The 122241-nt window shown below is 51.4% G+C and overlaps 1 protein-coding gene across 3 annotated transcripts; it reads left to right on the forward strand.

The window, feature by feature from the left end:
* Positions 1-16147: 16147 nt before the first annotated feature.
* On the forward strand, positions 16148-118224 carry ABLIM3 (actin binding LIM protein family member 3). 3 transcript variants are annotated; one of them, XM_054038500.1, is made up of 23 exons: positions 16148-16256; positions 65443-65583; positions 71011-71194; positions 76077-76189; positions 81602-81728; positions 83653-83746; positions 89243-89330; positions 93239-93297; positions 95136-95207; positions 95699-95854; positions 98821-98850; positions 99913-100042; positions 101044-101142; positions 103091-103141; positions 105635-105769; positions 106111-106175; positions 106852-106999; positions 110225-110254; positions 111809-111867; positions 112689-112749; positions 114410-114417; positions 115735-115815; positions 116743-118224. In XM_054038500.1, the coding sequence occupies exons 1-23, from the start codon at positions 16232-16234 to the stop codon at positions 116854-116856; spliced, it is 2070 nt and encodes a 689-aa protein (XP_053894475.1). In that variant the 5' UTR covers positions 16148-16231; the 3' UTR covers positions 116857-118224. The 3 variants fall into 3 exon arrangements, with proteins under 3 accessions (XP_053894475.1, XP_053894473.1, XP_053894474.1); XM_054038498.1 differs by lacking the exons at positions 110225-110254; positions 111809-111867; positions 112689-112749; ... (1 more) ...; positions 115735-115815; positions 116743-118224 and adding an exon at positions 101521-101603 and having other exon boundaries at positions 106852-106974; XM_054038499.1 differs by lacking the exons at positions 110225-110254; positions 111809-111867; positions 112689-112749; ... (1 more) ...; positions 115735-115815; positions 116743-118224 and adding an exon at positions 101521-101603 and having other exon boundaries at positions 105650-105769; positions 106852-106974.
* The last annotated feature ends 4017 nt before the right edge of the window (positions 118225-122241 follow it).

A 122241-nucleotide genomic window follows, 5' to 3' on the forward strand; every position in this document is an offset into this window, starting at 1 on the left:
GCCCTGGCTGGGAGTATAAGAGGTGAGGAGGGAAAGGAAGGACTAGAATAGCAAGGGGCATGGGCAGGCCACTACTGAGGTTGGCAGAGCTGGTGGGAGGGGAGGAAAGCGCATGCAGTGCCTGCCAGTCCTACACTTGGCTAGTGCTGGTTGTTCCTCACATTCAGAACTGATTTTCACCCCCAGAATTGCAGGAACCACTTTGAGTTTGAGTTTCCCAGTGAAACAATGTGAGGAACAGAAGGAAAAACACTGACCTGTGATAAAGCCATTCCAGCAACAAGACAGAAGAAATGTTTGCCCAGGCTAAATTGCTCTTACTGTGTTATCCCCTAGGGGGGTCTGGGAAAGTTGAGGGAGAAGAGCCAACAAGCCTCCATGAAGGGAGGAAGCTCTGAGGTTGTTTTACAAGAAACTCTCATGGTTAGTAGGACCATCCATTGATCACGTATTGGGATCCTGACCTCATGGGTGGTGGGAGGGTGCTTGCTCTTTCAATCAATCCTCATTGCTGCAGGGAAAGTTGAAAGGGGAAATGAAAAAACAAAGTCAACTTCTGTGACCTTAATGGCCTGGTACACAGCAGGACTCTTGAAAGCAGGTCAGATACTTCAGCGGGCAGAACCTCCGTTGCTATAAATCAGCAGAGCCCCACTGACTTCAGTTCCCTGATGCTGCTTTACATCAGACGATCGATCCGACCCCAGAACTGTTCTGCTTCAGAGCCTGGCTTTCACAAGGCAGTGTGGGTAACTTTGCACATGCACATTTTTTTGTACAGTAAATTGTCCACTTAGACTGTAGTGTGATGTAGGTGTAGGTGTCATGAACCTACAGGTACATGCATGTGTAAGTTGCACACACACAAGTAGTGAAAACTCAAGCCCAGAGTGTCTGACCTATGGTATCAAGCCCTATGGAACTACTAGGGAGTCCTAGCCTCAAAGCAGGTCCCGGCATTCTGCTGCTCCTGGGAGCGACACTGCTCCCGGGAGCGACACTGCTCCCAGAAGCCTGTGCTGTCAGAGCGTTTGGAGCAAGACTCCAGAAATGTCTTGGTTCAACAGCTGTAGGGCCTCCTGTGAATCCGCGGTGCCACTCCATTGGGTTCAGTGCAGTTACCCCAGGAGTGACTTAGCCCCGAGTCTTTAGCATGGTTAATTGTCTGTACCATTCTCCCTATTCAGCACAAGTGGCTATTTGTCCCTGTAACGGGTTTATTCCTTTCTCAGGGACTTATCTGAGCTCTCAGCCTGGCCCTTCTGAAATGCAGATCATACAGTGGGCAACCCTAGGGATTGGTCCAGGGCAAGGCTATTAACTCTACCAGAAAGGTTGATGAAAACTAGACACTGAGAGGTGAATTATTTGCAGCTTTGTGCTCTCAGTTTCCCCCCAGGCAATCCTATTAAAGTCACCCATCTAATTAAGCCTCCCAATTCCCCTGTTGGGTGGGTCTGTATTATTATCCACAACTTAGATAGGGAGAAGTGGAGGGACAGAAATTCTCACATGGCAAGGCAGGTCTCCCCGGCTGTCCTGGTGGGATGTTGGCATGTTTATTGGGTGGTAAGGCAGCTAGTCAATTTCAAAAGCCCTCTAGCTCCTTCTGTGATTTGAATTCCATGCATGGAGGCAAATCGCTTCAGAAGCGCTGTCCCTTTAGTCACATATGTATCATCTGTGTTGCAGGATGCTCATAAAGAGCTGAGTAAAACTGCACTCCAGCGTTGCTTGGAGCAGGGCCAGCCCACAACCATTCCAGACAGTTTGAGTCGTTTTTTCCCCCCCAAACAGTTGGACAGTGCTAAAATTAATGTCTGAAAATGTGAGTTTGCTTGAAAAGAACCTATCATTTGATTATCATTGTAATGCACTCAGCCCAGAGAACATCTGCCCCTGTCTCTCTGTGTCTCCTCCTCTCGGCACTGGGAAATGCCGGGAAGGGCTGTCATGTGGCTGCGTAGACTAGAACAGAGCCCGACCACTGGCAAATGACTTGTGGGTGCTGCAGTTGGAAGTAGGGATTTATGCTGGCTGAAGCACTGAATGTTCTGTCCACTTCTACCCCAGCTGCCTGTGCTCCTGGCCTCTCCACTAAACCAGAGCATCTCAGACATTTACCCCCCTTTGTCCTGATTGCCAGCTTATCTATGGACTCCAAGGGCCAGTTTCTGATCTCAGTTACATCTTGAATACTTCACAGGCAGTGACTCTGGACATACACTAGAGAGCAACATCAGGACATCACTCATTTTCCAACTGACTTACAACCAGAGTTTCTGCATTAAATTCTAACAGGTCAGGACTTTTCTCCTTAGCAATTTAGTTCACTCCTGCACTGAAGGCAATGGGGCTGCACAGATGTCCCCAAGGGCCTCAGATTGATGGTGTTTAGACTTGCACACACTTCTATTAAGGAGTTTCTGTCCCTGACAACTCCTGGCACCCTTGCCCCTTCCCAACAACCTATGACAACGCAGCAGCAAAACATGCATCTCCCACAAAAAGCCTTCCCACTCCCACACCACTAGGGAACGCAAACGGCCCGGGCCTTGCAGTGTATCCTGAAAGGCAATAGACTTGGGCTAGTATGGAAGGGGTGAGGGACAGTTCCAAAGCTATGGGGCCCTTGTGGAAAACACTCTAGCAGCTGCCCCCTTTCTCTCACCACAGCTATATACAAAACAAAGCTATGTGAAAAGGGACGTTAAGGTTGCCAAGTCAAGCATTCAGATGTTAGGAAATGCCAGAATTAAAGCTACCTGTGCAGCCTTCATTCAGCCCTCGTGATCAAATACAATTTGTTCCAAAGGGCCCCTGCCTCATTTAGTGCACCAGGTGGATGGTGCTCACTGAATGGGTAGTTATTCAATATTTCTTTTTATTCCCATCATTCAACGTGTGGCCCAATGTCATGTTTACTGCATACCATCAAATACTGCACTGAATACTTGGTTATTAATTTCCTCCCTGGCTTTCCTATAGCAATTAGCATTGTAGGATCTGGGTGCTTTACAGACATGAATGGATTTATCTTCATAGCAACCCTGTAAGATGAGGGGGTGCTATTATCCCCATTTCACAGGTAGGGAACTGAGGCACAGAAAGATTAAGGCCAAAATTTATTAAGTGTCTAGTAGTTTTGGGAGTCCAACCTGAGACAGCTAGAGCCTCAGAGTATGTAGTATTTTCATAGCACATTGCATGTTCAGAGCACAGCTCACATTTATTTCACTTACAGCTGATTGCTCAGGACTTCTGTAAATCAGACCACAGGGTCTCAAATCAGGCACCAAAAAAAAATGAGGAACACAAGCAGTGGCCACTTGTGAGAAGTTGGGTTTAAAAGATTGCCCAGCGTCACGCCGGAACTCTGTGGCAGAGGCAGGGGTAGAATTCAGTTCTCCGGGGCGCATGCAACAGCCTAAACCACAAGACCACCCTGTCCTTTCCTGCGGTCCTCTGCCTCATTCACTACACACGTCCCAACTTCTGCCCCAAATGAAGCCAGGACAGCCAGCTTCATTGACTACACAACCCCGATTCATCTCTTAGCACCATCCATGCTGTGCATTGAGTGCGGCAGGAGTCTTGTGGAGGACAAAATGTGTTTGATCGTGTATTTAAACATTGTACCATAATGCTTAGGCACAAGGGAGCCATATTAAGGTGGCACAGGCAATCTAATTCCTGGCATTTCCTAATGGTTCAGTGCTTGGCTTAGAAACCGTAAAGTTCCTTTAATATAGGAAATTACTGATAAAAAACTCAGTATTTTAAAAAAAAAAAAAAAAGCAAACTGAAAAAACAGCAATTCCATTATGTGGAATTATATTGATGCTCCTCTTAGGTCATCAGCAGCAGGACCTTTAGCTCCAGAGCACAGACATCTACCACTTGAGAGCAAAGGGAGTCAGTGGTAGCAGTTATCCTCTATATGGACCGGTCACTAGAGGGAGACAAGACACCCCTTTTGCTAATGGGTTTCCCAAATATTTGCTGTTAGCAGAGGAAAGTTGGGACTCAGGAAACCTGGACTCTATTCCAGTTTGTGGAAAGCAGTGCTTTTGAGTGGTTATGGACTATTGTGCCCCGTTCCTATCCTGACTGCTCCTATTCCACCCACCCTTGCCCCTCCCTCCCTCCTTCTACATTTGATTCAGGCTGCCAGCTTCCTCTGTCATGTACACCTTGCAGGACTGCTACTAGCAGGGCAGGCTTCTGTACTTAATATGGACTGGCTACCGAGCTGCCTTCCCAGAGAGACACACCAGATATGCTCACTATCATTGCGTTGCCAGGAATGGCTGTTGCAAGGTCCAGGTATGTTACATAGGATACCACCTACTGGCTAAACCTATAACACCATAATATATTCAATTATATCCTCCTTTTCCTGGTTCCACTGAGAGCACAAGAGAGACAATCTCCCCTACCTGACACAACAGCCTCCAGTTGGTGGGAGAAGCAATTGCAGGAAAAGTCCTACTCAGCCCCTCTGCCCTGGTGGAGCATGCTCAGTACAAATGGAACATTTGGAGAATTTAGTTGCCAGCCTCTAACAAACCTCTAAATATGCATGTGCAAGTAGTGATTTTGAGAGGCATGTCACTCAGACATATCATGGTGGATTTTCATAAGGACAGCAATACACACTTGTCTGGCCCAAGGGTGACTCGCTTGCCAAGTTTCAAGCAACGTATGTTTCCCTAACTTCATTCTCATAAACAGGTGAGCCATTTTTGCTGAAACTCCTCCCTCCCATCGCCTCCAAAAATCAGCCCAAGCCAGACACCTGACATTGAAAATTTCAACCTCGTTTGGCAAAGTTATAAGCAACTGAAAACAGACTCTTATAAAGGAAATGTTAACTATAGGCATTACTACAAGTTCAAAGACTGACAAAGGACAGGGATACAACATACAGGGAAAGTGAGCAGAGTGGTGATAGACTCCTGGCTTACTAACTAGATTGCTTTCTTGTTTTAAAATAATCCCCTCTCTCCTACATCAATTTCCAACCTCAGTTCGAGTGTCCTGAGCCCCCCTCCCTCTATGGAAATGACCAGACTGCTCCTATGATACACAAATGAAATAGACACATAGAGGATTTCATCAGTTGGTTTACAGTACAACCAAAGGTGCACGTGTAATTCACACAACCTGCTACACATCACCAGAAACATCTGCTTCCTCAAATCAAACAGAAAAATGGCCCTGCCTGCGTGGCAGACAGTGCAGCCAAAGGAGCTGGGAGAGATGCAAAGCTTGTCATGCTGCATAAAGAAATCCCTTTCATTAGAGAAGAGATCATTGCTTGCTGCTTTGAACCCTGTCTGAGCTACTCAGAGTCTCCTCAGGTGGGACTGCCACCGAGCAAGTCTCAGTTCATAAACTGTAGCTGACTGAACCCCATCAGCAGCTCCGGTGGGTGATGCTTTACTCCGGTAGGTACAGAGTTACTAACAAAACAAAGAGGGAATGACTTTGAAGTCCTTTCCGGAATCCTGATCTGATGCCTGCAAAGACAGCTCCTCACTGATTCCCAGGGAAGAGCATTCTTTCCATCTGGACAGCCAGGTGTGATATACACATTCCTCCAGTTCCCGTAGAGCCCTCTTCCAAATCATTCCCTGATGTACTGATGTCAGCAGAGCTCCTGATTTCCAAATGTGGGACACGGTGTCGGGAAAAGACCTGCAACCAAAGGTCAAATCCCGAGGTCCTTAATCCAGCAAACCTTCCACTGAAGCCAGAGGGACCAGGACACCAGAAGACTCTTAGTGAGAATCTTAACGCAAGAGAGGCTTTTTTTTAGCATAAAATAGTATTTTCTATAGCCTCAGTTCACTAAGCAGCATTTCTGGGATGGATCACTTACTATGGGGCAAGGGAAATAATACCAGGTGTTTTTATAGGTGCCAAAATGGAGAAGCCGCCTTCCTACGGAATGATAGGCGTGAGGTACAGGCACTAAAGGTCGGATGCTCACATACTGATGGAGAGGGCCAATAGTGACTCCTTTGGCCACTTACGATTAGGCTTGGTAGGATTCAATTTTTATCAGTAAATGTCGGTAAAGATCGATTTCACCCTACACACACAAACCCAGGAACAAATATTTCCAGCAATTATAACTGAAATTGGCAAAGTAAGAAAAATGCTGCTTAAAAATGTAGAGTCTGATTTAAGGACACTTACATTGTATAGCTTGACATGCGGTGTTGACAATTTGTGTTTTAACAATTATAAAGCTCGAACATTTTGAAATCGTCTCCTGTTATTAAATAATCCATGTCTGACTCCCCATAATTTCCCACACTGTAAAAAATTAAATCGAGCAAAATAAAAAAAATGCCTAAAAGCCATCAGTTTGCACAACGGTGACAATTTAAATCAATCAAAATGGGAAAAAATGCTTAAAAATAAACACTGATATTCTCCAGGGAAATTATAAACAAATACAAATCCTATTCTGCCAAGCCTACTGAAGAAGAAACTTTGAGGGTCTCCCAGTCAGCCCCCCCGGCTGTAAATATGGTGGGACAGTGATGATAGGGAAAGGTGGAAGTTGGAGAACCCATCGGATGAGTGAGGGGGAGGGATTTGCAAAATTGCAAATGGATACACCTGCCTGCTTGCCTGCTTCGTTCACTTTGCAAAGTCGATGCATTGCATGCAACAAGCACCGGCGCATTTCAGCCAGCAGAGGGCAGCCCGAACAGCCCCTTCGCCACCAGCAGGATCAAGCCAAGCAAACCCTGCCCAATGTGGCTAATTTCCTCTCTCTCTTCATCACAATTTTCAGTCTCAACCCCAACCCTGCCCTCCTCCAGCTGCACTTGAAAGAGGCTTCTGCTGACAAACTTGCCTGAGAGGAGGTGAGCGCTAGGTGGGGTTCCCCTCGGAGAGATTCAATAGCTCTATGCTAACTGGGGTGGGGGGCGAGCAGCTTCTTCTGATGAGCAAGCTCTGTGCAGGTCCCCCTCCCCTTTCTGTGGTCCACGTCCCCCTGAGCTATAAGAAGCGTTTTAGCTGGAATTGGTCTGCAGTGCATGACAGCACCCTCCATAGAAGTCAGCCCTGAGCAGGAGTCAGTCAGCTGCCTCTGTGTGCCGCTTCACACGGCGGATCTGTTGCTGGGAGGAGAGAGAGACGGAGGAACACCCTGCCCTGGTTTATTCTCAGGCTCCCTGCTTCTTTTTATCCCCACCCCTGACTTTATTATCTGCCTGCTCAAAATTAAGAGCAAAGGCAGGAGCCTGGGGGGAAAATAGCGTGGGACGCGGGAGACACCTGGGCATGAATTAGATGGCAATCACACGGCAATATCTTTCCTAGGAAGAAAAGGAAAAACCCAGTCCTAGAAAAAAGGAAGGATTGAAAGAGCAGCTTTGTTGAATGAGAAGGACAGAGCAGGACCAGCACCATGAGTACTAGCAGTAAGTACAGCTCTTCCTTTGCTATGGGAACAGGGGCTTATTTTGCATGGGGTCAGGCTGAGAGGAATAGGAAGGAAAATGTCACATCAGGGTGGACTATCCTAGTGGTGGTGGTGGGGGGGGAGTTCTTCCTTTTTGATGGCCTGCAAGACAAGGAGGCTTTCTTTGTTATGACTAATGTGCTCGAGCCCCATGTCCACCTCCTTTAAAGACTTTTTGGACAGCAGTGCATGGAATATATTGTCTACATGCAACATGGTTTGAAAGATCTGTGCAGTCACACGCACACTGATGTGCAATAGACTTGCTTGTACCACCACCTATGTATAAATAGACATGGATCTGATAGGTGGGCAGAGTTTGATCAGAATGAAGAGAGATCCAGGAATGATGTCCCCTCCCTTATCTAGGTTAGTGGGTATCTATTGTATGTGTGTGAGACACCGGCACACGCTACGTATGAATTGCTAAATAAGCAGAGCACAGCTAGCTAATGTGCTGCATGAGATCACTACAGGCACATACTGCCAGTCTGGATGGCTCCCTATTTTGCGACTTAGATTTCAGAGTCTTGACGGATTATTGGGTGCTTGCAAGTTATCTATTTCTCTTCTCTTTTATTGTTGTTGTTATTATCTAGCTTGTTAGCAGAACTTTGGCCAATACCCTTAATAAATGCACCCAAGCCAGCCAGTACCCAAATCAATCAATGCAAAATACCATCTGAGAGTTGGTCTGCTGGTCTCCCCCTGGTTGATTTTTAGTTCTAAAGGTTATGTGCATGAAGAACTGAACTCCCACTGACAGAGAACGGCAGCTCAGTGACTTGTATGCTCCATCACAGTCCTGGGCCTGCCTGTCCTGGGTTTCTCAATACCAGGGGGTGGAGTAGCTCCAAGGCAAAGTGCGAGGGAAAAATTCCTTGGCAAGCTCCAGCCGACAGAACAGGTGATCCCAGATTTGTTGGACTGTGTCATAGACAAGTAAACTTTCCAGGTGCCCTCTGCGGGAGCCACACCTCACCTGGAACATGGGCTGCCTACATGTTATGGGGGGGGGGGAATTGGAATGCTCACAGAGTAGACAATAGGGATCAAATCCTTCCTCAGACACTGGGTAGATGTATCCACCCTCTGTGTCTTGCTAGTTGATAAACTCCAGGGCTGGTGAATAAATGGCCTGGAGAGATGGGGATTGTACTTCTTTGCTTGCTGGATTTCGGAGATTATGGTGATCAGCTGAGAACACAAAGGGGCTGGGTTCAGGCAGGAGAGACTGGGAAGGGATTTTTGCCCTGAAAAGATTGTTGACAAATGCATAATAATTCCTCCTGATTATTTACTTCCAGCTTTTAGCCACCAGCTTGGGTGCTGATAATCACTGTTTGTGGAACCAGCATTTCTTAAAGATCCAATTGCACCACTAAGCTCCCACGTGTGCAGAGGGGCCAGTCAAACCCAAATAGCAGAATTAGCCCGTTGGCGACTAGTGAGAGAAATGTGCCATATGAGAGGCAGCATGATCAATGACTAGAGCAGAGGGTCAGGAGCCTGGGAGTATTCCTGATTCTGCCACTGACCTTCTGTGTGACCTTGGGCACATCACCTTGCTGTGCCTCAGTTTCCCCATTTGCAGGATGAAGCTGGGATAATGATGCTCTTTGTAAAGTGCTTTGTGATCATTGGATGAAAGGGGCTTATGTGGTGGTGGTATTATCTGGCTGTTAATGTGATATAATTATTATGGTTAATGAAAGTTTGGAAATGTAATTCTTTTCTATCCTCACCAAAGGATTCTGAGCCCCTGAACTGGGCACAGAAGAGAGCTCTACAAGCCTATCTACTTAGTGCATCCATTGCCACAGTGCTGCTGTTTCTTATGGTAGCACTGAGAGGCCCCCACCAGAATCAGGCCCCTGCTGTGCTGTGCCAGACGCTGCACACATAGGAAGAGACCATCTCTTCCCCAAAGAGCCTACAGTCTGCTATGACCCTCACAACTAGTTTATGGCCTGAAAGGCCTGTGTGCACACGAGTCCATTATCGGGGTGTGTACAGGGCTGGAAGTGACCGAGATGTGTGGGGAAGAAGACAACTCGTGTACCACTAAATCTATTAGTTTAAGAGGTGTGAGGAGAGGGCAGAAAAAAAGGGACATTCCCCTCAGTAAATGCTTCCTGTCTAAGCTCTGGGGGTGTCGAATACTGCATGCCTGGGAGGGGAGTAATACAGCAAACAATACCACTCCTTAGGCTACTGCATAACCCAGCTATGTGGATACTGACCATTGCCTGAGCTTCCAACAACTTCCACAATCCCGCAGGGGAGAAACAGGAACCTGGCCCTGATGTCTTCCCTCCCTTCTCAGCTTAGCCCTTAAGACGGGGCGGGCAAACATTTTGGCCTGAGGGCCGCATCGGGTTTCCAAAATTGTACGGAGGCCCAGTTAGCGGAAGCGACCTCCCCAAACAGCCAGGCATGGCCCAGCTCCGCCCCCTATCCGATCCCTCCTGCTTCTCAGTCCCTGATGGAGGGGAGCGGGGGCGGGACTCCTGCCCCATCCAACCCCCTTCTCCCTGTCCCCTGACCACTCCCTGACCCCTGCCCCTGACTGCCCCCTGTTGCCCCATCCAACCCCCCCTTCCTTCCTGACTGCCCCCTCCTGAGACACTTGCCCCATCCAACTACCCCGTCTCTCTGTCCCCTGACTGCCTTCGGAACCCCCCACTGCCTGATCCAACCCCTCCTCTCATTCCTGACTTCCCCCGGAACCCCTGCCCCTGACTGCCCCCCACCACCCCATCTAACACCCCCTCTCCTTCCTGACTGACCATGTAGAAGTACTCCCAAAGTGTTTCCGGTGCCTGATGGCCTGAAGGGAAGAGCCAGGATTTGGCGATAGAGCTGGGTCACTCCCAGAGCAGTGCATGGGAATGGAACCCAAGTCTTGCACAGGGCAGTGCAGCGCACCCCTAGCCTAGGGAGTCAGAGCAGGATCAGGAGCCAAATGGGGTCTCTCTGATGAGGCAGGACACTGCGATATCTCTAACTCATTGTCCTCCTTCGAAACCGTCCTCATAACTCTCCTTTGCCATGAGGCCAACAAAAAACTTGACAATGGTCACGCTGCTGGTGTGCTGAGACCACTGCCTACCATGCTGACCAATATTGTCTCACGTTTCTTTGTACACCCCTGTCTGTCGGTATCTATCTATTGTCTTGTACTTAGATTGGAAGCTGTTTGGGGAGGGACTGTCTTTGTTCTGTGTTTGTACAGCGCCTAGCACGATGTGTCCTGGTCCATGACGGGCTCCTGGATGCTACAGAGAATACAAATAATAATAATAGATCACTCATGCAGCCCAAACATGGGGCCAGCCCAGAACCTCAGCTGGTGAAAATCAGCATAGCTCCATTGACTTCAGTGAAACTACAGCAATTTACACCCACTCAGAAGTGACCCATGATTTCCTATGACTTCCTCTCCCTCATTTCTAAACCGTGCATTCTAATAACATTAAGATCCTGCCTGAAACCAACAAGAGGCAGGAAATTCAGAGCTGAGGCCAGCTGCACTCTCCCTAACTCATCCTGTTGTGCATGGCCGTTGTGGGGGTCTCCAGCGAGTTCAGCGCAGGATAGTCCATGCTCCGTCCATACGTCTGACGTTGGCCACAAGGGTACATGTCCACACTAACCTCATGGAATTGTACACAGCCTTCTTGAAATGCCAGTCAGTGACAGGGGTGGGGATGGAGGAGTTTCACCTTGAAATAGAACATGATTTTAGAGGCATTGTACACCCCATTCTGCCTCCCCCATCCCACCTCCAAGGGGAAACAGCCCAGCATGGAAAAGCTGCCCTGATATGAAGGACCCAGAGCTCCGTTACAAATGTGTCCTGACGCTGGAGGGCAGAGAGAGATTCTGGAGTCGGAGATTGCTGTAAGGTGGGGAAAGGGTCTTTGTTCTTTCCTAAGTGGGCTGGGTTCATGAAGGACACACTGAAAGTTCAGAGGGCCGGATCAAAGACTGCAGTGTTAATATTTACATTTGTTAAGCTATTTATACCTCTTACTCTAGCCAGCACCACTAATTGGTTACAAATGGTTTCATAGGGTTATAAATAGGAACATCAATGCCTCTGAGCACTTCTATTGAAGCTGGATCGCTTGTTGCAAACTGTTGCCAAAAAGGGCTCACTCGGTGCAGCTTCTAAAATCTCTACAGGTTACTGGCCATAAATGCGTTCCTAGCTTACAGACAGTCTATGCTTGCTCCCAGGACTATGTGGGTGGAGGGGAGTCCGCAGGAGACAACTGTGGGCAGCCATGCTGGAAAGGCCTCGTCTTTCTGCTGACTGAAGGCCCAAGGTCTAATATTGCCCAACTCTCCAAGGAATTTAGACACACATTTCCCATTGAAATTAATGGCAGCTGTGTGTCTAAATCCCGTAGGCAGCTTTGAAAATCTCAGACCGCTTTAAGTTTGTGCTGTGGGCTTGGTCTCCAAAGCCAGTAGCACCTTGGCCATTCCAGGCAGAATACACTTGAGCTGAAATTCTTACAGCTTGTCTTTCAGGCCAGCTCTCTGGGGCCAAGAGACCAGATCCTGGTCCCAGGGAGATCACTGGGAGTTCTGTTACTGACTTCAGTGGAACCAGGGTTTGACCCTTGCAGTTGAATGCAGTAGCACCAGTGGGAAACACACCTTCAGTCTTTTCTGGGGTTCCCAACTAAACAACGGTGAAGGTGTCTACAGTTCAGTCCCCAACTGTCTCTGTACCCTGGTTACTGAGCCTCAAGTGTATTTCAGCCCGGTGAAGTGGTGGCACTGTGGTGGTGAGAGGACGCAGCCTCATATGACATGGAGATGAAAATGTTGCAATGTCATGCCACAGCTTCCTAGTATGAATGTTTGTTCCACTTGTGGCAGCTCTGACTTGAGCAGTTAATTCATGCCAAAGCACCATTGTCTCTATTTTGAACAAAGACCCAAGTGAAAATCCTCCTAGAAGAGATTAAACCCAAGCTAACATCCATTAGTGTGTATTGAACCCAGCTTGTGCTCTGAACCTGGATCGCATCAAATACGGGACTCTGTGTGGTTTAGGGGTCAGAGCAAAGATCTAGGAGGGTCTACGCTGGCTGAGCCACTGACTCACAGCATGACCTTGAGCAAATCCTTCAACTTCCTTTTGCCTCAGCCAGCCATGCTGAGAAGGAGCAGTTAAGAGTCGGGGACCTCACTGACACCCAGGTTCTGCCTCTGAGCCAAGCTAATCCAGAGGAACCAAATTGCTGCCCCTTCTTCCCCAAACCCACCAGGACTTAGTTCCATCACACGAGGTAGCACCTCAGGAAACCTCACGTGCCATAGGGAAAGGGAAGGTCTTTCAAAGTCCATTGACCTGGCGGACGAATGTGCAGGAGATCGAGTGATGCACCAGGAGAGGAAATTCCAAGAAAGAGGGGTGCCATGGGGGAAAGCTGCAAAAGGGGGCATTAAGGAGAGCAGCTTGAGTGGATTGCAGGCAGCAAGAGGTGACAGTAATAATGGGAAAGGAGAGCAGAGATGGAGGCAGATCTATATAGGGCCTTGGAAGTAAAGAACTACCTTTGATCGACACATCTGGTGTTTAGCATCCAGACACTTACAGAGAACATTCCAGCAGTGGGTTCCATGGCGTGGGGGTATTGAAACTATGGGCAGTCTACACTGGAGTGGGGAGGAGTGATTCCCAGCTCTCACTGATGTACCTGCACTAGCTCCGCTCCAGCTAGCGCCTACAACTGCAAGGGAGGTGCGGCAGCGCAAGGTGGCATCTTGGGCTGCCCGAGTGTGTATCGGGTGGGGGGGGGGGGAAGGCTGGACAGATGCCTGTGCTACCCGGCCACACTGCTATCTTTGGGTGCTAGTTTGAGCAGAGCTAGCGTGGGTACATCCATGTGAGCTGGGAATCGCACCTCCCAGCTCAAATGTAGACATAGTCTGTAGTGTCACAGGAGTCTCCACCCACCTCTTATCTCCCATTAGTTAATATGCAACCTAGACTCCTTTCTCACAATCTCCCTGGCACCGTGTAGCCCTCTACCTCCTGCTAGTGCACATTACAAAAGAGGTGTCTTTATTAAGTTTTGCACATGGTGCCAGCCCAGGGGATTTTGATCCCAGTCAGCTACTGTCTACCCTCATGGTCATGTGCACATTTCCATCCTGTAAGGTTTCACCGCTCTTCTCAAGCTTCCTTCCAAGCCATCTTTCATGGCGGGATGTGTCTCAGAGGGTGGGGAAAACATAAGCCATCTTAACCAGCCTTGAAGAAAGGCCCATGAAAAGCAAGCGGTAAAGTCAATTGCAGCAACTGAATTATTCTGCGTGCCCGACAGGCTCTCACAAAATAAATAGCGAGTTTGCTAATGATAGAGCTGAGATCAGTTTAGCCAGATAATTATATTTGTGATGCCAGTAGGCTGGGCTAATGATAGATTGTCCTCTTATCAATGGGTAGGCAGCGTGGTGCCTGCCATTTCTCCCTCCGATCCGGCAAGGGAGTGGAAACAAGCCCACCAAGTTCCTGCTAGAGCCTGCAGTCCTATCATGACGGACCCCTAATGAAGTGCTTGGAACATCTAATTAGATATTTTTAGACTAACTAAATCAGCACCTCATGAGAGAGGGGAAGAGTGCTGCTGGCAGGGCAGCAAACAAGGCAAGATGTGGGGGGGTTGCTTCATGAACAGGTGCAGAGTGTGACGTTGCCACCCCCGCGGGAGGCAGTGTCCTGCTGGAATTCTGGTTGCTGCTGCTAATTCATTCCCACCAAGGCAGCGTGCGAGCTGCTTGAAGGCAAGTTGAAGGCATGGCCAGGACGGAGGATGCGGCAACAAGGGAGGTGATCTTTGCTTCTTACAATGATGATAACATGGTGAACAAAAGCCAGCCTGTCTGCTTCCACCCTCTCTGCCTTTTGTATTCACCGTTGCACCATAAATCTCTGGAAGTTTTGGAAAGCTTGTAAGTGCTGTGATACACAACCCCGCTGGCTACACATTGCTCTCTGGAGAAGGGCTGTCTGAAGAATAACTGTACAGAACTAATCAAATTTCTCTGGGAGCTCAGGCACTGGGGGCCATTACACTTGCTGGTGTTTCGGGTGTTTGACAGGGCATAGTTCATACTGGCATTTTCCCTGTCTGGTCTTGCTCACTTAAAAGCTTCATCAATATCAACCATCCTGCCATTTGTCATGAGTTGGGAAGTGACAAGAAGAGGCAGGGGCATGTGATTGGAAATGAACAAGCGCTAACTGTAGCTGTTGCTTTGTCTGGTGTGTCCTTTCCCTCTCCTCCACTCACCCTGGCTCCCCTCTGAGCCCTAAGCCGCCCTCATTTTTCTGTTATCCCTATTTTACCCTTCTCCCACTTTGCCAGGCCCATTCTTTTGGTTGGAGAGAATGGGATGGGGCGTCCTATGGGCTCGTAGGGAAAAGTCCCACAGTAGAACTGAATATGGGCCCTTATAGAAAAGTCCTACAGAAATGAATCCAGGCCCTTCTGGAGAAGGCCCACCAGAGAGAATAGGGATTAAATGAATAGGATTCTGCAGTACTGACTCTAAGAAGCAATAGGGAATTAGATGCTGTGAAGGTTTTTGTATCACCCTATAGAGTTCTGTGGTTCCCTGCTAATATCTCATCCCAAGACAAGAAATGGGGCTCCATGAAGTGCTGCCAAGGGGCAATGGGTTGCCAGGCCAGCCTTATTATTACTAGGGTACATCCTGTTCCTTACTTAGGCAAGTGGCAGACTTGCCTGGGAAAGAGCTTTAATTTGGTCCATTATCTCTCTCTCTCTTGCTCTCTCTCTCTGCCATGAAGACCAGACAAGATCCAGGACAAGCTCTTCCAAAGAGTATGGTCCTCTGGACTCAGTAACAAAGCCTGCACCATTATAAACATGCCGGCAGAATCCCTGACTAGGAAAGGCACGTTAGCCGTGCCCTGTGCAGCATTCCCGCCATGTGCGTTTGCAGTTCTTTTGACTCCTCTTTCTCTTGAGCTGCATGATGTAGGGCTAGGAAACCTTTTGGCCATTTTGATCTAGGTCTCAGGACAGACTTCAGGGCTGGGAGGATGTTTAAAGAGGTTTAGGAACCAATTGGGGTTGGTGGCTTCTTCTCTTTGTTCAGAGGCACTTGTTGGCACACATCAGTTTTCATTGCTGGAATCTCCTGGACGCAGCTGTTCGCAGTGAAGTATGGATTCTGAGAAGAGGGGAGGGGGCAGGCTGGAGGGAGGAGGAGTGGGATTGAGTTTCAAGCCCTGGTCAAGGACTTTCCCATACTGACACTTTTAACCAGGAGGGCAAGAGGAGGATGGGAAGGGAGCATGACACTTGTCTCCGGCCAGTCACCTGTCAGTTAGGAGGCTCTTGTCCAACTCTGATTGCGAGAGGAGCATTGCAATGCAGGCTTTGTCAGCCATCTAGAGCAAAGAGTAGGGTGGGGAGGGTGAGTTTGCTAAGGAAGAGATTTCATTTCCCCCTTCCCCGTGTGATTGGAACTCTGCCTTCCAGACAGGTGGGTGGATCACGATCCACCCATCTGTTCTCAGCGCCCCAGCCTATTCTACGCCATTCGAAATGACAGAATGTACTTCCCCACCATAATAATCCCCCAAGCCTAAGTAGCCATCGCTATGGCTAACGATGGAATTTTTCTGAAGTGCTAGTAGTTTTTCCTTGTCTCTGCGGTGGGCCATGAAGTAATAAAGAGAGAGTCGTCGCCATGCACTATTCAGAATCTACCCAAGGTGAGTGTGGGGAGAGGTGAGATGGGCTGGAGCTTGGCTCCAGCAACCCTGCCTGGGAGAGTGGGGAAAACGGCTCAAGCAGAGGCCTCGTGGTAGGGTGTAGCTGCTGGGCTTTCAGACAGAGAGATGCTAAATGGCGAGTCACATGCAGGCACCGTCATTCAGCCTATTTCACTGATGGAGCTCGGACACTCCCTTTTAACCGAGTGCTGGGGGGGGGGGGGGGGAATCGGTTGAAAAAATACAGTTGCAGTTTCTTGATGAAACAACAACAAAAAAATTGTTGCTTTGAGTTGGAACGAAATGTTTTGAACGTCGACTCAAAACAACGCTGTGAAATGAAACGGCAAATCGAGTCGCCCTTTCCTTGAGGAAACATCGTTCTGGTTTGACCTTTTTGTAATGGTTCCCTTTGACGTTTTGGAGACTTTTGTATGGGGGTTGGTGGGAGTTTCAGCTGAAACGCGTCAAAATGCCTTTTTCAGCGAATTTACTATTGGCCAAAAAGAAGAACCAATCACCCATCTCTGTTCTTACCAGACCCTCGGAGTACGTCCCGATCCGTCGGAGCCCCCAGGTAAAGCCTGTTAGAAGGGAACGTGTAACACACTGGTCTCCTCCCCCCCCCCCCCCCCCCCCCGGGGCGCTGTGATCAGGTGGGGAATTATGCTGCCAGACTGAGCTGTTCTCCAGCAGCTGCTGAGCCTCTGTTGAGCCACTGGGTGATGTGACAGAGCTTTAGTGAAATGCTGTTGTTTGGTATTCTCTAGAGCTGGGCTGCTCTGTGTAGCCAATTCCCACCCTCTCCCCTAGGTGAGTCTGACCAATTAATCCTCTCCTTCCCCAAAAGCAGAAGACCATGTCTGAGTCCTCAGCCTGCTCCCCGCTGCTGTTAGGGGGCTTGGATCTTTCTGCCTGGTGCAGTGAGAAGATGGCTGGAAGAGCTAGCAGCAACCTCCTATACAGACCAGGAAGCATTTGTCATCCCAAAGCCTCCTGCACTCAGAGCATGTCCAGGGGGATAGACCTGCTGTGTAGTTTAGTTGGAGAGGAGGTCTCTTGTCTGGGGCTTGGACCCTCACACTGCAGTTCTTTCATGAGAGGATCACTGAGCTCCTAGATTTACAGAGTTGAAGGACAGATGAGACCATTTGATCATTTAGCCTAACTTCCTGCATAACACAGGCCATAGAACTTAAGGACAGTTACCCCTGCATTGCAGTTGGCAAAGAGCATCCTGTCTTGCTTTGAAGGCATCAGGAGATGGGAATCCACCACTTCTATTTCTAGTTTGTTCCAATAGCTAATCACCCTCACTGTTTAAAAAAAAAAAATTAACAGTTAGACTCCAAGTGCTCTCAACACTGCTTCCGTCACAGGAACTCCCTGCCAGGCAGTGCTCCAGGTAACGGTGTAATCTCTTCCCTTCCCTCATGGCAGCTGTTGTCTGCTCTACATTTTCTCTCTCCTCGTATCAAAGCAGCCCCTCGTGGGAAAGAGCGCAGACTTCCTTAGTGTCTCTCATGGATTCTATTTGGCCTCTCTACCAATATGACAACACCCATAGAATTCCAGACTGCTCCCCTTTCTCTCCTTCTAGTATCTCCACGCTTTGGGAGCGGGAGGGAGTGTGGGGTTGTCCTTTCATATTTCATTACTAGCTATCAGCCTTGGTGTTCTTAGAGAAGAAGGTAGGGCAAAGTGAGATGAGTTCTTTTTAGTCTCTTACGTGCTATAAATATTCAGGTCACCAAAGTGTCCTCTGAAAGTGACATGATCTGGTTGGGGCTCTTCTAGAACTGAGCTCGTTTCCAGACATGCCCAACTTTTGATAATGTGGTAGGCTGGAAAAGAACTCCTGCACGTCCTGACAGTGACACTGTGTCATCACATTAGCACACGGCAGGACACCTATCAGGTTATGCATGGTGTAATCCCAACCAGGAACAGCTGAGGCATCCTTCCTGTGGCTAGGTCAGCTTGCAAACACATAGCTAGTAAAGGGAGACAGATGGATTGCAACAGGGAACCTTCTGCTACCGTAACAAAGATTTATCAATGTTTCATTAACTTTAACCAATCAATGGTCTAGAAGGCTATTACAGGGAGGGGCCCGTGCAATCCAGGCACAGAGGTTGCTTTGTCATGCATTTCAGTTGTCCTGCTGGACTCTTTTCCTGGTCAGTCATTGAGTAGCTTTATTATTGGGAAGATGACTAGTTCACTTTGAAATAATAGATTGAGGAAAGAGTGAGAAACAGAGAGTGGTGATTTCTCTGAAGCTGGGGAGATGCCTTCATGGTCTGTCTCTTCCTATCTCCAGCTGTTTTGGTCGGCTTTAGCAACAAGCTATTCAAAATACTCATTCCTCTCAATGACATTCAGAATCCATGCTTCATCCCAAGTAATCTGACTCTTACTTTCTTCTCTCTCATTATGTGCATTGTGCCATCTTCACTCAGTCTTAATACAGCAGCCAGCATCCTTGAACTCAGACCTTCCTACAGTTCTGGTCCTCCCACAGATGATGTCTCTAGACTAGTGGTCCAGTTTAAAAAACAGGACATCTCCATTTTATTGGCAGGAGCTTCTGGAGGTCTTTGCTCTGTTCATGGAGGAGATAGGAATTTGTTCAATGTAATATGACCACCTCCTTGTCCACCCCTTGAGTTGTGACCCTGTGGCAATACAGACCATTGAATAGGTTATGGATGTGTAGGCATAACAAATGCAATATAGCTTCTCACTGACATCTGATAGAATGTCTCTGCAGGATGGGCGCACTTGTGTGTTACATCCCAAAGAATTTACTGGGACTACAACAGACAGAGCTCTTCCCTTCGCTTAGGTGCAGAATGGTGGAAAATAGACCCAAAGCTAAGTGCGGCCAGCTTCTTTTGTTCCTTCCTTCCTTCCTTCCTTCCTTGGCTCTGTAGATTAGCAGGATGAGGATTTATGGACTGTTTCCACTGGTCTCATCAAATAGTCCTTGTTTATGGGGACACTGCTACCAAACATCACACCCTAGCCTATTGCATGTGACTTGCATACATTGCCAAGACCCACCATGTGTCCTGGGGAGGAATGGTGAGAGGGAGACTGTAGCTTAGGACTAGTCAGCTCTTCAGTCTGGCACGAGGGTGTGTGAACACATCTGGCCACAGATAAGCAGCTACTGTGAATCCCTGTAAGGACCAGGTAAGATGTATGTTAGCATCTTTGCTGGAGTGGGTTAGGGGAATGGCTTGTATGTCAAGCAGAGGGCTTATCTGGGAATGCTGAGTCCCACCTCTCTCTCGCTATCACAGGCTGGTCACCTGTCTATACGATTAGGTATATAGTGAGCAGGGCCGGCTTTAGGAAGTGCGGGGCCCGATTCGAATACCCTGTGGCGGTCCGGATCTTCGGCGGCACTTCGGTGGTGGGTCCTTCACTCACTTCGGGTCTTCCGCGGCACTGACGGACTCACCGCCGAAGACACAGAGCGAGTGAAGGACCCACCGCCGACGTGCCGCCGAAGACTCAGACTGCCGCCAGGTAAGTAAAAAAATTAAAAAGGCGCCTAAGTTAGGCGCTCTTCCTTAGGACGCAGGGCCGTCTTAGGTGCGGGGCCCGATTTGGGGGAATCGGCCTAAAGCCGGCCCTGATAGTGAGGTCTGCTTGTGCTGGGCTATATATACCAAACCCCAGATCCCCGGAGGATGTTACCAGTCAAAAGCTTTTATGGCATTTTTCAAATAGCCAACAGTGGCAAGAGAAAGAGATGGGTGGGTGGCGTGGATCCCTAATAAGGAAAGAAGAGGAAACTGGGCTGGGAGGTAATGGAAAGACTTCAGGGAAAGGCATGTGAGTGATTACACTGGGGGAATGCTGTCACATAGTGCTGCTGAGCTGTGTGCCCCTGGGTGACTGGGAACCCTATCAAAAGTCCAGCTCTGATATGTGCTAGCTGACATTGCTCAGGAGAGGCGTCAGCTCACCACCAGCCCAGACGGCTTCTGTTAAAAGCACTCTCGCTGCTCCTACAAGACAAGTTGTCATTTTAAAAATATCTGACTGAACCTTGCTTGGTCTCGCTTCCCCTGGTGCCCTCTGTGACTGTCGCTCCCTGAGCTGCAGGGGAAATCATTAGGCGAGTGTAAGAGAAACTGTTTCCATTTCTCACCCACAAATCCCAGAACGGAGACCCCTCTCTGGCTCCACATACTTACCAGGGAGCTAATGAGGCAAGTTCTCAGCACACAGGTGCAGGGGGAAGCAACCCCTCCACAGACATGGCCATTCCCACATGGAACTCGGTGGCTTTTACAGGAGGAATAAGGGCTAAAAGCAAAAACATCCACTAAGTGACCCATATAGAATCTGGGTCTTGTGCAGTAATTCTTTGCAGTTTAGGGGCTGTTGGGTTTCCATTGTCTGCCAGTTTGCACTGGCAGAGCTGCAGAACTCAGCTGTTCTGGGGGTTTTGTCAGCTGCTCCATGCGCTCCTCCACACGTCGATGTTCAGAGGAACGTGGCAAAGCATCCAAGTCCTGCAGCCCATCAGAGAAGGGCTCCCCATCCATTTGCCTGGTAACCGAGGGAAACGGTGGGTGCGAAGGACCTGTCTGGTTTTAAGATTAGCTAGATAAGTTTATGGAGGGAATGGTTTAATGGAAAAACATGATTTTAGTCAAAGGAATACCGTGCCATGGCAGGTAAATAGTATAATGGCTAACAAGGGTCAGGCTGGAGACTCTTGCCTACATGCTTGGGGTTTTACTGATCGCCATATTTGGGGTCGGGAAGGAATTTTCCTCCAGGGTAGATTGGCAGAGGCCCTGGAGGTTTTTCGCCTTCCTCCGCAGCATGGGGCAGGGATCGCTAGCAGGAGGATTCTCTGCCAATTGAAGTCTCTAAGCCACAGGATTTGGGGACTTCAACAGCAGAGTCAAGGGAAAGGGTAGGGACGGCTTTGTGGCCTGCATCATGCAGGGGGTCAGACCAGATGATCATAATGGTCCCTTCTGACCTTAAAATCTATGAGTCTATGAACTTCCATTTTCTTTTGTATTTTTAAATAGAACATTCCTTCCTGGTACCCAAGAGAAAAGTTCCAGAGCCAGTTTTGCCACCTTGCCCTGATGATCTGTGGTTTAGGCAATCTCACCCTCACTGGTGGAAGATTACAAAGTGCATCTGTCTCCAAACAGCTGCTACGGCTGAGATGACTTGGGCTGAGATTTTTGGGAATTGGGCATTCAAATCCCTTAGGTGACTTGGAGAATCTCCAGATCCTGTAGGCAGCTAGGAAAGTCCAAGCCTGTGCTGTGTGTTCTGCATTTTCATTTGGTTTGGTTTATTCCCCCTTCTCGTTGAAATTAACAAACGTCTAAAACCTTGGCCCAAACCAAACCTCCCCAGTCACAACCCCTCCAGACTCTGTGTAAGCTGGAATCCAGATCTGAACATTGTGGCTGTCAGGGCACGGTGGCACTTGTAACATGGTATCACACGTGGTGTGGCAGTGGCACAATCTATTTCAAGCCACAGGCACCCCTCTCTATATTTGAAATATGATGAGGTCACCATTGAAACACTTGTCAAGCTTTTTTTTTTTTTTTTAATCTGTGTGATACTTTACACTTCCATGCAGTGCAGCAGGGACATGTGTGAATTGCCATGCGAATTTATGGGGAGGAGGGGCAGGGATCTTGGGTAATTTCTGCCAAGAGCTCTGTGTCAGCCCGCATTGCAGCAGGTGCAGGTGCCAGAGCTAATGACTGTTAACACACATTGATAGCACCACCCAATCGGGTGATTTTGATGCCGGCTACTCAGCTGGCTACTGTATATTTTATGAACCATTAGAAGAAATACATAGACAACAGCAGGCCTGCAAAATTACCATGGGAACCTACCAGCCCTGGCACAAAATCTACTTGCCAGCCTTGTGCCATGGTTGATAATGAAAAACGGGAAGATATTTCATTTGCCCATTTAAAAAATTGTGCTCCTACTAGGTGAGAAGAATTTGGCAAGGCTGCTATATAGCACAATCTCTTGCATGTTGTAGTGGTAAGGGTCTGTATTGGTGTGTTTTCCAACCTCATCCTTCCCAGGTCCCTGCTTGTGCCCCCCAACAATTAAAACTTTGCAGAGCTGCCTGCCAGAAGCCAGACTGGCTGAGCCGCGTTTTGTACAGGTTGTTGGGAAGCACTTTCAGCCTCTTCCCAATGCTGGGAACAGAAGTGAGGACATTGCTAACAGGATTCTTCTGTCAACCTTGCCAGCCCATCAAGTGCAGGTCATTGTTCCCGTGCTGTCTTTGGCTCGCTTTGTATTTCTTTCCACATCAGTTACCCAAATAATTGGGAGACACGGAGGCTGAACTGGAAAAGAGCTAATGTTACCCAACCGACTGCAGTAAAACACGGGTGTCAGGAATAACACATGCATTAGCCTCTCTTCTAAAAGGATGGTGTTCATTTGCATGCCATTTCCCAGAATGCTCTGAGAGCTGAAAGCTTGGGGTGGGGTTTGAGAACAAACCAGAGCTAGCATGGAGTGTGCCTGAGGTCTTTTCTATTGAGCTCTTTGCCAAAGAGCATGCTCCCTTTCCGTTATCCTCCATACCCTTGTAAAGGGAGTAGAGTCCATCTACCTGCATCTAGCCTTTCCACAAGATTGCTAAGTCCTCTGGTTTCCTGCAAATTTGATTAGCTTTTCAGTTGCAGTTAAGGGGGCTGCTGCTTTTGAGGGTTGTGATCCAGCTCCTGTTGGCTCTTTGGGCTGCAATTTGGAGGGAGAAGTCAGGTTAACACCTCCAGCCTTTGCTCAAGGCCTTGATCATTAATAAAGCTAAGGCCAAGAGGAACATTGAACCAATATCCACTATTAAGGGTAAGTTGTACTGGGCATATTTCAGGCCTGCAACACAGCCCTTCCTCTTTTTCTTCCCTCATTTCCTTGTTTCACCCATTTCTCCTGATTTCTTCTGCTCTCTTACTCAGGAAAGCGCCTCTCTTGGATCTGTTTTCATATGGTTAGCTCACGTTGCCCATGGGGTAGGAAACAGTGCCACTGGGTAGAGAGATAGCAGTGCTTTGCTAAGGCAGCAAGGTGAAGGGAGAGCCCTACCCGTGCTCCCCACAATACGAGTTTTTCTGCCTTACCCTGTATGATACTGCTGCCTTTGCAAGGATAAAGTAAATGCAATCTCCAACCAGTGGTTTCCCCTGTATACATCAGAAAACGGACTCTAGGTTTTAAAAGGCTAACACAAGAAATGGTTAACCAACCTTGGTTAGTGCAGAATTCTGGGGAAACTGGGCATTAAGTGCTCTCACCCTGCACCATAGTTGATTAGGTGGCACTAATGAGTATGATTAATGAAATCATTTTATATCCTGCAAATCTAATTTAAACCAAAACTAACAACCAACCACGAATTGATCTTTTCCCCATTCTATTCCTTGAAAAGGGACTTGTTCTTTGGGAAAGGCCAACTTGGCCTGGCCTGCTGACCACACATTAATTGTTGCTAATGAGGGGATGGAAGACTCCGCTCCCAGAATCCCCGGCGGATGGAATGTCACTTCAACAGGAGAAGAATGCTCCTCAGTGGATTGTGTCGAGTGGGTGGGGGAGGGAGCTCTGACCTCAGAGCGGACTAGTTTAGCCACATGAATAGATTTGTTATCGGAGACTGCCTCTATTCTCGTACCTACTGTACTCTGAGCCTGGGCTTAATTCCGACTCCAGTGCAGAGAGCGGGAGTGTTAAGAGGATCTCCAGTGCTTACTGTACACAGATGGATTTATTATGCATATATTCCAGCGAGATGGGGGGGTGAAGGGGCTCATTCTGCACGGGGGGATAAAACCCCTGTAGCTCACGTAGCTCTGTTGCTGGCCCACGCAGTCAGGAGCACGAGGCTGCTGCTGCGTGACAGCAGAACTTGGCCCCAGTACTTGGCATTGTACCCAAGGGCCCAACCAGTTAATATTTCACCCCGATGCTGATGAAAGGCATGGAGGGCATTTAACAGGAGACAGAACACTGTGTCTGCTTGCTGCTTCCCACACTAACCGCCCCTCTCCTTTGAAGTTGGGCTTCTGCCAAAGAGAGAGCAAGTGTGGGAAGGAAGGGGAGAAAGAATTACGTCTTTGCCTGAAAACCCTGCGTAAACTCGGTGGGAGGTCACTGTTCTAGGCAGGCTCTGCCGTTTGCTTTTCCCAGGTCGTGTCACAACACCGACATGATCCAAATGTTTTTTCTTCTCCTTTAATTTCTGCCCCAGTTGAAAGGAGTCTAACTGGTCGCTTTTAAATTGTGGTGAATAAGGAGAGCAAGTGCTGTGCAAGATTCCCTCATGTAGCTTGGTGAGTGCACCCCCATCCTGCTGCCCTCACCACCCCCATCTGCGAGTGCATCCCATCCTGCTGCATGCCCTACCCAGCTCTGCCAGTGCACATCCATCCTGCTCTGCCAGCACCCCCATCCAGCTGCCCACGCCACCCTCATCTGCCAGTGCATCCCATCCCGCTACCATTGCCACCCTGCTCTGCCAGTGTACGCCCAGCCAGCTACCCTCCTACTCGTTCTAAGTCTGGGATCCCCACCCTGCTTTGTAAATGCACCTGAATTCTGATGTGCTGTACTGTGGTCCCCACCCTACTCCATAAAGACTCCTCTGACATGCAGCACTCCTAGCCATTCTGGACCTGGGATCCCCACCCATCTCTGTCAATGCACCTCAATTCTGACATGCTGCACACCCAGCCTATCTAGTCCTGGCCTCCCCACCCAGTTCACTCAGTGCACTCAGCCCGACCTGCCAATCATTCTGAACAGTGTGGTGTGGATAGGCGCAGACTAGGCTAAGGGCACCAAATTCATTCTGCTTTGAGGAAATGACTAGAATAAATATAGCACTTCTTTGCAGAACACTTTAAGAGCTATGGATAAGAAGGGCTGGTATCGGTCTCCCCAGGGGACTGAGGGGCAGAGAAGGACACAGAGTAGGAAGAAAGTTTTGTGCATTTGCATGGTGGGCTGGGCCTCCGGAGACCTGAGTTTGAGTCCTGCGTGCCCTAGGGTCAGTCACTTGACTGATGGTTGTGGGGCACTCAGATACTACAGTGCTGAGGGCCATATAAGTAACCAGATGGGTGGATTTGCCCAAGATCACACAGTGAAACACCGGCAGAGCTGGGAATGGAGCCCAAGACTCCTGACTCCTGGTGCCCTGCGCTAACTACCTAGTGACACAGCCTGAGCTGTGCAGGATTTGAACCCAGGCCTCCAGCCTGAGAGGCTAATGTGCTATCTCCTTGTGGCAGCCTGGCCCACTTGTGAGTTACAGGAGTGCCCAGTTCCCTCGCAGATGCTCTCCTTGTGCTCTGTTACCTATCCCTCCTGACCATTCCCAGGCTGGTAATCTGGAATGCACACTAATGACTCTTGCTGTTGATGCTCTCTCGCTCCCGTTTCTGTTCATTAAAATGGCTGAGAGATTTCACTGAGCAGCCCTTTCCCACACAGTTCTTCAGCGCTGAGGCTCCACTATCCGAGGGCTCTCCTGGGCTTTCTCCCAGCAACCAGCCCCTGATCATGCTCTCTGCCTTCTGAAGTGTGATCCCTCAGCCGCAGACATGAAGCAGGGCTGGGGGCTTCGCTAGCTAGGCAGTTGCTGTCTTTCTCAGGGCAAGAAGCTGTTTTCCTGTTTAGCATTCAGCTACTGCAAGGGCAACTCAGCACAAGGAGAACTTCCCCTGTGGGACGTACTCCATTAGAATAAACGGCCAAGTGGGCTGTTACTTTCCATTCCAGTGAAGAGCGGTTGTAGCTACTGTTTCCAGCCCCATCCCTAACCTCTGTCTTTAATTCTCTTTGCCTTTTGCTTCATTTATAATCTTCCGGGGGAGGGAGTGGGAAGGGCAGCACTCCTTTTGGAAAGGGAAAAGCTCTGCCGTTTTTGCTTCACAGGGGCTTGTACCAACATTTTCCTGAGTTGATCCCTGGAACTCACTCGCACGTTAGATTTATGGTTCGAATAACCCGCAACCCACACAGTGAAAGATAGCCAGATCCCAAGGCCGTTCCCATCATGCCCCTGCACAGTATTGCGTGGTTGGTTTACAAGCAAGATTCCAAATGGGGCCCAACGTTGGTCTCCACTGAACCTTCCAGCAAACCTGGCTTGTACACTGCTTTTGTCCCCAGACCTGAAACTCCTCAAGCTTTGTATGGCTTGGGGTTTTCATTGTGAGCATTGCACACAGCTTGCCAGCATGTATAGCAGCCAGGGCTATCCCCTGCGGTGGGGCGTGCAGTCAGCCCTGCACTGCTTTGGGAACCAACAGGTCAAACAGCCAGGCCCAGCTCAAATAGCAATGGGCATAAAATACAAAGCTCTTCATCCAAATTTTGCCAAAGTTCAGGGGTATTTGGACCTGAGATTTCTGTTCACCCTGTTATTGGGGTAAGGGTGGCGCTGGACCAATTTAGATCTGAACCTGTGGGGGTGAGGTGGATTAAGGTTTGGTTCAATCCTCTCTCTAGTATTAAGAGAGAAAGAGAGAGAGCTGAAAACTAGTCCATGGCACATAGCTAAGAGCACCCCCTCAACCTCTACCTTATGTCTCTTCTTTGGTGGTCTGTCGGTAGAAAGATCTCAAGGGCCTTAGATACATGGGCGTGTTCTCTCCGCACACCAGAAACTCCTAGATATCCAAGAGCATCCTCATGTTAATGCAAAGGGAGCTTCTCAAGAGAGCTCCCAGTATGTTCTCAGGCTCCAAGACCTGGCCTAAGATATTACTGTCTTCTTCTACGGCACTATTGGTTATTAATTATTTATGTTGCGGTCGCGTCTAGGACCCATCATGGACCAGGATCCCTCCCCTCCCTGCACTAGACACTGTACAAACAGAACAAGACAGTCTGTGATGCAAAGATTTTATAGACTAAGTAAGTAATTTAAAGAGTAAATTGAAACTATGGCATCCCCATGAGATGATCACAGCCAGGTCACCTCCCTGAAGGTCATACCAAGGTGAGGATCAGGGAGGGAGCTGGGATTGTCTGGAAGGCTATGGAGACTAGAGAGAGGCATGTGTTACGTGAAGTTCCATCTCAACCTGGCTTCGTGTGCCATGACTTTTACTCCAGGTCTTTGCGTGAGGAGCTGTTTCCCTTTATTATCCTGTCATCTTTGTTCGCCCCAGCTGTATCTAGGGGTTGCCATGGCGATTCTGCTGCAGCTCGGCAGTGTTTGTTTCAGGATACTGTCCCTGGGATGTTCCACTCCAGGGGCATGTGCTTTCTGTGCAGGTTGGAAGAAACAGGAGGGAAGGGGGAGGGACAGGGAAGAGAGGCAGGGTCTCACCAACTCGGTGGGGCAAACGGTTTTTATCTCTGGGAGGGCAGCTGTTCAGACCACAGATACGATGGAGACAGCCCTGGAGGGTGTCAAGTGAAGCCAGATTTATAAAGCTCCTGCATTGTTGTCCTCTTATTCCAGAGCGCCCTGCACCTGTAATGCCTCTCGATACCCTGCGTAGCTCCGGCTCCTCACCTCACGGCCAGCTAAACAGCAGCCCTTAAATGAAAGCGGGGTGTAGTGCCTACGTCCGATGGCAGCCCCACCACAGCCCAGCCCAGATGGATGTTGTAGCAACACCTTGATGCAGTGGGACTGGGGAAGGAGCTGACACCAGTGCCACAAATTTAATTTCATAGCAAGGCTTTGCTAGCCTCTGCCCATTGTGGTGGTTAATCTGCAATAAATATGTTTTTAATGAGCAAATGGTATTTGAGTAACAAAGTAACTACAGCAGTGAGGGCTGTCTCTGTAGATTTAACGGGCCACAGCCACATGATGGCAGACACTTGATTTAAAGCCATATAACACCTTGCTGAAACCCCTTTTCACTCTTGCAGCTTTCTCCTGCCTTTCCTCTTCTTCAGCACTGTGCGTGTTGACTCATCAAGGAATCTCCATCAGAACATCCCTTTCCTATCTAACCAGACCCAGGCAGCCGGGTCATCATTTGTCACTGATGATGTCATAATCCATCACCACACAAGGGGTTGTGATGTCACAAACTCTGCATTAGGCCTGAAGCAAAACCTAGGTTCTAACCAGCCTTGAATCTTTGGGAGAGTTCATACCCGGAGCCAGAGCCAACCTTTACCATCAGATCCAGTCTCTGATTGTGACATCAGTGTATGAATCCAGGCAGGACACAAACAAGAAAAGCTTAGTTGATCAGCAGCCACAGAACGGCATGTACAGGGGGCTATATTCTGTAGCTGGATACGCGTGTGCACACTCTCTCTCTCTCTCTCTCTCTCTCACTAAAGTCAATGGACCAGATCCTCAGCTACTGTGAATTGGTGGTGTCAATGGAGCTAAATTTATACCAGATGAGGATCTGGCCCAGATGTACACTGTGGGTAGATATTTGATGCCAGAGCTTAGCTCATGATTGTTTAGTGATGTTTTAAGGACAATAATATATTTTTAAATAGTTGTCAGAGGTGCTGTCCCTTTAATGAGATAATGAGGATGACATGTTAATAGCTGATTACTGGGGGGGGGGGGGGGGGGAAATGTATTTGCAGAGGATTAACTCTGGAAATGACATTAATCTCCTGCATAGTTGCTAAACCCCCATAAATAATTTGTTTTTGATAATCAATTGCTATTGCAAAACCATGCTAATAAATCCCAATTAAATACACATTTATTTCAGAAGAAGTGCTGCCAAATTCTCTTGTACTTTTCTGTGCTGCTGTTTGCTTTAGGCAGATGTCTGTGTATGTGCTAACTCAAGTCTGTTTACCAGACAACCCTAAACCAAGCTGCAATTTGCCAAGGCGGAGTAGCTATAATAACAGAAATAGTCCCCTTGTAGAGCGCAATAACATTGCATGTTTCTGTTCCCGCTCAGCTGACTGCAACCTGACTGTTCACGGCCCCTTTCCCCTGTCATCTGGATATCATCATCCCCATTTTGCAGGTCATGAAACAGGAGCAAAGATGCCAAGGCTAGGGTTTTCAAAGCACTTTAGTGAGCTGCGTGCCCAAATCCCAATAAAATCCAATGGGAGTTGTGCATCTAACTCCCTGGGGTGGCTTTGCTCAAGATCACAGTCTTGTCAGAGGCAGAGCTGGGAACGCAATTCCTGACTCCCAGTGCTGTGCTCTGACCACAGGACAATGCCCCTTCCTTATGCAACTGATGTGCGCACAAGGCCTTGACTCAAACTGTTTTTAGCCCAAACATCTTTTTGGGCTTCAGATAGTCCCACACTGCTGCTGCACTAACCTGAAGCAGCTATTAAGTCCTACAGCAGCTGTGCAGGTCAGGGGGGGATGCAGGCATGGGGTGCTCTATGCAGAGAATGCTGCGTTAGCAGGACAAGTTTTGCCAGATTCCATTTGAGCTGGAGGACGATTCCAAGGGTGAGGTGGGGCTTGGTTGATTGCAAGTAGTATATTTTTATAACGCAAAAATACACCATGGAATGTGATGGCAAATGTCCTGAAGGGAAAGAAGGAAAGTGTGGTGCCCTCTGAGTGTCAAAGTGCCAGTCAGAAGATGGGGCGTGCTGCTCGGAAATGAGAGAGCGACAGCACTTCCCAGGCTTAGTTGGCATGGATCCATTCCCCCTTGGAATGGGCATGCTGGAGCCATGCTCAGGCCCATGCAGACGGACAATGGCTCTGGAGAGAGCCGCTCCAGTCTCTGTGTGAAACCCCAGCCCTGCTGCAGTCGGTGGCAAAACTCTCATTGACTTCAATGGGGCCAGCATCTCCAGGGCCGGCTCTGGCTTTTTTTGCCACCCCAAGCAAAAAAAACCTGCGGCGCGGCTTGAGCAGCAAAGCAGGACCAAAAAAAACCCTGCGGGGCAGCCGGAGCCAGGGTGCAGGGGGACTTCCTGCGCTGCAGACGTGCCCCGGCTAGCAGGGAGGAGGGGAAGGGAGTGGTGGGAGTGGAGAGAGAAGGGGGCGGCCAGGGCTTCAGCGGGGTGCTCGCCACACGGCCCCAACCGCCGTGCCATGCTGCCTGCTGGGGGGGGTCCGCGTCGCTCCGGTCGGCGGGGAGGGAAGGACGTGGGCTGCCCTGCCGGGCTTGCTACAGACCTGGCACCGACTGGGGCAGATGGAGCGCGCAGCCTGCTCCCAGCAGGGCGCTCCCCTCCTCCGCACCGCTGCCCCCTACAGGGCGGCCAGAGTGGTGAACAAAAAAAAAAAAAAGCGGCCGTGCCGCCCTAGGATTGGACGGAATGCCGCCCCGTAGAATCTGCCGCCCCAAGCACAAGCTTGCTCGGCTGGTGCCTGGAGCCGGCCCTGAGTGTTTCCCTCCTGGCTTCCGTGTCCCCCGTGCCACAGAGCATGTGGTCATCTGTGCTCTGGTTCCTTAGGCCAGGTCAGACTTTAGCTGACACACCCTCACAGAGATCTGCTGGTGTGCCTGCTCCCTTCTCCTTTCTGCATGCCTAGGTGGCTGTTTGGAATTGGGAGCACAGGTCCATGCTGCCCTCCTCCGTCTGTAGAAGTAATCGAGATGGCAGCTAGAACCGTATGACAAGCCTCATAACTGGGCCTATGTCTGTGGAGCCATAAAGAAATGGCAAAGCTGTCCAGACGGATGCGAAGATGTTTACTAAGTGCTCAGCCTGGCGGGGGTCCAGCCTGCTAATTTCTTTGGGAAGGGAAATACACAAACATACAGATGGCAAGAAGAACAAAAACTGCTGTCATTTGATAGTGAAAGCCTTGTTTCTGGCCAAGTGAAACTGACATGTGATGGAAAATGAATGGCAACAGCTTTGGACTAGACTAGAGCATTTCCCCAGGCTGCTCGGAAGTCCTGTAAGTCCAGGCAGAGGAAGCTAAGGCCACGGAGGGCCTTTACTTATCTCTGTGTAAGTGAGCAGGCACTATTGTTTCCATGGCAGCAGCCTATGCATGGAGCTGGGATGCTGGCACACATGGCTGGCAGCTAACTAAATGAGTGCAGGGCCAAGGCTGGAACTTGCAACCTCTGGCTCTTCCAGCCAGGCCCCCAGCTAAAGCTATGGCTCCAGAGCAGAGGTGACCAAAAAACACTTGACCAGGTGCAGCCTTTTCCATTGAGGGGAAGCTGGTGACTCAGACAACGTGCACAGATTTATTACAGTGTCTGTATCTCCAGCCTCCAGGAACTTGGCATGTGGGTTGCAGGGGGGGTGATGGGATGTTTGCTCATGGAAAAGCTCTGGAATTTGGGGACAGATGCCCACCACTGTGGCATCTGGGGAAACAGTGCTGGTGGCAAGTGGTCTGTATGGTGCACAGCAATCCTCCCAGGGAGGATGGGTCCAGGAAGCAGGGAATAGAGAGGAGAACAATAGGTACAGTATGGAGGACAACATAAGCCAGGTCTACACTTAAGATTTAGGTCCACCTCGCCCTAGTGCAAAGTTCACATGCCTGAGCAATGTAGCTAGGTCAACCTAGCCCTAGTGAAGATGCTGCTAGTGTAGATGGAATTCTTCCATCGACTTAGCTACTGCCTCTTGGAGGGGTGGATTAATTACAGTGATGGAGAAACCCATTGTTTTCTCAATTACAGTGATGGAGAAACCCTTCCATCACTGTGGGAAGCATCTCCAGCGGCACAGCTGCAGTGACGTAGCTGTGCTGCTGTCACACATGTAGTATAGACATAACCTGAGATGCTAAAGGAGCCCAAACTGCTGCACACTGTGGAGCATTGAGCCGCTGGGCGAGTAAAAGACAGAGACGCTCCCATTAGTATCCATGAGAATTATTTATTTATTATGTGTATGTCAGGAGTGCTGACAGCCCCCATTGTGCTGGGTGCTATACAAACACCCAGTGGAAGACAAGCTGCCCCTGGGGGTTTATAACCTAGGGTAAGATCGTGGCTACACTATGGAAGCTATATTGGGACAGCTATAGCACTATGCCCCTGTAGCACTTCCTCTAGCCACGGAACGGGTTTCCCATTGTTGTAGTTAATCTACCTCCCTGAGCGGTGGTAGTTAAAGCGACAGAAGAATTCTTCCGTTGGCCTAGCCATGTCTACACCAGGGGTTAGTTGGTTTAACTGTGGCACTCAGGGGTGTGGATTTGTCAATGCCCTGAGCATCGTGGCTACATGTAGACCAGGCCTAAGACAACAAGTAACGGGCAGGTGAAACAAACAAACAAACAAGAGGGGAGTGAGGAGCCATTCAAGTACCTGCTCAGGGTCCCGTGGGGGTTAGTACAGCCGAAGCTGCTGGCTGCGCTGCCATAGCCTCCTTGCCATTATTACTGGAGCTAGCTAGATCAAAGCTAGCTTGGGTATGTCTACACATGCTGTACAGTCACACCTCTGATTGCAGAGTAGCTATACCCTGTAGGCTGTCAGTGTGCTGCTGTAAAGGGGCAGGGAGCTAGCAATTCTGCCTGAGCCCTTCTCCTAACCTCAGACTTTACTGTGCTATTGAATGATTTCTGGTCAGTGTGATCTCCCTGCCATGCTGCCTTGATACTTTTCTCACCAAGCTACCAGGGGAGCATCAGCACCAGTTAGCATTCCCTCTCCACAACCTGAGCACATGTTCCGGTGTCTAATTTAAGCTTCACAGGGGGATATGATCTTTTTATGACCAATTAAAGGCTCCAGTTCCTATCTTTAACTTAATCACAGGAGAAATTATGACAGATGAAGAAGAAAAATGAGCATGCACCGTATCTTCCATTATGTGGCACATTGGCTACTGTACACACACGTAGTCAGACCAGGCACGCAAGCGCACATGCTCGTGCAGTCAACATCCTCACACAAAGACCTGTCACTGTGAAAGGCTTAGGCAACGTGATTTATTTGTTCGGTTTTGAATGAATGCTCCCAAGGAAGCCCTTTCCTTTAGCATTTTGGATCTCACACGGGGAGGTAGCATGACCTAGCAGATAGAGCATTGGACTGGGACTCAGGAGAGGTGAGTTCCAGGCCTGATTTCCTGCTGGGTGACTGCTGACAAGTCTCTGCGCCTCTGCCTCCCATTTGCAGAATTAACCCCTTTGAAAACCACTGTCATGAAAAAAGAAAGATATTGTTCTGCCCTGCATTTAGACCCATACAACCCTATTGCCTTCAATGGCGTTGCATGAGCAGGTTCCAGCAGCATGAATCCACTCACTTCCACGCTCATTTTTATTATTATTTATTAGCTCCGAGCCTCCAGCTGGTAGCCTGCAGGCACATTGCTGCTCATAGGCAGAACCCCATTGACTTCCATGGGGCTTTGTGTGGATGCAGCAGTCCAGCCATACACTATCCGTTGCAGGAACGGCGACTAAGTTACACAATGTGCAGACAACACACATGTGAAGTATATACAGGCACAATAATTATATTCCAGATGTTGGTAACCTGTATTCAAACTGTGATAGGAATAATGGAACTTGGAATCCATCCAGTAAAGCGCCTGTATGCTTTTAGACTACAACTGTAACCAATAACTAATCAGCTGAAATATGATTGGCTGTTTGCTGTCTTCTGCTCCTGGACCTTCTGCCTCCCAACCCAGTGAAGGCATTCCTTGTTGGCCCTGTAAATGTACACCCCCACACACACCCCATGGTGCTCTATTTCTGAGAGAGTTGCCCCCTGTAAGACGCCAGAGCTCTGTGTGCCAGCTGTCATGTCCAGGCTAAATTCCCATTTCATTGCGTTGAGAGCTATAGAGTGTCCCTGGATAGAGATTTCATTTCAATTCTTCCTGGAGTAGAAAGAGTTAAAATTAGCAAATATTGGGCTCCTCATTCCTTGGCTATTAGGCAGCTTTTCAAATTGGAAGCTCAGCATCAGAGTGAATGAGATTTAAAATAACACCAATGAGTGCACTCCATTTGCTCTGGACTATGGGAGAACCAACCCCTCTTGGAAAGAAGTTGAGGTTCAGAAGGTAAAGGAATCTCCAGTCTGCTACCCTGTGCCTATAAGAGACAAAAATTTCTCTTCCATACATTGGTCCGATTTGTTTGATTAAATGCGTTACACATATATTGACAGTGCAACTATTCAAAATATATGGTATGACACAATAGAGAATTGCTAATCTACTCTCGTGCTTTAAGGCAGGCATCCCCAACGCAGTGCCCACGGGCGCCATGGCACCCTCCGGGGCATCTAAGTGCGCCCGCGTACTGGTTGGCGGACGAGCATTGCCTCTAGATGACGCTGCTTGTCGGCGGCATTTCGGCGGCGACACCTATTGATGTTGCCGCTTGTCGGGGCATTTCAGCGGATGCTCGTCCGCCACCACGGTCCTCTGTGGCTCATCGTTTGGCGCTCGCCAGACAAAAAAGGTTGGGGACCACTGCTTTAAGGAATCAGCTGATCACAATAGGGATCAGGAAGAAATGGACTCAGATCATCCTGGGGGTTTGCCTACTTTTCTGAAGCACCAAGCGTAGACCAATTAGGAGGCAAGATGCTGAATGGTGAGATCCCCGTGTGGCAGGAGATGGCATAATGGCCTAGGTGGACCAGGGTATGTCTACACTGGACAAAAAGACCCATGGCACAGCCCAGGCTGGCGTGGGTCAGCTGACTCAGGCTTGTGGGGCTTGGGCAGTGGGGCTAAAACTTGCTGTGTAGATGGATTCAGGCTTGGGCTGGATCCAAGGATGGGGCTTGGGCTCCAGGACTAGCCCTAATGTCTATACAGCAATTTTACAGCCCCACAGCCTGAGCCCCACAAGCCCAAGTCAGCTGATCTGGGCCAGCTGCCGTTGTTTAATCGCTGTGTATACGTATCTGCAGTCTCAGCTGCACCCTGCTATTCCAGGTTACCAGACTAAATGGACTAATCATCTCATCTGGTATGGCAGGAAGTGGGAGACCAGCCTAGATGGCCCACTGATCTGATGCAGAGTGGCAGGACACCAGATTGTATCTATCGCTTTAGTAGAGGTCGACCATTTTTCTGATCTGGAACAGCAAACCCTAAATCCCCACATTTCTCTCACGACTCAGATAGTGTCCTAGTTTAAACATCCTGGCTCTCAGCTAGCTTTGTAATATTTTAAATAGAGCATCCTCTTTTTTGTCTTTGATGTATATACCATACGTTTCAGCAAATGTAACACATCCATGAGGTTCGTGGGTGGAGGGGGAAGGGCTATGGGGACAGAGTATTTCCATACAGGAAACTGCAAATACGAAACACAGCAGCAGAGAGCCAGAAATGCACTTGTTTCTGTCCTGGATGTTTCTGGTGCATTCATGTGCATGCAAGGAACCAGCCTAAACGTTTCCGTTGTGTCAGCTCTTGTCCATGGCACCATCTCCGCAGCCTCCTCCTTGGCTCAGCATAAGCTGCCGCTGTGTCACAGAGCGCCTGTGTATGTGTGTAAGAGCTCATTCGCCCTTCCCCTTCCTCCGTGCTCTGTCAGCCTTTCTCATTCAGCGGTGACTGACGTTTCTCTCCCAGTAACGCTTCTGGGAGGCTGCAGCATCCCCAGCACTCGCTCACAGGGGGCAGAAGGCAGGCAGTCAAACTGAGCCCAGGGAAGTCTACTCAGCTGTGCCCACGAGGTACCAATGTCCTCGGGACAACTTTGCCCTGCCCTCTGGGCCCAGTTAGCATGCGGCTGCCATTTTGAGCACAAATGCAGGATTTCTTTAGGCAACCAGTTTTGGATAATGAGCCATAAATGCTGCTTAAAGTGTGTGTGTGTGTGTGTGTGTGTGTGAGAGAGAGAGAGAGAGAGAGAGACGAGGGCATAAGAGCTGAACTTGCTCTCTGCCTAGTCCCCCTGCAGTTGTACAGGGTTAAGGGATGGAGCAGGGCATCCCAACCAGACTCTATATAGAAAATATGGGGCAGCCCCGTGGTGGGCGTTTGGGGCAAATCCCCTAAGAAGAGGGAACTCCATCCCCAATCCTTAGAGGTTTTAAGGCCCAGCTTGACAAAGCTCTGGCTGGGATAATTTACTTGGGGTTGGTCCTGCTTTGAGCAGGGGGTTGGACTAGATGACCTCCTGAGGTCTCCTCCAACCCTAATCTTCTATGATTCTATGAATTGGCACAGCGCTGGGCTGGAGTTCAGACTGGGGTTTCTCCCTTAGTTCGGTGGTTCTGTGAAGCCACTTCCACTCACCAGTTCACAGCCTGCCTCAAAGTTGCTCCTTCCCTCTGCTTGACACATGTAATTTTCACCCTGACTCACATCAGGTCTGGAAATCAGCACTGCTTTTCAGGTGACAACACAATACACGGGATCCTTTCCACCTTCCCAGCCCCAATCAGGTCTCACTCCCTGCTCCAAAGTCAAAAATGGGACTCCTTTCATTTTAACATTCATTGACTTGCCTAGTTCCCTGAGGAAGACACTCCTTGAAGTTGTCACTAAGGTGTTTTGTGAATACCTGAGGGCAATTCTTGGGGAATTCAGCTGCCAATGAGTGAGCTGAGCCTTTAACAGGGGTTCATAATCTAGCTTTGTCTTGCAATTGTCTTCAGCCTAGGAAAGAAGCATTCTGGGGATTGTAATTCCCATGGAGAACGGACACTCTACATCTGGCAGTGAGGCATGCTGGGAAAGGGGGTAAGACTATAAGTACCTTACCTCCATCTCTATTCTACCTGAGATGATACTAGGGAGGGAGCTTGTGAAAGGGCTGGACAGGTTGGATTCCTGGGGAGAAGTAACTGTTTTTGGTTTCGTAAAGGACTGCTTGTGAGCCCTGCACCCAAGGGGATGGTTTGGGACTTGTGTTATTAATGTTTGTTTGAGGACTTTGGTTACCCTGGGAGGAATGGAATTTTTGGATTGACTAGAGGACTAAACTACCCAGAGAGTACGGTGAGGGTTCAGGAGGGTGGGAATGAAGCAGTGGCCACACCTGGTGAAGAAAGGTAAGCCACTGCTAGGCCTAGTTGAGGAGTTTCTGCCTTGTAGCGTTCCCATAGGATCTGGCTTGGTAACATGAGGCACCACTAGCTTAGAGGCAGGTAAGTGCCACTGTACTGACTTGGTAGCAGTTTTACACCTATTTTTCTCTGGTGGGCATGACTACACAAGGTGCACACCAATGGAGACTCCAGCTTGAGAGCTGTAGCTGATGATCTAAGGAGCTGATCCTGTGAGGTCCTGAGTACATCCTCCTACAAGGTGTTGAATGGCCTGTCTCCATTGAGATCAGTGGGAGTTGAGGGTGGCTGGCACTTTACAGGCCTGGATTTTCATTTCATCTTAGTCTGCTTCCATCAGGGCCGGCTCCAGGGTTTTTGCCACCCCAAGCGGCGGGGGGAGAAAAAAAAAGCCGCAATCGCGATCGGCTCCACTGCGCCGCTTTCTTCTTCGGTGGCAATTCAGCGTCCGATCCTTCCCTCTGAGAGGGACCAAAGGACCCACCGCCGAATTGCCGCCAAAGAGCTCGACGTGCTGCCCCTTCCCCTTGGCCGCCCCAAGCACCTGCTTGCTGGGCTGGTGCCTGGAGCCAGCCCTGGCTTCCATTTCCCCTTTCCTAAAAATTGGGATAAGCAGCGGGTGGAAGATGCTAGTGTAGTTATCCTGGCTGAGCTGTGCAGGGCATCATGTTCTTTAAAGGATGTGATTGATGGCCAATACCACTGTGGCTTGGGGTCAGAAAACAGCCATGGATTGGAGACATGTCTCTCTCTCTGAACTCTTCCTTTGTTTGTTTTTAACCTAGGACTCTTTCCTGGGGTATTTCCAGCTCCTGTCCCCTGGCCTGTGAACCATCAAAAGTTCAAAACACTGCAAGCTACAGAGAAGGGAAACTAAGGATGCAATTCTCTATATATACACACACACACACTCCCTTAATATCATCCACAATTTATTTGCATCTCTAACAGTTTTAAGTCAAAACAGATGTAACAATGAAATTCCATCTTCAGCTTCTCAGCAGGGACTCTCCTCAAATGAACCCTTCTACCTCCTAAAATGCTGATCTCAGAACATGTCGCACATGTGCTGGTGTGGGGATGGGGGGCAGGGAGGGATTGGCAGGAACTATGTGGGGAAAAAAACTGATGGGACAGACAGTAGTATAATCATGGTGCCATACACAAAGGTCAGGGAACTCTTATAGGGCAGGGCAGCTCTGAAAAGTGACTGATACAACAGCATTTGGGGCAGTGATATTTGCCAGTGCTCAATTATTTCCAGCTCAAATTTAGTTTCTTTGCAAGTCAAACAATAGCTCTAAATGCCAGTTCTGCCAACTTGCCCTCAGCTCTGAGAGTCAAGCTGGTTTCTTTCCTTCTCAAAGATCATCACTGTAATAAAGGTTCTGCAGGACATATGCCTCCTTCAGTGATGCCTGTGCAACCCCATTGTTTTCAGTCAGTTTGCTCCAGTGACACTGATTGGAATCCAGAGCCAACCAAAAATGGATCGTCCCAAACGCTAGGAGCCCTGACTGCCCATGCACGTGGGCGGCAGCAGCAGGTCTGTAGAGTCAGAAGGTGCTGCTTCACAGGGTCGCTTTTCTGAGTAGAACCACACTGAAGACTCTGAGTGAGACCATTGACGTAAAGTGACCCCTCGCAGCTCTGTGCGGGTTCCTGTGTGTGCGTGTCATCCCATGCCTGTTTCCTGCCCATGCTGTTCTGGGGCAGGCAAACCATGTGATGGCTAAAAGCCCAGCACACTAGGTTTGCTGTTGGCAGGTCGCCCAGCTGAGATGCAGGGATTTCATTAATGCCATGGCCCCTGTGTGGGATCAGCTGGGGTGATCACTTAGCAGGAGATGAGATCTTTCTGGATCTTTATGGGGTGACTCATGTTCTCCAGCAACAAGGGCAGTCAGGGCTGTGTGGGACACAGTGCCATAATATGTAGGTTTATGATCCAGAATGGGGTCTCCAAGAGGAGACCACATATCTCCTTCTGTGACTTTGGTTCTCGGTTAGACCTACTAACCTTTGGGTGACCCTTCAGACGTGAGCTGTAATCCCCAAAGATAACCCTGCTCTAGCTCACAGAGGCCTAATCCAGAATTCTCTTATCTGTCATTTGCAGCCTCCTGGACTGGGAAGGGGATGCGTGTGCATGCTCACAAGCAAGGGTGGATTGTCTGAGCATGTGCTTCCCACAGGAGGGGAAGTACCTCTGTCATCTTGTGTGAGGGTGAGGAGACAAATACCTCCTTCCAGGACACTCACACACGTCAAGAGACACAGTCCTTGGCTGGGAAGGGCTGGAATATGATGATCTGGTAGTGCCTTTGCACAGTTCATATCAATTCCTCCTTGTGCTCCTCCACATTCCCCTCCCCCCCAGAAAAAGCTTCCCTGTTCCATTCTCCAGAAATTGATTTTCTTTTCTACCAGCAGCTCAGCACTCAGGAGAAGTCCTATGATAGCAAAGCGGTGTACACAGCCCAGCCCCCACAAACAGTTCTCTAGCAGCACATCAGGGGACACACCTCAGTGTCTGTGAGCCAACCCTACAATAACATGCAAACAATCATATCCCGGCATTCAGGAACCATCCTACCACCACTAACCAGGGTGTGCCTAGCACTCCAGGAACTCTGCGACAGCAAACCAGTGTGCATAGCCGTGTGCTCCTGACAACAGTACAGTTATTGCCAGCCCCAGCCCTCTGGAGCCACCCTACAATAATAAACCAGATCCCAGTGGGAAAGGGTTAGAAGCTGCTGTATACAGATGACATAGCAATAAGGGCATCCTCAAAAGAAGGCCTAGAGGAAATGGTAAGACCAGCTAAACTGGTATGGTATGAAAAGGAGCACGACTAAGACTGAGGCTGTGTGGGTAGGGTTACCATATTTAAAAAATAAAAAAAGAGGACACTCCACGAGGCCCTGTCCCCGCCCCTTCCCCGCCCCTTCCCCAAAGTCCCCGCCCTAACTCCGCCCCCTCCCCTGAATGCCCCGCATTCCCCCTCCTCCCTCCCAACCACGCGAAAAGGGCTGCCCGAGCGCTACCGGCTTCACGGTTTGCTGGGCAGCCCCCAGACCTTGTACCCCCGGCTGGGCACTTCCCCTCCCAGGCTCCGGCAGCTGCTGTGCTCCCTGAACTCCTGGGCTCTGTAAGCGCTGAGCTGCCCGAGCGCTACCGGCTTCGGGCAGCCCCCGGTTGCACCCCCGGAGCCTGGGAGGGGAAGTGCCCGGCTGGGGGCGCAGGGTTCAGAGGCATGGGGGCTGCCCGAAGCCGGTAGCGCTCGGGCAGCTCGGCTCTTACAGAGCCCAGGAGTCAGGGAGCACAGCAGCCCCCGGCGCCCACTCTAAGGTAAGCCAGGGAGTATTTTTCCCGGACATGTTCGGCTTTTTGGAAATTTCCCCCGGACGGGGGTTTGATTACCAAAAAGACGGACATGTCCGGGAAAAACCGGACGTATGGTAACCCTATGTGTGGGTCACACGGAAATTGGACCTAGAGATTAATGGAGTGAGACTAAACCGGACTGACCAGTTCAAGGGCCTTGGTGATGGAGTCACGGAAGATGGCGAGCTTGACCGTGAGATGCAGTCCAGACTAGGGAGTGCTGGAAAAGTGGGGAATAACATCTCAGGGGTTGCATGTGACAAGCGTATGCCACTGAGAGTAAAAGACCAGCTGTGTAGAACAGTGGTATGCCCCGCAGTGCTCTGTGGTGCAGAAGTGTGGGTGGTAAAGGGAGGACAGGTTCAACGCCGACAGATGTTTGAGATGAGATGTGTGTCATAGAGGAGTTACCTGAATGGACAGATTGCTAAATGAAAGCATTAGGGTGGAAGTGAAAGTCCATGAGGCAGCTGACGAAATCCAGGAAACGTGACTTTGCTGGCTCAGACATGGGCAGATGACGAGTGAAGGGGACCTGGGGAAGATAGCATGGCAGGAGAGGGTTGTAGGAAAGAGATTCCAAGGAAACGATGGATGGATTGCATCAAAGAAGAAGGCAAGCAAGTGGACCTCTGTGCCACCTCGGACAGATGAAGCTGGTGAATGCTTGTATAATGACCCAACTCCAGTTGATGGGATAAGGGGAAGAAGAAGAAGAAACACACCAGTAAGTGGAGAGCAGAGCTAGCTGAATTAGTTAGCTGACGAATTAAGAATATAGAATTGCCAGATGGGATCAGACCTGAGCTCCATCTAGGTCAGTGTCCTGTCTCTGCCAGTGGCATGTACCAGCTGCTTCAGAGGAATGTGCAAAAATCCCTTGGTAGGCACATAGGATGAGACTTCATGGGAGGGAGATTAACCCAACATTGCAAACAGAGCTCTTCCTTCATCCCAAAATGGATGTTTCTTGGCTAAGTGACTCTTGGTCAATGGGCCAGGGAACCGCTGTGCGCACCATTCATAGGAGCAAAACTGTGGTCAGGTGACGGCTTGCAAACAACGACTATCAAAGGAACCTGAACAGGCTGCACTGAAAACCAGTTTCTAATTCAGTGACCTGCGAGCAAGCGGGTTTTTATGCTATTCAGATGGCTCTAAGGGGAGAGAAACATCTTTCAGGAGACAGATTTCAGTCTCCAGCCCCCAAAGAGTGACTTGACTAGGGGGAGGATGGAATGACTGCTGGTAACACTGACATCCCACCTGCTTCTGGGATCCTTCCTGTGGCAGATGTGCAGAAGGGCTGCAGAAAGTGAGACCAGCCTCTCTGTACTGCTCAGGATCATGCCGAGGCCACTCTAAGGAGCAGAGGCTGTGTGGCCCTTGCAGTTATGTCTGCTCCCTGACTGGAGCAGGCACTTGGCCAGGGAAGGCTCAGACTGCTGGCTGCAGAATTTGAAGCTGACAGTCAAACTTCTCAGCTCTGTGATGGCCTCAAGGTCTGTGTTCAGTGTGGCATGTTCACACTCAGTGCCCAGACATCCTCCTTCCCCAGAGACTTCTTCTCCCAGAGACCTACTGCACTGTCCCTGGACTAGATAAGGCTGCCTGGCTCTGCGTTTCCCTGCATTGGCTATCTCTGATACTGCTGTTCACTCTCTCTCCTCAGCTCCGGCCACTCGGCTCTCTTGCCTTGCTGACTATTCCTTCTGCATCTCCACTGGCAGCTCCTTGGCCTCCCTGCTGTATGTGGTCAGGGACTGGCCTGCCACACCCTGCTTCCTCGTAGACCCATCCTCAAGGCTTTAACCTGTTGGAAATTCAGGTTCAAGGAGAAATCTTGCTGCCCTACCTTGGAGCTGAGAGGTCTGTGATGATGAAAGCCTAGAATGATTCCCGCCCAGCTCTGTAGAATTCAGCCAGCCAGGCCAGAGGCCTACACAGAACTGTGGACAGTCCAAAGCCCCAGTCCAGAATACAACTTCTCCACCTCTCAGTCATCAGAGCATTGTGTTCGAGTCCACAGAGCAGCTCCGTTCACTTTCTTTCTCCTTCTCTGTCCCCAGTGTTTCCAGACTGGTTTACTGCTGCAGCTGATAATGGCAGAGAGCAGTGAAACCAAAACAAGCCAGGGCCTTTCATAACATTCTGGCCAGAGCCGGCTATAGTGGCTGTAGTGCAGGATGCCTTGGTATACCATCCAGCACTCAGAGGATCAGGCATGTTGTAGCCACAAGGAAGATGACGTTACAATAATCCCCATCATTCTGCAGGTGCCCTCGGCCCCACTAGTCTGCATCCCCATCACTGATGCTGTGATTGCAGCACATGTCCTGCCCTCGATCGCTCCAGCTGTGATTGGGGGGCAGGAGAGCATTCACTCCTCGGCTATGTGAGTAGGCGACATAGTGCCTGTGACACCCATGAAATGGTTATGTTGGAAAAGGAGGCAGCTTAATAACCCCAGCGGCTGCTGTCTCATTGGCTGAGAGTGCTGTCACTTGCTATGCCCTGCTGGGGAACTGGAGTTCCGTGGAGTCTACAGAAGTTTCTCTCCAGTCTCTGCTGCTCGGGGACCTTCCCTCAGGGGACTCTTAAAACATTATTGCCCCAAACAGCCTGAGAGGGGCTGTCTCTGAAGGAGAGCGGAGTATCCCCAGTTACTGGGGACTCCGAGATCTGAGCAGCTCCACTGAGCACATCTCATAACCAAGTGCTGTCTTGTCTCTTCCACAATTGGACACCACATGCCGCTAGCCACAGACTGGGACTTGGTGGCTGGCGTTCCATCCTGCTTGACTGCTCTGAAGCTGCTGCTGTCTCCTGACATAGCAGCTGTTGCTGGGCCCTTTGCCACCTTTCAGATGTCAGCTGCACCCTGGATTCATGCTCAGGGTGGCTCCCTCTGGAAGTGGAGCTATTTTGGGACTCCTTCGTCAGTCTGCTTCCATGTCAGAACGGGGCGTGGGTTCAGGGCATTAATTAGCTAATGTCCGCACAGCACTGTGGAGATGAAAGGAGCCCTGGAAGCTCTACTCTGACTCTGGGACGTGCTGAGCACCCTCCCTTCCAGCTGGCATTGGAGAGAGAAGCAGGTGCCGCCCAGCTGTTCTCCCACATTCACTAAGAGCTCACTTGGAGGCCAGTACTGAGAGCATTGTAAATGCCTAGAGAGACCGTGGCTCCACTGAATCGTCCCCTAGCCTCACTGCTCCTGGCTCACCATCACTCCCCACCCACCGGAGGCCATACATTTTCGCCAGTATTAATTAAAACATATCAGTCCTCTCTGTCCCCCTCCAAGAGGCACTGGGAGCTGCTGAAATATTCTCTGGTATAATAGGCCAGGAAATTAAACGGTTACTGTGGAACTTGATCTCTGTATATTAGGGTAGTTTTTCCTGCCCTTAGGGACTGATAAGTGCTGTCAGAGTGTAAAAATAAATTAATGTATTTAATACAGTTTAGGGGAACCTGTCAGTTGCTTCACATTGAGACCTGTGCTGCATAGATGCAGTGGTTACCTATCCATGGTACATGCATCACCCTTACAGACGTATGGTGCACTGCTGTGTGATATAGTCAGCATATGTGGAAATACCCAAGTGCAGACTTATTGTACACTAGGCTGTGCGTGGTGGGAAACAGTCATACACTGGCAGGGAGATGTGTTGGAAGATCTAATAGGCCTTTCCCATCTCTAACCTGTATGCTTCTGTACTGTATTCAAGCAGACTGATTTTTATGAAAGCATCAACATCACATGAACTTCTCCTAGCCAGATGATGTTAGGAAAGTCGGAGTCATAACAGTAGTTTCCTGCTGAGTTGCTCCATTCTTTCTCCTTGGGGAGCCAAGCTGAGCCTGGAGGGAAGTTAGCCCTGTCTATTTCATGACAGTGAACAACAGCCAGAGGATCAGAAGATTGTGCAGTGATTTTTGCTTGCAGTTCTCAGTGTTTTACACTGGCTTCCTTTGACCAGGAGCAAGGGCAGCAGAATCCGAATACCAAGCTACCTTGTACTAGCCACGAAGGTGATGCTGTCTGTCCTGCTGCTCAGATGTGTGGCCCCTGTTACAACAGCCTGTCCAGTTAGTCGTTTCCTCTCTGAAAAAGGGTGTGTTTTTCCTGTCTTTTGCAGGCAGTGGGGCTGGAACAATTTTTCTAGTGGGGGTGCTGAAGGAGGAAACCATGTATTTGGGTTGTTGTTACTACGTCAAGCCAGGGAGTGCAGCAGCATCCTTAGTTCCAGCACCAGAGGTGGGGAGAGGCAGGCCAGGGAGCCTCTAGGAGTACGTCTACTCTGCATCCGCGGCTGGCCTGTGTCAGCTGACTCGTGCGCAGACTGCGGGGCTGTAAAATTGCTGTGTAGACCTCGTGGGGTACCAGACCTCAGGCTCCAGCTCAAGCCTGAACGTCTACACCACCCTTTTACAGCCCTGTAGTCTGAGCCTGGCAAGCCCGAGCCATTTAATTTCAGTGTAGACGTACCCTAGGAGGCTGGCCTAAGGTAGGATGGCTGAATTTGCCACAGACCCTTCCCAAGGACAAGTGAATGAGCTCAGCTCACAGATGCAAGAAACTTTCAGGAGTTGTTTGTTGATCTTTAACTTAAAGCCTAACCCTCCCCCCCACACACACCCCACAGCTAGTGTCCAGCTCCAGAGACCGCTTGGGCCTGGCTTGGAGAGAGAAGCAATAATTTCATGGAGAAATTGCAACCAGCTGTTGTAAGACTGTTGTAGTCCTCCTCTCCCTCCCAACCCCTCGCCCGCCACCCACCCACACATCATTGCAGGTCTCAGGGAGCTGCTTACTGAGTCTTCACTTTTCTTGGCACACACATGCTAACATATACATTACATGGATACAGCAATAATACAGGTGTGCTCACGCTCATGAGCAATTTCAGTTCAGTGAGATGTTATTTGTACAGCTTGTCATGCCAGTGCAACCAAGGTGGTGGTTTTGTGTGTGTGTGTTTTATTTTTCTTTAAAGACAAGCCCCTCGGGTATCTGTCAGAGGTAGGGAAGATCCATCCAGGATAGGGTTACACATTGCGATGTATACATGCTAATACACCTGCATGCAATAAAACCTGCCTGCTAACACAGGCAGCCTGCTTTAGCATGTGTGTTGGTGTAGCTGTTTGCATGGGTTAGACTGCATTATGATGTTAGAATGCAGCATGCATATATTAACTCACTAACAAATGCAATCTAGTATATACTGTAACACACTGACACATGCACCTTCATTCTAGTACAAACACTCTACCCTGCACACCCCCACTGTCTCCTCCGTGTATTCCCTGCTGTTCACGCCTCTTCCCTCCCACCCCCCCTCCTATACCCATCCCTCCCACTCTCCCTCTCTGTTCCAGGCAGAAGTAGAGTGTTCCCGGCACAGCCCTCCTACTGGCAGCTGAAGATATTAACAGTGTCCCCCGAGAGAAGCTTTTGCCTAGAAGCTGGTCCTGAAATACGGAGCCTGCCAGGTGGCAGGAAGTTCTGTGCCACCATTACGCTCTCTTTAGACCATTTGCCTTTTCATTTATTTAGTTGTTTTGGTTAGTGAGTGCCAGGCTATTTGATTAAAATGTGGCTTTGTGCTGGAAAGGGACTCTGTAAAAATGGCCCCTTCGCACCTTGCCAAGCTGCTCACTGCACAGCTCAGAGTCGTTGCCGTGGGGGACTAGCAAGTTCCTTAATGCCCTGTACCACTGCAGAGTTAGCGTGGCTGGAGGATAGGGAGTCGCGTTCAGCTCCAGAGCTGCTGCCTAGCTTCCAACGGCAGGGCCAAAGCCTGCCCTCATAACACGGTCTCCCTGTACAGCCTGGCTGCTGTCGGTGGGGTTACACGAGGGACACTGGCAACAGAATCTACCCCAGGGGAATCTTTACCCTGGTGCTGACGTGGGAGAGGGAACGAACCCCCGGTGGTACCACCCGCATGGGCGCAGGCTGTGTTTGCAGATCCTGAGAGCTAGAAAAACCATCTGTGGAGATATGGACCCCCACCTGTGCCGTAGAAAAAGGAGAGCTGGGCGGAAGCTACGGAAGGGAAATCTGAGTCTAGATGTTAGGAAGCAGGCATCCTGCTGGGTGGAAAGCCGGGGAGCCCCCCTAACCGCCCCAAGGTGGACACTGTGTCTGGGGGGTCACCTTGTGGGAATACCGGGGCGGGAGTGCCACCTCAGCTGGAACACAGCAACACCTACAGGCCTGCTCCCCAGCAAGCTAGCTCAGAGCACCCTCTCTTTGCCAGCCCCCCAACTCGTCCCTCCGTGCACAGACACGTGGCAGGCTCCCATGTGCCAGCAGGGCACTAATGCGGTGCCGCACACTGGCTCGTCTCCATGTGTCCTAGCGATTAAGCAGCTTTGCTGGGGGCTGCACAGGCCCTGGGCAAGCTTTAGTTAAGTGGTGGCTGAACCTGCCTGCTACCCAGGCTGCTTCCCCCTGCACAGGGGGCCTCCCCCACTATCACAACCCCCGTGACATCTGCTCGGGCCAGCCTCCCTGCTCCTGGAGGGCTCACTCTGCCCCAGCAGGGAGACTAAAAGGGCTGCTTTAATGGAAAGGACTCAGAGGATTTTCAGGCCCATTTGGTGCTGCTGAACCTGCTTTACCTTCCAGCCATGTCACCCCCGCCGTCCCCTCTCAGCAAGGCAGGGCGGTTAATCCCCTTACTTACATCCAACGGCTCAGAGCCGAGACTCTGCGCTATGTCCCCTGTCCCTTTAACATCCAGACTCCTCGCTCTCCCACTGCTGTGTTGGGGGGAACCTCAGAGAAAATGCTGGAGCTGAGGCAGTCAGGGGAGACCCCCTGGAATGCAGCCAGACTCCCAGGGGTATCCCCAAGAACACCCCCAAATTTAGCAGAGCCTGGAACGTTGCTACAGGGGAGCTGAGAATTCAGCCAGCACCCGCTCTTCTCCTGGGCACTGAGAGTGCAGTATGGCTTTGTGGGCTGCTCTGGCACCAAGAGCGTCACCTGCCCCACACTGTTCCCAGCCTGCGTTGGTCGTAGCTGGGGCTCGACTGTTACGTGTACAGCAGTCACCCTGAAGAAGCCCATTGGTATTAGCTACTTTTGATTAAGAACTAAGATCACCTGCACATGCAAGCAGGGACATGGGGACAGGGCCGGTGCAAGGAAGTTTCGCGCCCTAGGCGAAACTTCCACCTTGTGCCCCCAGCCCTGCGGCAGCTCCCCGCCCCCCACTCCGCCCTGAGGTGCCTCCCCCCCGCAACAGCTCCTCCCCTCCCCCCCGGGGAGCCGTGCGGCAGCTCCCCACCCCAGCTCACCTCTGCTCTGCCTCCTCCCCGAGCACGCCGCCCCCGCTCTAATTCTCTTCCCCTCCCAGGCTTGCGGCGCCAAACAGCTGATTGGCGCCGCAAGCCTGGGAGGCAGGAGAAGTGGAGCAGCCGCTGCGCTGGGAGAGGGAGTCTGAGCAGCACTTGTCAGTGCGCCACCGGCAGCCCAGCCCAGCTCAGGAACGCCATAAAAAAAATGGGGGGGACAGCTTTTTGGCGCCCCCAAATCTTGGCGCCCTAAGCAACCGCCTAGTTTGCCTTAATGGTAGCACTGGCCCTGCATGGGGACAGGATCTCCGTTCCTCCGAAGTTTTGTTTTAAGGCACCTTTGCACCTCCTGTACTCTGGCCCTAGCCCATGGTAAAAGTTAGAGCAGCCTCAGGGCTGCAGGGCCATTCCACAGCCAATTATCCAGTACTCCTGCCATGACCGCTCTCCTCCCACATGTTCCTGGCATGCCCTGCATTGGGGTCTGTGATGAGCACAGAGCACAGCAATTACAGAAGCTCTGTACCACATGCTAAACTCCTTTATGGGCATGTCACTTCTGCAGGATTCCGGGTGCAGTATGAAGGGGGCTGATCATAGCAGAGAATGAAACCAGCCCCCCACCAAATGCACTTTGCTGGTTTCCGCAAAAACTCCACCCACACAGCTCCCCCAGCAGGATATGGTCCCTGGAGTGGCAGCACACTCAGCCAGTGAAACACAAAGCGGAGCATTATAGCATCAGAAAACACTTTCATTGGCTGATCAGTGTTCCTTGAGGACCAGGCAGGGTTACCTGGCAACTACTGTTAAGCATATTAACCTTCTGATGGATGGCTGTGTTGCTCCGTAGCTTGAATTTCGCAAGGGGGCCGTAACTGGGAAAGTCTGTCCTTGTACTGCCAGATCCGAGTGTTCAAAAATCAGGATATTTTAAAAGCATTAAATATTGGGCTATTTTCATTTGCCTTCTGCTTTCGGAGCACTTAGAGGTCAGGTTTTCAAGCTTTTTTCTGCAGCCATCGGAGCTAGAAAAGTCCCTTTTTTAGCAAAAGCTGATAATCTCGTGTAATAACATGACTCCAGCAGCTGGAGGAGTGTCAAGAAAACCACCCAATGTCATGAGAGTTGCCCACGTTTCACCTCACGTCTATAAAACAATTTAAAGGGGGTGAGAAAAATCCAACCTCTGCTGTGGGGATGGAACGAGGCTGCAGCGGTGTGGTGCGACATGACAACCTACCAACGGGACGGGTTGCTTGTAGCTTGCAGGGTAGCAAATGAAAGGTGCCAGGCTTAGCTGCATGGCTTGGCACAGTCTGAGGGGTCAAGAGGTTCCCTTAGAACAGACATGGGCAAACTATGACCTGCGGGCCACATCCGGCCCGCAAGACCATCCTGCCCGGCCCTTGAGTTCCCGGCCGGGGAGGCTAGCCCCTGGCCCCTCCCCCGCTGCCCTCCCTCCCCCGCAGCCTCAGCTCACCGCGCCGCCAGTGCTCTGACCCACCACTCCTGCCTGTCAGTGTGGCGGCGTGGCTGGTTCTGGCTGGGCAGTGGGGCTGCGAGCTCCTGCTGCTCTGAGCGGCATGGTAAGGGGGCGGAGAGCGGGGTTGGATAAGGGGCAAAGGGTCCCGGGGAGCAGTCAGAGGACAGGGAGCAGGGGGTGGTTGGATAGGTGTGGGAGTCCCAGGGGGCTTGTTGGGGGTGGGGGTGTGGATAGGGGTCGAGGCAGTCAGGGGACAGGGAGCGGGGGGGTTGGATAGGTGGTGGGGTCCCGGGGGGGCGGTTAGGGGCAGGGGTCCTGGGAGGGGGCATCATGGGACAAGGAACAGGGGGGTTGGATGAGTCGGGGGTTCTGAGAGGGGCAGTCAGGGGGCGGGAAGTGGGAGGGGGCGGATAGGGGGCGGGGGCCAGGCTGTTTGGGGAGGCACAGCCTTCCCTACTCGGCCCTCCATACAGTTTCACAACCTCGATGTGGCCCTCGGGCCAAAATGTTTGCCCAGCCCTGCCTTAGAACCATAATATACAGGAGGAAAACCAAAGACTGCCTACACTGCAGCTGGGAGCGAGCCTCCCAGCCCGGGTAGAAAGATTCATTCTAGTAAGGCGTAAGCTAGTGTGTTAAACAGCACTGTGGATGTTGCAACTCAAGCTGGAGCTCGGGCACTCAGGTTCAGCCGACCCCCCAGGGCTTGAGAGCCAGAGCTCCAGCCTGCACAGTGTCCACATTGCTATTTTTAGCATGCTAGCTCGAGCCCCACTAGCATGAGTCTGTCTGCCCAGGCTGGGAGGCTCACGCTCAGCTGCAGTGTAGACATGCCTTTCGGGTCTTTGGTTTTCCTTCTGTATATTATGGTTCTATAGATAGATCCTCTGCTAGATCCTCAGGAAGTAAACATCCTGCAAACAGCAAACATGCTATGAAAGCCACTGGCTGCATTGCAAGGTAGCTGGGTTACTCAGCGCACAGAGACAATCACCAGTTTCCTGCAACACTTGTGTTTAGCATACAATTTCCATAAGCCCAGCCAGAAACTAATGATGCTCTGAGCCCTTTGTTTAGTCCCTGCCTCCTATTTTCCTCTCCCTCTTTCTTTATTCTCCTCTTTATGACTTTTCTTCTTGCCTCGTTCTAAATTTCTTTCCTTTTTTCTCTTCTGCATATTTCTTTCTTTCTTTCCCCAGCCCCTTTGTGTTGTCTTTCCTTTGATTCTTTTCCCTCTTTCTTTCTCCCCTTCTCTTTTTATTTTGCTGCTTCCTTTTTGGAGCCATGGGGCTCCAAAAGGCAGTATTTCCCTACAGCATGTCCAGCTCCTTCCCAAGCACGCTTCACCACGTGGTGCTGACATGTCCTTGCTGGTAGCATGGAGCTCTGGCATCACTAACGCGTCTTTCCACATCATAGTCCAGCAGCTGTTGCTTCAAAGACTTGTGTGTGTTTGACTGACATTTCCCTGCCGTTAGTGGATGCAAGCAACTTCTCACAGAGCCTGCCGCATTCTTTCACCCTTCATGCCCCTTTTGTATCCTCACTCAGCTCGGGGAGAGCTGAGCAGCTCGAGCAGTTGCCAGTCAAGAGAAACCAAGGCCTGGAAGAGCAGGGGGTGCTGTGAGGTAGGAGTGTGATAGCAGAGCAGTGTGGGGTGCTAGGACTGGGGCAGAGGGGCAGCTACCAGTCAGGACTGAGGATCATTGATAGAGCTATGCAAAGAAGGATTGCACAGCACTTAGCCACAGCTGGCCTGGCTAGCGTCATCCTGTATATTCATGAACAGTAAATTGCATTAAATTCCTCCCTATAAACCCCCAAATAAACACAACCCCCTGTGAATGCCAGCCCCAGCTGAGTGCAATGTGTCTGGCTGCCTTTAACAGTCCTGTCCTGCAGCCAGCAGAGATGTGACGTCGTCTGAGTCGGCCTCTGCCACTTCGGTTCTGCTCACTGCTCTCCTGAGCACCCACATCTTGTTTATTTCCCTTGTCATGCTGCAGGAGGTGACACTGCTTGCCGGGGCTACGGAGGGTGACAGCGCAAGGCAGGTGGAAGCAATAATTGGTTGTGATCTGATTAGGAGCAGTAGTACAGTTTAGATCTGTAGCTGTAAGCTGCGGATGGCTCTGATGGAAAAGGCGAGAGAAGCATGATTTTGTCTAAGGTTTGTAATCCTGCCTGAATGACACACCGCACTAGCTAACTCCAGCACTCGCTGAGAGGGTGGAAATACCTCAGTCCTGCTGTTCAAGGGTTGGGCCTTCCAACAGGTCTGCCCTGTCTATTGAAATCCCCGCCTTCAGCCCCGCCTTCCCCCTGCTAGTCCAGTGCTGGGCTCCCACGCTCAGCAGTACTTATACAGCTCAGTCCTGCCCTGCCTACTAAAATCCCTGCCCCCTGCCAGTGCACCTCACTTCTGACCTGCAGCCCCTCTGCTGTTTTTGTCCTTTATTATTTGTGATTTGTTAGAAGTGAATATCCCTGGCTCTGGGTGCAGCGACAATCGTTCAAAAACGTACAACTATTGGAATAAAATGAAAAATGCAAACCAACATCCCAGCCAGACTCATCTGGACTAGAAATTCTCAACTGGAATAGTAATATACTAGTGACACGTGCCTGCAAGCCACCCCCATAGGAGAGTGCAAGGGAAAGGGGGGAGTAAACAACCAGCTTGGAAGGTTAACAACTCCTGGCTGTGGACGGGGGTGACTGCAGAGTCCAGGCCCTTCCTGGAGAATGTCGTCTCCATCTTAAACCAGGGGGCTGCTAGCTTGACCCTTTTCCCTGGTGGAACTATGAAGGCATCCGGGCAGCCAGACCCCAGACCATTCAGGAATTTATATTACAGCTGATCAGAAAATCCACCAATTATCTTTCATATGAAATTAAACAAATCTGCAGCGCTTCCAATATGTCCTCAGAACCCAGAAGAAATGTTCCGTTTTTTAAAACCACTTTTTGTAAAACAAAATTGGGGTTGGGTAAGAACGTTTTGTTTTCAACAAACAAAATCTGAACCTTTTTACCAACACCTGAAAATGTTAACTGAAAAAATTCTGGGGCTTCACTGAGGAAAATTTTGTCCCAAATGAAAATTTTCAGTGAAAATTCTCTCTTCAGTCCGAATGCCGTCTGTCGCTCCAAGAATGTTTTGATGAAGAATTGGTTTTCCCGTATTCAGTAGAGCTGGCCAGCAACAGCCTGGTCACTGAACCTGCTAGTGCCAAACTAGGCCAGCATACTAGTTTTACACCACGGGCCAGAGACCCATACCCAATTCCCAAGCCTAGCGGTCCCTGGTGGATGCAATTTCTCTGCGCATCTTCTCTCACTACAAAGCATCAGTAAATCACCCTGGCCCTCAGCCTAGTTATCGTGGTACATTTTAAGCATACAGATATAAGTGTTTGACCCTTTGTGGTTGTAACTAGCAGCTCCAATGCCAAGGGGCGATAAGGGCAGGGGATGCATGTGTGTGGAAAAGGGAGCGAGAGGGGAGGGGAGGGCAGGGCAAAGCAGGGGATCAGTGCAGCATCATTTCCTAGCCCACGGCTGCGTTTGTCCTGATGGGCTTCCTACCCAGAAAACAGTTCCTGCACCTGTCTCTTGTATTTGGGAGCCTGGAGCGATTCCTGTGCAGCTGAGAGCTGGGCACTAACCAGCAGTCCTGATCTTCCACCAGGAACTACTGCCGTTTTTACACTGCTCGAGCCAGCCAGTACTTCAGATCAGGCTGTTGTGGGTTGCAGGCAGAGTTTCTCAGCCGGCTACCATGGCTCTGAGTTAGTCCTTTCCCTTGTGCTTATGCTAGCCCTCAGGCCAGGCTGTCAGCTAGTGAACGGCTTTGTGCCAGCTCCTGATGCTCTTCCCCACCTTCGTCTGCCTGGCAGCAGCTTGTAGTGTGAGTAAAACATCCAGCTTCAGCTGGTGCATGCTCCTTCCCACACATCAGTGCCGCCTCTTGGATTGGAGATCCCCTCAGACCACCAGGGACAACACACTGCTTCTTTCACTGCGGCTGGCAAATGGGAGTCGGGCAGCATCAGAAAAGGCAAACTTAAAGAGACAATGCACCTGATCAAAGGGGTTGGTCTTAGCATTCAATGTCCCTGTTGCATGACAGGTTCATGCAAACTAAGTAGGCTGACCCTGCAAGCCCTCTGTGTGTGGGACTTGCACTGAAGTCAGTAGATCTATGCTCAATACTTTCCGTAGTGCATTTTGTATCTGTATATCTGTCTGGATGTTACGCCATGCATCACATGGGCCCAACTCGGCTCTCAAACACACCTGTGCAAATCCCAGTGACAGTTGTACCTGTGCATCTGTGGACAGAAGAGACCGTACGGGGCAAGTTTTAGCAAGGCTGAGGCTGGCCTCTTTATTTGTGAGCACAATTTCCATCTGCAAAACTTTGGTTGGCATTGCCATGCCTGCAGAATGAATTTCTGGTGCAAAACTGAGGTTTTGACCCTCTAACTAATTGATTCCCCACCCCTGTCCCAAGTATCTGAATTAAATCGTCAGCTTCTTGAGGCAGGGTGGGACCTTTAACTTTCTTCCAAATTTGCATAGTGCCTTGCACACCATTGTGTGCCTTCTACCGTAGACCAGGGCTCTGGACCCCTTAACACAACGTGTTTCAGAATGGGTACAGTGTATTTAGCCTACGTGTGAGCACAGACCCTGCCAACTTACCAGCTTTCCTCTTACTGACTGGATCACCGTATCCTCTTCCAATTGACATGTATGATAGCCCCGATTTATGTAGCCATCTTGGGCAGAATCCAGTGGGCATCACTATCGCCGGCTTTCCCCACCCAACGCTTCAGCATCACTCCATCATCCCTGCCCCAGAGCTGCTATTGCCCTCAGCCACTACCCTCTGCCCCTTTGTTTCGGTCACCTCTCTTCCAGCTACTTATAAATGACACTGTTTCTCAGATAGGGCCTTCAATGTTGGGTGCTCCAGTTCTTGGGTGTCCAACTTGAGACCCCTTCGGCCTGATTCTCAGAGGCACCAAGTGCCCCCAGGTCCTGTTGACTTTAACTGGAGCTGGGAATGATCAGTGCGGGTGAAAATCAGGGCCAAGGTACATGACGCTGGATGTACAAAATCACCGCCCCGGCTGAAAATGTTGACCAAAAAGCTGTCTGCTGCATTCAGGTGGCAAAGAGATTCTCTCGCTCATTGTTTATCTGCTTGTGCCTGCTTTGGTGGGACACACTTACTGATTTGTGAGCTTCATCTCTATCAGACAGTATGGTGACAACTGTGGGAAGAGAAGAGAGAGAGACGGATCTCTGCATTCACCCCCCTCACCTGTTAAGGAAGAAAGGCGAAAGCTGCTGTCAATGCTCATTAGATTATAGTCCTACCAACTATCTCCCTAGCAGGGCTTTCCTAATGGGCCCATCAACAGGATATCAAGGTGCCAGAAATGGTCAAGATCCTACACCTCCCACCCCAGATCAGTTTCCAAACTCTAATCTCAATACCCCCTGCATGCAAACATCAAACCACACTCTGTTGGTTACAGAATTGGCTATTCCATGCATAGGGAAGGTCGGCATTCTGAAATGAGACACACCCAAGGGAGGTCAGAAAGATCCATGATAATAGAGCACTGACAGCCTAGAGCTGTGTCCTCAGATGCTGTTAGTGGCAGGAGGCACCTGACCACGTGCTCTGCAATCTGTGATCTTCACAGAGCTGGTCGTATGGTTAACAAGATCATCTACTTCTTTTAGTCAACGTTGAAATGATGGGCTTGTTGGATCTTAGAGGAAGGTGCTTGTGTTACTGGGAACTGGCGTTGGGAGCTTTCCTTCTCCTGGTCTCACTGGATGAATGGATTTGGCATGAAGTTCCTCAGGGAAGGTGCACCTCTGTCTTGCAGTAAAACTGCTGTGGTTTTCTTTTCTCCCTCTATCTATCGAGGAATTTCCACGTCTCCACCATAGAATGGCTCTGTCCACACAACGCTGTGATATAGAATAGGGAGGAATCATTATCCCTATTGTATAGATGGGGAAACCAAGGCACAGAATGATTTAAGTGGCTGAGCTGGGAAGAGAATTCAGGAGTCCTGAGCCACAGTCTGCTGCTTTAACCACTAGACTCCACATCCCTAATCCCTGCTTCTGCTTATTGGGTGATAAGAGGCTCGGGGGAGACATTGAAGTTGTGGGGAAAGGGTTAACTAAATCTCCACATGCAGGGGTATTTCCCTTCCTCCCATGCTGCTGGCTTGTCCCCTGGATGAGAAATAGGCCTGAATTCCATCCTGACTGATGGTAGTCTGAGATGTGGGGATAAGCAGTGGCCAGGGCCAGCCTAGAATGCTTTCCGAATACTAAAAGGAGACATTTGCTGCCCCTGCTCTTTTCTTTGCTAGATAAATTAATTCCAGGTTGAGCAAATAGCCCTGTGGTCAGTGTGGGGCCTGGGATACTGGAGCCACAGAGCCAGACAGGTATTTGGGAGTTCTCTGGGTTCCCTGTTTCAATGGATTTAGAGTTGGCTTTCCTCAAATCCCCCAGAAGTAACTGCATTTGTGGGGTCACCTCTTTGGAAAGTGGCTGTTCATACACAGATTCTCTGGTGCAACTCCAAGGCCTTACCTCAGGCAGAATTTGGCTCAGGACTTTAGCAACTGTTTACATCTGAGTTTGGGAGAAGAGATTACAGCCAGCCCTGTTCTTCAGTGAAAGAGTCCAGAGTGGTATCCGTATGTGGGCCCAGGCCCCACTCTGCCCACACCCTCAATTGGGGGCTGGGTCCCCTTCTCCTCCCCATTTCATCTCCACAGATTCCTCAGGGGATTCTCTCTCCCTTGGGGCACCAACACATGGGCTTCCCATCCAGTCATCAGAGCAGGGATCTCCCTCTGGCTCCGACCTCTACCCATCTCCTTTCCATGGCTGACAATCTGGCATTTTGCCCCAACCTCCTTCCATAAAAGAACTTGAAGCAAAAAATGTTCCTGGCCACTCACTGAGGGACGTCCCTTGACCTCCCAGTGTCCACCAGCCTGTTGGGCTCAGGTCTCAGAGCAAGGCAGGCAGGTACCAGCTTTCCCAGGGGAACAATGATGATTGGTTTTTCCCCATGCAAGCTGGGTTGTTCTCCCTTCTTGCTAAGCCACAGTCAGTACAGGCCAAGGCTCATGGCTAATCCTTCCGCTCAGAAGCTCATCAGCTGCCTTCAGCAGCTTGTTTTCAATATGGGCCCACGGCTGGCAGCTCCTTTTGGTCCAGATGCAGTGTCCTGACACCGTGACGCAGCGCCATGGGTAACGGATTGCAGCAGCCACAGGGTGTGGCATCTCGGGATGTTCGAAAGCTCCGGAGGAGCACTCCATGCGGCAGGGACCTTCCTGGTGACCACACCCACGCGGGTTGCTCACTGTGCTCATTGTCCTCCTCCTTATGTAAATAAAGGGGCAGGGTTGTAGTTCCTTTTTGTGTGGGTTTGTCTGCAGTTGGGAATCCCGTCCTGGGCAGGCCATGCCCAGTTAACCCTTGCCTGCCACTAGGAGGGCTGCAACTAATTACAGCTAACAAACAAATATAGCAGCTACAGTTTGTGTGGGGCAGCCTTGAATGGATGGATGTTGAGACACACACAGCCCGCCCGGGCATACCCACTTTGAGATCCAATCTCTAATCCAGTTCCCTCATGACAGCAGCGTCTCCAGCAATGCCTGGCAGGAAACACAGACACTACGCCCATGCAGGGTATTATCTGCGGGTAGCTGGTAAGCAGGGGAAAGGCCAGGGTAGCCCATTGCAGGGCTTTGGGGGGATTAAGAGCAGCAGACTCAGTTTTTTACCTCCCCACGCCCTACCCCAGGATCCCGAAGCCCAGCTGCTAACGACAATAATCCACTACTTGGCGATGGGCTATTCTTAAATCTCCTTTTTTCTTTCTTAGTCCCTGATCCAACAAAGCACTTAAGCACGTGCTTTACTCCAAGATGTTCTCAATGGGACAGATGACCAGCCTATCGCTGAGAATGTGATTAGTCGCTGGCTGGATTGGGGCCCTAGTGCCTTTTTCAGTCTGGTGTTCATTTCATTGTGCAAGTTTCCCCTTTGCACCTCTGTCGAGTCATCTGCTCCCTGCTCCTCCCATGCGGCTGCCCCTCAGTCCTTCGTCACACCGTGCCACACCTGGCAGCAATGCGAACAGCTTCCAGGAGCCACTCTCCTGGAAAACCTACCACGCTATCATTCCCTGCACTTGGCAACCGCTGCACAGTGTGGATTTTCAGAGAGGATGATTTACAGGCCAATTACTGCAGGAAATGTGCAGCGGATTAACAGGATTAATCATTCACTAGCTCCTTCCCATGCAGTAAGGGAGCAGGACAAGTGTCCATAGGGCGCTGACCCAAGAACCCATTCTGTAGAGTTACAGAGACTGCACATGCCTCCTTCATAAGGGTGTGTGTTCCTGGACAGTCACTCCCTTCCACACCTCACACACCAGCACATCCATTGCATAGCCACATACCAACACACACCCTGACACACCCATATCACACATCTACACATCCATCCATACCAACACACACCCATATCACACATCTACACATCCATCCATACCAATACACATCCCAACATACCCACATCACACATATATCCATAACAACACACACTCTGACACACCCGCATCACACATCTGCACATACATCCATACCAACACACACCCCGACACACCCGCATCACACATCTGCACATACATCCATACCAACACACCCCCATCAACCAGCTACACGTACATCCATGCACACATCTGCACACCAATGCATACCAGCACACCCACATCATATACATGCATGCATTTCTGCACACCCACATCACACTCAGCTCTTCTACACCTGCACACCCATATCGTACACATCAGCACACCAGAATACACTTCACACAACAACGCACAATACTCATACTGGTTAATAATGAATACTTTGCATTTCTGCAGTACCCTTCACCTGTGGCTTTCCAAGCATTGTGCAAACATTAATTACCAATAGTTAATTATCTCAGCCTCACCATCCTACTGTGGGAGTAGGTATCGCTCAAATACACGCATATCAAACAAAGGCAGGATCTCCAAGCGAGGTGTGACAGCTTGCAATTGCATGCTCCTGTCCTGACTATGAAAATTGGACCCCTGGCTTACACACATCAGACATGTCCTGGAGCACTAATGGCATACAAGACAGGACGGGGTTATATCAGGTGAGCAAAGATAAAAAAGACAGGACAGTGGCAGGATGCTTATAAGGAACGATGGAAAGGAGATCTTAGAAAAACCCGTTGGTCTCCTGTTCCACACAGCTTATATTCCAGCTGCTACGAAATGTCTGCTACAGCCCCTGCCCCCTTACAGCCCCAAGCCTCAGTTGTGTCCAGTTTGTGCATCTGGACACTTTCCTCCTGTTGAGTACATGGATTCAATCCAGCTTGTACCGAAACACTCATCCAGTCCGCTCGGTGCACACAGGGTTTAACAGGGCACTTGGACACAGGGATCCAGCCTGCTTTCTACACTTCCAAGTCAGTTTGACCCCCTGATTATATCTCATTGCTGAGGCAGCTTATGCTCTGTTTATATCACACCTTTGAACCACTTTACACTCTGTTTGTCACACCTTTCAATCAGGTGATTTGCTGATCACGTCTCATCCTTAAGGCAGTCCTGTGCTGTGCTGCCTACATCGCACCCACAAGCCAGCTGATTCGGTGTGTATATCGCCCTGTCTGAGCGGCTTCCATCACAGCACCAAGCTGGTCTGTACACTCTTTATATCAGGCACTTAAGACCCTTCGCGGGCTGTTAATAACAATTTTAAGCCAGTCAGTGGCTCTTGGGACAGCCAGCAGGGGGCAGTGCAAAGCCATATGAGGTACTTCACACTTTCTCAGCACCTAAGCATGCTGCGCTGAGTCCCTGTTAGATCGGCTCCCACGGTCCCTGGGACATCTATCAGCAGCATTTCTTAAGCAGCTAGTATCTAGGCACCTGTCACTCTCACTGCAGCACCAGGTGGTGCCACTAGCCCTGGCCGATGAGTGCAATGTCTGTAGGGAGCATGGTTGGGGACAGCAGGTTCTTTTGCCACCTGGCAGATGGCTTCTGCCCTGTTATTTGTGGAGGCTTCACTCCCCTATCTTTTTGATGAAGATCATTTCTTTCATCCCGAAGGATCCCGGACTATGCGGGGATTGTTCCCTCGGCCACTCCTCTGGGGAGGAACGCAGCAGCTGTTTGGCAGGGCATAGCAATGCCACACCGCGATTTAGGACACAGACAGCATGTGGATAGGACAGGAAAGGAAGAAAAACAGTTTACCTAACTGAGACTGCAGCAGGGCCTTAGGAGGAAGCTATTACCGACGAATACTGGAACGAACATCTTCACTTGCAGGGGAAGTGCCCCAGGAGCTCTTTAGTGAATAGTCGAATGTGGCCTCTCAGCTGGTGTCCCAACACCACAGTACGCCTGGTGCTCTGCTAGGGTTCGGCTTCAGGATTGACTTCCGGGGAATAGCACCTGCATCTGCCTCTACGGCATCCGGTTTTCCCGTAGTGATCTCCTATCCAAGGGCTGACCAGGCCCAGCCCCGCTCAGCTTGTAAGATCTGACAAGATCACAGCCCTTGGTGATGTGGTCACCAGTCCCAGGCACAGTGGGATCCTGATCACTGACTGGAGATGACAAATGCAGCGGCAAAGGCATTGGAAAGAGATACAGCCCAAGGCTGGGAAGCCGTGAGTTCCAGATGGCTTCCCTTCCCTACCCCTACCAATGCATAGGGTAAAAATAGGTAAACAGCAGCCAGGGGGCCACATCGGACTCTATGGGCCAAATCATCCCTGCTGGAAGAGGCTGGAATTACACCAGGGAGGAATCTAGCCCTCCGCAGCCTTTAATGCTGCACTTGGGAGTTAGTGCATTAACAATTAGGTGAACTTGGCTTAATATTCTTGCTAAACAAGCATGCCCATCTCGGGCAGGAGTGAATCAGGGTGAGATTAAGGCATTCCTGTGGTAGCGCAGCTTAGATCCCCACCCCCTGCCCCTGACTCCTGCATCTCAGCCTGCGAGTTGCCTAATGCCACTTACATTATTACTGGATTATTTTGGCATAATGAGCTTTGCCCTGATCAGCTGTCCCTCTGTTAGGGGGTGTAGCGATGTGTAATACTTCCCGTGCAGGGCCAAGAGGGAACAGCCAGCTTCTTGAAAACAAACAGAGGCAGGGCGAAACAAAGCTCTGATGTTTAGAGGGAGAAATTCCAGAGCCAGCCTGAGGTTAATCTCAATTTGGGGGAGCTTTCCACTTCATGCTGAACAAAGTGAGCATGCAAGAAGGTGATGATTCCCTGGGCCAGATCCTGATCCCACACATGCTGCTGTAAATCTGGAGTGACTCCTCTGATTTCAGGATTTACACTGGTGTAATTGAGTTCAGTAGTCTCCTCCATCCCTCTCCTACTCTTTCCTATTCTCTCTCTCTCTGCCTTCCTCTCTTCTGTCAGATTGTCAGCTCAGGGGCTTGGTGACAGGTTGCTATGGTCACCGGGAAGTTCCCCCTAGAGACAAGAAGCCCATAATTGATGGATGAATTTTCCGACACAGATTTTTATTAATGTTTATTCAAATGTTGATTAATTCCTTGACTCACATCCCCAGTTTCTCTGGCCAAGGCCTCCGGAGTGGCGTGGCTCTATCCCATGGGCTGGCAGAGGAGGTTGGCACTGCTTTCTCTGCTGGCATCCCATACAGAATATATCGGTATTCACAAGCTATTGCAATATACCAGGTATCAGTATCATGTATATCCCTGGGGGACCCTGACCACTTAGTCTAGTAGGGACCCTGGATCATGTGATGTTAACAGTTGTGCCCCAGGTTTGTGGAACAGTCTTGGATTTCTTGGACTCTCCGAAATAAGAGCTGGAAAGGGACTATTAGGCGCCACCCAGTCCACCCTCCTCTAGAGGCCAATATAGGTTTCTTCCTGGTCAGTGTTTGAGCATACTAAGGGAGAGAGCCTAGCCAGTGTAGCATTTAGGCTCTTTTCCTTCCTCCACATATACAGTCCTCTCTCATCAAGCATTTCCTGAGAGAAGAGTTCTCTACGGCCCCGGACATCGCCTGTACATAGGCATGCGATCATACTATAAATGCTCCCTGCTGAGAAGCTGTCTATTGTAACAGTTCGTGCCAGTCTATTTTTTAGTGCCTTGTTCTGTGGTTTGATCTAGGACCTCAGAGTCATGCCCTGTTATTTATTTCCATATGGGTGATGTCTGAGCAAGCACATGGATTTCTTGCTGAGTTTTATTAGTTTGCAGTGATGAGCTCTATTGGCAGAACTCGGAGATTCCTATGCTGTCACTACTGGATCCGCCAACTGGGCAGCCCAGCCATTTCAAACGTCAGGAAAATCAGCCCATTTGGGAATAATTTCATCTCTTGGAACTAGAAGTGAGTCAGAACCAACATTTGGGACCTTGGAGAAGCTCAGGTCCAGAGCCAAACATTGGAGCTAGTTGCTATCTCTATGATAGGCCAAACCACAGCTCCAGGTTTCAATCCTGCAACCCTCCACCTGCAGAATCTGGGTTGGCGTCACCGGGAGTTCTGTGTATGCAAAACATTTGCAGGCTGAAAAGTCCAGCAAACCTTGGAAGTTCAGCTCCAGATCTGGGCCTGAGCTTGAGTCTGTATGGGACCTGTATCAAATGCATCGGGGAAAGTGTGCTTTTCCTATGCCCTGCCTAGACAGCAGCTTTCCACACTGAGGAGGGGAGATGGATTACAGCAGGCTGGATTGCCTGTCTGGGCAGGACTAGGGGCCACACCTTAGAAGTCACTAATTGTGGACACTGTTTTGCACCCAAAGAGCCTGTCTCAGTGACCGGTAAAAGAGCTCAGATGATCACTGGCTGAGGGTTTGGCATATCAGATGGGATTTGGGCACAAGATACTCTTTAATTTGTGTTGGGTTTTTAGCATAAGAATCCACAGTGGGCTGATTCTTTCTCTTCATCTGTCACCGAATCTGCTGAATATAGCCCCATCGCTACAGCTAATGGTGTGTCTTTCTGCCGAGAGATCTCTGCTGTTTGATGTCCCTTCACTCAAGCTCTGGGCCTTTGTTCATGTACCAGGCTTTCAGTAACCTCAGCTTCATTTTTTCCCCATCTAAATAGTTCATCCTGGGGTTACCAAGCCTCCAGCCCATTGGCTCAGACTCGCCAGCCACTGAAATTCCTGCTCAGGGGCTTCAGCCTACTGCCCTTTTTCCACTCATCTCCTCCGAGCCTCACACGCTCTTTGCATTCTTACAGTAATGGCAGCAGGAACAAACACTTTTCTGCTCGGGCCTAAAAACCCAGTCCCGTGTCCAAAAGCTACTGCACACTGCGTGGGAGAGACGCGCCTAGAACAAAGGACTATGAAATCGTAACGGACAGGAGATGCCCTTTATCCCTCTGTGATGTCTGTGTTCTGAGGGAGAGCTTGCTTGTAGAAATCCAAGGGGGAAGGACTCCTCTTCCTCTCGAGCCAAGAGCAGGGATCTGTTCTGCTCCCCAGTCCTTCTCACGCTGCGGTGTACACAGCCCTTCCTGGTGGTCTGCAGTGTGAAATGTTCTGCTGAGCTAGCAGTGAGGGAGGCAGGTTTGGGGAGGGGAGCTGGAGGAGAATCCCCCAGAGGATTTTTCCATGCTCATCAGACTGAGGAAGTTGGTGCACTCCTGCCCTACAGTCTATTTTCCAGGGTTTTCTCCAGTTTAATGGCTCAAGCAGTGAAGCTTCCACCATTTACCTGGACAAACAAACCACTCCACAATCTAACCGCCCTTCCAGTGTCTGCCCTGCATTCCGCAGTGGAGTCACTCCCTGGGGGATCCCAAGGAGATTTCTGGAGAGGCTGCTCCCTTCCAGTGCTTCTCTAGCTCCCAGTGGAACACTTCCCACAGGGGAGCTGTCCCATCCTCCAGACAGACTGGTGATGAGGACCAGTTCTGGGGGTTGATGATGAAAAGTGGAGCCTTTCACCTCCTGGAGGCAGGTTTGATCCCAGCCTAGGTCCGATCCCAGCCTAGGTCCATATAGAATGAAGGTTGTTATCTCCTGACAGCTGTTTGGAGGCCTGGGTGAAACAAATGAGTGGGTGTCACTCCAGTTCCTAATGAAATAGGTGTCAGCATCACTAAAATCCCTCCCCCCATATACCCCCCCACAAAGTTTGGCATTGTCAGTTTGTTGTCTCTCTCAGCAGACGCCCAGGACTGAATGGGCTACAGAACACAACTAGGGTGACCAGATGTCCCGATTTTATAGGGGATGTCCTGATTTTGGGGTCTTTTTCTTATATAGGCTCCTATTACCCCCACCCCCACCCATCCCCGTCCCGATTTTTCACATTTGCTGTCTGGTCACCCTAAACACGACTAATGCTCTCCCTCCAGGTCTGTTGTGATGCACCAGCCTGGCAGAGGGTAGGACGCTTGTCCAGCGACTGTCCCTACTGCCCCAGGTTTGTGGAGAAAGAAGGGATGTCCCTCCCTGGGGATGCCTGGTGGGGCCTTTCCCCAGCCCCAGACTCATCTTAGAAAAGGAAAGCAAGGTGGCCTCATGCTGATCATGCAAAAGGAGCAAGGGGCAGCTGTCCTGGTGGGGAGGGAAGGAGCTGTACTGGCCTCGGAAGGGAGGAGATGCAGTTTCTGGGAGGGCTTGCTGTTCGGCAGGCTCCTTGCTGACTCTGCAGCTGGGAAGCATCTGCTGGAGAGTGGGGTTAGTGTTTGGACTAGGATGTGTTTACTCAGGCAGCAGCTCCTCTTCCGAGGGCTGGGGAGCAGATGTTTGGGAACTGCAGAGACACTGCCGGCTGCAGCAGTAAATATACACCCCAAACAGGAGGGAAGGGGAGACAGCGGGGCGGGGGCAGGTGTGGGGTGCGGACAGACTCCTTTGGGGCTGTACTTCCCAGCACGGCTGCAGGATGCATGTGCTTTCGCTTCTCATCCTTCCAGCTATGTTTTGTTTGTTTTTTATGTCGTTGCACTGGTAGAAAGGAACCTCAGAAAACCAGAGCCCTGCTCTTCCCGCCCCCTTCCGCCCCCCCGCCCGGGATAGCAGGAACTCAGGGAGCTCCACCTGCCAGTGCAAGACCTGAGGCTCTTTGAGTCTGGGAGAACAGTACATGTCCCCATGGATCCTCCTGCTCCTGGGCTCTCACGTTTCTGGGCGGCAGGTTCTTGGCATCATTTGCTTGGTAAAAGCCAGTCAGAATCTGGGGCTAGGTGAGTCCGGGGCTGCACCTAGGGAGACTGGGCCCAGTGGCCAAGCCCAATTTTCATTTTTGACTTCCATTTCTGTGCACCCAACTGTCGAGCCTTTGAGAAGCAAGTACATGGCTTGCACGTGGCCCATAACGCAGACCTGCCCCATCTCCTGGGGCAGTTGGTGGTTTATTCCAAGCCCACTCACCTAGAATGAGGAGAAGAAGGAGTGATGTTTTGCCCTTTTTAGAACCTGTTGTCTCAAGACCTTGCGGAGCTTATAAAGCTGGGTCAGTCTCATTGTCCTCAGTGTGCAGATGGGGAAACTGAGGCCCAGATGAGGAAGTGGCCTGCAGTGAATCTGGGGCAGGGCAAGGAGCAGAACACCAGGTTTCTTGACTCCCAGTCCCTTGCTCTGCTCACTAGAGCTATCTCTCACTGACAGCCCATCTGGGGCATGTATTGTTTTCACAGAGGTGATGAATTGCTGACCATTTTCACTGTTGTAGCTCTTCTCCATCACTATTATGACTAGTGTTCATTATTTGTATTGCAGTCGCACCCGGGAGCCCCAGGTATGGATCAGGGCCCCATTGTGCTAGGTGCTGTACAAACACACAACAAAAAGACAGAGCTCACAGTTTAAGTTGTGTTGGAATCATGACTTGCAGCCAGCTGGGCAGTGCCCAGATGGGACCAGCTGCCTCCCTCGTGGTAACACACCCTGTCTTTGTCACTCTCTCCTTTTCACCAGCAGTTCCCTATCAACAAAACCCGTACGGCTCCGGGGGCAGCTCCACCGTCATCCAGTGCTACCGCTGCGGAGACACATGTAAGGGAGAGGTGGTGCGCGTCCAGAGCAATCACTTCCACATCAGGTGCTTCACCTGCCAAGGTAGGAGGCTACAGCTTTAAGGATTTCTGGTCGTGCTGCCCCACCTGCCTGGTATCTGTGCTGGAAACTGAAAGGCCTGTGTGTGACTAATCCAGCCCCCCTGAGTCGTGGTGAAACCTACGTGGATCTCACAAGGGGTTCTGATTCCTTGGGTGGGGGTGGGGATTTAGTGCTTGTGCACAGGAGAGACTGAGAGAGCTGGCTAGAGCCAGGCTTGGGGGAGTGCTGCACAAACTCCCCACCTTCTCTCCTACCCCAATAGCTCTGTGTATGCACCTCAATTCCACATCCGCAAACCTCTCTGCTAGGGTGACCAGATGTCCCGATTTTATAGGGACAGTCCCGATTTTGGGGTCTTTTTCTTATATAGGTTCCTATTACCCCCCCCCCCCACCCCCGTCCCGATTTTTCACACTTGCTGTCTGGTCACCCTATCTGCTAGTCTAGTCCTGGCATCCTACATGAGTCTTCCAGGGCACCTTAATCCTGCCCTACAGCCCCCCCTTTGCTTTCCTAGTCCTGGACCTGTGCACAGCTCCGCTCATGCATCATGATTCTGATCTGCATGCATGGCCTTGCAGTCTGCCTCAGTCAGTATCCTAGTAGTCCTCCTGCCCCAGGGAGAGGGGAGAAGGGAGTAGCTGTTCTGAGCCATGCTGCTGCCCCCAGGCTTCCTGGATGCGAGCTGGCCCCAGCTGAGATAAAACCTAGAGAAAAGGGGACAGAAACCAAGAGCTGCTCCTGGCAGGGTCGTCGACTGGTAACTGACTAATTCCACAATAATGAAGTTGACTGATATGAAATGGGGATGAAATCAGTGTGCTCCAGGACGCCATGTACTGCAGCTCGGGCTAAACTCCCTCAGGGGACTCCCGGGGGACAGCGCATTTGATCCAGAGGTGCTTTCACACAGGCTGATCAAAGGAGAAACCCCCAGCACACCCCCAACCTCCATGTGCTGCTGCAGGGCTTCAAAGACACTCTCACGCTTAATAAGGCAGATCGGGAAAGATGCCAAGTTAGGGATGTTAAGCCTGGCTCCAGTGCATCTCCTGCGGGAGCTGGGATGGGAAATGCACCTGACCCCATCTGTGTTCGCAAAGTCCCATGTACGTTTACTGCACTGGATAAATGAATGGTTAATAGCAGTTAATTAATTTGACAAGGCTCACCAACCTGTGCAGAAGAAGTGCGGGCTTCTTACTTTCTAATTTCAGCCAGATCCTGGGACTTGCCTCATTCCGGGAATGAGCCAACTGGGGGTGGAGGGTGGGGCGTATGGTTGTGACGGTGGTTTGTGTATTGTGGACACCTGTCCACTAGGAACTGCACTGTGAGAGTCACCAACTCACTTCATGCAGGGGCCATCCCATTCCCAACAGCTGGCAAGGCCTTCCTGACGCAGTGCCTTGAGCTGCGTGGCAGCCTGCCTCCTGGAGGCATAAAGCTCCCCCACCCACCGTTGTGCATCGCCCAAGCACAGCTCCCTGTGCTCTTCCTGGGCCATTTGCAGTGACTGCTGAGAGCAACGTGGGCCAGTTGGGCTCCTCCCCTGGTCCTGAGGAGGGGCTTAAGGGGAGCAGAGCTGAGAGGCCGTTAAAGCTAATGGCCCTGAACGGATGCTAAAGAGCTCCTTAGTCCATTTATTTAAAGAGCCGCTCTTAGGAGGGCCAATAGCGGGATCTATAAATTGTAAAACACAGAATTACCAGGGTTTATTAAAGACCTCTGCTCCTCTTAGTTCCCATCGCCTCACGCTAACCCGGGCACAAATCGCTGGCACTTAATGACTCCTTCATGCACGGGAGGGGAGGAGGGTCTCTCTCTCCCAGGTAGTTTTGGTCTCTCCCACAGTCAGAACCAACCCCATATACACACTATCTCTCTCTTTGAATATATATATCTATATGTATGTCTCCTTTGCATGCACGCACCACCCTGCGTGTACATAGGGACCTCCCCAGGATACAGCCAGCCTCAGATTCCCAGACACCCCCACCCACCGGGCCCAGGTTGCTCTCGGTGCTGGCCTGCAGGTGCACAGCGCTCTGCTGCAGAAACCCTTCCCCCACTGCATTATCTGTGCAAAACTGCAAACTCTTCCACCAGACAAAGAGCTCAGACTGGCTCCAGCTTCAAAGGGGACGAGCTTGGCAGTGGCTGCCGTCTGATTTCAAAGTGAAAGGGAATAAATTATGAGAGGAAACCCTCCTCCCACACCTGCCCCTCCCAGCTCCCTCCCCACCCAGCCTCACCTTTCCCCAGCCCCTGCACTGGCCTCCTCGCTTTCAGGCCTGCCCTCAGCCCAGAGCACTCGATAGCCATTGCCCAATGGTTAGCGCCAACGTGCTTCTGGCCCTGGGGCAGATGGGGCCAAAACCTGCCTCTGCAACTCTTGCCTCTGTGTCTGGGCCTGCGCTGAGTCCGTCCAGCCTCATCACTGCGGTACCTGGAGGATGTAGCAGGAGGAATGAGGAGGCACCTGCTTTTGTTCTGCACAATAGCTGCTTACCGAGTGAAGCAACAGCGCTGTCTGTTCTGAGAGGCCTGGGGAGCTGAGCGTTACCTCACAGGTGGCCCTGTCCCCAGCTGGGAATGGAAGCACATCTGTGCAAAGGTGGGAGAAGCACAGCACTGCAAACAGCTGGTTGCAGGTTTTGGGGGGGCTGCGTGCTGCTTCTGCAGCTTGGGGCGTTCCAGCTGCTTCCTGAACTGACTTGGGCCAGGCACTGAGGGTTGAGCAGGACGTATCAGTGGAGGCAGTGAGAAGAAGGATTGTGGTGAGAAGCTCCTCTTGCAGACTGACTGGGACCTCATGGTAAGTGTCCCTGGCAGGACATAAGGTTCGGGGAACTGGGCAGACATCTACTCCCAGGCCAGCGATGCCTTGGACAAGCGCACAGGAGACCTGCACAGAGCGTGGCTGGCAGGACGCTGAGCTGCTCGGCTTAGCGCTAAATACCCCAAAGGGTTGCTGGACTTCTGTTGAATGTTCAAGTCTCTCCAAGCGCCATGCAAGTCCGGTCCCCCTCTCCAAGTGCAGACCAGCCCCCCTGAATGTAAGCTGGACTCCCCGCACAGCTTAGCTGTTCTGTTCTACAACTTGGCACTAGCGGAGGGAGCATGGGGTAGGGGTTAGAGCATGGAACTAAGGGCCAGTTTCATCCCAGTGTTGTGGCAGGTGCCACAGACTTCCTGTGTGACCTTGGAGCACCAAGTCACTACCCTTCCCAGTGACTCAGTTTCCCCACTTGTAAAATAGGGATGATGATACCTCTCTATGGCACAAAGGGACTCTGGGGCATTAATGCCAATAAAGTGCTTTGAGATCATCTTGGCACTTTCTGCTGCCTCATTCCTGGGTGCTCAGATCCCTCTGCTGAGCTTGGGGAATGGGAGGGTATATAAGAGAGCCTGAAACAAGAGTTTTCACTCCCCAGCTGATGCAGTGATGTCAAATCACACACACACCCTGTGAGGGCTTTGGGGCTCATCCATTCGCAGACCAGAATTAGCTCTTTGCCTGCCCCATCAAGCAAGCAGCACTCCTTGGCCACTCAGCCCCCAACAGACATTTTCATGCATCGTTCAGCCATGCCACCTGCATGGCAGTTCTGAAGGCAGCCTCTTTCTCCTGGAGAAGTTAATGGGCTGAGATTAGTTCTGTTCCTGTCTCCAGCATCAGCAGCCCTGTGCTCCTACTCCCATTGCGACTTTCCAGGCCTGTGAATGCCTTTGCCATGACAAGATAACAGGAGCAGCAACTGAATCCTGCTGATTCTTGATTTCTTTTAAAAGAAGCAAACTGAAGAGGCACCTGTCACCCATGGGAGCTTCCTGGGGTGGTTTAAAAGCTCCTGGTAACAGTCCCAAGTCACGGGCAAAACTAAGGGAGCAGAAGATCCACCGTCCAGGCTGGATGGGTTGTGCCACTGAATGCTCTGCTCTGCTACTCTCTGCAGTTGCACCATCTTGCCACAGAGCTCCTGGGCTGAAGGGGGGGATTTCATTGGAAGACCCTCAGTTCTGTACCCCTGCTCAAAGGACAGTCCCTGGAGCGTGTGATGCTTTATTGGTATTGAAAGAGATGCAGGGTAAATGTCAGACTCGTAATCGTGAAACTCACTTCATGTTGGTGCCGCTGTAATTTGGTGCCACAGCAGGTGATGAAGGAGGTGGTGGCTGCCTTTCCAAACCTGGCACAGCAGCTCTGACAGCCTTGGGGTCCATTAGAGTCATTGGACAGCTACTGCAGCTACATGGCCTCTTTCCTAGCCAAGCCTACAGGAAGAGCCTGCCAGTGCGTAAGCCCTAGGGGTGGGTCTGTGTGGAGGAAGTTTGCATGGCACCTGTCCCCAGCATGCCTGGTGCTAGCTAATACTACCTGGCAATCACTTTCACGAGCGCTAAAGCAATTAAAATAAAAAAAAACCCTCTGATATTTGTAAAGGCAAAATGTAGAGGGAAGGGGGATGTGCCTGACCCTGTTTAGGTGCCATCAGGTGTGGTGGGCAGGGTGAGGGAATAATGCAGCTCTTAGATTAGCCCAATCCATGTTCGGTCATGCCAGGCTGCAATGCACTGGAATCATCTTGCTGGCCAGTTCCTTTGACCATTGGGTGCGGCCTACAGTTTCCTCTCAGCACGGCCCATCCCTTTCCAAAACCAGGAGGCTTCATCCTGGACCGGGCCCGCAGCCCAACAGTGACATCTTGTGGGGCTGAAGGAGGTGCCTACTGGCCCCTCAGCATTTCAGAGCTGGAGGGCTGGCCAGCTGAGGAAAGGAAGGAACCTACTGAGATGTCTGCAGTCCTCAGGCCAGATCCCCGCCCCCAAGGCTCCTGATCAAATTTTTGGAACAATCACATTTGAGAGACTACCGCTGAAGAATTCATGCTAGGTTTTCCCAGAGACCCTCCTGGTGTGCACTGGGATGCGGATGGTGAGTTCTATAGAGAAGTCCAGCCCAGCAGGATATGATGGTCAAAGCAGTTAGTGCTTCACCTTAATGCTTATTCTCTGAGGATTAATTCAAAGCTCCCATGTGCGTAGGCCAAATTGCAACCATTTTGAAAAAAAGTGGGGCTGTAGGGAAGGGAGGAATGTGGAAACCAGGAGTGAAGATACAGGGCCACTGAGGGGACTTCAGTAAAAGCGATGGGGGGGAACACATGGCCTCACTCTCTGTGTGCCCTCAGCTGTTGTCCTTATGGGAATGGGTGCAGCATGCACTGGAGTGTACCAAGTGCTTTGCTGAGATGCTGTGACTGTGCTAGCCCAGGCTGACCCCCCAATGACTTCACCTTGACTCAGAAACGTCTCACCTCGTGGGATCTCTCGGAAGCTCTTGGAGGAAACATGCCCATCTTGTGAAGGTGCTTGCTGGGCTGACTCTTCTCCCCTCGGGGCTGTTTTCTCCCTCTCTAGTGTGCGGCTGTGACCTGGCCCAATCAGGCTTCTTCTTTAAGAACGGGGAGTACATCTGCACCCATGACTACCAGCAGCTCTACGGGACCCGCTGCGACAGCTGCCGCGACTTCATCACTGGAGAGGTCATCTCTGCCCTGGGCAGGACATACCACCCCAAGTGCTTTGTCTGCAGCATGTGCAGGTGAGTTGGACATGCAGCTGCCGGGTACCACCCCCCCACCCCAGGAGCAGGCCAATGCCTGAAGCTGGGAAGGTACTGCTGGTTTTCAGCCCAGCGCTGGGGCAAATGCACCCATCTCAGCAATGCCCTAAATGTATTTTGTAGCTTGTTGTAATGGGTGCCCTCAGACATAGCAAACATGCTATTCCCATCAGGGACATTGCGAGGGGGGGGGTCATACATACATTCTTTGGATCTTCTCTCCTTACCCCACTTTGCCCCACTTCGCCCAATAAACAAGTCTTCCATCTCCTGCCTCAGTGAAAGCCACAGGGAAGCAAGCCGGAACCCTCACCTTTCACCCCTGGAGAGCTGGGTTCCAAGCCTGGCTGAGTTTACTAGTGAACGTGGCTTTGGTGAATTCCCAACCAGACCCTCTGGCTGTACACAATCCCCAGCTTGACGGAATGGAGAGAATCTGTTCATCACACAGGACTGGAATAGCAGGGTACTAAGGGCAGGGCTGAGGTGCATTGGCAGAGCTGCGGAGGTGCAGGACTGGAATAGCAGGGCGCTAAGAGCCAGGCTGAGGTGCATTGGCAGAGCTGCGGGGGTGCAGGACTGGAATAGCAGGGTGCTAAGGGCTGGGCTGAGGCACATTGACAGAGGCGGGGGTGCAGGACTGGAATAGCAGGGCGCTAAGGGCAGGGCTGAGGTACATTGGCAGAGCTGCGGGGGTGCAGGACTGGAATAGCAGGACGCTAAGGGCTGGGCTGAGGCGCATTGGCAGAGCTGTGGGGGTGCAGGACTGGAATAGCAGGGCGCTAAAGGCCGGGCTGAGGCACACTGGCAGAGCTGTGGGGGTGCAGGACTGGAATAGCAGGGTGCTAAAGGCCGGGCTGAGGCATATTGGTGGAGCTGCAGGGATGCTGAACTGGAATAGCAGGGCGCTAAGGGCCAGGCTGAGGCGCACTGACAGAGCTGCAGGGGTGCAGGACTGGAATAGCAGGGTGCTAAGGGCAGGGGTGAGGTGTGTTGGCAGCATCATGTGGGAGAAGCTTACAATGGCCTTGCCGTGCAGAGACACTGCATAGAACTGTGTTTAAGAAAGAAAGAACTAGCAGGAGAGCGTGTTCCTCAGCAGAGGTGGTGCTAAGGTAGGGTTACCATACGTCCGGATTTTCCCAGACACGTCCGGCTTTTTGGTCCTCAAATCCCCGTCTGAGGGGAATTGCCAAAAAGCCAAACATGTCCGGGAAAATGCCGGCAGTCCCCTGCTTACCTGAGCAGCTCTGGCAGGCTGTGAGCTGCAGGCAGATTCCCTGCTGCGGCAGCAGCTGCTGCTGCTCCCCTCAGACACCTCAGCTCTGTGTAGCTGAAGAGCCGAGCTGCCTGAGCGCTACCGGCTTCACGGTTTGCCGGGGAGCCCCCAGACCTCCAGACCCTGTGCCCTCGGCCGGGCGCTTCCCCTCCCGGGCTCCGGCTGCGCTGGGGAAGCGCCCGGCCGGGGGCGCAGCAGGTCTGGAGGTCTGGGGGCTGCCTGGCAAACTGTGAAGACAGTAGCTGTTGGGCAGCTATTTTGCGTGGCTGGGAAGGAGGAGGGGGAATGCGGGGCGCTCAGGGGAGGGAGCAGAGTTGGGGCGGGGACTTTGGAGAAGGGGTGGAGTTGGGGCGGGCTAGGGCAGATTTGGGGCGGGACTTTGGGGAAGGGTGGAGTTAGGCAGGGCCGGGGAAGGGGCGGGGACAGAGCCCCATGGAGTGTCCTCTTTTTTAGAACCTTAAATATGGTAACCCTAGCTAAGGTCTTCATGGCCATATGGCTCCCTGAGCCAGCGTGTGCAAGGGAATGAGGTGACTTGCTGCTGCTTCTCCCTTTTGCACTGGTGGTAATTACTGCCAAGGTGCATTAGCTGGACTAAGAGCATGTCAGGATCTGACGCGCTAAGTTTTAGTACAAGGTGGATAAATGTTACTGCGGACGCTGAAGGGGTCTGACATTTTGGGGTTCAACCCGGACCTGTAAGGGGTTGTGTCACCACTTGCCCTGCAGCTCTAGGTGTCTTAAATGCATGCTATGGTGCTGTGGCCCTCAGCCCGGAGACCAACAGCCAGCATACATGAATGCAGGTCACATCTCCTGCCCAGTTACTGTTTGCTTCAGAGTGACACCAACACCCAGTCCCAAATATCCCCCAAACTGTCTCCCTGCAGTGTCCAGCCCTCTCCTGAAATGCTCACAGAAGGTTTTAAGTTCACTGCTCCTTTAAAGAGACAGAAACAGCAGCATGTATCTGGACTGGAGCTAGCAATCACTTCAGTTCAATTAAAGCACTGGGTTGGTTTAGGTAGAAGTGAAACAAGTTTATTTAATCAAAAAGAGAGAGATTTTAAGCAAGCTCAGGTCTAAGGGCTAAAGGTAGAAAGGGTTACAAACAACCCCTTCCCCCCAGTAAAAATACCACTTTCTAATGGCTAAGACCTAACTTAACAAGCTACAGTCTTTGTTCAAGGTAGTTTCCTAAGCAATCTTCCTCCTCCAGCAATGGCTGGCTAGCTTAGTCAGGCTCCCCACAGAATCCCGGGCGCTGATTTTCCTTGTCTCCTCAGGTGAAGGATAACTTAGGGGTTCACTCCCCCTCTCTTTATAGTCCAGGGAACCTTTGAAATGTGTTCTTCTGAAATGTATCCCCAGATAAAGTTCCTTTCCCTGCTGGGTGTGAATGCCAGGCTGTCTGGTGCAGACACAAGGCTGTCTGGTGTAGACACCAGGCTGTCTTCTCCTGCTGGTGATTTTCTCCCCTGCCGGCGATTTTCACAATGCAAATTATCTCTTCCTACAACCTCCCATACCAATGAATAGCCCACTGAATTTGGTCACACCTGTTCTGAAGTGTTGGCTTCTTTCCTTTGTCTGGAGAAAACCAGTTTATAAGCTCCCCCTGACATGCCTGGTTTAAACACATTTCAGTCACATATTTCCAGCATCTGTCTATAAAGTCCTTTGTGGGTTTACTGTACACAGTTCAGGCAGGAATATTAATTATCAGTGAGTTATTAGTTTTCCAGTGATATATTACATGCCACCTTTTGGGTATCTCATGACAACAGTGTGTTAGGTGTAGTGAGTCTGTCAGGCCTGAGAAGAGTTGCTGACACGGAGCAGTGAACCACCAGCAGTGTGTCACAGGGAGCTATTAATGTTCATGGGGAACTGTAAATCTGTCTGGAGAGGGCTAGACATTCTATTCCTGTAGGGCAGCTCTGAGCAGTGCTGGAGGGGGTTGGGCTATTACTTTAACATTGTGAATCAAGGGACCGTTAAAGGGTGAGGGTTGGAACCAGGTACTGGGCAGGATCCCCTCAAACTGCCCTTTCAGGGCACCTCATTCCTGACTCACATCACCCCTGCTACTCCAGTCCTAGGACCCCCAACCCAGCTCTGCTGCAGCCCCTCAATGCTAACCCATAGCCCACTCTGCTATTCCTATCTGGCTCTGTACTCTGACACCCAGGCACTGAAACTCACCCTCCCCACCAACAGCGCCTTATTCTGTGTGCCCTGCCGCCCGAGCAGAGCAGCAGTGCAGAGACAGCCACCTGTTTGCATGTGTGACTGTGTGCACGTCCTTGTCTCTGTGCATGTGTTGTCCCTGTGGACATCTGTGCCTTTGTGTGGCTGTATTCCTACATGTTTTTGATGCATTCCTCTATACTTGGCACTGGTGCAACCGCTGCTGCAATGCTGTGTCCAGTTCTGGTGTCCACAATTCAAGAAGGATGTTGATAAATTGGAGAGGATCCAGGGAGGAGCCCCAAGAATGATTAAAGGATTAAAAGCTATGCCTTATAGGGACAGACCCAAGGAGCTCAATCTATTGAGCTTACCAAAGAGACGGTTAAGGAGTGACTTGATTGCAGTCTATACGTACCGACATGGGGCACAAATATTTGATGGTGGGCCCTTCAGTCTAACAGAGAAAGGTGTAACATAGTCCAATGGCTGGAAGTTGAAGCTAGACAAATTCAGACTGGAAATAAGGCACACATTTTTAACAGTAGGCGTAATTTGCTATTGGAACAATTTACCAAGGGTTGCGGTGGATTCTCCATCACTGCCATTTTTAAATGGAGATTGGATGTTTTTCTAAAAGATCTGCTCTAGGAATTACTTTGGGAAGTTCTCTGGCCTGTGTTATACAGGAGGTCAAACTAGATAATCCTTGTGGTCTCTTGTGCCTTCGGAATCCATGAATGTTTGTGCATGTGTCTCTTGATGTTTTGCACCCATATCTCTGGGGGTGGGTGCATGCCCCTGTGTGTGCTTGTGTTCGGGTGTGGGTGGGTGTGTTCTCCGGCGGGGGGTATCTTTATGTGTGTGACTGTGGTTGGATGTAGGGGTGTACACTTCTCCAGGTGTATGGCTCACTGTGTGGTTGATTGTAGGTGTGTGCATTCATCTAGGTGCGTGTATACATTTCCTATATCACCATTTCTCATCAGGGGACGAATGCAATCCTTTGTCTTGCCTCAGTCCTCCCCTGCAGCTCTGTAAATCCCTGTGTGGCTGACACCCTGCTTGGTCTGCCCCTTGCACCCTTTCTTCTACTTCCAAGATCTTCCCCACACCTGCTCCATCCTTCCCTTGGACAGTCTGATCTCACCACGGGAGAAACTAGGGAAGAGACAGGTGCAGCTTAGCTTTTTGCAGTCACTCCGGAGTGGGACCAACACTGCAGCAGCTGGTGCCCCTGCCCTGAATGGCTGCCCCATGAGGGAATAAGCGGAGGCCCATGGATGGGATCAGAAGGACAGACTAGGCCAGGGAGCCACCATGAAGCCTAGCTGGAGTTCTAAGCAGGGGAGGTGTGTTTCTTATGCTTTCCTGCCTTCTCTGTGGCTGCAGGAAGCCGTTCCCCATTGGAGACAAAGTGACATTCAGCGGGAAAGACTGCGTCTGCCAAGCTTGTTCCCATTCGCTGATCAGCTCCAAGCCTATCAAGATTCACGGGCCGAGCCGTAAGTTGGATAGATTTGATCTCGCTCTCTCATGTGTGATGTCTGCAAAGGGTTAATGACAGGTGATCCGGCAGGTTCTGATCCCTGGTGCTATCATGTGACCTGGCAGAGAGTGCCCATCATGGAGGCATTGCTCCATGCTAAGTCATTATGACTGGGGTAGCCTGTGCCTTTAAGAGATCCAATGGTAGCAGGTACCAGGAAGAGAAGCAGCTGGATCCATTTGTGGGGCCAGCAGTGTGATCTGTTTGCTGCCTGGTGTTTCTTTAAATGTACTCTGTACAACTCTTCTCATAGCCCCTACGTTCCCTACCCCAGTTACAGACCCACGCTTTCCCATCCCCACGAGCAATCAGAGATGCTATTAGAACCCGGACACTCAGCCAGGGCAGGGGACCCTCCCAGTGCCAGGCTTCTCTTGTAGTGCACATGCCCAATGCTGGATTTCTCCCCAGTGCTGGGAATAACGGGAAGGGCCCCAGTATTGCAGTGTAGTGGAGCACTGGTGAGGCGGGCGTGGCTAGGGTTCATTTGTGGAGCTGGCATCTCAGGCAGGGCATCTCCCAGTTCCACCTGGGCTTTCCCTATGGCTGTCGCAGGTCACCACTGGTGTCTGGAAATCCCATGCTGTATTCATGACCTGACAGGGCTTTGCTAGTGGGCCCTTTGCAGCCTGGAGCAGTCTGCAGTGGGATTTCTGAAGACAGCCCTAGGTTGTTGGGACAATACCCAAACCCAAAATCTGCAGCGAGGGGAGGAAGGGCAAAGTGCTGTGATCCCCATGCGGATGCTGTATTTCCCCTCGCCTGTGTAAGTCTGAGGTGGGATTGCCCTGTTAAGGGAAGGCCAGGAGTAGGAGGACAAGTCACTCCTCCTGTCCTTGCACCCAGGAGGTACAAGCCAGGCACTCTGTGACATCTGAGAGCAAGATTCAGCGCACTTGTTGCGATCAACAGGTAACTGAGCAATCTAGTGCCCAGGGCTGCCAACAGGTGCTCTGGAAAAGCAGGGTCTTGCTTGCTCATTTGCATTCTTCCTCAGAAGTGTACTGAGCTCTAGGGCTTCTGTCTCTGTACATGAGCAACACCATCCAAAGGAAACAGGCACTGGTTTTCGCTAGGGTTTTATTTACTCACTTCGCCCTGCTATGGTAGCTGGGTTTGAACAGCCACCTCCTATACCCTCACACACAGGGCCTGATCCAAAGCCCAGGGCCACCCGGGGGGGGCGGGGCAAGTGGGGCAATTTGCCCCAGGCCCCTGGCCCCGGAGGGCCCCCCATGAGAATATAATATTCTATAGTATTGCAACTTTTTTTTATGGAAGGGGCCCCTGAAATTGCTTTACCCCAGGCCCCCTGAATCCTCTGGGCGGCCCTGCCAAAGCCCATTGAGGGCAGTGGAAAGGCGCCCATTGGCTTTGATGGACTTTGGATTAGGCCTAAGATTGTCTTGGCGTTTCTTTTATGTTCACAGTATCTTTCTTTTTTCCTCTCTCTTTCTCGCTCTTTCTTTCTGTCCTGGTTCTCCCCAGTTACATTGCACTTTGGCTTTTAGAGCTCTCACCACTTACCTTCTCCCTCCCTTTGTGGAGGGAACAGGCTGAGGCCCTTGTCCAAGGAAGGGGATTGTAATGAGTTAATAACTGGTCCATCCTTTGCTGGTACCCACATATATTGCGTATGCTGCCATCCAAGTCATGGGAGAACTGCATCAGCATAATTCCTGCGCAGATGGCAGAAGACCGAGATAAGTGGGAGCCATGCCATGCCCTGGTGACCAAACTCCTGTCATGTCAGCTGGACCAAGCTGCTGAGTGGCAGAAGCACAAGCCCTCACTGCAGCACCAGTAAGGGACACCACTGAGACCAGCAGGAGTCACTCACTGCTCTGCCAGGACAGTCTGGTGGGAGTCCTGCGAATGTTGCACTGTTCAGCAGGTGCCCAAGAGACCATAGCCGTGTCAGCTGGTGGGTGGCAGACAGGGTGTGTTGGGCAGTGCCAGCCCTGCATCTGTGGAGAAGTTTGCATGTGTGTTTGCCATAAAGGGGAGCAGGTGGCAGCTCCAATGGAGCGGGGGTTCAGCCTCTCAGGAGAACAACGTCCATTTTTAGAAACTGACATGGAAGACTTCTTCCTTCTGTTTTTCTTTGTTTTCAATGGGATTTTAATGCATAAAAGTCTGTGGATCAGAATGTGAAAGTCGCAGCACTGACCCAGTGAACCCAGACAGACCCCACCGCGCTGGCTGATCCACCCTCACACCACTGGGCAGGGGAAAAGGTGGATTTTTGCTTTCCCACTCGAGACCTAAGGCCAAGGTGTGGGCCCCTGAATTGTGGAGTTTCCCATCATGGGCTTGATTCGCATCCCAGCCATAGCTCTTGCGTTCAGGGAGCTGGAGGTGCGGGGGAAAGCGGGGGAGGAACCCAATTTATTATTTAAATCTAGTTCATTTTAATTTCAATTTGACTTAAGGATGTCTGGTCTGCTCCAAACTTGGAAACCCCTAAACGGTAGGTCCCCCACTTCTCTCTCGTGTGTCCACTCCATCCCATGACCCCCACCAACTGAGTGGAGGCTACAGTTACACTGGACAGGATTTTAAAATATAGCTAGGCTATAACCCTTCCTGCTTCAAAGCATGAGCCAACAAAAACTGGTGGGGTCTGGAAGAAACATCCCTTCCAGGCAGGTTATTCCATTACTGACCATTACAGGGCTTCCTCTGAGGCATTTGGTACTGGCCACTGACAGAGATGGGGAACTGGACTGGAGAGGCCAATGGTTTGATCTGGTGTGAACCTAGCTCAGGGGTCTGGTCTTAGCATCATGTTACAGTATGCTCCTGTCGGCCCCAGGCATGAGAGGCCAGTGAACCCCCTGCCCCAATGGGGACACTCCTGGCAGAGTTGGACATGAAAGATCCCAGATGATGGTGATGAAAGCAGCAAGGCCAGATCTATCCGAGCCAGAGCAGACTAGCGCTGAGTCAGCACAAGGTTGCTTCCCCCACCCCCAGTGTCCATTAGGAGGCTCTTGGCAGAGAGGAAAGGAAGGGGAACCACATGTGTCATCTGTTTCTTCCCACCCACTTCCATGTCCTCTCCCGGTCAGGTGCCCTGGAGACCATAGCCTCTGAAATCCTCTCTCAGATATTCCTCGGCTAGGCTGCAGAGTTGAGGTTACCCAAGGGCAGCATGGATTATTCATAACTAGCTGCAGGCAGCATCAGGATGTGCATAAGCCAAGACAGCTTCCCTCGCTGCTCCTGGCCTGCACCCTTATCACCTCCATGGCACTGCAGCCAGTTGGGGACTGCAGAGCCTTGGACCCCTGGGGGAGGCGAGGGAGGTGCCACTGTTTTCCAGTAGCAAAAGCAAGGGTAAGTTCTCGGATGAGGACATCCCCAAAGAAGGCTGCAGGCTGCTTCTGCAAGTCTCCTCCAAGACCCCCTGACTGCCAACATAACAGGAGCAAGCCTGAAAGGCGGGTGAGCAGCAAACCCGGGGGAGTGGTGCCATGTAGGGGCAGGTGCCAGAGCACAGCAGAGAATGACTCACGCGAGAAGGGCCTAATTGAGCTGCTGCTCTGTGTGCCACTCCAATTCTGCCCAATGAGGCAGATGCATGGGGGTAAAATGGAGCTGCACAGCTGCCCTGAAGTGTGGTGGGTAAAACACACCTTTGGTGCTGTCGAGATTACCACTCAGTTGGCTTGCAATGCACTGTATTTCCTGCATTCGTATAGCACAGGGGACTGAAATCTCCCTGGAGACCGGCAGCAAAGAGGTTAAAAAGAAACACCTTGTCCGTGTATCACACAGACTCCTGAAATCCTAGAGAGTCCCTGATGTGAAAGAGAGAGAAGGGCAGAGAGGAGTCAAAGCCAGGGCTCTCAGGCCCATATGCTTCCTGCTTCCAGCCTTGATGGGAGCCCAGGGAAATGGGAAAGGAAGGAAGGCTGGTAAATACTGCAGCGGGCTGATGTAGACACAGCTTAGAGAACAGCCCTTCCTATGCTCAGCTTGCTGCCAGACACTTCCCACCATTGCTACCCGAGGGGGGAGCCATGCAAGGACCACTAATATGGATGCGATTCAAGGGCTGCCAGTATTTTAACCCCAGGGTCACCTAGCTCATGACCCATTGGGTAAACCCTGCTCAGCACCAGGGCTTCCACTGGTAGAGCTGAACTGCTGCTAGTAACACTGGGAAATTTTTGGCAAAGAGTCCATGGCTACACCAGACTGCTGCATCCCCATCCACCCAAGCTGGGAAGTGGCTGTCACTGGTATTTATTCCCCTTCCAAACATGACTCCCTGCCAGCATTCGCTCTAAGGATTTCAGAAAAGCAGCTCGAAAACCAGGACGAGCCAAGCAGGTTGGCCGCACCCTGATGCCCACCAAGTGAGGCCATCTGCTTTGAGCGAGGCTGGGGGTGCCAGTTGCTCAGCAGAATCGTGGCATGTTCCCAGTGCATTTTGCCCCGTGCTGTCTGTGCTCCTGGCACTCCACCCAGTTTTCCTCTGAGGAGCCCAGCTCTTTCTTAGCACCAACTGTGGAAGCTTGCTATGCAATACGCAAAGTGCTGGGACTCTGCTGAAGATGCATATTCCCATTAGAAAAAAAATGCAATGTGTGTTGGGGTAGCTCTCATCAGAGGCCTCTCTCCCAGCACCCATATCAGAGGGTGAAAAGGTGTCTGATTCTGGGAGAGAACAGGGAGAGAATGGTCTGATTCTCTATGTGTGTGTACACTTCTCTCTGAGTCTGTGTATGGGAATTTGTGTGTACCTGTGGGTATGTCCACACTGCAAGCTTGACTCTAGCAAGCCTGGCTAAAAATAGCAGTGAAGATAAAGTGGCATGGACCCCGGTGTGGGCTGTCAACACAAGTATGTACTCCGGATTCTGGGCAAGCTTGTAAAATCCCGTGCCAGGGTCCATGCCGCTGGGTCTTCGCTGCTATTTTCAGTTGCGCTAGCTAGAATTAAGCCAGTGCAGGTATGCCCGCCTGAGCTGCAATCACACCGCCGAATGCCATGCAGACCTACCCTCAGTGTGAGTGTGTGTGTGTGTGTCTGTGTGCATTGCTGTAAGTGTGGGGCTGTGCGTTTGAGTCACTCGGTGTGCACCGGATCCTGTCCCAGCTCCCAAGACTTTAGGGAATGATGGCACAAGTCAACAAACTGTCTCAATATGTCCCCTCTAGCTTGGGCAGAGTTTGAAATATGCCAGTCACAGCACCTTGTTCTAGATGACAGTGAGATGAGAGCGGGGCTTCAGTGTTGCCAACTTTTGCAATTTCAGCATGCATGGCTTTCCCAGTTGTGCCTTTGCCAGGCTGCAGAACCCCTTGGAGCAGGAAGCTGTGGTGGTTTCATGCTCTGCCCCATTCCTTGTCTCCCCAGACTGTGCGGGCTGCAAGGAGGAGATCAAGCACGGCCAGTCGCTCCTGGCCCTGGAGAAGCAGTGGCACGTCAGCTGCTTCAAGTGCCAAACCTGCGGGATCATCCTGACTGGCGAGTACATCAGCAAGTGAGTGTCTCCTCGTCCCTACCCGTCATCCTTCACTGACCGTGGCCACTCACTGGGGAGGGAACAAGGAGGCCGAGGGCTAGTATACACCCCTGGGATTGCTGCAGGCTCACGAGTCCCCTCGCCCATCAGCCTGCAGGGGCAGCAGAAGCACATACCACAGAAATGGATTCTGGGTGGGGAGCCAGCTGATCACCTGTCTCCACACACACCCACAGCTGGGTGGGAAGGATGCATCCTGGAAGTTCTAGACATGTCTCTGAGGAGACTTAGGGAAGGGGCTCACCATGATGGGGAGGGGGATTGTCGGAATCCCTCCGAGACATGCTACTGCGCAGGGAACGGGCTGGCTGGTGAGTATGTGGCACGCATGCCCTCTTCTGAATGGAACAGCACATCTGCTCAAGTACCTGTCATAGGCCTTGGTCCTGCTCCCCCGGGGCAGAGTCTCCATTAGCTTGATTGGCCCATGCTTCTGGTCCAGGCAGACTGTCACTGTCCCTCACCCCTTGGTGGCTGTGGTGCTGGGCACAGCAGCGGCCTTGCGGGCTGTGGTCTCCATGTATATTTGTGACTGTCTGAGGCTGAGAGCAGGCAGCAGGGAAAGGGTTTCTTGCTCTGCATGCTGGCCGGCTGCAGGGTTTCTGGCACGGTCTTGGCTCATGAAGCATGCCCGCCATCAGGCTTTTACAGGCCAGGCTTAGATGGCCCCTAGGAGGCTGCAGGCGCATTCAGTCACATTAGCAGGCAAGAGCAACTCTATTGTACCCTCGTACCACTCCTCTCCTCCTCCTCAGACTCCAGAGCAGGGCTTAGCTGCCCCAGGAGCCCCACTCCATCCCCTCCTCTGAAGCTGGTCAAGGGCCAGCAGCTCCAAACAATTGCTGTGGTCTGTGCAAATGCGGTGGGTCTGAGACACCAAGGGTAGCATGGGGCCCTCTGACAGGCAGCCCAGGAGTCCTGAATCCCCTCCTGGGGGCCGAGGGGCTGCATGAGCCTGGCCTGGCTGGGGTGTGGGGGGATCAGACACCTGGCCTGCAGGAAGAGTTCCCTTGCGCTTGGAACTGCTCTCCTGCTGCTCTCTGAGAGAAGCACTGAGGCGTGAAGGTGAAGCCTGTAATAAAATCCTCGCCCTGCCCCTGTGTGGAGTGAGCAATGAGTTGGAGCCTGCAGGGGAAACAAGCTGACAGAAGGGGAGCCCACAGGAGAGTGGGGGGGGGGTGAAGAGAGCCTGTGGGGGGAGAGGAAGGGAGGGGCAGGACTGGGGTAGGTGAGGAGATCCTGTGTGGGGAAGAGGGTGGGAGGGGCAGGGCTGGGGTAGGTGAGGAGAGCCGATGTGGGGGAGAAGGTGGGAGGGGCGGGGCTGGGGTAGGTGAGGAGAGCCTGTGGGGAAAGAGGGTGGGAGGGGCAGGGCTGGGGTAGGTGAGGAGAGCCCGTGGGGGAAGAGGGTGGGAGGGGCGGGGCTGGGGTAGGTGAGGAGAGCCTGTGGGGAAAGAGGGTGGGAGGGGCAGGGCTGGGGTAGGTGAGGAGAGCCCATGGGGGGAGAGGGTGGAAGGGGCGGGGCTGGGGTGTGGGGGGAGAGGGTGGGAAGGGGCAGGGCTGGGGTAGGTGAGGAGAGCCTGTGGGGGGAGAGGGTGGGAGGGCCAGGGTTGGGGTAGGTGAGGAGAACCTGTGGTAGGAGGGGTGACGACTGGAGAAGCTGCCCTCTTGCTTCATCACCAGCCTTCCAATGGTCACTTGCTTGCTCCCTTGACAGCAGAAGAGCCTTCCAGCAAACACCCCTCTGGGGAGGTCGTTCTAATACAGGCCACATCTCAGTTGAGCCATTTGATGCAGTGAAAGCCACGTATCACGTGGGGGGGTCTCTCGTTTGCCCCATGCCCTCGCCCTCCTCTCACTTCCTGTTTCCCTCTCTCCTCCAAAGGGACGGCGTTCCATACTGCGAATCTGACTACCATGCCCAGTTCGGCATTAAGTGTGAGACCTGTGACCGGTACATCAGTGGCAGGGTCTTGGAGGTGAGTTGGGGCAGGCAGAAGACTGCTAGCTTCCTTCCAGCAGCAGAGGGCTGGAATCCCACCTACGGTGAAGAGAAACCATCTAGCCAGCCCTTTGCAAAGGGGACCCCCTGAGAGTTTTGTCAGTGACCTAAGCCCTGTCATGAGCCATTTTAACTGGGTGTTCCCTAAATCACACTCTCGGCAAACCACGGCCCCTCCGGTCACACCCGGGTGATGCAAATGACTGAAAGGTAGTGTGATCTATGGGCTAGAGCAGGCCACTGTGGGTCCTCACATCCATTCCTGGTTCTGCCACTGATTCCCTGTGCACCTGGGGGTGAGCCCTTTGCCGTCACTGGGCTGCAGTTTCCTCCTCTATAATATGGAGGTCTGGACGCTGACTGACCTTGGTATCCTGAGTGCAGAAATGGCTGGCTCCCAGGGATTGGGGTGGGACAGAGCAGCACTGTCCTCTGGAATTGGAGTTTAGCCGCAGAAGCTGCAGCACCACTTTGCAGGGCAGTAGCAAGGTGGTACAGGTGACTGTGGTAATAGATATGGCCGGCTGATGTGGCCCAGGTGATAGGTACGTACAAGAGCCTGCTACTTACTCAAAGCTGAGGAAGTTATTCCTTTAGCACAAGTGACAGGGTGAAGGAGGATCCCCTGGTTCAGTCCTCCCAGATGGCAGGTGCCAGCATGTGTATGTAGCGTGGGCGCCTAATAGGTGTTTTCCTAGAGATCTGTGTGGGTTCTAATTTGGCACCATGCCCAACTCCATATCTGAGCACCGGGGATGGATGGATGGGCAGAGGCAGTGTGGTATTTGTCTACAGAGTGCCGTGCCCCAGCCCCTGAGCTGGAATTCAGTGCCTCTTCAAAGGGACCCCTCCTTCCTCAATCCTAGCCACGTTCCCCTGTTACTGGAGGCCAGGGACTTTGCCAGCACATGTCTGATCTCCCAGGGATAGCATGGGCATCGCTGAGCGCCCATGATAACCATCAGTTACTGCCCCTGCTCTCCTGGTGACACTGGCACATTTTTCAGATGCTTCTCTCAATACAATCACCTAGGAGCCTGATTGTAACCAGACTCCACTCCCCCTACCCGTTGCCATGGCAACACATCCAACACGGCTGCTAGTCATGCGGCTGTGCACTAGCAGGGGAAAGGCTTGGCAGAGGTGCAGAGCTGTCTGCAAGGGGAAGCAGCAGGCCCGAGCCAAGCCCACTAGCCATGCCCTTTAGGCTGGTGGAATGAGCCAGTGGTGAGGTGCAAGCACCCCAGGGAGACAGGCCAGTCTAGAGGAGGAGCAGGGGTTTATGTGAATGTATTAGCGAGCCCAAGCAGCATTATATTGTTCTTTTAGCAGGGATTCAGCACAAAGGACCTGGCTGGTTTCTGCATCCCAGCAGGGCTTTAGGTGTGATTCTTTAGTAGCTCACTCTGTCCCTTTAATGGAGCTCATTCCAAGTGCTGTTCGTCAGGGAGGGCATTGCAAAGGAGGTGTCTTGGACTCCTCATGGTTCCCATGCCAGGCTAGTCCTAGGCAGAAGGCATGGAGGGCTCTTCTAACTCCGACACCCTCAGGGACATGAGGGGGGCCTGAAATCCAAAGGTGCTAGCAGAGTGATCCTGCTGGCCGCTGCTCTCACTCAACTTGGCTATTTTTTGAAAGACATTTTTCAAGTGAATTTAGTGTCCTGGAGAGTGGGGTCCTGTGTGTACCCTCATGATGGGCGCTATATGGACAGCTGCGGGGGAGTGTGCCTCATTGCTGCCCTGGAGGGAGCGGGGTACCGTCTCCATGGCTTCCCTGCTGAGCCAGACAGCAGCTGTGGTGGTAGCTGGGCTGAGGCCTCTCTCCCTCATTCTGTGCAGGAGCCACCAAAGAGCCGTGAGATGATAGCTGCTTTTGGTCCCTACTGACCTGGACTGGCTCCAAAGCAGTGACTTTGAGGCAAAAGTCTCTGGACCCTGGTACCCAGCCCCCTGGGCCATCCAGCCCCTTCCCCACCCCCTTCAGGGGACTATGGCTGAAGCTGAAACCTGGGTGCTGTGCATTCTTGAGCTCCCCCTGGCTCTGACACTGACTCCCTTTGGGACCTCAGCCAAATCACCTCACCTCTTTGGATCCATTCCATCAGAGGTCAGTGTGCACATGCTTGGGGAGCAGAAGGGCAGAGCTGTACCAGAGAGTGACCATGAGGGGGGAATATAGAGTGTGAGGAGCTGCTTTGCCTTCCACCTTCTTACCCCGTCCTGGGGCTGTTCTTCATGCTGTTGCCTTGCTCTTCTGCCTCCTCTGTGTCCACGTTACACCACCTCACCAGCTTGTAACTGACACCACTGTTCACATCCACCTCCGTCCTTGGTTCCTGCCTCAGCCTCCCCACCTGCGATGGGGGGATAATGATCCTTTCATGGCCTGCTGTGGGGAAGAATTGGTTCATGTCTGTGCAGCATTCTGAACATCAGCCATGCTCCATTATTCAAGATCTCTGCTGCGACTGGCAGGTGGGATTCCCTGTGCCCAGGCAAGGAAACTGTGCAATAGTGACCAAGTGGGCTGGAAATAAATCAGCTGGGCTCTGGGTTACCTCTGGGCAGACTCTATTGCTGACTTTCATCCAGCTATTGGAATGGACCTGAGGGAAACAGGGCATGGGGAGTGGATGTGCTGTGCAGTGAAGGCTGCAGAGGGATGGAGACACAGAGAGCTCCTTGGGCATTACTTGACCTATCTTTCCAGAAAGCCAGTGCAGTGTCACTTCACAGTCTCTGCTCAGTCATGGCCGAAATGTGAGTGACCCCTCACCTTTCTCCCATGTCTCTTCTGCTCTTGCATTGCCCAGAAGAGGGCTCCTTCTGCACCTCTGGCCAGCCAATGCCAATCACGAACCAGTCACTAGGCTAGGGTGGGATGCCCAGGAGTTCGAGATGAATTATTTTCCTTAAAGCAATAGGCCTTCGTTGTCTTGTCTGGCAGAGCTCAAAATAGAAGAGGCTCCTTTAAATAATTTTAGGCCGTAATGAGCTTTCTTGTGCTATCCCATGACCCTCTGGGTGTTCCAAATGACTGTGAGTTGAGCAGTCAGCCTTGAATGATTAATGAATCTTTAAGGGACCCCAAGTAATAATGAGTAGCTCTCTTCACTCACAGCTTCCAGCAGGCTTTTACAATGGCTGTAATTTTAATCAATACAAAATAAACAAGATTGTTGCATTCTGCTTTGAAGTGTAATCACTTCTCCTTGCAGAGGGACTGTTGAGTTTTAAATTGTGGATGTTGTTTCAGAGCTTGTGATTAGAGGGGAAGATAGGCCTGAATTGCGGTGTACTCTGCTCTGCACAGCCCAGCTAGTGTATCTCAGTGCTGGCTGGCAGCGCCCCATCTTATTTAAGGCCTGTGTCCCCACACAGCTCAGCATTGACCTGACCTGCAGTAAACCTTGCTATTCCAGTCGCGGGGTACACCTCCCCAAAGCCAAAGAATAAAAATAGCCAAGGCTTTCTGAACAATAGGAAATACAGAGTGGGCTCCTGACAAATCCAAGGGGAAGAGGGGGTGTTTGGGATTTTTAGTGGCAGGGCAGGTTTAGGATTTGCATAATCTTGAAACAATTGAACAGATTATTTAAAATATACAATGTATTTAAAAGAAAGATATGGTCCGAAAGCATTCTGGACAGTGGAGACCGCTCCACTTGTCCTTGTTCATTTGGAGACCGATCCAGCCCTCGGTGAAGGCAATGGAAAGTCCTCTGGACTTTAGTGAGAACTGGATTTGGCCCTTCGTTCTTCTGCTTCTTTACTAGTGTCAGAGCCTCCTCCACAGCTAGTGCCACAAGTGGCTTTTCTGACTTTCGTCCTTTCTTTAGGAAGTGAATTTGGCACTAGTGAAGTATGGATGCTGGGTTTGAAGCCCGAGCCCCTGAGCTCCTCTGCTTGTCTACAAAACATGGACTGCATGGGTAGCAGCAGAGTGAGCTTCCCTCACACACTGACCCTGCCAACGTACCTGGTGAGGGGAGTTCAGTCTCCATGGCCCATTTGCTCCTGGGCCTGTCTGATGAAGCTGCCAACCGGAAACAGACAGTTAATGCCAGTCAGGTGGGAGCGTTCTGTGATGTTGACACCTGCTGCTGAAGCCAAGACTAGGATGGTGAAAAGCTCTGTCTATGATTATCAGTGCCCCACAGATAATCTAGTTAGAACCTTTCTCATGATGGAGTCAGTGATCCCCTCTTAGCAAATTATCCCATTCTCCTCATTGTTTCCTGATACAAGAGAAACAGTTAAGTTAGATACAGTAAGTTACAACAGCCCTTCTTTCTTCTTTCATTCCCTTACCAGCCTTACTAGTCCTTCTCCCTTCTGATATTATCGTAAAATGTCCCTTGGGGGCTACGCTGTATACAATACAGACCAGGTTTCAGTACAGCCCAGAGCCAACTGCTGCCTCTGAGCTTAGAAGCCCAGCAAATGAGTCTATAATTGAAATTCTTGCAGACATTTTGAGTGGAAGCAAGCTATCAATTAAACCTACTATCCTTGTCAGAGTGCAGGGAGAACAGACCAGCCACATCACAACTGGGAAAATAGCAGATTGTAATTTCTAAAGTTTGGGCATCATTTGCACTGAAGGCAGCAGAAAACTTTCTAGAGAGTCCCAAGAAATCAGGGCTGGAAAAAAAATAAAGCAGGAATCATTTTGGCTTTCACTCCATTGGAATGGGCTGCAAAATGAAACCTAGTGAGCCCCTTGTACTGTTGTAGGTGTGTCTCTCCCTCTCCCAAGATGGTAAAAATCCCAGTGACAGTTTGCCATACAGAAGCCTATGCCACTGCTATGATATTTCACAACTGTGACCCCCTCCCTGGGCCAAAGTGGGCACCCTGTCCAACTCCAGTGGAGAAGCTTGGGGTGGGAACTGGTGAAAAATATGTCTCCATAGCTGAACAATGGGACATTTCTGAGTTACAGCTACAGAATCCTTCTGAAAGCAAATGCAGAAATTGATCCTGTAAGTCCTTACTCACATAAGTAATACTGTTGACTTTGAGGTGTGCTTCTGGGAGTCAAAGTTTGCAGGATTTGGTCCCCAGTTCACTGGTTTGGGGCTGCCTGGGCCTAATTCTCTGCTGCCCTGCACTTTGGATAGTCATTTACTCCACTGCCAGGTGAGTATGAAAGGCGGAGCTTGTAACATTGTACATCCACCTTGCACTCAGTTTGCTTGAAAGAAATGGGACCCTGGACATGGGTTCTCTTCATGCACCATGGCAAAGATATTAGTGTCCTAGTGTGTCTAGGGCTGGTCTGCCATCTGTGATTCCTTGTTGGGGCCCCACCTCTCCTTTGCTAGGCTCTTTCATCTTGCTTTGTGTTTTGCACTGCAAGCGGAAGGAGTGTGGAGGGGACTGGGCAGCTCCCGCTCAGAAGAATGGAGGCAAAAGTGGATCTGCATTTTCTGCTTGCTTAGGAACCATTTTCCTCTGCTTGTTTGTAGGCAGGAGGGAAGCACTACCACCCAACCTGTGCCAGATGCGTCCGCTGCCACCAGATGTTCACGGAAGGGGAGGAGATGTATCTCACAGGTATGGACACCCTCGCCACAGGGAGAAAGCTCAGGCTGTGGGATGGGCAGATTAACACCTCCTCTGTGCCCCACGGATCCGTTGCCACTGAACTCCGCCGGTAACATAATTTGTTGATTCCCAGCAACATCAGAAGAGTGGCCTTCTGCAAACCTCCCCCAGCTGATGGTCACTAGTGTCACTTTCTAAACCAGCAATGCAGGGATGCACTGAACTGGGAGTGGGGTTACCCCAATCACAGCAGGCAGATGGAAATTAGCAGGTAAACTAGGAATCAAAATCCCTGTGGTGACTTGCCCCAGAAGAGCCCTCTGGAGTGGCTATCACATTAGGCCCAGTCCTGGCTGGCTCATGCAGCCAGATCCCCAGAGCTGTTGCTGACTTGTGGTTAATGCAGGTTAGCTGTGTTCCAATGGTGTCAGAGAATCACCCACTGGATCCCTTTGGGGATCAGATCTCCTTTTCCTACAAACCCAAGCTCCTGTCTGCTCATCGTGGGCCGCACAGGCATGCGGCTCTGACTCCCAGCCCAACAGCTGCTTTCACCAGCCACGCTGGGGAACACAACAACTCAGCAGTCATCTTGTTATGTGAAATGTTCCTTCTTTCCTAGTGGGGGGAGGGAGTGACCAACCACGCCCTGCCAGAACTCTCAGCCCTGCAGTCACCCCACTCTCCCTTGCCTCCCACGTTCCAGCTCAGTGAGTCAGGAAATGCTATAGATTCCAAGGCCAGGAGGGACTGCTGTGATCATAGTCTGACCTGTATAATGCAGGCAACAGAACTTCCCCAGAATAATTCCTAGTCAGAGCATATCTATAAGAGCGAAAGAGGGAGGTCTCAGGGACCTGGAGACATTTTCCTGGAGGAGAAATTGCCCCTCCTGGGCAGCTTGTTTCTCGCTCAGAGTCACTGTCAGTAACGCACGTGCACACAACATATTAACTTCATCAGCGCTGTTGGAGCATGCCTGCCCATGCACTTGGCCAGCACCACTGGAACACACAAGCCACTGGGCCAGGTGGGGGATTCCCAGCCATGGCTAAAGAGCCACCTATCTAGGAACTTCTTTGGCCTCCAGCACTGTAGTGTCTAGAGCATTTCACACTGTTCAGAGGTTAGCCCTTGCTGTCTCCTGTGAGGTAAGGAGCTGCCTCCTTGTTCCCACTTTTGCAGTGGGAAGGCTGAGGCACAGAGAGAACAGGACCAGCATTTTCATAAATGGCCAAAGGTTTTGGGTGCCCAACTTGAGAAACAGACACACCACAATCAGTGGCCACTATTGGTTTAAGGAACATGTTTGAGCTCTCACAGTGAGCCTGGGAATTGAACCTAGATCTCTCAGGTCCCACTCCAGTGCCTTAACCACAAAACCAACCCTCCTCTGTTTCCAGGTTCTGCTGAGTGCGGCACTGAAAGTGTTAAGCCATGCAGCACAGGTGGCTGGTTTCAGCAAGAAGGAAATAAATAATCGGGTCTCTGGAGATGTTCATCCCTTGCTGAAGCTGCCTTTGGGGCTATTTCCATCTCTGAGGGAGGGTGTGTTTTCCCTTTGGTAACCTGCAGCTGCCTGTCACCCTGAGTCATTAATTACCCTGTAGGTCTGTGGGGTAATTGCAGGGCTGGGTCCCTCCCGCTCCTGCACTGCAGGATTTGTGGCAGGAGCCCTCCGCCCCGGGGCTGACTGACTCCTCCGTGAGATGCTAATCGTGTTGGCGTGAACACGGGGGAGTGGCCATGCCATTAGTGTCATGCTGGAATGTCAGCCAGCATGCTCCCACATCCCTTGTTTGGTGGGGAGGCAGGGATGTTTTATGAAAGTTCTGCACCTGCCTGTCATCCCTAATGCATGGCCTGTGACAGGCTGGTTCTGTCATGGCATCCAGGGGCCCAAAATGTAACACCTACAAATGGGTGAAGGAAGAAAAGGGGTCTGGTTTTCTGGAATTGATGATTTATGAACCAGGACTATCTGATGGATTGTGTTGGTACATGCCCAGTCTGGGGCTGCTACAGCCACATTCTCATCTTGACTCTGATCCTGAATTCCCTTGGGGGCTGGTTCCTGCTCTCACAGGTGAACGTCAAACGTTACCAGCCAAGACCTGAGTTCAAGATTCTGTGTTACCCCAGGAACAGCTGATTCTAATATGGCTACCTAAAGCAGGGATGGGGCAGGACAATGCTCCGCTGTTTCCAGGAAAAGCACGGAATCCTGAACACAGGTCCTGGTAGGTAGGTAAATGGGGAATGGACTTTCCAGTCGAGGTTTGTTGTTTCTGTCAGTTTTCTACCTGCAGTTCCCTTTCTTCTGTTTGAAAGTTTATTTTTAAATAATCTGTTTCTTCATCGCTGAGGTGAGTTATTTGTCTGGCATTTACCTGGTAGTGTTTTAGTCTTCTAGCTACCCATCTACACAATCAGATTCAACAGTGACAGGTTTCAGAGTAGCAGCCGTGTTAGTCTGTATCCGCAAAAAGAAGAACAGGAGTACTTGTGGCACCTTAGAGACTAACACATTTATTAGAGCATAAGCTTTCGTGGACTACAGCCCACTTCTTCGGATGCATATAGAATGGAAGATTCAACAGTGAATGACTTACGTAGCCAAGAGAACAGAGGGTCTGTGAGCGTACACTGACTTTTACCAGCCAGTAATCTCAGGCTTTGGGAGTTGGAGAGGCTACAATGGATTGGAAAGGGAGAATTACGCATTATTTTGAGGCACAAAAGATCATATTAAAGCACTGGTCCAGTGCCTCTGCCCGGCCCCCCTATCCATCAGCCCCAGTCCAAGGACATTCCTGTGGCCACACTGTAATATAGAAGGTGCCCAGGAAAGTCAATAAACCTGACAAAATCAAAGACTAACAGAGACATTGCTGGGCTTGGGTGCCTGTCACTTTCCTCCCATCCGGCAGAAGCTGTGGAGCTATTCCACCTAAATCTCACTCAGTACTCCATCAGTGAGGGTTCCATTGGCATGTCTTGGTGATTTGATGCAGACTCGCACCATTTACAAGCTCACAGGGTCTCCCATTGACAGACCCATAGATATAGGAGGGGGATGTTGCACTGGCTTGTTATCTGTGGAGACATGGATTCAAGTTCAAGTTTACATCACAGGTGAAAGGAGTTTGCTGGAATGTGCTTGGCGCTGTACAAGATTCAGATCTCAAAATAGCTCCTGCCCCAAAGAGCTGACAATCTAAAACAGTGGCTTTCAATCTTTCCAAACTACTATATCTCTTTCAGGAGTCTGATTGCTCTTGTGTACCCCAAATTTCACCTCATTTAAAAATGATTTGCTTACAAAATCAGACATAAAAATATAAGTGTCACACCGTGCTATTACTGAAAAATTGCTTACTTTCTTATTTATACCGTATAATTATAAAATAAATCAATTGGAATATAAATATTGTACTTACATTTCAGTGTATAGTATATAAAGCAGCATAAACAAGTCATTGTCTGTATGAAATTTTAGTTTGTACTGACTTCGCTAGTGCTTTTTATGTAGCCTGTTGTAAAACAAGGAAAATATCTAGATGAGTTGATGCTGGAAGACCTATGCATACCCCTGGTTGAGACCCACTGATCTAAAAGATGCATATGACTTGCAGGCTTTGCTCCCAAGAACCCCAGTACTGGAACAGCAGGAGAGGCTGCAGACCAGGACTGGGGATTCTCAGCGGAGCTGTCGGGGTCCAGGACTAGAATAGTGGGGGCAGGATTGACGTGCATCTGCAGAGCTGCTTGCAGGTCCAGGACTAAGCTAACTGGGTGTGCTGTCAGTCAGGATGGAGGGGTACTTATTACACCTGGTTCTGACTATGAGTGGCAATTTGGTCTCTCCAGTGGCGAGTTGAAAGGCTCTGATCCTCTGCTGTTCCCCTGGCTTTCAGGTTCTGAAGTGTGGCACCCGATCTGCAAACAGGCAGCAAGAGCAGAGAAGAAATTGAAGGTAAGCTGGAGCATCAGAGGTTCCTGGTGGAGTTTCTGTGACAGGTGGCTGGGCCAGAAGCACGCTTCAGTGTGCCTCCAAGACAAGCAGACATCTCTGAAAGTGCCCCTGAGAGCTCTGGTCCCTGGCTGGAAATGAGTTATGAGGGGAAGGCCCAAACTGAGGGGGACCCGCCATACCAAAAACGCTGCAAGACCCTGGCCCAAGGGTCAGCACATTCAGCTTTCTGCTTTCCAAAGGGTCCTCAGCAACCCAGAACTTTGAGGATCCCCCTCCCGCCTCAGAGGTTTTGCATTGCAGCCATCATCCTTCTCGCCATGGGGAGTCATGGGCAGGACTCCATTTGAAGAGCAGCTGCACCTCTGCAAATGTCTGCAGGGAGTGCTATTGAGCAGTGTGAGGAGGCATCATTCCTCCATACTCCACATGCCATTTCCTCCTCCCTGCGGAGAGATGCTTCCAGCCCACAGAGTCAGAGACTGGCCAGACTCTCTGTGCTTTAGTGGGTGTTTGTTTGTTCCGATTGTTAAACTGTAGGTAGACACAAACCCAGGAATGTTCCAGGCCAGGACAGCAGTCACCATATGGCCCATCAAAGCTGCCTGCCTTTGCACCCTTCCTAACATCAGGATAAGCCAGATCAGCCCCTTGCTTCCCTGCTGTCTCAGTGACAGCTTGACAGCCACGCTGCAGGATGCAAGCGGCTGTAAAGCTCCTTTCCACCCTGCTGAAAAGTTTGATGACTCGGCCTGCTCAATTCCCTTCCTTGTGTGCCATTCACAGGGCCGGCTTTAGGCCAATTCCACCAATTCCCCCGAATTGGGCCCCGCGCCTAAGAGGGCCCCGCGCCCAGTGGCAGGGCCGCCCAGAGTGGGGGGCAAGTGGCAGAGAATCCCTTCCCTGGCTAGAGGCACCTTTTTAATTTTTACTCACCTGGCGGCTTTCTGGGTCTTTGGCGGCACTTTGGCGGCAGGTCCTTCAGTGCCATCAAAGACCCGGAGCAAGTGAAGGACCCGCTGCCAAAGACTAGGAGCGCCGCACGGTGAGTACAAACCCCACGTGTTTTTTTTACATGTTTGTTTTTTTAGTCATCCCTGTCGGGGCCCCGTCGAAACTGTTCGAATCGGGCCCCGCACTTCCTAAAGCCGGCCCTGGCCATTCAGAAGAAGCACTGGGAGGCCTTTGTCCGTGGCGAGGCTGCTGGCCATGCTCACAGTCCTCGGGTGCACATTGAACATGCCTTGTCGGTTGTAGTGCAAGATGCCAGAGCAATGCTGGAATAAACCATGCCTGCCAATTCACTGACAGGCCGTTGCGGGGGGTAGTCTGAAGGACTGAAGTCAACTTTTTATGGAAGCAAACCCACAGATTGCCTCTTCAACCTTCCAAGCCCTGCAACAAGTTCCCTCTAGTGTTCTCAGTTAACATTAGGTATGATTAACAGCTGCATGTCTTTCAAAATCATTCGATTTTAATGTGCAGGGCCTGTCTTGCTGGATCTGAATCTGGCCATTAAAGTGGACTGGATATTTTGGCTTATGCGAACCCAGACAGAATGCCGATATACAACAACCTTAGTGATTGGGAGGGAATACAGAGGGCATTGCTGGGCAGTTTCACAGGGTTATAGCCCGCTGCTGGGGGGGTGGGTGCTGTCCCTGTCCTGGAGTTAGATGGTGGGGAAAAATTCAGCCTTGATATAAGCAAGTGAAATTCCATTGATTTCAATGGTGTTATGCCTGCGTTGTGTCAAGGCTGGATTTGGTCCCATAATCTCCATAATTTGAATGATGGACAGCTTAAGTTCTGATCCAGTTTGTGGTTTTCTATGCACACAGCACAGAAGAACATCAGAAACCTCCATCTCGCCCCCTGGTTCCAGTATTGGTTCCCCCAACCGAGTCATCTGTGTAAGTACAGCTCAGTCACACAATCTCCGATATGATGGGGAAAGAGTGGCTCCATATGTTCCAGCGGGGACAGGAGAAGGAGATCTCCCTGCACAAATCAGGTTGGGAGCAGCAGGATCTCAATTCCAATCTGCAATGCAAGCAATGGGGATGGGGAAGGGGTCTTTGGGGGTAAGTCTACCCTGAGTGTCTGCCTGCCTTGACCTCAGCAGGCCCTCTGTGATGAATGGGAGATCTCGGAAGAGTATTGCCAAGGCAGTTCAACACCATGACCCATCCAGCCCTTTCCCCACTGCTGCCTCTTCTCTTCCTGGGAGAATGTTGTGCCTCTCATGAGGACATCTCCTTACGTTTTTACCTTTCCTGTGGTGACACACCAGTTCTGTTTGCTCTGATGGGAGCTTCACACTGTATATTCCAGCCTTCCCTTCCCTTTCTCCTCATCTTTCTCTCTGTCTCCGTCTCTCTGCCTCTGTCTCTCCGTCTCCTAGGCTAAAGTGGATAATGAGATCCTTAATTACAAAGACCTGGCAGCTCTTCCCAAGATTAAAGCCATCTACGAGGTGCAGCGTCCCGACCTCATTTCCTACGAGCCCTATCACAGATACACGTCAGATGAGACGCTGGAGAGATATAGCTATGGGGAGGTACTGAGTCTTGGCATTTGCAGACAGGGACCTCAGGATCTGATGAGGGTTATTGTGGAGGGGGCGGACACAGATTCTTATTACAGTTCTGTGGATGCAAATCCTGAATAACTCCATTCGCATTAGTGGGGTACTTCAGATTTACAGTGGGGGAACCAAGAACAGAATCTGGCCTAGAACATCTCCAAGGAGGATTCTTGTCTGTTGTCTGGAAATCCAGGATGGGCCAGGACAGGAGAACCTTGGCCCCAGCCTCCTCCACTGTGGGCCACAAGAGTGAGCCAGAAAACTGCTACAGCATCAGTTAGTGACAATCTATGACTCTGCCCATGCTGATGGAGGCCATTGGCGATTGGTCACACCACATAATCTAAAGGGACTGCTTTGGGGAGAAAGGTGGCCCCAAGGAATGGCTCCTCTGGGGAATGTCCCCCAGTGCATTGAGCCTAGGAAATGAATGAGGGGAAGGGGGTGTCTCCGCAGCACCCTCAGCCCAGCACAGACTCTAAGGACAGATCTGCAGCGGGGTCACTCTGCGTGCAACTGAACTGCTCACACACCAAATGGTGCTGTTGAAAATCTGATCCTTAATTGCAGCTATTTACCCCGCAGTCCATTTTCCAAAGAGCACCCTCTTGCTTAGATGGGGTGCAGGACAGGCTCACCAGATGGCCTGCTGCAGGGAAGCCACACCAGTGTCCGCAGAGCAAGGGTCTCGGCAGGACAGCCCTTATCTAACGCTGACGCCACTGGATGGGGACGGGAAGGGAGCAGGGAGCTGAATGGTGCTGTCCATGTCCACGGGGATATTAGAAAGAGCTGTGTAGAAGGAAACCAACACAGCCCTTGGCATGGGACTTCCCCTGCCCTACTCCTGGGGGCAGGCTGGGACTGCTGGACAATTTCACCCATTTAAATGGGAAGGAGATGAGTGCATGGGTTTGACCTGGAAGAAAGCCAGATCCTGCCTGATCCAGGTCCCACTGAGGACTGCAGAAGCTGAGGGCAGAATTGGGCCCTTTAAAATGGTCACAGAAGAGGCCTTTGTAATAGCCAGCAATGACTTCTCTGAAATCTCCAGTGTGAAGCAGGTGCCAGGGTTCATTGTGAGCCAGCCATCCAGAGCACTCAGTTGTCTGTGCCCTCTGTACCAAGGTGGGAGCAGTGACGCTGTCCTTTGTGTGCAGTGTTCTGGAGCTGTATGGGGCTCTCACCTGCCCAGGAAGCACAGCTCAGTACACAGCCTCACTGTGTTGTGTTGAGTTTCCTGTTGGCCTCAGATCAGGGCCTTGGGACACACTGAGGGCCTGGTTCTTCTCTCCCTTACACCTGTGTAAATTGAGGTTTAGTCCATGGAGGTCACTGACATTCTGCAGTGTAAAACTGGTGTAGGCAAGAGGAGAATGGGGCCCTGGATTCTGGAAAGCACCATATGGGGGTAGCTAAGAAAACACCCTGCTGGCTTCTGGATTCCTTGCACCTCTGCTTTTTCACAGTGGGTCTTTGTCCCAGGTCTACGGGTGGTTGGCTTGTGAGCTGGCTAAGGCAACTGCCCCCTGAGGCGCTCTGCAGCACTGTGCGCTGGGGGCTCTGCTGCCTTTCATCCATATGAGCTGCGCCTGCAAACAATCTCTGGATAAAGCAGAGAATGCAGGTTGCCATGTTAGGGCCTCTCATGGACAGCAACATGGCCTATGACATAGACAGGGATGGCATGCAACGGCACAGACCTCCAACGCCAGGGGACAGTGCAACTGAGATGGCAACAGAAAGGTAGCATGGGAAGCTACTGTGTGTCAGATGGCTCAGCAACACGCTGTTACCGAGGGCTCACAAGCTGTGGGGTGGGGTTTGGAGCCTTTTGCTTTGAGTGGTCTCGCTGTATTTGCTGCTGTCTGGTGTAAACTCCTTGAATTGATGCAATTTCAGTGTGTTGTTCAGACAGCCCAGTGCTGCTCTTGGTGGCATCTTCTGACCCCTGTATATGCATAGTAGGTCACAAAGCCGTGTTTCATAGTGGGATGGTGTCTCCTGTGAACCCATCTGACCTCGCTTAGCTCCCATCTGTTTATATCCTCCCCATTGAGTTAGTTGCTGCTGTTTCACCAACTCCAAGGGAAGCATCATAGCCAGACATTCGCATCTGGAGCTTCCCAGGTTCATCCCGTCCCTTCTCATCCTCTGAGGGCATTTCCCCTCACCTCCCCGTCTGTGCTGTAATGTCATTATTTGTATGTGAAACTCAGACAGGCAGGAGAGAGGAGAAATCCCCGCTGAACACTAGGGCTCTGGGTTGGCAAGAGCAAGACCCTCTTGGACTTAGCATTGTATCTGGAGTCTTGCTCCAAACATGCAGAGCCAGGCGCTCTGTGAACAGGTCAGACTCCGTAGACACGAGCAGGCAAGGAGTTGATTTACGGGCTCCAAGGGCTGGTTGTTTCAGTTGTTTCCAAACTGGGAAAGCCAAGCTTGGATGGCTTCACTCTCCCATACACTGTGTATCCCAGCATGAGGGAAATCCCAGCATGGCCATGGGAGCGCCTGCCTGCCAGTTCCAGTGAAGGGGAGGGGGGATATTCTGCACCAAATGAAAGAAGCTGAAGAATTCCCCCAAAGTCTCTTCCCCAGGGGGAGAAATGAGTTGGTCCCATGAGTTCCTCTACTAGGCATTTCTCCTGGAGCACTGGCTGGATGGGATCAAGGCAGCCCCTCTGTGCTCCAGCCTGGACTCAGAGTGGCTGAGGTGGAGGGACAGGCTGCTATTTATTTCCCATCGATGGAGCCTTCTCTCCCACAGGCTTCCCTCAGTGCCTGGCCATTTTAATGTGGCTGTGGTTTCACTAAGAGGGCTGTAATTTTGGGCAGATGAAGTGCTGTGAGGCCCGGGTCAGTCACATCATCCATTAATCATGTCCCTCTCTCTTCTCTCCCTCCTGTGCTGTCTCTGGACCTCCTGCTCCCTCCAGTCCCTTGGAACGCTGTCTCCGTATTCTCAGGTAAATACACTGTGCTCCAGAGACCTCTGGGACCGCAAGGCTGGAGGTGGGTGGGACCTGCATGGAGTTATAACTTAAGGAGTTGGCTGGACCAAGGGGACCCCTCATGCCTGACAATGGGGGTTCTGAATGGAGACAGCTGTTGGGCTGCTGAATCCCTTCTTGGTGTAACTCCATTGAAGTCAGTGGAATTACACCGGGAGTGAATCTGGCTTATGATGCTAATGCAGTAATTCTTCTGGAAGTTGCTTTCTTCAAGTTAGGACTGCAGTGCCAGCCCCACAGTCCTGCCATGCTTGCCTGAGATTGCTCTGGAACAGGGAGCAGGGCCCGTGTGCTCTGCCCTGGTGTAAGAGGGGGGAGATCTTTGTTACATAAAGGTGGGCCCATCAGTTGCATCCTGGAGCAATGTTGACAGTTTCTGGAGAGAGATGTCCAGCCTTCCTTGGCCAAAGCATTGGGGTGGGGGAGGAGGCATCCCTCTTTTGGAGACATTGGGAGGAGAACAAACAGGGAATTCTCCAGGCACCAAGAAAGTCAAACCACTAAATAATGGGAATGTGGTGTTTCTCAGCTGCTCTGCTTGCAAAGATCCATTGCAGGGGGACACATGACTCCAGTCAGCTCTTGCTGTTAAGCCCCACGCATGCTGAGAGGAGTAGAGCTCACGTGGGAGATGCATGACTTGTTGTCTCTAAATGCCAGATGGCTGCTTTGCACTGTACACCCATTCCACAGCCACACAAGGCCTGTGCACCACCCAGCTCACCACACCCACTGCGCCTTTACATCACAAAGGCTTTACCCTGTCCTAGCTGAGAAGAGTCAGTGTCCCTGGCTGTCATGGGGATAGGGGGGGCGTTTCCCTGAAGGAAAGAGAAGACCCTGCCTTCCTGAAAAGCTATACAAACATCTCCTTCCTGCCTATACAAACATCTCCTTCCCCGACTCTATGACTCCTTTATGAGGCCTTGTTTCAGCTATCTCCATGCCCCAGAGCCTGAGGCGCATGCACCTTCTCTGACCCATGCCCTTTATTCACATCTCCTTTCACCCATCCAGGATATCTATGAAAGTATTGACATACGGCAGAGACGGGCCTCCAGCCCGGGCTACATCGACTCCCCCACCTACAGCCGCCAGGGCATGTCTCCCACCATCCCACGCTCCCCACATCATTACTACCGCTCAGGTAAGGACATTGGCCCCCCACCACCAGGCCTGGCCCAAGTTAAAACAGCCAGCGGAGAGCAGCAGAGCAGCGTGCTGGGATCTCCCGGAGGCCTTGGCCATCCCTTTGGCAGCAGCGCAAGTCATGTTGGGAAATATCAACTCCGAACAAGGAGGAGTTAAATTCGACAGTGCCTGCAGGATGCTGGGATGGGGGATTTCCTCTCCGAGAGGTGTGTGCCCTAGAGAGTGGTGGAGTGATCTGCCTTTGGCTGCCTTATGCACAATCCAGTTCAGCTAATTCCGCTCCCTGGGGCCTTCCTCCTGTCTCATACTCAACTCAGTCACAGCATCGCCCCATCACTACAGAAAATCCAAGATGGTGGCTCCATGCTGGCACTGGAACTAGCGGTGCGGCTGATGCTCGACTTGCTTATCCTGGGAAGCGAGGGATGCATCAGAATGCATGTACCTGTCAATGCTGGGGGTGAATCCTCACACACACCCTGGGCTAGCACATCTTCAGGTGAGGAAGAAGGGCACAGCTGTACCTTGAAATCTGGGGGAGGGGGGAGGGATGGGCAGGAAAACCCAGAGAGAAATGAGTCTGGCAGACTTGCCCTCTGCTGGGTTTCCCTCCATGTTGTTCAGTAAGGCTCCAACCCCTGTAGATAAAGCTCTTAGCACAGTTGCCATCAAAGACTTTGCCATACCAGTGAGAATGACAGGGAAATCCTGGACCGGAGTTTGGGGCCCCTGCAGTGGGTTCTGGGCTAGGCCCCTGAATGGCATGCACCTGTGGATTTCCCTCTGGTTCCTGTCTATCCCTGTCTGTAAACCCTCAGTTCTTCCCTCACGACGTGTGTAGGAAACCACACCCCCCATCCATCCATCCCTTCCTCCCCAGCCATTGACTCACAGGTGGCTTGCTGCTCTTCTAACATGGCTGCATTTAACACCAGTTTTCTTCTGCCTCTTGTTCTCTCTCAATCACTGTCACTCCCTCCGATCCGTGCTTTCCAGGCACAGAGAGTGGGCGCAGCTCCCCCTACTATAGCCAGTTAGATGTGAGGTCTTCTACTCCAACCTCATACCAAGCTCCCAAGCATTTCCACATTCCAGGTAGGCTCTGGAAACCTCCGGCCTGTGGGGAGCACTGTGTCTATTGCATGCATGCATGTGCTGTACGTGTGTATTGCATGAGTAGCACCACTGCCTGCCTAGAATCAGCTAGCAGCAGCAGGACACATCCCATGGTAAAGGCCATCCATAAACAAGACCTGCAGCTTTAACCCCACCTAAACTTCCCATCGTCCAGAGTCTGCTATACCTCCCCTGCCATTTCCCACTGCCTCCTGCCCCCCCACCAAGTGAAATTCCCTGCAAGGACCCTGCCTTCCCTTCCTTAGAGGATCACAAGGCAAAGCTTTTCTGATTAGAAGCTTTTCTACACCCATTCTTTACAGATGATTTATTTTATACTCCTCCTACTCCCCCTAGGGCCCGGTGCACCCTTCCCCCAGAGTCTTCTGGGCTTGCCAGATGGCTGCTCCCCTCCAGCAGGGACTCCAGGGGGCCACCAGGTAAGGCCCACTGCCCCCTCAATCCATCCACTGATCTTCTGAGGGGTTGGGAGGGAAACATCACCTGTCCCACTTCTTCAGGATACACAATAGGGCAGCAAGAAGGTACTCACTCCCTCTCTCAGCTGCAGTCACAGGAACAGACTGGACCATTCGTCAAATCCAAAACTATCCACTCAGTCCATGTAAAGGAAACCCACCCTAATAAGTTCAAGGGACCTTTGACCTGTCCCCCCTTCTAAAGCCAGTTAACTGGCTCTCAAGTTCACCTTTGAGATGGGCCTGATTTAAACCCCCAGACTTGGGTGGTGGGGTGCTGACTGCAAACCTAAATTCCTTATGTTGCAGCTAGCCCTTGTCTCTAGAGTGGGCCGAGCTGGCGACCTGGGACCAAAGGTACCCAGATTTTGGGGGAGGTGTTTAAAAAATCCAGGCTACTTTTAGTATGCACATACATAGTACAGAATTAGCATCTCTCAAGGTGGATACCGAGGGCCTGGACTGGAGCTGCAGCCCCACAGCCTTCTGCTCATGCTTGCCCATGTAACCAATCCATGGCCGCAGCCACCACCATGGTGACCAGCTCTACACACACCTGCAGGGTCCCAGGCTCCCTGCAATGGCCCTATCTCGACCCTCTCCCTGTCCAGCCACCCCACCACCACAGCTATATGTGCGGACCGGAGCTCCCCTGCCCCTTTGCTGATGTCTTTTATGGATGGCCCCATCCCTGCTCCGCTAGCTCAGCTGATAGGCCCTCGCGCTGGTAGGGTAGCTATAGGCACGGTCTCCAGGTAGCTTCCCTTTCCCAGCTAGCTCTATTTCTCCCTTGCTGAAAGAGGCTTTGGCTGATGTTGGTTTGCTCTCAGGTGGATCATGGATAGTTCTTCTAGACACCTGTGCCCCCAAGAAATGATCTCCCTCCTGAAAATCCATCAGTAACAGCCCACTCCATGGGGCTGACTGACAGAGAGGTACCCCCAGATCCTTGGTCTCTAGGTGTCCCCTCTCTCTTCCCCTCCGAGACACCTTTGTCTGAGAAGAGCCAACAGCGGGGACAGGAAGGAGAAGCATCTGCCATTCTGTCAGTGCCAGTGCATGGTGTTAACACTGAGCATGCTCACTGCATGTCCTCTAGCACACACACACTACCTCTCCACCCTAGGGTTTTCTGTAGCACCCATCACTATAGTATCTGGGTGCTTAGCTTCCAAAACAGGTTTAACCCTCTTTCTCCCCCATCTCCTAAGCCAAACCAGACCCTGATCCATCTTTGATGAAATGCCTTGGAACTAGGTTGCATTTTTTTACTTAAAGTCCATGGAGGTGAAAAACGTTGAACGTAACAGATGAGTGACTGGGGGTTTGCATCTCCTCTTCCATGCCCTCTCCATATCCGCTGCTCCCAGCAAACACACACTGACTTCCATGTCCTTTCTCTTTCTTTTCTTTTCTTTCTTTTCTTCTCTCTCTCTTTTTTCCTCCAGCTGCCGGAGAGAGTAACATCTACCGGAAACCCCCCATCTATAAACGACACGGTATAGTCTGAGTCTTGCTTTGGGATGATTGCCAATTACTTAATAGTCCTGGCATCGGAAGAGCCAGACAGAGATTAGGGACCAGTTACACTGCTGAGTAACTCCTTGGATTGGGACAGGGTTACTCCAGATTTACACTGGTGTGAGACCGAGATAAAATTAATCTAGGACAGAGGGGAATGCCATTGTTAGGCAGTCAGGTCATGGGGCTGCCCTGGCAGGTGCAGGAGGAGGTGGCGAGAAAGGCTGGAGGCGCTGGCAACCTTGGGCATGGGACTTAGTGCAGGCACAAAGCTGTGACATTTCACATTGCCTTCAGCAAAGAGCCCAGGTGGTGGGAGTGAGAAGTTGAGTAGCACAGGAGATCTATCTGCTTACCTGTCACTTGGGGGTTCAATCCCCTCCTCAAATATAATAGCAGGTTAGATATTCGTCTCCAGTGTCAGCAGTTGCCAAAGATGGGAAAGCAGGTACTGTAGGTCAGGACTGAGGGATGGCATGGGGAGACGGGGACTGGAATGGCAAGGGATGAGAGGGTGCTGCAGGTCAAGAGGCATTAACAGCAGAGCCCAGGGCAGGGCTGGAATAGCAGGGGTGCTGCGGGTCAGAGTGCACTGGCAGAACTGTGAGGAGAGAGGAGTGAGCAGTATGTGCTTTTTTTAACACTAGCCATAATACAAATTACCTGGAAAAAACTAAAAAAGGAATCCCAACTTCCTGAAAACCTCTGACCGTCCCAGGCGGACATTACAGATTGAAAGAGAGTGTCGGTAACCTGTAGAGAGGGCTGGGGCTGTGGGAGTGGGGGGATGTCTGGGAAGGTGGCACAAGGGCGCCTGGCACCAGACAGGCCCTTGCTGAGGAGGGCTTGTTGTGTGCTCACCAACTTGCTTTGTGTAGCAGCTTTCCCTGTGAAACCGTAACTCTGTCTCTCCTTTCTCCCTCCGTGCGTCTCTTCTGTCCTGTCTGCCTAACACCCCTAACACCCCCTGCTGGCTGTCTGCATCCCTCCGCGCTGTAAGTAGCTGCCTTTGCTGTGTTCTCCTGACTGACCCCTGGTATGTTACTGGGGGGCTCTGAGCACTCTTAGCTGGCCAGGCCTTGAAGTTGAGTTTGGCACCATCTCTCTCAGCTCACCATAAGCCAAGGTGGCAGCAATCCTGCAGGGGTGCCCTCTGCCCCTCGCATGCTTGCTGAGGAAGAGATTAGCTCTGAAGAGGCAGCCATTTTGTTTTCTTAATGGTAGAGCAGGAGCCTCCAACGTTTGCCGTGTGGCCTGAAGCCAACCTAGAGTCCTTTTGTGCAGGGGGGTGACCCCATCCCACTGCTGCTGCGGGCCGTAGCTCTTCAGCAAAGGAGCCATGGGCCTGTATTCATGGCTCTAACTAGAGACGACCCCTCCCACACACACAACCCACCACAGCCTCCTCACAGCCTGGTACTGCCAAAGTCACCTCCCCCCATCCCTTCAAACATGCCCTCTGGGAAGCGCACTCCTTCCCTCTGCACTGTCCCGGGGCTGTGCTCCTTGCCTCTGGATCTCTGCTCAGGCTCCCAGGTCACCATGGCACTTTTACTGCCCTTTTCTGGTGATGACATTGCATTCCTGAGGCAAGGTTACCTAGGGAGGGAGGAGCAGCTGATCTCAGTAGCCCTTGTGTTTTCCTGCTTCCTTGGTTGGCGCAGTAGGAAAATTGTAGGTTAAAGAGGAAAAGCAAGAAATTAGGACCAGCCAACATCACAGTGGGCTCTGGATCAGCACCATCCTGACGGCTACCTTGTAACTCAGCCTGGCAGCCAAAGGCTCTGCATCATGATGTCACGGCATTTGCACCTCAGCGCTGTGGACTTGGAGCAAGATGCAAGGCTGGCGTGGAGCGCACGGGACAGCGCCCTTACAATCAGAGTGCTTGGCAACCTATTCCGACCCATTTTGTGCAGAGCAGCTGTTTGCAACTGAGCCTGGGGCTGGGTGCTAGGAGCTACAGGGTTCTGTTCCCAGTTCTACCACTGCTCTGCTGTGTGACCTTAACTTCCCCTGTCTGTGCCCCTGCGTCGCCATCTGTAGAATGGGGGCAATGTTACTGACCTCCCGGCGGTGCCAGGTGTGATCAGTTAATGTTTGTCCAGCACTCTGATCGTGGACTATTACCAATCAGGACAGGAGACTTCAAGCCACTGGGGAAAGTGGAGCAGGGGGATGTGCCACGCCCCCAGCTGGATCTCCAGGTCTGGTGGGTGACCCATCAGCCTCAGCCAGTTTGCTACCTCCAGTGGCTGCCCTTTGCTTGGGGGACATACCTGGCCCCTCAGGCTTTGGGGAGAAGCACCGCCATAACTGTTTTCTCCAAACTGAAGCCTGTTTGGAGGGTTCCACTTACTGGAGCTGGGAGGCACTTGGTTGTCTGTGTGGGACGGCCATGGTGACGCTGACAGCATCTCCTCCAGAGCTTGGGTTTCCTTCCTAAATCTCGTGCTCTGTTGCTTTTGCAGACAATCTACCTGCAGCTACGAAAAGCAAAACCAGCGAAGACATTGCACAATCCTCCAAATACAGCCCAGCCTATTCCCCGGACCCGTACTACCACTCAGAATCCGAGTACTGGCCTTTCCAAAGTTCGCCCAAAGGTAACGCAGGGAGCCAGACCTGCCCTGGGTGTGGCCAAGGCCACAGGAAACCCAATAACAACCTCCGCATGTGTCACTTTCTGGGAGGTGTTGGCTTTGAGCCTTTATTCCCCAGGGAAGGCCCAGTGCTGAGGGCATGTAAATTAAATCGAGGGTAGGCACTGATGGAAGATGATGACACATCTAGAACCCTGGACCTGAAGTCCCCTCAGCCTTTGGGTTATTTGCCATGCACATTCACCCTGGGGCTCATCGCTAGCAATCATGCCTGGGTGTCTGCCTGCTGTTTGTATTTGTCCATGTTGTGCATTTGACTGGGCCTGCCCCCTGTCTCCTTGCAGCACCACGAGCCCGCAGATTCTCATCAGGGGGAGAAGAGGATGGGTTTGACCGGGGGATGCACAAGGTGAGTGCCTGTTTCCATCCTTTCCCCACCTACCCACTGGCATCTCCTCTCAACTCCTCCCCTGAGAGAGAAATGCAGCAGAGGAGACAAGAAGAGAGCTGGCAGCAAGGTTGGAGGCCACACGCCCTGGCAGGGATCATGGCAGAGAGCCAGGAAAGACTGCCTTGGCCCAGTCTCCTTGTTCAGAGATCACAGCTGGAGTAAATCTATGGCATCTGCCTTTTCCAAATGCTTCTGCTCCAGGAGTGGGTCTTGGGCCATCCACATGCTGTGGGCCCCTCCATTCCAGGCTGTGGCCTTCCCAGGGGAAGCCAATGCACTAGGCCACTCAGGCCCACTTGTTCTTTGGTGCCTTCCTTCCCTTCATGGACTTTCCCCTCCCTTGCGCAGGCACCCGCAGACCTAATGTCTTTGGCCAAGAACCCTGTCCTATGAAATGTGACCAGGGGGAGCGTGGAGCTGCCTTATGGGGCAGGTGTTGCTTGGGGAGGGGAAGGAACCATTGTGCTCACCAAGAGGCACCTTACCTGCTCTGAGTGCAGGACCAGGAAAGTCCAGCATTAGTGGCATTGTGTGCTGACACCATGGCGGGGTGGTGCTGCCACTGCTGATTGGCAGAGAACTTCCCATCTGTGTCTGAAGCGTATTCCTTTCCGTTTCCCCTCGTGGTGCCTAGATCCAGAGCGGCATCGGCAGGTTGATCCTGAAGGAAGAGATGAAGGCACGATCCAATTCTTACGCTGATCCCTGGACGCCGCCCCGCAGCTCAGCCGGCAGCAGAGAGGCCCTGCACACAGTCGGCTACGAGAGCTCACTGAACGGCTGTAAGGAATGCCAAGAGCACCATAGCAGCAGTGGGCGGGCTTCTTGGCTCACACAAGATGAAGAGCTTGTGGTTTCTAATTGGTTGGGAGCTGGCTGACATTTGGGGTTGTGAATGAGATAAACAGTCTTTCACCCCCGATGCCCAGATCTACACAGGCTGGATTAGATCCAGCCATGTGAGTGTAAAAGGATCCACGGGGCTGGCTAGCAATCTCTCCCAGCAGGGGGCTGTTCTGTGGCTGGGAGGGGCGGGGAATGAGTTGGTGGGTCTCAGACTATATGGCCACATCACAAAAATCAGCCATTGGCTTTGCCATCTCTTCTTCCCGCCTCATACTATGTTCCCACTTCTACTTCCATGACAAGGGCACGACCTGGCATGAGGTGTTGACATGGTGGGGAAGGAAGGACACCTGAACCAGGGCCTTTCAACAGCTGGAGAGGTTGGATGTTTGTAAGGGACATAGTTTGCCCCAAGAAATTAGTCTTGGACAACTCGTTCCTCTGATGGCTGCATCAGGGAACCATCTGTCCTTTACACACGTGCCCCTAGGTGGCACGCAGGGCCCAGTGTTTGGGTCTGTGCTTCAGGTATTTGGTGCTTGGGCTTGGTTTTTTGAATGCCTCGGGGAGCCAGAATAACATCATATCATCTGGTAGGGTGTTTGAATGCGTAGATGGTGGAGAAGCCTTGAGGAGACCAGAGCTCGTGTTAGTTTGGTCCCATAGCTATATCCATGAGGCAAAGAAATGCCCATGACAAACACAAAGACAAATACAGCTCCTGAGATCGTTGGGCTTGTCTGAGTTTCTCTGGGAACCCCGCGTCATTGTGAGTTAGGGTTGCACGTTCGTAGGGCTGCCACACAGTCAGTCCCACCTTCATTTTCTGTGGACTGGGGAATTCAGGCCTACAAAGGAATTACACACCTGCAATTGCACAGGCTGGTCACTAGATGGCACCATAGACAACTTGCCAGCTCATCCTCCAATTGGCCTCTTGGTTGGACTGAGTTCCTATGGAGGACTTTGCTGCCTGCTCTGGTGCTGATGCCCCTGCTTGCTATGGGGTCTCAGTAGTGCCAGTCTCTGAAACAGGGATATTCAGAGCTGCCTGGAGTCAAGTCCACCAGGGGATATAAGGCCCAGGGTAGGGGGAGAAGCCAGCCCATGCACAAGCCCTGCCGCTCTAGCTGAGGTCCCATAATAGCATCAGCTCTCGGGGGGGGGCGGGGCAGAGGGAGCAGCAGAGGCAGAACCTGCTGCCGCTGTGAACAAACAGGTTAGCAGCTCTCCATATGGCCAGAGTAACTGTGGTCTTAAAAGGCAGCTCTGAACTGCCCAAGGCTGCAGTCTCCTCAAAGCTTTAGATGCAGTCTCCCCTCTGCAGATGGGCAGAGCCACCTCCCTCAGCCCCAATGGCCAAGCCTGCAAGATGCTGCAGGAGCTGCTAATAGTGACATGGAGGATGGGCCCACCTGAATCCCTGCTCTCAGGCCTTTGTAGAGAGGGAGAATGTCTAGTGGTTAGAGTAGGGATCTAGGTATCAGAAGCTCTGGGTTCTGGTCCCCACTCTGCCACCAACTTACTGTGTGGCCCTTTCTCGCTCTGTGCCTCAGTTTCCACATCTGTAAAATGCGGGCTAATCCTTCAGGGGGGTTGCATTAATTTAGATGGAATAAAGGGGCACAGAGAGTCAAAGGTGTTAACATGACCCGGTCTCTGTCCAACATTAAACAGTGTTAAACAAGGTTTGGGGTTTGGTATATGGAGACTTCAATCAGCCTGTTTAGTACCATGGCAAACACCATGTTAAAAATCCTTAGTAACCTGTTATTAAAGATACAGAAAAAGATGGAAAACTAGTTAAAGCATTTGAAATGTCAAGTATTAAATTAGCCTTCCATTTTAGCAACATCCCTCATTCCCTTTAAAAAAAAAAACCTTTGTTAGACAGTCTCTTAGGTGATATGAGAGATGGTAATAACTCCTTTTTAAGTAAAAGAGAAGTTAGTTGAGATGGGCTGGAGCTGTTGTTAAAGTCCAGTCTCATTTCCTGAGAAGACAGAACAAGACAAACACACAAAGGAAGAGAAAAGAACAGCAAAGATGGAAAACGTAGCTTCTGTCTCTGGTGCTGACTTTCACTTGCAACCTCTCTGCTGGAGACACACAGGCCCGTCATGGTCTTATCAACTAATCCGAGACCTGGCAAACTCGTACCAGCATTGCGCTGGTTAGGGCATTACTTTTATCTGCCTCTTTCTGGTCACAGGCTTACAGCATTGTTGCAAAATACATAGTCTTGGCCAGTTAAGCCAGACAGAAGCTAAAAAGGAGAGGGTTAAGAAAGAGAAGAAATAAGATGGGCAAGGAAGAGGACATATGCCGGGGGGAGAGAGAGAGAAAGTCTCATATCCTAGGTGGTATTTGGGATTTAGCTGGAACTGGTGGAAGTTACGGTGTCATTTGGGTCCCTTTCTCTGTCCCAGTCTGATCAGAGCATCTCTCAGAATTAGGACAAAGAAAGTCCAGAGTCCCAGGATATGGTGGGATTGGCAGCCATGATGGTGAAGCTCTCTCCAGCAGTTAAGTTTTTCCCCAATGTCTCTTTCATTAAGGACCCCAAAAGGGAGTGACGGGTGGAATAGCCCATCCCTTCATTTTGTCCATCAGTTAGGCCTAGTTTCTGACATACCAGTTTTTGTTCATTGATTTCTGGTTCCACACTTTTCTTGTTTATCGAGCATGAGCTTAACTCTTGAGTTAGATCAGTAGGCTTGTGTGTGGACTCGTTCAGTCTTTCTGTCTCCCTGGCATACCTGTTCCCATCAAGAGCTGTTGTTACAGGACATTATGACCTTTATAAACTTCCACTCACTTGTTACAGCTGAGCTCACAGTCAGGGTAAATCTGCAGGCCCAGTTACCACAACAGGTAGGAAGGTTCAGCTCACCAATATTCATAAAGCACTTTGAGATGCTCACTTGGAAGGTGCTGTGAAGGGAAAGGGTAAATGCTGTGGAGATGAAAGCGGTGGGAAGGTGGGTGGGGTAGTGCTGGGAGAAGCAGAGAATGCTGTGAAATGAGGTTGTCCTTGGCCGTGGAAGCAAGGTGAGGGATGCCAGTCTCTGCAAACCCAGATCCTCTTGCCTGGTAGGGCTTTTTATCACAGTAAATGCCTCTCTGCCTGTGCTGACTTCCTGCTTTGTCTCTCATTGCAGCTCCCCGGACACATTACCTGGCTGACAGTGGTATGTGTATGTTCCCCCTCCCTTCCACTCTGTGCTCCTCCATCCGCAGGCCTTGTGAAAGTGGGGTGGGGAGGGGGGTTTCCACTGCAGGCAGAGAGGCCAGGGTGGCTTTTCCTTTAGGAGGAAGTGTGGTCTGGTCATTAGAGCATGGGAGTGGAAGTCAGGACTCCGGAGTTTCAATCTCTGTTTTGCAGCTGATTTGCTGTCATCTTGGGTAAATCCCTTCTCTCTCAGGCTTGCTCTACACTACAGTTAGGTCAACATAAGACAGCTGATGTAAGTGCCCTCTACATCAACATCATAACTCCACCTCCACGAGAGGCGTAGGGCTTATGTCGGTGTAGTTAGGGTGACACAGGATCTGTGTAGACACTGAGTTCCTTACAGAGGCCGTTGGCTGTCTTGTCGACTTCATGGCTTTGCTGGACCTGCTGCCAGGCCTCCTCTCCAAGCTTCTGTCGGTGGTGCATGTCCTCACCAGGAGCACTTCCATCAACTGTAGAGGGGAAGTGTAGTGGGCTAAGAGCCCGGGCTCTCAGCTCCACACAGGTCCCCACTGGGAGCCCTGCTGCCCACCAGGGACCCTGCTCCTTGCTGGGAGCATGGCAGCTGACTGGACTCTGGATGTGGATCTCCGTGCCGGAAGCAAGAAGCCCTGAGCAGCTTCCCCACTGCTCCCAGCTGGGAGTGGGAAGGTGAGAAGCCCTGGGCAGCTTCCCCCGGCTCTTGGCTGCGAGTGGGGAGACGAGAAGTCCCCGGCGGGGACCTGCGTGGAGCTGAGACCCTGGCTCACTGCCCGCTACACTTCCCCTCTTCAGTCAGTGGAAGTGCTCCTGGTGAAGACGTGCACCACCGACAGAAAGAGACCTCTATGTTGACCTAAAATAGGTTGACTTAAGATTGTAGACACGCCCTAAGTCTGTTTCCCCCATGGAACATGGTGATATTCCTATGTACCCAGCTCCTAGTGGGGATGGGAGGCCTCTTGCATTAGTGTCTGTCACCTCAGGTGGAGGGGCAGAGTGCATATTGCAAAGTCTTCTAGGTCCTGAGAGGCCCCTCCCGGCCTGCTGCTTGGGCCCACAGTGACTCAGCGCTCCGTGCTCTGAGTCTCTGTCCTGGTCTCTCTTTCCCCAGGGAGACAGCCCACTCAGCCACTGGGAGCAGAATCCAAGGGCTCTTTCCGAGGGGCATCCAGCCCTCAGCTGGGAGGGAGGTGACTGGGATAGGGGCCTGCAAGGGGAGACTCAGCAATATAAAGTGCAGAGGAACCAACCCCGCAGTGTAAAGGCAAGGTGTCCAATGGGCTCCTGCATTCGCCTGCAGGAGGAGCCAGCTGCAGCACTGCATTTCTCCTTTCTTTGATGCACCTGCCAATGTTGTGGCTATGAGGGAGCTTTGTCACCCAGGCTAGACCCTGCAGGCGTCCTCCTTCCCCTGGGCTGTGTTTGGGGACCAGACGCCTTGGCTTTGGCTCAGTAGCTGAGGTTTTTCCAGGCACAAGAGACTAGTCCCAGCTCTTGGGATTATGCAGCTTGTTTTTTCTCTTTTCAGATCCCCTCATTTCGAAATCTGCATCCCTCCCTGCCTACAGAAGGAACGGGCTGCACAGGGTGAGTGTCACTGGCTACCCCTGATCTGCCACCAGGTGGCGGTGTTTCGGAATGTTTCTTGTGGGCGAGTGGCTGCACAGGTGAGGTACATACACCTCCTGTGGAATGGAGAGGGAGCAGGTCTAGGATAGTATCCTCATGGCTATTGAAACCTCTTTGTGCCTGGGTTCAGAATCCTCAGTCTGGGGTTCAGGATCCTCAGAATTGGGGGAGCTCTTTCTGGAGGTACATGCATTCCTGGAACAGAGGCACCCTGGCATAGCACCTGCCTCCAGGCACTGCACCCTCTGCTAAGACACATCCAGAGATTCCCAGGTGTATTTTGTGTGGAATCCAAGTAGAAACTAGAGATCAGAAAAGTCTCACCCAGTCCTGGGAATCTAGGAGTGGCAAGTGCCCTACTCTGAAAGTAAAATCTCTTCCAGATTCCTGGAGTTCAGATGCAGGGAAAAAGAATCTCTGCTTCAGAGTGTGGGGAGGTGTGTGCTTTCCAGAGTGATGTCTTTGTTGTGTAACTTTGGGCAACAGGGACTTTAGAAATGGTCCCATGATTGATGCATAGGCTGGGAGTCAGGAGACCTGGGTGGTATTCCTGACTCTGACACTAACTCACTATGTGCTCTTGGGCAAGTCATTTCACCTCCCCGTGCCTCAGTTTCCTCATCTGTAAAATGAGGGGAATGATACTTACCTCGGGGTGGATTAATTATAAGATTTGTAGAACGTTTTGAGATCCCCAGATGGAAGGTGAGATAGAAGGGCTGAGTATTTATCTAAACTCCCCTCGTGCTGACCCCTCCGTGTGCTCATTTCTCCTGCAGCCCCCCAGTGCTGAACTCTTCCACTACGACAGCACAAACGCCGTCAACTGGGGGATGCGAGGTAAGCAGGGCACAGTGCCTGGGAAGCCTTAGCTGTCCTACTGTATGTGCTGCTAGAGCCTGTGGCAATGTGCTTCAAAGGGACACTGCCATCCTGCTGAGGCCCCAGAGTGGCCCTTCTTATGGGAGTGAGAGCTTTCTAGGTATTCTCCTCCAGCTCCTGCACAGCAGAGTCGGCTTTGAGCTCTGAACACGACAGCCTGCAAGGTCTGCACAAGAGACACTGGTTTGTGCTCTTGCCTAGAGCCCCCAGCTGGCCCTGCGGCAGCAGATCAGGGACACCCTCACACTGCTAATGACGTGTTTCAAAGCTGTGTTACTGATGGCCCCTGACACTGTAAAACTGAAAAAACAATCCGTGTATTTGTCACCGTTCCTGCTATTGCTTTTTACTTTTCTGCCAGCTTGGGGAATGAAAATAGGCTAATCGGTTTCTTGCTTTAGAACCATAGAAGATTAGGGTTGGAAGAGACCTCAGGAGGTCATCTAGTCCAACCCCCTGCTCAAATCAGGACCAACCCTGACTAAATCATCCCAGCCAAGGCATTGTCAAGCCGGGCCTTAAAAACCTCTAAGGATGGAGATTCCACCACCTCCCTAGGTAACCCATTCCAGTGCTTCACCACCCTCCTAGTGAAATAGTGTTTCCTAATATCCAACCTAGACCTCCCCCACTGCAATTTGAGACCATCGCTTCTTGTTCTGTCACTATCCAGTTAGTTTTTCTTTCCAGTTCTCGTCCCCTAGCAAATTCCTGCAGTGTTGGGGTTGCAAACCCAGCAGGGGAAGGGTTAAAGCTAAGCCATAGCACTGTTTCCTTTGAAATGCAAAAATATTGTAATGAAACTATTCCTATGAATATTGGGCCCAATTCGTCTCTGCATCAAGGGGCTGCAATGGTGGTGGATCCATCGTCCAGGGAATTCTCATGACAGAGAGTTTCCCTCTGGCTGGCAGGGAGCCGGCATAGCCGACTCTGGGCTGCCCCCAGCACATAGCGCATATATGGGGCATTTCATATCCCCTTCATTGAACAGTACTGTGCCCTGGCTATTCCCACCTGCCTAGGGGCCATTAGCAGCAGGGTCAGGTTAGTTGGTGTAGACCCACCATTGCCCCCCCGCCCAGTGCTGAGTTCAGCCCCAGCGCAGGGATGACTCGGGCTCATGTTATGAAAAGCCTTTTAAAAACCTCTGAAAAGCAACAAGTACCTTTTGGCCTAAAGCACCTGGCAGCGTCTCTCATAGGCCCCACCATGCTGCAGGCAGCTGTGCACCCTCCACTCCCGTGAAGTCAATGCTGGGGAAGGGCCCTGAGCACCCTGCAGGATCAGGCCCTGACTTCACCAGCGCTCTCAATGGAGCTGTGCTGAGCTGTCCTTAGTGTTGCTGGTGCCTCCCTTCCTCCTGAGCTGCGTTCGAAACAATGAGTGGGATTCCAGGAGCTGTGGGCGTGAAAGCGAGCAGCCTGCACACCGTAACCCCACCCTCAGGCCAGCCCCCTGGGAGCAGCTGCCAGAGGCAGGACAGACAAGGGGAGAACACACGTGGGGCCGTGTCTCCTGTGGGGAGTCGGGGCTCTCGCCTGATGGCAAAGGGAAAGCTCGGAGGCTGCTGACTGACTCGTTTCTTGTCTCTTTCCTTCTCTTTCTCTCCTTACAGAATACAAGGTAAGACTCTCCTTGGAGTGGGGAACAGCTGCCATCCAGTCAGTGATGCCATCTAATGTCCGAATGCCACCAGGGCAGGGTCCTTGGAGATTGTCCCTCCATCTCTTGTGTCCTGGGCTGGTCTCAGAGCCCATGTTTGAACGGAGACCTTTTCAGACACCTTCTCTTCCCTCAGACATGCCCTGGCTTCACTTTCCCTCAATCCTGTCCCTCCTGCTGTCAGCTCCAACAGAATGGGCTGCAGTTGAGCATGGTTTACGTTGCAGGTGTCTCAAAACGCTTTGCCCAGCAGCAAGGTGCATGCTGGGGGAAGAACTGATTAGGTGGGTGACCTCAGATGTCATGCTGGGATCAGCAGCAGCAGCTCCCACCCAGCTGTGGAGGCTGAACCTATTAGATGTGGAGAGGGGATGCTGGGTAGGATGCTAGGTCATCGCCTACACCAGTGTTTCTGAAACGGTGGGTCCTGACCCACCAGTGGGTCCCAAGAAGGTTTTAGCTGGGTCGCTACATCCAGAACCAGGTTAACCCATCACTGGGCTCTGGCCTAGGCAAACATACATTTCTCCCGGCCTGGTGCAGAGGAGAGACCCTGGAGGGGTTGGGGAGATGGATTCTGAGCCTGTTCTGTACTCGCCCCACAGTGTTGGCTCCAGTCCTGCAGGGCTGGGCCTGGTTCCCCGCTCCAGGTTTTGCAACCTGGCACACGGGGTTGCAGCACCACCAGCTGGACCGAACCCGAGTGGTGCTACGACCCTGTGTGCCAGGTCGCAACACCCAGAGCAGGGAGCTGGTCCCAGCGTCATGGGACAGGAGTCACTGCTGCAGGGGGCAGGCTCGTTCCCTGCCCACAAGGCCTTTCCTCTACACTGGGCCGGGGTTAGGGTTGAGGTGCCAGGGCAGAGGGTGCATGTACATAATGGTGGGTTGCAAAAAAAGACAAAATGCAGTTGGTGGGTTGCCTGAGTAAAAAGTTTGGGAACCACTGGCCTCTGTGACAAGCCAAGCAGTCTTTGCCTTCTGCCTGGAGATGGGCAGATGGGGAGCTGGGTTAGTGTCGCCCCTCAGGGCAGCCGCTCCATCAGAGCAGCATCCCTGCCTTGCAGTGTCAGCGTGAGCTCCATTCTGCTGTGAGAGTTGGGCCTGCACCTTTGTGGCCCCTGCAAAGCACCATCCCTGAGCCAAACAGAACAGGCCCAAGGACTAGCCACTATGTTGTTGCTGTGGGTTCCCTCTAGCTGTGCCCGTCTGGACTGCTCCCTGGCTCACAGCTCAGAGAGCCTACCAACCCCAAAGCGTTTCTTCGTCTCTCTGCAGATATACCCGTACGAGCTGCTCATGGTGACCACCAGGGGGAGGAACCAGCTGCCCAAAGATGTGGACAGGACTCGGTTAGAGGTAAGCAAAGCCTTCCCCGCTGGGGAGAATACCACTGGACTCTCCCTTCTGACACTGTCTCCCTCCTCCCCCAGTGCAGCTAGGGCTGGGGGAGGAAGTATGAATGGAGCAAAGGTAGCTGCCCACCTGCCTGTTAGATGTCATCTCCCACATGGAGACCTGAGGTGTTTCAGACCTAACCTCCCTGCAGATTGAGCAGGAGTTAATGCTGTCTGCATGGACATCAAACCTGTGGAGCACAGTATCATACCAAAGCTATCACTCCTCCCCACCCCGTCGAGATCTGGGACAATTCAGAGGGGATCCCCCCTGCCGGATGCTTCCCAAGCCACCCTCCTTTGAAAAGCTCAGGCTAGAAGGTCGCTGACCCGTTTTGGGGGCTGGCTGCCTGAAGCCAACAAAAGCCCCCAGTGCTAGGTGAGAGTGAGAGGTCACCAGGGTTCGGGGTTTGGCACTGGCAATGCAAATCTGTGCCCCAACCGCAGGCCGAGGAAGGGGGTCACTTACGCACACGCTAGCACGCGGTCATGCTCACACGCAGCCACAGTCACAGATACTCACACACAATCCCACTCAGACACATCATGCTGACACACAGCCGCAATCGCACACGCTCAGCTCTGCACAGCCACAATTGCACACTCACAGGCATACGTGTGTGCTCATGTAGAGTCACGATTGCACCTGGTCACACTTACAATTGCACATACACAGAGCTGCACACAATAACACTTGGATAGTCACAATGACAGGCGTGTGCGCGCGCACACACACACACACCCAGAGGCAGTCGCTTGCATATGCTCACGCAGAGTCACAATGGCATCTGCACAGGCACTGTCAGCTATGAGCCATGGCAGCCGCCCTCCCTCGTGCTGTCACAGGTCCATACACCCCGCCTCATGCCCCTCTCTGCTGTCCCCCCAGCGCCACCTGTCACAGGACGAGTTCTATCAGATCTTCAGCATGACCATTGCAGAGTTCGACCGCCTGGCCCTGTGGAAGAGGAACGAGCTGAAGAAGCAGGCACGGCTGTTTTAAACGCAATACGCTATAAATATATACATACCTATAAATATATATATATATATATATATATATAGAAAGATCTCTATATTGAAGCTCTGTATAACTCTCTCTATTGTACAATAGGAGGCACGGCCACTCTCTTTGGAACTCCGTAGAGTGAATTGAAGTCTCTCCGATATTTTTATGCTCTTTGTTTCCTTTATGTTCTTTTTTTATTCTAATGCGATTGGGGGCGGGGTGTGAGACTGTTTATGTATTGAACCTTCTGGAGTTTCAGGCCATCTCAGACCCCCACCCTCACCTGCAGTGGCTGTAAATCCCAGGGCAGTGGAGGAGGGGGTATCTGCAGCACATGTTCAGTGAAAGATTGGTCCCTTTTCCGTCCCCTGCCCCTTCACACCCTGGGCTCCTGGCCCGGTATCACCCACTCACGCTGCACAGCCTGGCCAGGCGCCTTCAGGAGCCAGAGGAAGAGGTTCCCTCTCTCCCACCAGGGTTCCTGAAACTCCCAGCAGGCAGGGCCCTGCCATCTGATTTAGCCATTGATAGTCGGAGGGTTCCTGGTATACTTAAACTGCCTCTCTTCTCAGTGCTTGGGGGAGGGGACAGCAGTCTCCCTCCCGCTTTGTCAGCCCTACCCGCTGGGCTTGTACTGAAAGAGGAAAGTGAATGGAGCTGGCGTGGACCATCTCACCCCTTGCTAACATAGACTTCCTCCCTACAGGCCTAGTCTGTGTTGGCATCTGGTAGAAATAACATGGCCCAATTTGGCAGCGCCACAATTGTGTTCTCTCCCTCCCCTGCTTTCCCATCCCATCCTCAGCTGCCAGGGGAGCTCAGAGGCTGCCGAGCCCCGTAGGGCATTGCCAATACAAATCATAGGGGATCATTACAAGATATGTCATCTGCAACACTTCCAGGGCCCAGAGCTGAGAGACTGGAATATGCGCCATCTCTCACTCCAGAGGGCTCACTGATGAGCCTATCGTCCCCCTGTCCTATCTAAAGGGCCACCGACCTGACATGGCAAACTGCAAAGCCTTCTCCAGGGGGCAGGGCCGGCTCCAGGCACCAGCTGAGCAAGCTGGTGCTTGGGGCCGCAGATTGTTGGAGGCGGCATTCTGCCCAATCCTAGGGCGGCACGGCCATTTTTTTTTGTTATTGTTCTTGTTCCGCTCCAGCCGCCCTGTAGGGGGCGGCGGCGCGAAGAACCAGAGCGCCCTGCAGGGCAATCCTCTTCCTTCCCTCCCCGCCGACAGGAGCAGCGCCCTCGCGGCAGGAGGCGACGCAGCAGGAGGGGCCGCGTGGCAGCGCCCCTGCTGTAGCCCTGGCCGCCCCCTTCTCTCTCTCTCCCACCCGCTCCCTCCCCCTTTCCTCCCACCCCCCGCCCCCCAGCCGGTCCCCCTGCACCTGCGCTCCGGCCGCGTTGCAGGTTTTTTTTTTTTTTTTTTTGCTTGGGGCGGCCAAAAAGCCAGAGCCGGCCCTGCCAGGGGGACAGTCCTGCTGAGAGACTCTGTCTTCCCAGCATCTCCTTTCACCTGTTCTTTGTTTAATTACTGGGGACATTTGCAAACAGGATCTCAGCCCATCAGGGTCTGACATTCCTCTGTTGCTTATTCCTTTCCCCTCCCCAAAAGTACTTATCTGCTTGTGACATCACATCTCTCTCCACAGAGCCATCTGTGATGTCACAAGCAGATGATTATGACTTCAGAAGGAGGAATAATAAATAAGCAGCAACAGAGGCTTCCAAGAGACGTGTTCCCGCACTGCCTGAAAACAGTCCCTGGGAATTAAAGCACAGGGGAAAGGAAATATAGGCAGTAGAAGCAGAACTGTCTCTGGGTGGAGTATTTGTCACTAGTTTCCCTGGCACTGGGGTGGTGTTTTAATAAGAAGCCATGGCAGAGTGATTTGACATTGATTACGGGAGTCATTCTGTCAGGATTGTGCTATGAAACAGGTTTCCCAACCTTCATATTTCCAAATCACAGGCTCCTTCCACCCATACCTGAAAATTTCACCTCCTGCAAGTAACAGAACAGTGGTTTGTCCCCCTCTTCCCACATCCAAAGCCACTGTTCGTAATTTTACGCCAGGGTAACAGATCCAAGCCTTTTACAAAGTGTACTGCATAAAGTCCAAGATCTGGGGTGGATATGTCCCTAACAGCACCTCTGCAGAGGGGTTTTGTGGCTGTAAGGAGTAAAGTGGGCCTGAACCAAAATCCCAGATCCAACCAGGCCTGGACTTTGGGGGAGTTGGGATGCTGCTCTAACTTTGAACTCTGTAACTTAGGCCCTATCTCTCTGGTTAGGAATTGTTCTGAAGTAGCAGCAGCTGGTTTAGAGTCTGTTTGGAGTCTACTCATGAGATTGTAAGCGAGTATGGAAGTAGCTGGTTGTGAGAGGGGGAAGGAGGCATGCTAGACTGTTGTTAGAAATTGAATCAGCTGCATCTCCCCTTTTTATTTTGTCTGCTGGAGTTTTCCTGATTCTCAGCCATTAGTAGCGGCCCCTGTCCCAGATCAAATTGCTAGAGCAGCCTCTTGGAGGGAGGTAATAAAGACATTTGCAAGGACTCTCTCTAACTCTGGGGGAAATTGTAGAGCTATGTTGCTTGTTTGATGTTTTTACTAATATGCTATTTCAACAGAAATCCATTTGCCTGTTGTCTTGTATGTTTCTCTGATTTCCTGTTTGCTCTTGAGTGAATGTTCAGGCAGGTCCCAGGAGTGCCCACCCTGTGCTCTCCGGTCCATGCCCAGCAAAGCAAGCTCCCACTCCAGTGTCGTATCAGTTCTTATGTTCTCTGTTATGGGAGTGAGGATAATTTTCTGCTCTTGCAAAGTGAAAGGACTCCATAACCTAATGGGCCTGTTCCAGCTCTGTCGCCAATGATCATCTTTAAAACCTGTATTGGGAATTTTCCATGCTGGTTTCTATCATCTGCTGGGTTTCATCCCCTTCATCAGGTGAGCACCACCACTGAGGCCATCCTCGGGTGAGTGCTGAATTCTCCCCAGGGAGAACCAGCCTCTTGCTGCTGATTGTGCTGCATTTGCCTCATGTTACCTTCTAGGCCAGGGGTCGGCAACGTTCGGCACGCAGCTCGCCAGGGTAAGCACCCTGGCGGGCCGGGCCAGTTTATTTACCTGCTGACGCGGCAGGTTCGGCCAATCGCGGCCCCCACTTGCCGCGGTTCGCCATCCCGGGCCAATGGGGGCGGCAGGAAGTGGCACGGGCTGAGGGATGTGCTGGCCGCGGCTTCCCGCCACCCCCATTGGCCCGGGACGGCGAACCGCGGCAAGTGGGGGCCGCGATCGGCCGAACCTGCCGCGTCAGCAGGTAAATAAACTGGCCCAGCCCGCTAGGGTGCTTACCCTGGCGAGCCGCGTGCCGAACGTTGCCGACCCCTGTTCTAGGCTGAGGCCACCAAACTCAATACACAGAGCACTGGCATCAGGTTCCCAATGTGTGACAGGGGAACTACCCACTCTGACCCATTGCCCTTCTGCCCTGCTGTGATGGTACATGGCACCATTGCATATCCCCCTGGCTGGCACCATGAGACTGGAGCAGCAGGAAGAAAATATGTCTTCAGCAAGCAGCAATGAGTCTTTAAGCTTTTACCTCAGCATGGAATGGGCTGTGGAATGAAGTGAAGAGTGCAGTATTGTGCTGGTAATTGCTTCTGTCTACTTTAGCACAGCAGTAAGTGCAGCCAATTGTATTTATAATGATTTCACCCACATAAAACTGCATCTCCCTAAATCAAGCTCAGCTATTTGGGGCTATGAGAAACCTCTGTCTCCAGCAGCAGCTCCCGTGATAATCCCTAGAGGATTCAGAGCTTCAAATAATAATAATGATGCTTAGCACTCACAGAGAACTTTTCATTTTCAAAACACTTTATGAGTACTAACTAAATATTCTTCACATCCCCCTGGTGGGAGAGGTGTGTTTATCTCTGTGGTGCAGGTGGAGAACCTGAGGCACGGAATGGTTAAGTGACTTATTGAAGGTCATGCAGTGTGGACTGTCAGGCAGAGCCAGTTTTAGAAATCCCTGGCTCCCAGCCCTGTGATCAGTCCACTAGTACACGCTGGCAGAATATAATTGCTCCTGGCAGGTAGTGTTCGTATTTATTTTGGGGGCACAATAATAAACTCTTTCATAGGGGGAGGCAGGGTGTTCCTCCAAGTTTGTGATCTTCCAGGGGAAACCTGCCAGGAAACATCCTCCCCACGAACCTGTCAAAATGGAAGAAGTTTGCAGCTAATTGTTTCGTTTCGTTTCAGACTCAGTTGAAGTGCAGGATCTCTTGGGAAAGATGCAGGGCTGCCATCTGTTAGGTGCTGGGATTGGGTGTTACCGTTTATTAATATTGTACCTATGTGGTGTGCCCTGGGGCAGCTGCCCTGTGGAGCACCCCTGTGTGACCCTACAGGAGGATGGGCAAAAGGGAAGAGCTGAAGCCCAGCACCCTGCCACCCTCTTCTTGTAGTTTGTCCCACTGTATTGTCATTGTACTGCATGCAGCATGAGCCCTCTGGCCGTGGTATTCCTGCTCCTCACTCTGTGGCAGGGGAGAAAAAGGGCCCTATTCTCCCACACAGGCCTTCGTCTTTAGGGTAAATTGGGAACGGAAGCCTCAGCAGGGGAGACACAGATTTTAGCCAGCATGCCACAGGGCCCAAGATGATGGAGGCAAAGCACCTTCCTTCACTTACCTAACCCCATCCACATAGCTTGTTGCTGGGTGAGCCTATGTGTGAATACTGGTGGGCCAAACCAGCTCCCACTGAAATCAATGGCAAAACTCCTGTTGGGCCCATGAGAGGTTGACCGGAAAGGTCATGCGGTAGAAAAAACTAATGAAAGTACAAAGGACAAATGGAGGCAGCTGCTCTCAAAAAGCAAGGAAGGTGCAAAAAATCTGGCAGGGCTGCTCAGGGCTTCGAGAAGATTTACCAAACACACTGGGAGCAATTTCCTTGGCTGGCGGAATATGCTATTAGCAGACGTGCTGTTCCTGGATATACCTTAAGGGGGCAGCAGACAGGGCTGTCTCCTTGTCACCTTTGTGTTCACCATGTCTGTAGTAGTACAGGCTATATTCCCATCCCACCAGATCTTTTCTCCAGTGAGGCAGCCTACTGAATTCTAAGGAGCCAATCCCTGCAGCAAGTAGTGTTTGCCTTATGCTCTGCTCCCCCAGGAGTTCAGCCACCACAAGGAGAAGGGTGAGGTGGGGGCATTAAAATCTTTCCATGAAGACCATTGTTCTGGCTGGTTCTAATCTGCTAATTTTAGTGCTTTGCAGGCCACAACCACAAGCCTGTCTGGGCCCAGCTGGCCATTTCTATAGTTGCTTTGAAGGCTGTGGCCTGCGTGT

This window comes from Malaclemys terrapin, chromosome 8, assembly GCF_027887155.1.
Source record: "Malaclemys terrapin pileata isolate rMalTer1 chromosome 8, rMalTer1.hap1, whole genome shotgun sequence".
Classification (NCBI taxonomy): Eukaryota; Metazoa; Chordata; order Testudines; family Emydidae; genus Malaclemys; species Malaclemys terrapin.

What these genes read in the sequence shown, in the direction of transcription:
- ABLIM3 (XM_054038500.1), top strand. Translation starts at nt 16,232, where the DNA reads ATGCACTATTCAGAATCTACCCAAG. An exon ending in GAGCAGAGAAGAAATTGAAG is followed by an intron (nt 93,298 to 95,135) that starts GTAAGCTGGAGC and finishes CTATGCACACAG; the next exon opens with CACAGAAGAACATCAGAAAC. An exon ending in ACATTACCTGGCTGACAGTG is followed by an intron (nt 110,255 to 111,808) that starts GTATGTGTATGT and finishes TTCTCTTTTCAG; the next exon opens with ATCCCCTCATTTCGAAATCT.